This window comes from Notolepis coatsorum (assembly GCF_963971535.1).
Source record: "Notolepis coatsorum genome assembly, chromosome: 3".
Taxonomy (NCBI): Eukaryota; Metazoa; Chordata; class Actinopteri; order Aulopiformes; family Paralepididae; genus Notolepis; species Notolepis coatsorum.
In genome coordinates, this window is record NC_140167.1 from 94,795,543 (window position 1) to 94,939,721 (window position 144,179).

General features: G+C 46.1%; 2 protein-coding genes across 2 annotated transcripts; both read right to left on the bottom strand.

Annotated features, from left to right (window-relative positions):
• Nucleotides 1-913: 913 nt before the first annotated feature.
• On the bottom strand, nucleotides 914-45,393 carry zfyve9b (zinc finger, FYVE domain containing 9b; the record flags this gene model as incomplete). Its single annotated transcript, XM_084311306.1, is given in 15 exon segments — nucleotides 914-1,075; nucleotides 2,140-2,316; nucleotides 3,867-3,972; nucleotides 6,460-6,622; nucleotides 7,121-7,201; nucleotides 7,467-7,617; nucleotides 8,189-8,293; nucleotides 8,404-8,486; nucleotides 9,981-9,998; nucleotides 10,001-10,204; nucleotides 14,121-14,276; nucleotides 16,549-16,671; nucleotides 18,976-19,099; nucleotides 36,530-37,446; nucleotides 45,330-45,393. Coding segments are annotated over 15 exon segments (2,634 nt in total).
• Nucleotides 45,394-46,147: 754 nt separating this feature from the next.
• btf3l4 (basic transcription factor 3-like 4) lies at nucleotides 46,148-61,660 on the bottom strand. The gene is made up of 6 exons (XM_084310049.1): nucleotides 61,605-61,660; nucleotides 60,823-60,884; nucleotides 56,364-56,477; nucleotides 49,503-49,704; nucleotides 47,263-47,322; nucleotides 46,148-46,539 (listed from the first exon to the last, which is right to left on the bottom strand). Exons 2-6 carry the CDS (start codon nucleotides 60,874-60,876, stop codon nucleotides 46,493-46,495), a joined length of 477 nt encoding a protein of 158 aa, XP_084166175.1. The 5' UTR covers nucleotides 60,877-60,884; nucleotides 61,605-61,660; the 3' UTR covers nucleotides 46,148-46,492.
• Between the last annotated feature and the right edge of the window lie 82,519 nt (nucleotides 61,661-144,179).

Consider the following 144,179-nt stretch of genomic DNA (forward strand, 5'->3'; position numbering starts at 1 on the left):
CGTCTTCCAGCAACTAGACGCTGCAAAGCTTCCGTTTTAGTGCGTCATCCCTCCACACAGAAGCGATCACACTAAATGATCCATCTGTCAAAGCATTACTGAGGGACACTCGATACTCCAGGGCAGGAAATTAAAGGCTCTTTTCGATGTGAAATGACTGTTATTGCTTTTTAAGAGTGCTCCCAACACGACCACTTACACAAATCAATACCTTATACTGTAAATAAATTAAGCAAGCGCTGCAATAATATCAAAACGACTGACTCGGTTATGTTCATACTGTATACTGTTTAATTCAAGGTTGACAATAATACATTTCATGAGCAATCAATAATCAATAATTAAAATACATCCAATGTGAAAACATTCTTAGGCATTCATCCAGTGTGCATCAAATAGCTCTACGGATCTACAGATTTTTACTTTTTCAAGTCATTCTCTTTTCTCATTGCTTTAAGGTTGCAGGGCTGAATCCAGCTTCCATTTTAAAGGCATTCTCAAAATATGGGTTATTTTGTATTGAAAAAATACTGGGCTATGAATGAGATCAAGCTTATGAAATGAGATCTAGCTATGAAATGCCACTATAGTGCAATAACACAGCGCCCTGATCTGATGAGCCCAACATGGGTTTTGATAAGTGCACAGATTGTCTACTGCCGATTAGGGGTCTAGAGCGCGGCGACATGATGGGCACGTCTCGATGAGTCAGACCACCGCTTCCGTCTCCGAGAGGAGGAACAAGATGGATACAGGCCCAGTAGAGATGTAGAGACGGCCTTTGGCAGAGCTGCTTGGTCGACAGCAGCACTGGTGGTCAGTGCTGGAGAAGGAATGATCGGGGGGGGGGGGGGGGGGGGGGGGGGCGTTGAGAAGATGAAGGAATGGAGAAGATGAGTGAGTGTCTGTTCTTCTAAGTGATGTTCTCCAGGATGTGGAAGATCAGCTCCATCACTATGGGTTCCTCGTTCCTCTTGCGCCCCCTGCTGTGGATGACGGGGATCAGCACGCTGTCCAGGGCATTGAGGTACTGGGCTGGGAGAGGCTGGCCGTTGCTGCCGGCAATGAATCCCACCTGGGATGAGAAACACACCGATAGTTTGAAGGTTATCATACCCACTTGGGCTCGCAATGGAATCTGTATAACTGTGCAGTATAACAGTTCAATGTCATTGATAGGTTGCACATTTTAACATATCGTTAGCCTCATAGCATAATTGCCTAAGTCATATTTTAAGGTTTTCAGAAAAACTAAAAAATATTTTTCAGCAAACATTTAATACCTTTTTATTTATACTGTAATAGCACGTTCGACTAGATGTGTGAATGCGTTTGCAAGAAAAGAAGACGCAGCAACACAAGGATTGCATAACAAGTCGTGGTAGACACTGACCTTCTTGAGAGTAACTGGTTACTGGGCAGCAACGAGTGGTGGGACCGGGTGGAGTCAGGTCCTCCCAGTCAGACTCAAACTCTAACTTATATACCCAACAATTCTACCATCTGCCAAGTAAGGCTGTCCCCAAAGCCTGTTTTTGGGATTCAAACTTCGTCAGGGTTTTTCGAACGGACGTTCGAACCTTCGTTTTTAATAAAACGAATTATTAATTTTTTTTTTATTTCTTCAAACTAAATCCTCAATTTGAATAAAGTGATTAATCTGATTAAATTCGTTTTTTTTTTTTTTTTTTTATTAAATCAACTTTCCAGACCCAGCCCAGGGAGAAGCCCCAGCCCAACTAAATCAATTAAATAACTCATCAGTTTCTTTTAATACTATAATATTAGTGTAGCCTAATCTCAACTGCAACTGTGAAGAAAACCCCCAGCATTGGTTTAAACAGAATGAATAGGAAAAAAATAAAATGTTGATTTAGAATTCGAATGCCAACGTAACGAATGAAGGTTCGAACGTTCGAACGTGTGGGCTCAGCCCTGCTGCCAAGTGATGACTTTTAGGCAGACAGTGATTTTGGAACGTAAACAAATGCTCTAATTAGATCGGCCGAGGGCAATAATGCACGACGCAGCAGCGGCAGTGTTAGGAGAGTACAGTTAGGTGATCTCAATTTTATGCCAAAATATGACTTAGGCAATTATGCTAAGACATTTAGAAGACGTTGCTTCCCCCCCCCCGACCTCTTGAGAGTCGAAGGTGACGCGCAGACCCAGCTTGGCCATGCCGTCCTCCTTCAGCAGCTTCAGGTGCGGACACAGCGCCACGCAGAACGCCCGGGCGATCCGCTCCGTCAGCCGACTGTGTTCAGCGGAGTCCATCAGGCCCCTGGGAGGGTCTCCGCTCTGCAGGTAGAACACCTGGACCACACGGGGGCAACGGGGCATTTATATATAATAGTTCTGTTTGTCCAAAGCGTTTAAAAGAAATGTTTGTGTTGTTCCTCACATTCACCCGTTCACTCGCACACCGACGGTGGAGGCGGCCAAGGACACTTAACCCTTTCACTGCCACACGACAGAAGGTTAACCCTTTACTATCACACAACCGACGGCGATTCTCCATCATTAGCATCATTAGCTCCACGGATGCGGAGCTAATGATGCTAATGATGGAGCATCGCCGTCGGTTGTGTGATAGTAAAGGGCTAACCTTCTGTATTGTCACAGTGAAATGGTTAACCGGCTGTCGTGTGGCAGTGAAAGTGTTAAGACTGGATGAATGAATGAATGAAAATGAATGAATGAAAATGAATGAATGAATGAATGAATGAATGAATGAATGAATGAATGAATGAAAACTTTATTTAACAGATTGCAGAATGGGTACAATACAGTACGGCTCAATACATACAATTGTTAAGGGGATGCAGACCTGAGAAAGACTTTTGTCTTGTTTACATCAGGGTCCCCCATTTTCAATTCATAGTGACATTTATGACATACACGACATACATGACATCATGACATTTATGGCATAGGGACATACATGACATACAGGTATATAGTACTGTTACATTTGTGACATATATGATATGCAAATATACAGTACTGTTACCCATAGATCCTGACAGAGAGTATATACATATGATGGGGAGGAGACTGTACATTAGGAGGGGGTGGGTGGGTGGGAGAGAAATATACAAACGGTGGGGAGAGAATATATACATACGGTGGGGAGGAGACTGTACATTTGGAGGGGGTGGGTGGGTGGGAGAGAAATATACATACGGTGGGAGAGAATATACGGTGGGGAGGAGACTGTCTATTAGGTGGGGGTGGGTGGGTTTGGACATTTACGGTGGCCAGTTTCGAATTGCAGCCTCCCGTAGGTGCTCTTTTAGAGCGGTTTTGAAAGTGGGTAGTGATTCACATTCCTTTACAGCATTGGGTAGGGCGTTCCACATTGATGTGGCATAATTGCGAAACGTGTTTAGTCCCTTGTTTGAGCCGAATCTGGGTTTAACATGATTTGTGGAGCTCCCTCTGGTGTTGTGGTCGTGGTATTCACTGACCTTTGGGAAGTATTTTTAACATGTACATGGGTACCTTAGTCATATTGTGTATCTTGTAGACCAGGCCCATTGCAAGTTGCTGTACTCTGTCGTCTACTCTAAGCCATCCTAGGTAGTCAAAGTGGGCAGGGGTGAGGTGGGTTCTAGGGGTAAGGTCAAGCAGTAGTCTGACCAGTTTGTTTTGTGATGTTTGTAATCTTGTTTTTAGCGCCTTTGAGGTTCAGACACGCTGCCCGGGAGGAGCGGGAATCAAACCGGGAACCTTCCGATTACCAGACGACCGCTCTACCTCCTGTCCGCCACTGTCGCCCCCACAACACACACAGAGAGTACACTATAGACACCGACTCAGATGCACCTCCAGTGTCCAGATGTTCGAGGGATCTTCAGGCCTACCTCTGTCCAGCGGACGATCTTCCCGTTCTCCTTATACTCCGACTTCTGGAACATCTTGGTGCTGCTGATGGACTCCATGGATTTCCCGTCGATAGGGCTGATAACTCTGTGAGACACGACAGATAGGGTTGATAACTCTGTGAGACACGACAGATAGGGCTGATAACTCTGTGAGACACGACAGATAGGGCTGATAACTCTGTGAGACACGACAGATAGGGCTGATAACTCTGTGAGACACGACAGATAGGGCTGATAACTCTGTGACACACGACAGATAGGGCTGATAACTCTGTGAGACACGACAGATAGGGCTGATAACTCTGTGACACACGACAGATAGGGCTGATAACTCTGTGAGACACGACAGATAGGGCTGATAACTGTGAGACACGACAGATAGGGCTGATAACTCTGTGAGACACGACAGATAGGGCTGATAACTCTGTGAGACACGACAGATAGGGCTGATAACTCTGTGACACACGACAGATAGGGCTGATAACTCTGTGAGACACGACAGATAGGGCTGATAACTCTGTGAGACACGACAGATAGGGCTGATAACTCTGTGAGACACGACAGATAGGGCTGATAACTGTGAGACACGACAGATAGGGCTGATAACTCTGTGAGACACGACAGATAGGGCTGATAACTCTGTGAGACACGACAGATAGGGCTGATAACTCTGTGACACACGACAGATAGGGCGGCGACCATCGGTTGTGTGATAGCAAAGGGTTAACCTTCTGTCGTGTGGCAGTGAAAGGGTTAAGCGCAAGTGCAGCTACAGTGTCGAGGACAGCAATAGCCTAAAGGTTTAGAGAGGTGGGCTTGTGACCAGAAGGCCACTAGTTCAAATTCCCAAACCCGCACATGGTAATCCAAGAGGGGGGAAGACGATGACTTAACACTCTATTCCCTCAACAACTGATCACCGAAGTGCCCTTGAGCAAGGCGCTTAACCTCCAACCCCTCCGGTGGAGCTGCTCAGTGGCTAACAATAGTAGGCTACAGGTGTGTTTGCTGATGTTTGCCTTGAATAGAAGATGGTGACTCCACTAGACAGCCCCCTGTATGGTTGTGTGTAGCAGGGTGTCGCTGAACGAGCATGAAACTGTCCTGACCCACGGTGCGTCTACATGTCAGGGCCGGACCTAGCACATTTGGTGCCCTATGCAAACTTCACCCCCCCCCCCCCCCAAATAGATGTCATGTAATTATTATTATTATTATTATTATATTTGTTTTGCCTTTCTATCTTTTTCTCCCATCCAAATTTAGTTGTTATGCCAATTCCCTTCCTGGTCATTGCACGCATTGCCCTACTGTCGGTCTGGGGAGGGTGTAGAACTATCACATGCCTCCTCCGATACACGTGGAGTCACCAGCCGCTTCTTTTCACCCGACAGCGAGGAGTTTCACTGGGTTTCACAAAGTAATGCGTGTGGAGGTCCATGCTATTTCCCCCAGATCCCCTCCCTGCTGAACAGACCGGCCAGTAGGAGTCACTGTTTGCAACGACCAGGACTCACACCCCGCCGGCTTCCCACCCGCGAACACTGACCAGGCGGGAGGCACCGCTGACAGCTGGGTTCGAGGCGAGTGCTTAGACCTCTGCGCTACCCAGCCACCCCAGATTACTTTTATGTCAACATATTGGTTGCTGATATAGAAGGGGGTGCAAACATTTATTTATTTATTTAATTTATATGAATAATATATACATTTTTATATATTTAATATATCTGGGTGGCGCTCTAGGCTAACCGCCTATGTCGCCTATAGGAAGCTCCGCCCCTGTGTACAGTAGGCTTATGTGTTGCGCCGACATGACCTGCGCATGCATCCTACAAAACACTCATGTATGAGTGAAGTGACCACAAGTTGCCACATATAGGCCAGAGAGCGGGCAGACTCTGTGACATCACGTACAGGCCAGAGCGGGCAGACTCTGTGACATCACGTACAGGCCAGAGCGGGCAGACTCTGTGACATCACGTACAGGCCAGAGCGGGCAGACTCTGTGACATCACGTACAGGCCAGAGCGGCCAGACTCTGTGACGTCACGTACAGGCCAGAGCGGCCAGACTCTGTGACGTCACGTACAGGCCAGAGCGGCCAGACTCTGTGACATCACGTACAGGCCAGAGCGGCCAGACTCTGTGACATCACGTACAGGCCAGACTCTGTGACGTCACGTACAGGCCAGACTCTGTGACGTCACGTACAGGCCAGACTCTGTGACGTCACGTACAGGCCAGACTCTGTGACGTCACGTACAGGCCAGACTCTGTGACATCACGTACAGGCCAGACTCTGTGACATCACGTACAGGCCAGACTCTGTGACATCACGTACAGGCCAGACTCTGTGACATCACGTACAGGCCAGACTCTGTGACGTCACGTACAGGCCAGACTCTGTGACGTCACGTACAGGCCAGACTCTGTGACATCACGTACAGGCCAGACTCTGTGACATCACGTACAGGCCAGACTCTGTGACATCACGTACAGGCCAGACTCTGTGAGATCCTCCCCAGAGGGTGAACGAAGGTGAAACGACAGACGACGAGGTTCTTCTCACCCCTTGTTCACGGTGCACTTCTCCTCCAGCCACTGCACCTGGACCTGCTCCTGGCTGTCCGATTGGTCGAGGCGTCCACATGTGACGGTGTAGTCTTTCATCTCCCGCAGCGAGCGGCGGAGTTCTGCCATGGTTTCCACGGTGATCTGCACCATCAGCCCATCTGAGGAGAGGGACAGCGATACAGGAGAAACACACCCACACACACACACACACACACACACACACACACCAACAAGGACACACACACACACACCAACAAGGACACACACACACACACACACACACACACACACACACACACACACACACCAACAAGGACACACACACACACACACACACACACACACACACACCAACAAGGACACACACACACACACACACACACACACACACACACACACACACACACACACACACACACACACACACACACACACACTCTCACCTGCATAAACACATAACACACACCTACACCAACAAGTGCACTTTTTAAGTGTACACAGACACACACACATACAAAGATTGACACACATTCTGAATAAAGCAGTCTTAGCGATTGTTACTTGCTCTATGTAAAAGTAATCGTGTAAATAACTTAATTCCTGCGTGTGAGCAGGTAACATGTCAAGGTCACGCTCTCCGGGGTTGGATGTTCTACCTTCCACAATGCTGGACTTGGCCAGGCATCCTGCAGACGCCTTCAGGGCACTACTGAACACAAAGAAGCAGGAGCCAGTGACTGAAACAAAGAGCAAAGCATCGCCAGAGATTAATAATAACACCTCGAAAAGAACATAATATCAATGACTGTCCATGATGAGGACACAAAGTGCCATCTAGTGGTAGAAAAGAGACAGTGCTACACTTCAGTCTACTATCAGAATGTTGTGCTTTTCAACTCAATTGGTTGATTGTATTCAAAGATACAGACGACAAGTGACAAATTAGACAACTAGCATAACTACTAACTAACTATATACAGACTCTAGCCAGCGCCTGCCTACCTTTGCGCGGCTGATTGTGGATGCTGATGGCCTGGGTCTGGTACTGGCCGTCCTCCCCCTGGACACAGATGAGATGGGAGTCTGCAGCCTCGTTGAAACACGCGCCCATGGCCAGGACGTGTTCATTGGACTTATTTAAAGCCTTCATCAGCTAAAGAGAGAGAGAGAGAGAGACAGAGAGAGAGAGACAGCGGGTGATGATTGATGAAAATAACAGTTGTCAGCTACAGATGACGGAGTTACAGTACAGCAGCAGTTGTTAGGAGGTACTTTAAGATGAGATAAGATATTCCTTTATTGATCCCCTTGGGGAAATTCAGGCATCATATCAGAATGGGGGAGGGGAGGCACAGGTAGTAAAAAAGCAGTGTAAACAAATATAACAAATCAATATAATTAACTCTGGACATGTGCATATTATGGGCAACAAGGTGCGAGATGAGGGTATGCATGCCCTCTCAGTTATATTTGCCCTACAATCAATTGTTACAATATATAATCTAATAATCCAATAATCTAAATCTAATATAATATATAATCTAAAAAAAAATAACGAAATGCTAAAATGCTACATATATGCAATATATAATCTAATAATCCAATAATCTAAATCTAATATATAATCTAAAAATGCTAAATGCTAAAATGCTAAATGCTAAATATATGATCTGATGAAGTATACAGTATTCACAGGTAGTATATTGTCCTTTTGGGTTCCTGACCTCCTTGTAGCCGCTCGTGGGGACCCTGATGCAGGTCCTCTGGGCCTCTAGGTCCACGGTGAGCCCCGGCACCACCGGCAGACTGTAACGGTAGTTCCTAAAGTCCTGGAGGTCAAGATGGAGGAATATTATACGTTGTCGTTAAGAGAAAAACAGAAGCTCGGCGAGTGGATTGGAACACAATGATGGCGTGAATAGAAGCACCCAACACTCACCACCAGCAGTCTCATGATGGTGTGACCGGTCTCCCCGAACAGGGCCTTCCTGAAGCGCACGCTGTACAGCGGACACGGGTAAACTGGGCACAGAAGGGAGTATAGGATAACTGGAGGATGATATGTTTGACTTTTCTTTTTTTGTAACAATGGCTAGTCTATGTGTGCACATGTTAACAAACACACACACACACACACACTCTAACACGTGTCGCGGGAAACAGGGAGGTTGAGCGGTCGTCTGGTAATCAGAAGGTTTCGATTCCCGCTCCTCCCGGGCAGTGTGTGACGAAGTGTCCTTGAGCAAGACACTTAACCCTTTAACTGCTCCCTATGAGCAGGTTGCCACCTTGCGTGGTTGCCTTCGCCGTCGGTGTGTGAATGTGTGAGTGAACGAGTGAATGTGAGGCATAAGTTGTAAAGCGCTTTGGATAAAAAAAAGCTGCTATATATATATCAAATATATACATCAAAGTGGGTATAAAACAGGAGGGAAGACTGTCAAGTTTTAAACTGTGGATACCAAACAGAGAAGGTAAAGACGACTTTGAACTGTTGAACAGTAATCCAGAACTGTTTTATTGCACTGTAAAATATATATATATATTTTTTTTTATCTATTCTATTCTACAATTGTATTGCACTGCACCATTGCACTATTTTACTCTGTCTATTTTATCTTACTCTTTTTATTGTTGTCTATTTAAAACTGAATCAAACCATAAACAAGGTGGCCTGTTGGGATGTTAGATCCTAATGTGAAAAACTGTGATTTTTATACGTCTGCACTTTATGTGCTCATTTTATGCCTTTCTTTTTTCTGTTGTGAAGCACTTTGAGCTGCAGTCTCTGTATGAAAGGTGCTATACAAATAAAGTTTATTATTATTATTATTATTATTATTATTATTATTATTAGGGATGTCCGATATTATCGGCCTACCGATATTATCGGCCGATATCGGCATTAAAATGTGATATCAGAAAATATCGGTATCGGTTTTCAAAATAAAAAAAAATTTAAAAAATATATATATATTTTTTTACATTTCTATAACCTTTATTTACCCAGGCAAGCAAGTAAGAACAAATTCAGATTTTATTTATTGTCAAAAGTATGCATAATGTTGTGTTAATTCCACAACAAGAGATATGTAATGTTAATTACCTGAAATTATTCCGTTTTTTTTGGGGGGGGGGGGGGGGATGAATGAATGAATGAAATGAATGAATGAATGAATGAATGAATGAAAACTTTATTTAACAGATTGCAGAATGGGTACAATACAGTACGGCTCAATACATACAATTGTTAAGGGGATGCAGACCTGAGAAAGACGTTTGTCTTGTTTCCATCAGGGTCCCCCATTTTCAATTCATAAGGGGGGGGGGAACCTTGCATATATAGGTATCGGTTGATATCGGTTGATATCGGTATCGGAAATTAAGAGTTGGACAATATCGGTATATCGGTATCGGTAAAAAAGCCAATATCGAGCATCCCTAATTATTATTATATACAGTAAATGCACCATTTACCATTGTACACATACACACACCCACACAGGCCTGACTCACATCGGAACTCCGCCCCAGTCGGAGCATGAGGCGGAGGGGGAAGGCTTTGGCCCAGGCCACCTCTGCTCTGTGCACCAGCAGGCTGAAGAGGTAGGGCTGGCTGGGCAGAGGCAGACCCTGCAGGGACTGGAGGGTGGAGCGCACGTAGAGGAAGCCGGCATGGTCCTCGCTGCCCAGGAAGCTGCCACTGAAGAGGGAGAGCGACAGGTGGCTCACCACCTTCCCTGGAGAGGGGAGACGGGGAGAGGGGAGACGGGGAGAGGGGAGAGGGGGAGAGGGGAGAGGGGAGAGGGGAGACGGGGAGAGGAGAGAGGGGAGACGGGAGAGGGGAGAGGGGGAGAGGGGAGAGGGGAGAGGGGAGAGGGGAGACAGGGAGAGGGGGAGACGGGGAGAGGGGAGAGGGGAGACGGGGAGAGGGGAGAGGGGAGACGGGGAGAGGGGGAGACGGGGAGAGGGGAGACGGGGAGAGGGGAGAGGGGAGAGGGGAGAGGGGGAGAGGGGAGACGGGGAGAGGGGAGAGGGGAGAGGGGAGACGGGGAGAGGGGAGAGGGGAGAGGGGAGAGGGGAGAGGGGAGAGGGGGAGAGGGGAGAGGGGGAGACGGGGAGAGGGGAGAGGGGGAGAGGGGAAGACGGGGAGAGGGGAGACGGGAGACGGGGAGAGGAGAGAGGGGGAGAGGGGAGAGGGGGAGAGGGGAGAGGGGGAGAGGGGGAGAGGGGAGGAGGGGAGACGGGAGAGGGGAGAGGGGAGAGGGGGAGAGGGGAGAGGGGGAGACGGGGAGAGGGGGAGAGGGGAGAGGGGGAGAGGGGGAGAGGGGGAGACGGGGAGAGGAGAGACAGAGAGAGGAGAGAGGGGAGAGGGGAGAGGGGAGAGGAGAGACAGAGAGAGGGGGAGAGGGGAGACGGGGAGAGGGGAGAGGGGAGACGGGGAGAGGGGAGACGGGGAGAGGGGAGAGGGGAGAGGGGGAGAGGGGAAGACGGGGAGAGGGGAGAGGGGGAGAGGGGAGACGGGAGACGGGGAGAGGAGAGAGGGGGAGAGGGGAGAGGAGAGAGGGGGAGAGGGGAGACGGGGAGAGGGGAGAGGGGAGACGGGGAGAGGGGAGACGGGGAGAGGGGGAGAGGGGAGAGGGGAGACGGGAGAGGGGAGAGGGGAGAGGGGGAGACGGGGAGAGGGGGAGAGGGGAGAGGGGAGAGGGGAGACGGGGAGAGGAGAGACAGAGAGAGGAGAGAGGGGGAGAGGGGAGAGGGGAGAGGAGAGACAGAGAGAGGGGGAGAGGGGAGACGGGGAGAGGGGAGAGGAGAGAGGGGAGAGGGGGAGAGGGGAGAGGAGAGAGGGGGAGAGGGGAGAGGGGAGACGGGGAGAGGAGAGAGGGGGAGAGGGGAGAGGGGAGAGGAGAGAGGGGGAGAGGGGAGAGGGGGAGAGGGGAGACGGGGAGAGGAGAGAGGGGGAGAGGGGAGAGGGGAGACAGGGAGAGGGGGAGGGGAGAGGAGAGAGGGGGAGAGGGGAGAGGGGAGACAGGGAGAGGGGGAGGGGAGAGGGGAGACAGGGAGAGGAGAGAAGGGGAGACGGGGAGAGGGGAGAGGGGAGAGGGGGAGACGGGGAGAGGGGAGAGGGGAGAGGAGAGACAGGGAGACGGGGAGACAGGGAGAGGGGAGAGGGGAGAGGGGAGAGGGGAGAGGAGAGAGGGGAGAGGGGAGAGGGGGAGAGGAGAGAGGGGAGACGGGAGGGAGAGGGGAGAGGGAGAGGGGAGACAGGGAGACGGGGAGACAGGGAGAGGGGAGAGGGGAGAGGGGAGAGGAGAGAGGGGAGAGGGGAGAGGGGGAGAGGAGAGAGGGGAGAGGGGAGAGGGGGAGAGGGGAGAGGGGAGAGGGGGAGACGGGAGAGGGGGAGAGGGGAGAGGGGAGAGGGGAGACGGGGAGAGGGGAGAGGGGGAGAGGGGAGAGGGGAGAGGGGGAGACGGGGAGACAGAGAGAGGAGAGAGGGGGAGAGGGGAGAGGGGAGAGGGGGAGACGGGGAGAGGGGGAGAGGGGAGAGGGGGAGAGGGGAGACGGGGAGAGGGGAGAGGGGGAGAGGGGAGAGGGGGAGACGGGGAGACAGAGAGAGGAGAGAGGGGGAGAGGGGAGAGGGGGAGACGGGGAGACGGGGAGAGGGGGAGAGGGGGAGAGGAGAGAGGGGGAGAGGGGAGAGGGGGAGAGGGGAGAGGGGAGACGGGGAGAGGGGAGACGGGGAGAGGGGAGGGGAGAGGGGGAGAGGGGAGAGGGGAGAGGGGAGAGGGGGAGAGGGGAGACGGGGAGAGGGGAGAGGGGGAGACGGGGAGAGGAGAGAGGGGAGAGGGGGGACGGGGAGAGGGGAGAGGAGAGACAGAGAGAGGAGAGAGGGGGAGAGGGGAGACGGGAGAGGGGAGAGGAGAGAGGGGAGAGGGGGAGAGGGGAGAGGGAGAGGGAGAGGAGAGAGGGGGAGAGGGGGAGAGGGGAGAGGGGGAGAGGGGGAGAGGGGAGACGGGGAGAGGGGGAGAGGAGAGAGGGGAGAGGGGAGACAGGGAGACGGGGAGACAGGGAGAGGGGAGAGGGGAGAGGAGAGAGGGGAGAGGGGAGAGGGGAGAGGAGAGAGGGGAGAGGGGAGACAGGGAGAGGGGAGAGGGGAGAGGGGAGACGGGGAGAGGGGAGAGGGGAGAGGAGAGAGGGGAGAGGGGAGAGGGGAGAGGGGGAGAGGGGAGAGGGGGAGAGGGGAGAGGGGAGAGGGGAGAGGGGGAGACAGGGAGACGGGGAGACAGAGAGAGGAGAGAGGGGGAGAGGGGAGACAGGGAGAGGGGAGACAGGGAGAGGGGAGAGGGGGAGAGGGGAGACAGGAGAGGGGGAGAGGGGAGAGGGGAGAGGGGAGACAGGGAGAGGGGGAGGGGAGAGGGGAGACAGGGAGAGGGGGAGGGGAGACAGGGAGAGGAGAGACAGGGAGAGGGGAGACGGGGAGAGGGGGAGGGGAGAGGGGGAGAGGGGAGACGGGGAGAGGGGGAGACGGGGAGAGGGGAGAGGGGGAGAGGGGAGACAGGGAGAGGGGAGAGGGGAGAGGGGAGACAGGGAGACGGGAGACGGGGAGACAGGGAGACGGGGAGACAGGGAGAGGGGAGAGGGGAGACACATTGGGGAGACAAAAGAGGGGAGGTCCGCGATTAGACAAAGGGAACGACGTCGAAAGAGATGGGAGGAAGAGAGAGAGAGAGAGAAATAGAGGGAGAGAGATATAGAGGGAGAGAGAGAGGGAGGGGGAGAGAGAGAGGGAGAGAGAGATAGAGAGAGATATAGAGGGAGAGAGATAGATATAGAGGGAGAGAGATATAGAGGGAGGGATATAGAGGCAGAGAGAGATAGATATAGAGGGAGAGAGATATAGAGGGAGAGAGAGAGGGAGGGAGAGAGATATATAGAGGGAGAGAGATATATATAGAGGGAGAGAGAGATATATAGAGGGAGAGAGATATAGAGGGAGGGATATAGAGGCAGAGAGATAGATATAGAGGGAGAGAGATATAGAGGGAGAGAGAGGGGGAGGGAGAGAGATATATAGAGGGAGAGAGAGATATATAGAGGGAGAGAGAGATATATAGAGGGAGAGAGAGAGATATATAGAGGGAGAGAGAGAGATATAGAGGGAGAGATATAGAGAGAGAGATATAGAGGGAGAGAGAGAGAGAGAGAGAGAGAGAGAGAGAGAGAGAGGGAGAGAGATAGATATAGAGGGAGAGAGATATAGAGAGAGGGATATAGAGGGAGAGAGAGATAGATATAGAGGGAGAGAGATAGAGATATATAGAGGGAGAGAGAGGGAGGGAGAGATATATAGAGGGAGAGAGAGATATATAGAGGGAGAGAGAGAGATATATAGAGAGGGGGAGAGATATAGAGGGAGAGAGAGATATAGAGGGAGAGAGATAGAGAGAGAGAGATATAGAGGGAGAGATATAGAGGGAGAGAGAGAGAGAGAGATATAGAGGGAGAGAGAGATATATAGAGGGAGAGAGAGAGATATATATATATATATAGAGAGAGAGAGAGAGAGAGAGAGAGAGAGAGAGAGAGAGAGAGAGAGACAGAGAGAGAGAGAGAGAGAGAGAGAGAGAGAGAGAGAGAGAGAGAGGGGGGGTTTACCTGTGAGGGCCTCCCTGTACAGCTGGATGAAGTGGCTGAATATGTCTTTGGGGAAACTCTTCTCCTCTGGGAGACACTGCAGCAGCACCACCACCTCCACCTGGCCCACCGCGTGCATGCCCTTCGAGGTCACGCACCAGCACTTCCTGTTTACATCTGCACGGGCACAGTACTGTTACAGTCAATGTATATAATAATAATAATAATCATATGAATGAATGAATGATGAATGAATGAATGATCTTTATTGTCATTGTACGGGTACAGATACGGATAGAAAGAAATTATGCAAACCCTAGGTGCTAATAAGACACAATAATAAAAGATCATGTAAAAACAAGCAATGAGACATAAATATAAAATATATACATAAAACATAGATAGAGGAGTAAACTAAGCATATGCCCATACAGTATGTAAACCTATACACTAGGGATGGAAACATGTTGCACGATTATTGATTTATTGCACAATTCCACTCATATTGTACAGTAGCTTCTCATATTGTACAGTAGCTTCTCATATTGTACAGTAGCTTCTCATATTGTACAGTAGCTTCTCATATTGTACGGTAGCTAGCTTCTCATATTGTACAGTAGCTAGCTTCTCATATTGTACGGTAGCTAGCTTCTCATATTGTACAGTAGCTTCTCATATTGTACAGTAGCTTCTCATATTGTACAGTAGCTTCTCATATTGTACAGTAGCTTCTCATATTGTACGGTAGCTAGCTTCTCATATTGTACAGTAGCTTCTCATATTGTACAGTAGCTTCTCATATTGTACGGTAGCTAGCTTCTCATATTGTACAGTAGCTAGCTTCTCATATTGTACGGTAGCTAGCTTCTCATATTGTACAGTAGCTTCTCATATTGTACAGTAGCTTCTCATATTGTACAGTAGCTTCTCATATTGTACAGTAGCTTCTCATATTGTACGGTAGCTAGCTTCTCATATTGTACAGTAGCTAGCTTCTCATATTGTACGGTAGCTAGCTTCTCATATTGTACAGTAGCTTCTCATATTGTACAGTAGCTTCTCATATTGTACAGTAGCTAGCTTCTCATATTGTACAGTAGCTTCTCATATTGTACAGTAGCTTCTCATATTGTACAGTAGCTTCTCATATTGTACGGTAGCTTCTCATATTGTACAGTAGCTTCTCATATTGTACGGTAGCTAGCTTCTCATATTGTACAGTAGCTTCTCATATTGTACAGTAGCTTCTCATATTGTACAGTAGCTTCTCATATTGTACAGTAGCTTCTCATATTGTACAGTAGCTAGCTTCTCATATTGTACAGTAGCTTCTCATATTGTACAGTAGCTTCTCATATTGTACAGTAGCTTCTTATATTGTACAGTAGCTTCTCATATTGTACAGTAGCTTCTCATATTGTACAGTAGCTTCTCATATTGTACAGTAGCTAGCTTCTCATATTGTACAGTAGCTTCTCATATTGTACAGTAGCTTCTCATATTGTACAGTAGCTTCTCATATTGTACAGTAGCTTCTCATATTGTACAGTAGCTAGCTTCTCATATTTTTTGTTTTTTTTTATTATTATTTTTTAAACAAACACATAAACAAACATGACAACACACGATAAGATATACAAGCATTAGTTGACAGTGCACATCCAATGAAATCACATTTTAGTTAATTGTCATATATAGGATATACCCTTAATACCTGTTATCTAAAAACCTACACACAGCTCGTACCCCCCCCTCCCGGACCCCCCATTGGATAATCCATCCATTTTCCCTCGCTCCTAACCATAGCTTCTCATATTGTACAGTAGCTAGCTTCTCATATTGTACAGTAGCTAGCTTAGCTTCTCATATTGTACAGTAGCTAGCTTCTCATATTGTACGGTAGCTAGCTTCTCATATTGTACAGTAGCTTCTCATATTGTACAGTAGCTTCTCATATTGTACAGTAGCTAGCTTCTCATATTGTACAGTAGCTAGCTTCTCATATTGTACAGTAGCTAGCTTCTCATATTGTACAGTAGCTAGCTTCTCATATTGTACAATAGCTAGCTTAGCTTCTCATATTGTACAGTAGCTAGCTTCTCATATTGTACGGTAGCTAGCTTCTCATATTGTACGGTAGCTAGCTTCTCATATTGTACGGTAGCTTCTCATATTGTACGGTAGCTTAGCTTCTCATATTGCACGGTAGCTTCTCATATTAAATACAGAGGTATTTAAATCTTGGGGTACTAAGCTGCGTTTAGTTCACTTATAATAACAACAACAATAATAATAAACGTTCTTCACATAGCACTTTTAAAAACAGCTGTCACGTTGCACACAACATTTAGCACGGTGTCCAACAGGCTATGTAATGACCCCTCAGAGTGTTTTATTTGTCTTCTCCACAATGAACAGCTGCTGAGTGCAGAAAGATGAATGAACGTACAGTTGACCAGCTTGACCATGGCCAGCAGGTTGGCATTGAGGACGAACACCAGTGGCCTGGGCCGTCCGCCCTCCAGCTCCTGGATGAGCAGCGTCTCAGAGGGTCTCTCCTCCACGGTGTAGTCTGGGGAGAGCAAACCGGTGTACAGCTATTAGACTGGAGGGTCCTCTTTAACCCTCTGTATTGTCGCAGTGAAAGGGTTAGTTTGTTTGTTTGTTTGTTTGTTTGTTTGTTTATTTACACATATAAAAACATATATATAATACAATACAATCCACAAAGGGATGTGTAGGAGAGTTGCCTAAAAACCCTCTAGGGGCTTGCATGTGGCATTCACCAGGAAGCTAAATTACACTGATATTATATCAACATAAACTATAACCCCCCCCCCCAAACAAACACACACAAGGAACATTCATTCACAACACACACAAGCAGGTCTACATATAGACATGTCGGGGGTAGAGAAAACAACTAATGACAGGAAGAATATATAATAAAATGAAAATACAATAACAAAATACAACAAGCCATCAGACCACAGTTTGTAAAGGGAGCCCATATGGTAAATACTGGTGATCTAGGAGATGAGACTTCAGTGCTCTTTTGAACTTCAGAAAAGAAAATTCCCGGGTGGCCGGGTAGCGCAGCGGACTAAGCGGCTGTCTACCACCGCAGAGACACTGGTATCGAATCCGGCTGTCAGCGGTGCCTCCGGCTTGGGCCGGTCGTCATACTGACACAATTGGCAGTGTCAGCGGGTGGGAAGCCGGTGGGTGGTATCCTGGTCGTTGTAAACAGCGACTCCTACAGGTCGGTCAGGGCGCCTGCAGTTCCAGGGAAGGAACTGGTGAAGGTAGTGTGACCCTCCCACGCGTTACACTTCACCAATGAGAGTCTGCGCTGTCAGGTGAAAATAGGCTGCTGGCTGTCTCCTATGTATCGGAGGAAGCATCTGATAGACTTCAGGGCTCCCTAGACCGACCAGTGGGGGGGGGGGGCACATGCGCGCAACGACCAGGAAGGGGAGGGAGGAATTGGCATAACGACAAAAAATTGGGATGGGAGAAAAATACAGAAAAATAGGAGGAGAAAAAGTGGATAAAAAAAAGAAAAGAAAATTCCAAAATATGTGGAGGCAAAGAGTTCCACAACTTTGACCCTCGGTAGAGCAAACAAAACTGAGATTGGGAAGTGCGGGAAAGGGGTGGTCTAAGCAAACAGGAACTACGTGTGGGGTAATTATGACTTTGGTGATTGTGGGCAAACATGTCATGAAAAAAGGGGGGAAGGGCTCTGTTTAAAGAACTATACACAAATAAACCAGTCTGAAGATGATTCACTTGATAAACACTGAGGATACCTAACTTATGCAAATGAAAGGATGCTCGATATTGGCTTTTTTACCGATACCGATATTCCGATATTGTCCAACTCTTAATTTCCGATACCGATATCAACCGATACCGATATATGCAGGGTTTCCCCGTCCAAAAAACTGAATAATTTCAGGTAACTAATAATTTCACTGGATATATATATAACAAATATTGTTATTGTTTTTTTTTGTTTTTAAACCGATACCGATATTTTCCAATATCACATTTTACTGCCGATATCGGCCGATAATATCGGTCGGCCGATAATATCGGACATCCCTACTGAGAAGAATGACTTCGTTGTACACAGCTGATTATCTTTAGAGCTCGTTTCTGCAGACGGTATATGGGCTCTTGCACTGTCTGCCTCTTTGCACAGTATGTGAGTGAGGTCCTCTTGTCTTTGTACCCATGTGTGTCAGTATGTTGCCCAAATGTACTGCATCTGCACCAATATCACCACACCAATAATTCCTGTACATTATCAATTGTATTTGGTCAATACAATTATTGTGATTTTAATTAATTACGCATTCACTACAGGTTATCCTCTCCAGCTGAAAACTGAAAGCTTGAAGTTCATGAAGGATTCATGCAAGACGGTTGACTCAAAGTTGTGTACGAATAAAATAAAGTGTGGCCAAGGTGAGCTAGTGTTGGTTGTGTCCAGATATTATGGTCTGGATGGAGTCGGCTGTACCAAGGTGAGCTAGTGTTGGTTGTGTCCAGATATTATGGTCTGGATGGAGTCGGCTGTACCAAGGTGAGCTAGTGTTGGTTGTGTCCAGATATTATGGTCTGGATGGAGTCGGCTGTACCAAGGTGAGCTAGTGTTGGTTGTGTCCAGATATTATGGTCTGGATGGAGTCGGCTGTACCAAGGTGAGCTAGTGTTGGTTGTGTCCAGATGTGGTCTGGATGGAGTCGGCTGTACCAAGGTGAGCTAGTGTTGGTTGTGTCCAGATGTGGTCTGGATGGAGTGGGCTGTACCAAGGTGAGCTAGTGTTGGTTATGTCCAGATATTATGGTCTGGATGGAGTGGGCTGTACCTCCTTTGACCCCGGTGGACGTGAGGATGGGCGGCAGGCCCTCCGTGGGGATGAGGTTGGCAGAGCTGCTGAGGTGGCTGCTCACTGGAACTGAGGTGCCCCAGCCGTAGGGACCACAGGCCTCCTGTAGGAGGGGGCAGGCAGGGGGCAGGTGGGGGCAGGGGTCAGGCGGGGAGCAGGGGTCAGGCAGGGGTCAGGGGTCAGGCAGGGGGCAGGGGTCAGGCGGGGAGCAGGGGTCAGGCAGGGGTCAGACAGGGAGCAAGGGTCAGACAGGGAGCAGGGGTCAGACAGGGAGCAGGGGTCAGACAGGGAGCAGGGGTCAGACAGGGTAGAGAGTTGGCACAGACTCAGATGAGCATGGTAGTCTGCATGGTCAGGAATATCACAACAACAAATCTGAAGACAAAACTAATCTTCTGGGGTAATTTCCTCTGAAATGATATAATCATTAACGCATTCAGTGCCAACCACGAGATTAGTCGGGTTAACTCGCCATGCGTTGAGTGCCAAGACCCGAGAAAACCCGAGAAAACTCGGGTTTTAATCGTTATTTCTTTTATTAGCAATAAACAATGGACCATGGATAGCCATGAACAATGAACATTGAGTGCTCAGAACATTGAACTGTCCACACACAAGCACACATGAACACACACACGACACGCACACTGTGCACGCTCACACACGAGCAGCCACTTAACACTTTAACATGAGCGGGCACACACTCATGTCGCACACACGCACACTTATGGCCAAAGGAAAGGACACTTTAAATTAGAATAACAGGAACAGTGTATTGCACTACCAAAGCTAACTAGCATGTCCCACATGCTCTGTAAATAACTATGTACAGATACCGAGATGTCACTCCATGTTACCTGCTACCTGTTACTGCACAATGTTGTTTTCTTCTTTTGATTCTATTATATGTACCACTGTATTGCACATCGTTGCGGGCAAGACCACCCGCATTTCATTGTATACCTGTATGCCGTGACAATTAAAACTCTTGACTTGACTTGATCCATTAATTTTTCATCCATCCAGCCTGACGTTATCATTGGGAATGGGTCTGAGCTCGAAAAGGGCAAATACCGCCGCCTATCGTCTCCCGGATGGTATTGCACATCATTGGATTGGATTGGGTGGGACTGTGCATCAGAAGAAAATTCCGGTCCCGGGGTTTTCCCTTCTCTGGCAAGCAGTATCGTGTTATCACATTCACTGGCGAGGCTCGGAGCAGCGTCGATTATGTGTTTTGGTGCTATAACGTTGGATCAATAAACGTGATCAATATTTGGAAAGGTGATCAGGAATTGGATTAATCTTTTTGCAGAACATCTGATGTGAGGTAAGGACTCTATTTTACCAGTCTTGGGTTAATCAGATGTTTTTTTCTCCGCCATCGCAGCGTGTGTGTGTGTGTGTGTCAAGTCAAGTCAAGTCAAGTCAGTTTTATTTGTATAGCACATTTCCAAGCAGCGGCAGCTGACACCAAAGTGCTTCACAAGCAAGTTGATAAAAACAAAATAGTGTGAGGCAAGGTATAAGATTAAAAGAAAGAAAAAAAAACATAGCAAAGCAACAAACAAAACAATATGGTGCAAGATATAGGATTAAAAACATAATAAAGCAATGAAAGTAATAAAAACTGGTAGGACACAGTAAAACAAAGAGGATAGAAGGGCCAGGGGTCTAGTGGTGGTTAAGTAGGGGGGAAGGCCAAGGAGAACAGGTAGGTTTTCAAGAGTGATTTAAAAGCCTGTACGGTCTGGGCGGCCCGTACGCTGAGGGGGAGGCTGTTCCACAGTCTAGGCGCTGCGGTGGAAAAAGCTCTGTCTCCCCTAGTCTTGAGTCTGGTTCTGGGTACCATCAATAGCATCTGGTCAGCTGATCTGAGGGATCGGTGGGGGGTGTGGCGGTGCAGGAGCTCGGACAGATAGGAGGGAGCCGTGCCATTTAATGATTTAAAAACATTTCGTTAGATCCTGAAGCTAACAGGCAGCCAGTGGAGCGAGGCCAAAACTGGGCTGATGTGTTCGTGTTTTCTTGTTTTGGTGAGGAGGCGTGCGGCTGCGTTCTGCACCAGTTGTAGGCGGAGGAGGAGGGACTTGTCGATGCCCGTGTACAGAGCACTGCAGTAGTCGAGGCGGGTGGTGACAAAGGCATGTATCACCGTCTCTAGGTTACTTTGGGAGAGGTATGCCTTTGTCTTCGCCAGGAGTCTAAGGTGGTAAAAGCTGTTTTTAACTACGGCGCTGACCTGTCTATCGAATTTAAAATTGCTGTCGAAGATGACCCCGAGGTTCCTGACAGAGGTGGAGAGGTTTGGGCCCAGGGGACCAAGTGCGTCAATGAGGGGGGGCGGGGGGGCACTATTAAAAACAATGACCTCGGTTTTCCCTTCGTTCAATGTCAGGGAGTTTTCGGACATCCAGCACTTGATTTCTGCCAGGCAGTCAAGCAGTGGTTCTATTGACGTCTTCCCTTGGGTGGGCTTTAAGGGGAGGTAAACCTGCACGTCATCGGCGAAGCAGTGGAATGAGATATTGTGTTTTGCCAAGATCTGGCCTAGGGGGAGTATGTATAGGAGGAAGAGAGTGGGACCCAATATCGAGCCTTGGGGCACCCCGCAGGTGAGGGGGGCCACAGAGGAAGTGAGATCACTGAGTTGGACAGAGAAGGTCCTATTACTCAGGTAGGACCTGAACCAGTCTAAGACGGGCCCCTAAGGCCTACGTAATGCTCGAGGCGAGCTATAAGGATGTGGTGGTCTACCGTGTCAAAGGCGGCTGAGAGGTCAAGGAGTAATAGTAGGGATGAGTTTCCTGCATCAGCAGCTGTAATCAGGTCATTTAAGACACGGAGGAGAGCCGTTTCAGTGCTGTGTCGTGGTTTAAAGCCAGATTGGAATTTGTCATGGATGTTGTTGTGTTCAAGGAATGATTGTAGCTGTATGTAGACTATGCGCTCCAGGATTTTTGATAAAAATGGTAGTTGTGAGATGGGTCTAAAATTGGCGAAGACAGAGGGATCGAGGTTGGGCTTCTTTATCCGGGGCTGGACCACAGCGTGCTTGAAGGCAGCCGGGACGCATCCAGTGCTGAGGCAAGCGTTTAGTTGGTAATAATGTGAGGAGGACAGGGTCAGGTACTTCCTTTAGAATGCGTGAGGGGAGTGCGTCTGAGGGGCAATTTGTTGGTCGCAGGTGTTTAATGGCATCGGAAAGGGAGGAGAGGGAGACCGGGGCAAACTGGTCAAAAACAGCAGGCAGTGGGTGGGGGGGAGGAGGGGGGGTAGGGGGGACAAGGGGGGCAAGGGGGAGAGAGATCTAAGGGCAGAGACTTTGCTGATGAAGAAGTGTTGGAAGCCTTCGCATAGAGCTAATGAAGGTACGACAGAGGGAGTGGCACAGGGGTTGGTGAGGGAGTTTAGGACTTTGAACAGGGCCTGGGGTTTGTTTGAATTTGCTATGACTAAGTTGGAAATGTAAGCTGTTTTTGCAGTTTTGACAGCCGTTTGGTAGATGGACAGAGCGCTGTGTAGGATTTGGAGGGATACATGCAACCTGTCCTTCCTCCACTTCCTCTCGGCACGTCTACATGCACATCTGAGAGTACGCGTGGATTCATTTAGCCAGGGTGTGGGGAGGGGTTTTATGCGTTTAGTTTTAAAAGGTGCTACAGTATTTAAAATATCGGTGCATGACTCATTGAACATGGAGAGATAGTCATCGATATTTGGGACACTGTTTGCATTTAGGACACAAATTGGGGAGCTGGAGAAGGCTTCAGAAAAGTGGGCAGCAGTGTCAGAGGTAAACGTGCGGGATTGTTTTGTAGGTACATGAGGGGAAATAGCAGAGCAGGGGATTTTAATGGAGAAAACAATAGGTGAGTGGTCAGAAAAAGCAGCAGCACATATGTCAATTATATTGTGTGTGTGTGTGTGTGTGTGTGTGTGTGTGTGTGTGTGTGTGTGTGTGTGTGTGTGTGTGTGTGTGTGTGTGTGTGTGTGTGTGTGTGTGTGTGTGTGCGTGCGTAACGTTAATGTTTTTTTTCTCTGAAATGTAATTGAGTAAAAGTACAAGTATTCTCGAGCCGTAACGGCACATGGGGCAGGAGCCTATCTCCTGTTTCCGTAGCGTGAGGCAGCAATGTAAATGTATAGTGATTGCTACCTTGTAAATTAATTGAGCTGTAATTAACACACGGATTCAGATGACATCACCGGTGGCCATATTCAAACTAATTTACTTTCAATAGCTGTCAAACGAACTGAATGTGTGAATTATTATTATTATTATTATTATTATTATTATTATTATTATTATTATTATTATTATTATTATTATTATTATTATTATTATTATTATTATTATTATTATTATTATTATTATTATTATTATTATTATTTATTTTATTTTATTTTATTTTAATAAAAAAAATGGGGATGTATGTGAGATTATATGCTAAATGAATCAGCATTGTGTTTTGTGGGGTGAAGTGCCTCTTTAACAACAATGTTCTCTGTAATCTAATGTATTTGCCATGTTAGCACAATCCCACATTGGCTGCCGTGTCCTGTGGTCGCGAAGCCCTCCGGAGCTGCGGTGAGCCGAGTGGGCTTCTGATTGGCCCTCCCAGGGCTCTCCTCATCAGCGGTGAGAAACTGGGCCCTCTGACTGGTGTAGTCGGGGCAGACTCTGACTGCTTATTGGACAGGATCTCATCGGCAAACCACACCCTCCTCTTTCCTCTAGGAGGTGTCCCTAAGTGTTGGGGGGGGGGGGGGGTCAGAATCAGTAACGCAGCATCATGATGTCACAGGAGAAGTTTTCTGTGAAATGTAGGAAACGACTCAGAATACTCACAATACTCACTTTTCGCGAGGGCCGAGTGACAGGAGACACAGACCCGCCCCTCCTTGCCGTCCAGATGGGTAAGTCTCAACTTCAGATTAGAGCAAACTGCACAGAAAACCTGTTCAGAACACACACACACACACACACACACAGACACACACACAGACACACACACACAACAGTTTTACACATTCATTCACTATTTTCCAATATAACAGTTTAAGTTTAGTTTTTAACCCTTTCGCTACCACACTACAAAGGGTTAACAACACTTTCACACTACAGACAGTTAACCGTTTGTAGTGTGGTAGTGAAAGGGTTAACCGGCTGTAGTGTGGTAGTGAAAGGTTACACTTCTGTAGTGTGGTAGTGAAAGGGTTAACCGTCTGTAGTGTGGTATTGAAAGGGTTAACCGCATGTAGTGTGGTAGTGAAAGGGTTAACCGTATGTAGTGTGGTAGTGAAAGGGTTAACCTTCTGTAGTGTGGTAGCGTCCCCCAGGGCTCGGTCCTAGGACCCCTTCTCTTCTCCCTCTACACTAAATCACTGGGTAACATTATCACGTCTCATGCCTTCTCGTATCATTGTTATGCCGATGATACTCAACTCTTCCTCTCCTTCCCTCCCTCCCTCAGATATCCACGTCTCTGAGCGGATCTCGGCCTGTCTGTCCGACATCTCCGCCTGGATGATGACCAACCACCTCAAACTGAACCTAAGCAAAAAAGAATTGCTCCACCTACCGGCCAAATCCTCCCCCTTGACCGACCTTTCCATCACAGTCGAGAATGCAGCTGTGACCGCGTCCCCGACCGCCAAGAACCTTGGTGTTGTCCTCGACGACCAGTTGAACTTCTCTGCTCACATCGCAGCGACAACCAGAACCTGCAGATTCCTCCTGAGCAACGTCAGAAGGATCTGCCCCTTCCTGACAAAAGAAGCCACCCAACTCCTCGTCCAATCAACAGTCATCTCCCGCCTCGACTACTGCAACGCACTGCTTGCTGGCCTCACGGCCACTGCCACCAAGCCTCTTCAACTCATTCAGAAGGCAGCGGCCCGCCTGATCTCAAACCTACCGAAGTCGGCCCATGTCACCCCACTTCTTAGGGACCTGCACTGGCTCCCCATTGCTGCACGAATCCGCTTCAAGGCCCTCGACCTGGCATACCGTGCGGTAGGGCTGACCCCTATTAGTCGATTAGTCGACTAATCGGTCGAAAGGAGCCGTAGTCGACTGCCAACCTCTTAGTCGAATACAAAAGAATATATATATATATATTTTTATAAAAGAAATTATATATTTTTTTATCATTATTTCCAAAAGAAAAGAGGCCTAGAAGCGTGGCTAACGCTAATGGCACGCATACCAGAGGCTAACTGCCTACGAAAACAGGCACAGAGGCACTGAAAGAGGATTTCACCCATCTAATGAACACACAGACTAGACAAATATCAAGATGTATCCATCAGTGGACCAATTGCATGCTTTTGCATAGGACAAGAAGCCTTCAGTCGACTCCTTCAGACATTAAGCACCCCCACAGCCCAAATGGAATGAAAAAAATATATATATAATTTTTTTTTTAAATATATTATACTTTTTATTTAAACATTTTATTTTATTAGTAGTCGACCAATAGTCGACTAACGGCAAATTTTGGCCTATCATAGTCGACCATCCAAATCCTTAGTCGGGGACAGCCCTACCGTGCGGCAAAGGGAACCGCTCCCGCCTACCTCTGGTCAATGGTCTCTAACTACACACCCTCAAGACCCCTACGCTCTGCATCTTCTGGCCTCAGACCTACTCCTATCCAAGCTCCCGGAGGGTCATCAAAGAGAAGCCGCCTATTCTCAGTCCTTGCCCCACACTGGTGGAATGAACCACCCACCCCAGTTAGGACAGCCGAAACCCGTCCAATCTTTCGCCGTTGACTAAAGATGCACTTATTCAACCATTATCTGAAATTTAAAATAAAAATATTTTTTTTTAATAAGAAATCTAACCCTAACTAACCTTACTGTCATGCACTTGTCATAATAAACTAACCTACACTGTAGCACTCAACACCTTGATGAACATTGTTACTCAGCTGATAGAGTTGTGCCCTTCCTGATGACTTGTCGTACAGAACTTGTAAGTCGCTTTGGATAAAAGCGTCAGCTAAATGACTAAATGTAAATGTAATGTAAATGTAGTGAAAGGTTAACCTTCTGTAGTAGTGAAAGGTTAACGTTAGGTTATGACTATAACCAAGTTCTGTTAGTTAGGGGCGATGCTTGGCATCGCCTTCTGCACTATCTCGCGTACGTGCACGCGTACTGAATAAACCACAAATGTACCTCTAATACCAGTATTAGTCTGACCACACCCCTCATCAGCTTACCTTCATAAGCAGGTGTGTGGTCACCTGCTCTCCTCCTTCCCAAGCTTTCACCACAAGGTGAGGACAAGGGCTGCAGCGGCGTCCGATGCCAAGCATCGCCCCTAACTAACAGAACTTGGTTATAGTCATAACCTAACGTTCTGTATCGTTAGTGGCTTAGCTTGGCATCGCCTTCTGCACAAGGGAGGCCAAGCGGAGCCACTTGGCTGACAAATACACCCCGCTGACAGCCCCCCAAAACCATCAGAACAGGGAGGGCCGAGCCCCCCCGACCCCCCCTAATGGAGGGTAGCCCCCCTATTAGGGACGTCACGGGAGGGCGACGGACCCGACCGTGCGAAGAGGCACTCAAGCAACTCAACGCACAGGGTGAGCAGACCGTGGCTTGACCCACGACTACACACACGCACAACCCGCATGCCACCCGGGAACGAACGGAGGAACAACCTCGTTACTGCCCCCAGAATCACGGGGTCAAGGGCAAACCCAACCCCGTGGCAAGGCCGTAGCAGCGGAGCACGAAGGAAGACCCAGACCCACCAAAAGGACTGGACTCCCTGGAATGGGGGCCCGGAGAAGTCCATGATGCCAGCATCAAGACCCCACCAGGTGGGCACGTAGTGCCCCGCCCCCCACATCGCCAGCGTATTCGGACAAAGGCCCCTCAGTTACTGCACCTGGTATTCCCAGGCGGAACCAACCAGGCCAGTAAGCCGAGCGGGCCCCGTCCCCCCAATAGTACACCGCCTGGCACACTGACCCTGCAGAATAGGCAGTCAGCATGGCCGTAAGCACACAAAAAAGGTTAACCAACGGAAGCAGGCAGCGCACCGGGGAAAAACCAGGCAACAGGCTGTTAACCCTAGCCTGGAGACTGCGGACGAGACAGGCGCCAGAGGGGACAGCTGAACACAGCCGCCCCGGCGGAAGGAGCGTAAGCTGGCGGTGTTGCATGACCAAGCCTCCATTTAACAACCCCCACCCAGAGGGGTCGAGGCAGAGAAGGCTGACACGATTGGCAGACGTCATGAACGTGCAGGGGCACCCTCAACCGGTGAACCCGGGAGTTGACACTGCTCCAACACACCAGGGAATCAACCACCTCGGTGTTACCCAATGCGGTGGTTGTTCCTATAACCCCTCAAGAAAAAACTCCAAAACACACCTGCGGGTATACACCGGCTATACCGCAGTACAAGTGTTTCAGTTTCCAAAAAGGGTTAACCCAGGCCTACGGGTCGCAAACATCACTTCGGACCGGGCCTGGCGGTACGGGAAGCACAGGGTCACCAGAGGAGGTCAAAAAACCACCCCCACAGGCCCCTCTTCGCCATGCGTGAGAGAGGAGCGAAAAACAATGGAGAACCAGCCCCTAAGCACACCGCACCTGGTATTCCCCGGCGGTCTCCCAACCAAGTACTAACCAGGACCAACCTGTGTAGCGGCCGAGATCCGACGAGATCGAGCGCGTACAGAATGGCATGGCTGTAAGCCATGACGACAGTGCTGAGTAAAAACATACCCAACCAGGGTCTCCATAGCGCTTAACCCTGTGACACCCAGACCGACCTGGCATTTTTCCCCCTGAAAAAAGCCCAAGTCCCTCAGGGTACCAGAACAGCAGATCTGCATCCCCGGCGGACAACGGGTTCAACTGATCTGGACCAGCGTGACCAGAACCAGTCCCGTGCCCTAACCACGCCGACATGCCTACTCCAGGAGAAGGGCAGATATGCGTGTTGATCTTAACATGAAAAGAAGGCGCCACCCAGACGTCGGGACGAACCGCGCCTGGTGGCCCACCCCAAGGGCGTGAGACCCCACTACATATGTTCAGATCCATCCCGTCATCATCCCCCAGACATGAACGAGGATCCGTCGACAACCCACCCAGGTCATGGGATGTGGTCGCCGGAAGAGGAAAAACCCCCATCTCAGTTGCTTTATAAAAACGCTGTTTCAACCACAAGCAACTAAGGCGTGCCAGTCAATCGCCTGTTTACAGCGAGCTAGCACTATACGTGCGTCGGGACACACCCCCATCAATGAACAGGCTATTTAGACCTGTCATTGAATCCCCAAGGCGCCCAGGGGAACGACAAGAGGGGTGTGACACTCCCTAACTCCAACACTTCTGGAATAGAAAGAAGGAAGCATCAACAGTATGTATCCCAGTCTACACAGCCGGGGTAAAAAATGTTCACATTTTTACATCCCACCACCCTCCCATAGGAAAGAGACGGGGATCCCCAGAGAGACTTCCCACGCGAGCTGTACAGATTGAAAAGAATATATTGCACCTTGAGCCATGTAAAAAACTGGTTTTAGGGCCTCCGGGGAAGAGGCACCGAACCCATACACACTCAATAAACGAATTGAATCGAATATACATACAATAGAAAAGGACCCTTCTAGAGGGTCCACTCACTTTGACAATCTGAGGAGGAAGGCTCTGTACTCTGATGGAGGCTTCCTCACATGGATCACATGGAAGAAGGAGTCCGAACTCACAGAAGGCCTGAGTAGGCGCTTGGTGAGGAGGAGCCCTGACCACCCCCCCTGAAAACAGATCCATCACATGGACCTGAACAGCACACGGAAGTCCTACCAACAGAGACGCGCACGGTGACGTACTCTATGGCGGGGGAATTCCTGCGGTGCACACGCCCAATATACCAGGCCGTGGGACCAGGAACTCCCCCCCCCCCCCCCCCCCCCCCCCCGTAACGTGCCGAACCGCCACGTGACGGGAACCTTGAAGGACAGGGGGTGTACCCCTGACCGACAGAACAATGGGGAGAGGAAAGGTTACCAGTTCACCCCTTTACGACCCCACACCCATGATACGACGTAACGACAAAAAGAGAATATGACACAGTCATAGTCAGCTCTATGAAGCGTTTCACAGCTCCACACAGCGCACGAGCTAACCTGCTATCTGATTTTTACTAAGGAAAAACACAGAATAGAGAGGGCTCTAAGAACCCCGGTCCAACATACACATGTGCTTCTGTGGCCAGTACAACCCAGTTGTAGGTCACATGACACACACAACCCATCATCATCACAATGAGAGAATACATCATTCTTGATTAGTATCGACCACAGGCCTTGCTAAGCACACATGACAGCAACCAAACCAATTTCCCTTTAGGAAATAAGTTCCTCCAGCAGATTTAGCACAACCTCAGCAATCAAGCTGAGAGTTACATCGTATCCCTACCACACAAAAGACACAATTAATGCACAACATGTCTGATAGGAGGTGATAAAGTCCCCAGGGAACCGGGGGGGGAAAAACACAATCCTCCTATTTTACCCTCAATACGGCCAGTTAAAACAGGAAAACCTGTTAATGTGTGAACTCACTGTCCATTGTCATTACAGTCTGAGAAAGAACATTCTTTTACTCACTCGTCACCAAGCATAGCTTCATAGGTTAGTTGCCTTAGTAGTGAGTACACGGTACACATAAACACCATGATGTTTCTCACACAACAACCAGATCAATACATCACGACCTGCACGGAGAAGCTACTGCCAGTGACAAAAACAGCTCACACACAACCCGCAACGTATCTCAAATGCATTGCAACAACACACGTTTTGGGAAAAAACACCGTCATTCACAATACATTTAGCAAGGTAAAACCAGAAGACGTGTTATGAGGGTCTGGCCAACCCCGTACCTGCCCGGAACGCAGATCAGCGAAGTGCAGTCACAAGCCATCGTAGAACACAGCCCTCTTTGTTGACGCAATCCCCGTCTAGGCTCAGGCAGGGTTGACGAACATCCCCTGTCAAGGATGACGTCGTGGTCAAGAGTGTAAAACATGTTAAAAATCAAAGCACGTTCAACAGAATAGCATCAAGCTAACGGCTGCTCCAACCGTTCGGGTGCTATCGCTTCCGCTCGCGAGACGCCGATCTACGACGCACGCGATCAGGAGCGAGCTCCCGGCGGCGCGCGAGAAGCCAAGCTACCCCGCGCCAGGCCACCGACCGGCTAACCGTAAGCTATGAACATGTAAACAATGACATAACACTCACCCAGACAGGCCGCCGTTCTGAACCCTCCTCACTTTTTAAGAGAAAAGAGAAAACAAGACGTCAACACCGCTTCACAACGGTGACATTAACACGTCCGGCGGAATCAGCACAGTACCAACTGGCCTGTATAGCTGACTTTGAACATGAATCTGCCGCTATCGCACATTACATGCACATATCCCCTCGTGAAGGAATACTCTCATTTGGATATGAAAGATGGGGTCTTAACACAGTGACAGAGAGAATCCACTCGTCCAGAACACACAGGGATCACCAGTGTCAATGGTCGCGGCCCACTAGTTAAAACTATAATGGTCGCCAGACCAAGGCCTTCTGTCGCCTAGACGGCTAAACAAAGGACCCTAGCCTGGGGCCGGTTTCCATAAACTTTGTCTAGTAGCCCCCATAGCACTAACAGACAAGTGGAGCCCGCCAGCAAACACTACTCACCCAACCTGGAACGCACCGCTCCTCACAACAGCGGCATGTCCGACAGTTCAGCTGTGGCCTGACAGGTTTCACCCCAACAAACACAGCAAGGAACTGCAGTTGAGAAGCATGCAGCGGCGTGCTCCCAATACGAAAACCGGTGGAGGGTTTGTAGAATGATCATCATCTTCTAGACACTCCAGTACGAAGACAATATCGCCGTATTTTCTCGAAAATAGTGAGAGAGAAAATAAAGATATGATGTCAACGTATCCTTGTTTCCCAAGCTGTTCCTAATCCAATTTCTTCCATCATGGTGTCAAGTGTGGGGATCTACCGAGGCACCTCTTCCTTGTGGTGAAAGCGAGAAGGAGGAGAGCAGGTGACCACACACCTGCTTATGAAGGTAAGCTGATGAGGGGTGTGGTCAGACTAATACTGGTATTAGAGGTACATTTGTGGTTTATTCAGTACGCGTGCACGTACGCGAGATAGTGCAGAAGGCGATGCCAAGCTAAGCCACTAACGATACAGAACCGTATGTAGTGTGGTAGTGAAAGTGTTAACCGTATGTAGTGTGGTAGTGAAAGTGTTAACCTTCTGTAGTGTGGTAATGAAAGTGTTAAACTTCTGTAGTGTGGTAGTGAAAGGTTAAACTTCTGTAGTGTGGTAGTGAAAGGGTTAACATTCTGTAGTGTGGTAGTGAAAGGTTAACCTTCTGTAGTGTGGTAGTGAAAGGTTAACCTTCTGTAGTGTGGTAATGAAAGTGTTAACCTTCTGTAGTATGGTAGTGAAAGGGTTAACCTTCTGTAGTGTGGTAGTGAAAGTGTTAACCCTTTGTAGTGTGGTAGTGAAAGGTTAACCTTCTGTAGTGTGGTAGTGAAAGTGTTAACCCTTTGTAGTGTGGTAGTGACAAGTGTTAACCTTCGGTAGTGTGGTAGTGAAAGTGTTAACCTTCGGTAGTGTGGTAGTGAAAGTGTTAACCTTCTGTAGTGTGGTAGTGAAAGTGTTAACCTTCTGTAGTGTGGTAGTGAAAGTGTTAACCTTCTGTAGTGTGGTAGTGAAAGTGTTAACCTTCTGTAGTGTGGTAGTGAAAGTGTTAACCTTCTGTAGTGTGGTAGTGAAAGTGTTAACCTTCTGTAGTGTGGTAGTGAAAGTGTTAACCTTCTGTAGTGTGGTAGTGAAAGTGTTAACCTTCTGTAGTGTGGTAGTGAAAGGTTAACCTTCTGTAGTGTGGTAGTGAAAGGTTAACCTTCTGTAGTGTGGTAGTGAAAGTGTTAAAGTGGAAATGAAGCAGTGCGATAAATACATATTCATAGCATCACATTAGTATTTAGATAAGCCACAGAAGAAATCACGTTATAAAAATAAGCAGTTTCTAAGAAAAAACGATTTGTTGTGTGCATTTCTGAAGTATTTAGCATTATGGGCGCGGCCATTTTGTTGCTGACGTCATGCCACTGGTTGGGTGTATACACTGCTGGTACACTGCCTATAGTGAATGGGTCAGTCAGTAAATAAAATGTTGCCTACAAAACAACGGGACCGCGGTGGTTCTGTTTGTATTGCTCCTGGCTGTTCAAACTAATTTTACCATGTGAGAGAGAGGAAAGTTGGTTAATTTCCACAAACTACCAGTGAAAAAAACAGTGTTGTTGGCATGTTGGCTCGGGCTGGCTGCACTCAGGCGGCGCGACCAGCCTGTTGGACAGGGAAGGAGGATCTGCAGAGAACACTTCATTGCCTCGGATTATGTTGTTGGGGTGGGATGTTTGTCCAGAAGACCACTAATCAGCTGAAGCCTGATGCGGTTCCCTCGGTCTTCGACAGACAGACCGGCGTTAGCTCTCGGGAGCGATCGCTAGCTAGTTGGCACCAGCCGGCGACCGGCGTTAGCAACCGGAGCGTCGCGGAGCATTCAGCCTGCTGGCTACCTAGACCCACTTCAACCAGCGTCGCGGAGCATTCAGCCTGCTGGCTACACAGCTTGTCGGTGTGCTAATAGCCTCTGCAAGCTAACGGTAGCTGGCTAAACAGCTTGTCGGTGTGCTGGAGCCTCTGCAAGCTAACGGTAGCTGGCTACACAGCTTGTCGGTGTGCTGGAGCCTCTGCAAGCTAACGGTAGCTGGCTACACAGCTTGTCGGTGTGCTGGAGCCTCTGCAAGCTAACGGTAGCTGGCTCCAGGCTCCAGCACACCGACAAGCTGTTTAGCCAGCTACCGTTAGCTTGCAGAGGCTATTAGCACACCGACAAGCTGTGTAGCCAGCAGGCTGAATGCTCCGCGACGCTGGTTGAAGTGGGTCTAGGTAGCCAGCAGGCTGAATGCTCCGCGACGCTCCGGTTGCTAACGCCGGTCGCCGGCTGGTGCCAACTAGCTAGCGATCGCTCCCGAGAGCTAACGCCGGTCTGTCTGTCGAAGACCGAGGGAACCGCATCAGGCTTCAGCTGATTAGTGGTCTTCTGGACAAACATCCCACCCCAACAACATAATCCGAGGCAATGAAGTGTTCTCTGCAGTTCCTCCTTCCCTGTCCAACAGGCTGGTCGTGCCGCCTGAGTGCAGCCAGCCCGAGCCAACATGCCAACAACACTGTTTTTTTCACTGGTAGTTTGTGGAAATTAACCAACTTTCCTCTCTCTCACATGGTAAAATTAGTTTGAACAGCCAGGAGCAATACAAACAGAACCACCGCGGTCCCGTTGTTTTGTAGGCAACATTTTATTTACTGACTGACCCATTCACTATAGGCAGTGTACCAGCAGTGTATACACTAGGGCTGCAACGATTAGTCGACATAATCGACGACGTCGATTATAAAAAATCGTCGACGAGAAATTGTTGCGTCGATTAGTCATAAAAAAAAAAAAAAAAAAAAAACGTTATTAAATTTTTTTTTCTTTCTTTTGTGCACTACCTATCTTTGTGAGAGTGGCTTCTCAGGGTTCCAGACAACATCATAACATGATGATCCCATAGCAAATTTTGGACATTGAAAACATTGTTCCCCTGCAGGAGATGATGATCAGACTAGACACACAATACATTACACACGCACTCCTCTCACTCACACACAGCGATCAGAGTAAGACACACACATACACACTCCTCTCACTCACACACAGCGATCAGAGTAAGACACACACACATACACACTCCTCTCACTCACACACAGCGATCAGAGTAAGACACACACATTCACACTCCTCTCTCTCACACACAGCGATCAGAGTAAGACACACACACATTCACACTCCTCTCACTCACACACAGCGATCAGAGTAAGACACACACACATACACAAATTACACAGTACACACCTCTCACTCACACAGCGATCAGAGTAAGACACACACACAAATTACACAGTACACACACTCCTCTCACTCACACAGCGATCAGAGTAAGACACACACACATACACACACACACGGACTCCTCTCACACACAGCAAACAAAAGTTATTTAAAGTACACTTCCACTTTAATTTGTATTATTTAATTTATTTATCTTGTTATGAGTGATTGCTGTATTGTTCTTCAAATACATTTTCATTTAAAGTGGCTTAAAGATCCAAATTCAAATGTTTCATGAGTCATTATTTTAATTTGCTATGGGATCATCATGTTATGATGTTGTTGTTTGGTCCTGACAAGAGTCTCAAAGTCTGGGGTGATGGTAGACAAGCAACTCTGAGGTCACGCTCAATGTCCAATCTGTTCCTCTGCTCTGTCTTCAGCTGGACCAGAGCTGAGAAGCCACTTTCACAAAGATAGGTCATTTAAAAAAAAAGAAAAAAAAGATTTTTTTTTGTTGTTTACATTGGTTTTCGATTAGTCGACTAATCGAAAAAATAATCGGCAGATTAGTCGACTACCAAATTAGTCATTAGTTGCAGCCCTAGTATACACCCAACCAGTGGCATGACGTCAGCCATGACGTCAGCAACAAAATGGCGGCGCCCATGTTGAAAACAGGGATATTATATTTGATTTTTCAGACAAATAAGATAGATTTCACATTTGATTATAGAACCCTGTCTTACACAAGGTACACAACAAACAAACTAGGATCACATTGCTCACTGCTTCATTTCCACTTTAACCTTCTGTAGTGTGGTAGTGAAAGTGTTAACCCTTTGTAGTGTGGTAGTGAAAGGTTAACCTTCTGTAGTGTGGTAGTGAAAGTGTTAACCTTCTGTAGTGTGGTAGTGAAAGTGTTAACCTTCTGTAGTGTGGTAGTGAAAGGTTAACCTTCTGTAGTGTGGTAGTGAAAGGTTAACCTTCTGTAGTGTGGTAGTGAAAGTGTTAACCTTCTGTAGTGTGGTAGTGAAAGTGTTAACCCTTTGTAGTGTGGTAGTGAAAGGTTAACCTTCTGTAGTGTGGTAGTGAAAGTGTTAACCCTTTGTAGTGTGGTAGTGAAAGGTTAACCTTCTGTAGTGTGGTAGTGAAAGTGTTAACCCTTTGTAGTGTGGTAGTGAAAGTGTTAACCTTCTGTAGTGTGGTAGTGAAAGTGTTAACCTTCTGTAGTGTGGTAGTGAAAGTGTTAACCTTCTGTAGTGTGGTAGTGAAAATGACCTTTTCCTGTGTTTTGCATGATTTTTACAGGGGTTTTCTCAACACTGAGAGAATGTAAAATATGTGCATTGTGCCTTTTCTGCAGTTCAGCTATGTGACAAGAACCCTCCCTCTTGAAACCAGCTATTCAGAATTGCAGCCACAATCTAAGTAGTTAGACGACTGATATGCTGTTGCTGGATCTTGAGTCATATTTAATCTGCAACATCTAGTCTGAAAGTTTGATCCAAATTTCATTTCGATGGTACAGGCTTTGTGCGGATGGTGCATGAGTGGCTGAAACAGAGGGGTACAGAGGCTGCTAGAACAGGACTGAAACAGAGGGGTACAGAGGCTGCTAGAACAGGACTGAAACAGAGGGGTACAGAGGCTGCTAGAACAGGACTGAAACAGAGGGGTACAGAGGCTGCTAGAATGAGAACAGGACTGAAACAGAGGTATAGAGGCTGCTAGAATGAGAACAGGACTGAAACAGAGGTATAGAGGCTGCTAGAATGAGAACAGGACTGAAACAGAGAGGTATAGAGGCTGATAGAATGAGAACAGGACTGAAACAGAGAGGTATAGAGGCTGCTAGAATGAGAACAGGACTGAAACAGAGAGGTATAGAGGCTGATAGAATGAGAACAGGACTGAAACAGAGAGGTATAGAGGCTGCTAGAATGAGAACAGGACTGAAACAGAGGTATAGACGCTGCTAGAATGAGAACAGGACTGAAACAGAGGTATAGAGGCTGCTAGAATGAGAACAGGACTGAAACAGAGAGGTATAGAGGCTGCTAGAATGAGAACAGGACTGAAACAGAGAGGTATAGAGGCTGCTAGCATGAGAACAGGGCTGAAACAAAGAGGAATAGAGGCTGATATAATGAGAACAGGGCTGAAACAGAGAGGTATAGAGGCTGCTAGAATGAGAACAGGACTGAAACAGAGAGGTATAGAGGCTGATATAATGAGAACAGGACTGAAACAGAGAGGTATAGAGGCTGCTAGAATGAGAACAGGACTGAAACAGAGAGGTATAGAGGCTGCTAGAATGAGAACAGGACTGAAACAGAGGGGTATAGAGGCTGCTAGAATGCATAATCTGACGTTTTAGGGGACCTCAAAGACCTTAATTTAACTTAAATTAACTTGTTGAAAAGGACTAAAATACAGTATGTCTTAATCCCATTACATTTGACTTCAAATCGAACGGACACCACAAGAACTGATGATTACAGTGAGAAGGCATGGGTTCCCTCACCTTCCCACAGGCGCGGCAGTGGTGCCTCCTCTTGGTGAAGGTGAACCGGACCTCACACTTCATACAGAACAGAGCCTGGGCGTCAGGGACCCACACCGGGGCCACCTCCCCGAGGACGGCACCGCGCTCTCTGGACAGTATGCCGACCGGGCCTGGCAGACGGTCGTTGTCAGGAGGATGATCCACTGAAGCCGGGGAGAGAGTAGTCGAGTCCCCCGTCGCTCCCTCTCCACCAGTCGCCACGTGGCCAGTGGTCACGGCCGTCTCGTCGTGACCGTTAGGGGGGCCGGGGGTCTGGTGGTGGGCTCTGGCCTGGCCCCGGTGGGGCTCGTCGCACCCCGCGCCGCCGTAGGGCTCCTCCTCCTCCTCCTCCGGTGGAGGAGAAGACGGTACCGTGGAGGAGGCCTCAGAACCACAGGGCTGATGATCCTGTTGCTCCAGACCGCTCTCCTCCAGCTCCTTCTCCTCGACCACAGAGTCCTCCTTGGACAGGAAGGGCCGAGGCCTCCGCTCGTCCGCTGCCTCCTCGGCGTCCTCCGGCCAGGCGGCCTCCGCGGGGCTCAGCACCAGGGGGCTGGAGGCCTCCCCGAAGCACCTCTCCCCCCACGTGGAGATGGTGGTCACGGTGCAGTTCCCTTCCTCCAGCTGCCTCAGGAGCTTCCGCGACTGGCTCTCCAGGTGGGAGGCGGAGCTCTTCTTCACGGCCTGCCAGGGTTGAACGTGGTGGTGATCGGGCGGCTTCCGGTGTGGCGCAGGGGGCCCCCCGGGGCCCGGGACGCCGGTGTCTCCTGAGGGGGCTTTGGACGGGGACTCCCGCAGCGCCGGCTTGGTGACGTCCCCGTCTTTCAGCACCAGGAGACAGGGTCTGCTCAGCCAGTGGTGCTTGGTGTCCATGAGAGCGGGGGCTTCTCCTTCATCTATTCACATGGGAGCATGGAGTGATCATAAACAATAGAGTGATCATAGACAATAGAGTGATCATAAACAATAGAGTGATCATAAACAATAGAGTGATCATAGACAATAGAGCTGACAAATGAATGTATTCCATCTCATCTCACACACACACCCCATCTCTTTCTTTCTCTCTCTCTCCCTCTCTCTCTCAAACACATAAAAACCCCATCTCTTTCTTTCTCTCTCTCTTTATCTATCACACACACACAACCCATCTTTCTTTCTTTCTTTCTTTCTTTCTCAAACAAACACACACACACACACACACACACAAACCCCACAATACTGTCACAAGGAAAGATGAAATTACATACCTGGGTTCCATCCTAGAGGCAAATCTTTCCTGTGACAAAATGGCATCCAATGTAATAAAAAAAAAGTCAACCAACGAACTCGATTCTTGTACCGGATCTCCTCACTGGTAAACAAGAATACCCTGAAGACTCTGGCAGGAGCACTCATTCAAGGGTACTATGACTATGCTTGCACCTCATGGTACCAAAGTACCTCAAAGTCACTAAAAACAAGATTACAAACATCACAAAACAAACTGGTCAGACTACTGCTTGACCTTACTCCTAGAACCCACCTCACCCCTGCCCACTTTACCTAGGATGGCTTAAAGACAGAGTACAGCAACTTGCAATGGGCCTGGTCTACAAGATACACTACACGACTAAGGTACCCATGTACATGTCAAAATACTTCCCAAAGGTCAGTGAATACCACGACCACAACACCAGAGGGAGCTCCACAAATCATGTTAAACCCAGATTCGGCTCAAACAAGGGACTAAACACGTTTAGCAATTATGCCACATCAATGTGGAATGCCCTACCCAAAGCTGTAAAGAAATGTGAATCACTACCCACTTTCAAAACCACTCTCAAAGAGCACCTACGGGAGACTGCAATTCAAAACTGGCCCCTGTGTAAATGTCCTAACCCAACCCCCTCCAATGTACAGTAAATTACCTAACCCAAGAATACACAAGACCCTCCTCTTGGAACCAAGTATGGTTTCGTCGATATTCCAATGTACAGTTTTGCTTGTACAGTTGTACAGTTTCCCCCACCCCGCCTACACTTGCTCTAAGTCTAAGAGGACACTACAGACCGGTGGCACTCACCTCTGTGGCCATGAAATGTTTCGAGAGGCTGGTCAAGGATCACATTTGTGCCTCCCTCCCAAGTGATATGGACCCTATGCAATTTGCATACAGGCCAAACAGGTCCACTGACGATGCGGTCTCCCAAGTACTGCACAGCACCCTCTCTCACCTGGACCGTCAGAAGAGGGGCTATGTGAGACTGTTCATTGACTACAGCTCAGCGTTCAACACCATAGTCCCCACCAGACTGGTGGACAAGCTGATCGAGCTGGGTCTGAGCTCCGCTCTGAGCGCCTGGGTACAGGACTTTCTGAGTGAAAGACCCCAGTCGGTCAGGGTGGGGGGTCAGACCTCCAACACCATCACCCTGAGCATCGGGTCCCCCCAGGGCTGTGTTCTGAGTCCCCTGCTGTACTCACTCTACACACACGACTGTGTGGCCAAGTTCAGCTCCGACTCCATAGTGAAGTTTGCAGACGACACGTGGTGGTGGGGCTGATCTCGGACAACAACGAGAAGGCCTACCGGGAGGAGGTTGAGGTACTGGAACGCTGGTGCCAGGACAACAGCCTGCTCCTGAACATTGGTAAAACCAAGGAGCTGATCGTGGATTATAGGAGAGGACAGCAGGAGACACACACACCACTGAGGATAAACGGGGCCACCGTGGACAGGGTGAGCAGCTTTAAGTACCTGGGGGTCCACATCTCAGAGGATCTGACATGGTCAACACACATAGACACAGTCGTAAAAAAGGCGAAGCAGCGCCTCTACCACCTGAGACAGTTAAGGAAGTTCAGAGTATCGGGGAAGATACTCCAGTCCTTCTACTCCGGAGCTGTAGAGAGCATCTTGACTGGAAACATCACTGCCTGGTATGGAAACAGCACGGCACAGGACAAGAAGGCCCTACAGAGAGTGGTGCGCTCTGCCGAGCGTACTACGGGTATTGCACTACCTCCCCTGCACGTTCTATACAACAAGAGGTGCAAATCCAGAGCCTGCAGAATAATGAAAGACCCTCACCACCCCAATAACAGCCTGTTCCAGCTGCTGAGGTCAGGCAGACGCCTGCGAACGAACACCAGCTACTAGGACAGAGAGGCTTCGGCTCAGCTTCTTCCCCCAGGCCATCAGAGCCTTGAACAATGAACACTGAGTGTCACAGAACACTGAACTCTACACACACAAGCACACATTAGCACACACACGACACGCACGCTGTGCACGCTCGCACACTAGCAGCCACTTTAACATGAGAAAGCACTCACTCATGCTGCACAAGCCCACACTTATGGCCACAAAGGAAAGGTCACTTTAAAAATAGTATAGTAACAGTGTATTGCACTACCAAGGACCTAGCATGTCCTTCATGCTCTGTAAATAACTATGTACAAATACCGTGATGTCCCACTATGTTACCGGTTTATTGCACAATGTTGTTTATTGGATTCTATTATATGTTGTACTACTGTATTGCACATCGTTGCGGGCAAGACCACCCGCATTTCATTGTATACTTGTATGCCGTGACAAATAAAACTCTTGACTTGACTTGACTTGACATGATGAGAGTCAGAGTTCATCAAATTTTGCTGCATTAAGGTAAGACAATGGTTAATTATTGGATGCCTTCATTTGAACACTAAATTTGCACTATATATTAAATGAGTGGGGCTCGCCTCGCATAGCCTACTGGGTGTGTGTATTGACAAAAAAGGAAACATTTTGCGCACTTCGAGCGATATTGCCTACCCAAATATTAATCTCACCCGCCGCCTATGACCCTGATGTTAACAAGACGAAAGTCTTTCTCTGGTCTGCAATTATGTGTATTGTACCCATTCTGCAATCTGTTAATAAAGTTTTCAATCAAACTCTCTCACCCTCACGCAATGACATTAACATTAACTACAACCACACATTAATTTGAAAGTCTATTCCTGTGTGTAACGGGCCATTCAATTAATAAGGGCCTCATCTCCTCTCCCCAAACTCACCCAGTCACTTAAATCATACGTGTGCTTTGGCCACAGCATTAACAAACTGTCACCCCTTCAGAGACACACGGTAGTAAAATACTGTTATAGGTCAATCATATCTATAGGATGGTGTGTGGTTGTTCTTGTTCATGTAGCTCGAGGGCAAGTTGCAATTTTCAGAGAACCATTGGTTATTTAGAACAGGTTGAAGCACCATTAGTGTCACAGAACCAATTGGGTTGTTGTCACTGTTTCACAATAACCACAAGAGGCACATGTCCTATGTACCAGGATGAGGGTTGGTTCTTCATGAACCCTCTTGCACCAAAAGGGTCTCCTCTCCTCTATAATGAACCAAAGAACTGCTGGCTGGGCCGCACTGTTATGTAGCCAAGTCTTGATTGATTGATTGATTGAAAACTTTATTAACAGATTGCAGAATGGGTACAATACAGTACAGCTCAATACACACAATTGTTAAGGGGATGCAGACCAGAGAAAGACTTTCGTCTTGTTTACATCAGGGTCCCCCATTTTCAATTCATCAGGACATATATGACATACATGACATACAGATAGTCAGTACTGCTACATCTATACATTTATGACATACCAGATTTGCAAATACAGTACTGTTTGTGATACAGAAGGAGTCAGGAAAAGGGAGTATATACATTTGACGTAGAAACTGTACATTGGAGGAGGTTGGGTGGGGGGGGTTGGGTACACTGGGATATTGACAACCATACTGGGTAATCTACATTGGAGGTGGTTGGGGGGGGGGGGGGCACACTGTATATACAAGCAAAACTGTACATTGAGGGGGGGGGGGGGGGGGGACACTGTACAAACAAACAAAATTGTACATTGGACTATTGACAAAACCATACTAGGTAAATGACTGTACATTGGAGGGGGTTGGGTTAGGATATTTACAGGGGCCAGTGTTGAATTGCAGTCTCCCGTAGGTGTCCCTTGAGAGAGGTTTTGAAAGTGGGTAGTGATCCACATTCCTTTACAGCTTTGGGTAGGGCGTTCCACATTGATGTGGCATAATTGCGAAACGTGTTTAGTCCCTTATTTGAGCCGAATCTGGGTTTAACATGATTTGTGGAGCTCCCTCTGGTGTTGTGATCGTGGTATTCACTGACCTTTGGGAAGTATTTTGACATGTACATGGGTACCTTGGTCGTGTAGTGTATCTTGTAGACCAGGCCCATTGCAAGTTGCTGTACTCTGTCGTCTACTCTAAGCCATCCTAGGTTGTCAAAGTGGGCAGGGGTGAGGTGGGTTCTAGGAGTAAGGTCAAGCAGTAGTCTGACCAGTTTGTTTTGAGATGTTTGTAATTTTGTTTTTAGCGCCTTTGAGGTGCTTTGGTACCATGAGGTGCAAGCATAGTCGTAGTACCCCTGAATGAGTGCTCCTGCCAGAGTCTTCAGGGTATTCTTGTTTACCAGAGAGGAGATCCGGTACAAGAATCGAGTTCGTTGGTTGACTTTTTTTATTACATTGGATGCCATTTTGTCACAGGAGAGATTAGCCTCTAGGATGGAACCCAGGTAGGTAATTTCATCTTTCCTTGTGACAATATTGTCACCCACTGTAACTGAGAAGCCGTCGGTCTTGCTGAGTTTGTTATTTGAACCGAAGAGAATGGACTTTGTTTTGCCCATGTGTAATGATAGTTTGTTATCAGCGAGCCATATGCAGATTCTGCCTAGTTCCGAGCTGAGGGTTTTTTCAACCTGTAACTGTTCTTGTCAGAGACCAGCAGGGCTGAGTCGTCCGCAAACAGGAACAAGTTGCAGTCACAAGCTGACGACATGTCATTTGCATAAATTAGGAACAGTAGCGGTCCTAGTATGCTTCCTTGTGGAACACCACAGCTCACTGTGAGGGGGGGGGATAGGGTACCGTTTACCTCCACCATCTGTTCCCTCCCCTCAAGGTAGGATTGCATCCAGCTCACTGATAGACTATCAAAACCAATTGCTTTTAGCTTGTCAATCAGAATAGAGTGATTGACCGTGTCAAAGGCCTTTTGTAGGTCCAGCATGACCATGCCGCAGTATTTGCCTGCGTCCACCTCTTGTTTGATGTGGTCATTCAAATAGAGAAGGCATGTGTCAGTGGAGTGGGATGTTCTGAAGCCAGATTGGAATTCGTAGATTCGATTTTTTTCCGCTAGGTACTTTTCAACCTGTTCGTAGACTATTTTTTCCATGACTTTCGAGATGGAGGTGAGAATAGAAACAGGGCGGTAGTTGCCTGGGTCTAATTTGCTGCCCTTTTTGTGCAGAGGGGTCACCCTCGCAATTTTGAAGTCCTTGGGGACGTGTCCCTGTTTTATGGAGAGGTTTATTATGTGTGTGATGATTGGGGTGATGGCGGCTGCTGAGTCTCTGAGGAATTTGGAAGGGATGTTGTCGTGGCCAGTGGCCTTGTTAGGTTGGAGGGCGCTCAGTTTATTGAGTACCTCATCTGTTGTTACCATTTCCAGCTTGAAGTCGTCCTTGCGGACCCCTAGGTTTTTGTAGTAAGCTACTATGTGTTCTACCCCATAAAGCCCTGAGTGGGAGGGTAGTTTGTTTACCAGTGTTGTGGCTATGTTTGTGAAGAAAATGTTTAAGTAATTGGCTACATCCAGCTTGTCTGTGATGAGCGTGTTGTCCGTTTTTATGTTTATGTTTGAGAATCTGGTTTTAAGTTTTTTACTGCATCCTAGTTGATTATTGAGTAATTTCCAAAGTTCACGTGGTTTGTTTTTGTTTTCCTCAGTTTTGTCATTGATGAAATTCTTTTTTGCAGTTTTGATCATGGAGTTTACGTCGTTTCTTAGTCTGTTTCTTTCTAGTTTGAGTTCAGTCACGTGGGCTTGGAGTTCACTGCTCATGCTTTTAGTAAGCTTTGACTGACTTTTACGAAACTCAGAGCATTTTTTGTCTCTGGTGGTTCTTAGGGGGGCCATGTCGTTTAGTATTGTTGAGAATTTGGTTTTGAAACCAAGCCATGTTTCTTCAACCAGTGTACCATTGAGTTCATCTGACCAGTCCAGACTCTCCAGTTCAAGGTTGAAGGCCTCGCTAGAGTAGGTTTTTAGGTCTCTAGATGTGACTGTTTTGTGGCAGCCAGCCTTTTGTTTTAGTTTTTTGCGGGTACAGAATATCATATAATGATCACTTAACCCGCATGCTATAACCCCTTTATTGGAGATCTTGGACTTGTCGGAGGTCAGAATGAGGTCAATGGTAGTCTGAGTTGATTCACATACACGTGTGGGTTGGGTGATTAGCTGGCTGAGGCCGTGCAGATCACAAAACCTACTGAATGACTTGAAGACGGGTGCATCTTTTCGTTGCATATCCGTGTTCCAGTCTCCAATAAGAATTTTGTCTACATCCTCAACTCCAGCTAAACACCCATCCAGTGTATCATAAAAGCCACTATGATCTGGCGGCCTGTAGACTGTGCCAACCAGTAGGGATTTCAGGTATGTGTTGACCCAACCCAGATGTTCCAAGTAATGCCAATTACTGTAAACGAGCAACGAAGCATGTGGTAGGCTATACTTAGTTGGGCATCTGTGTATCTTGTGTTCCATTCCCATTTACGCCCGCAACAGTTATTTATGTCTACCCCACCCCTTCTGTTACACTCTCTCTTTGGGTACATTCAGTTTTTCAACATCTGTGAATGTATGTTTCTGGTGCTGATATATCGGTCGATCCCTACTATTCATTGCTTTTACTCCACCCTTCACTCTCCCTCCCTGTACGTCCTGTGTTTCAGCGTCTTAGTGAATGTATGTTGCTGGTACTGTAATGAAGGAGAGCGTCTTGTCTGGTGGCTGAGGCTCAGCTGCCGTGTTAAAGCTCACTAATTCTTGGTCTTTCTCTCTTCCTGTTTTTGTGACCTGCTCACCTTCTTGCTTAGCAAATGGAGAATCTAGCAGTAAGTGGTTCTCGTATTCTAGACTCTTAATAATAATCACAACATCCGGAAAAACCCCACTGACCATTTCACCATTAATGAAGGCCAGCAGGGGAAATACATGCGGTGCATGCATCTCTCTCACATGTTTATTTATATAGAAACATATTCATTTAGCTGCATATATGTTCAATACGTAATGGGTGTATCATGATGGACCAAATTGATTCAAATAAAAACAGTGCATATATCCATAAAGTCAAGATGAATTTAAGTATTTTATTGTCGGGATGAAAGTTGAAACTGCATAGAGTTGCCAACCGCGCCGCGGGCTGTGTGGTGGGTCGGGAGCGCGGCGGCGCGGCAACGGGGCTCGAACCGGCGACAACAACCGTCCAGCTGACTGCGCGCTTGTTGGTCCGCGGCGGGACAGTGACGTCAGCATGCAGCAGCAGCAGCAGACCACACGTGCTAATGTGTTTCATCCGCTCGATCGCGACGCGACCACCGAACACGGCAATGCGACATTTGCGCTCCCCATTCCGTGACACGAATTAATCGATAGAATCTCAATACCAGACCATATGGCGAGGGGGTTCTTCTCGCGTTCACACAAGAGGATATTATCGGCATTAAAAAACACACACACGCACGCATGTTTCAGATGATGCGGGCTCTCCTCACTGCGCGGCGGCGCGACCAAAAAATGCCGGATCAGCTGTTTTCGGACATCAACACACAGACGCGCAGCATCATCATCATCATCATCCTGCAACACAACGCATGAGCCACAACAATGATGATGCGATCAATCCCTTACCCTCGGTTATTCCGCCCAAAAGGCTCTCGTTCTCGTCATCCCGGGCGGTGAAGAACTTCAGCATGTTTATTACTAGTCGAGTCACATTTGTAGTCTTCTCTTCCCGAGGAGAACGGCTGTAAGCAGCAGCAGGAGTGTCTACCCCCCTCTCTCTCTCTCTCTCTCTCCCAGTGACCCCCCTCCTCTCCTCCCCTCTCTCTCTGTCTCACTGCAGTTCTTTGAGGAAACTCAAGAGGTGCATAGATACACGACCCTCCCCAGTGAGCAATCTGAGTCTCAGAGAGAGAGAGCTCATCGAGTGTTCCTCCTCAAACAGTCAATATGCCACGAGGAGTGAATGTCCACAATATAGCCTCTACACATTCAGATGGGTTACCTATAGAAAATACATGGATAATGTTTAGCCCTTTCACTGCCACTACACGACAGAAGGGTTAACCCTTCTTTAATACTATCACACAACAACCGACGGTTGAAAAAGGGTTAACCGGCTGTCGTGTGGCAGTGAAAGGGTTAACCTTCTGTGTATTGCCGCAGTGAACGGGTTAACTGTTTGGTAGTGCGGCAGTGAAAGGGTTAAATGAAAGAAGAAAAAGCAGCTGTACACAACATCACTTGGGAATAGGGATGTAATTGTGAGTGTTTACTATTGCATTCTGCATCGACACCTTCCATGTAGCACAATATAAAACACACATACAGTATAGTATTTCTAGCTCAGTGTGTCATACACAACGGCAGAACAGAGTAACGGGTATCAAGGCTGTACCGTATCGTATGCTATACCGTTTTCACACTCCTGACCAATGACCCACAGCAACATCTAGAAATTTTTTTTATCAGCTTTTATTTATTTTTTTGTTTCATAAACAAAAAATAAAAACCTTAAGACTAGCTTTAATGACCACTGCAATCCTGACTAAAGACCAACCATGTGGTGAATGGTACTTAAACCGTTGACCAAAAAGATGGGGGGGGGGGGGTATTTTAAGTGCACAAGCCAGTCTCACAAGGACATCCTTGGGCCATCAGAAAATATAAAAGTCTCTGGTTCTGATATGATATGTCTTCGTAGCTAGAGTTAAAACACGGGGACACGTCTGTCCAGTCCTTAATACATCTGAGGAGCGGTTTGGGGGGGGGGGGGGGGGGGGGGGCGGACATCAGTTCGCCTCGTTCTTTGACGCTTCGTCGAAATTCTCCACCAGATCTGCAGAAAGACAAAAAGATACAAAAACATTACAGCCTGAAATGGTCCAAACCCTTTGATACAATTCGAATAGCTTTTGCACAAAGTATTAAATATATTGTGTACGTGTGTGTATGAGCGCTCTTTACAGCCTCAGTCTACTAGATGCATTGGTTTTTATCTCAATATTGCCAACATATGGGAAACCGGATTGCAAATATTTGACATAAAATGATCAATTATTATTTGACAACTTATGTCATCTAGGGCCTCGTCGACTAATCGATCGAAAGGAGCCGTAGTCGACTGCCAACATCTTAGTTGAATGCAAAAAAAAAGAAAAAAAAAAAAAGATTATAATTTCTTTTTTATCATTCTTTCCAAAAGCAAAGAGGCCTAGAAGCGTGGCTAACACTAATGGCACGCATACCAGAGGCTAACTGCCTACGAAAACAGGCACAGAGGCACTGGAAGAGGATTTCACCCGTCTAATGAACACACTAGTCTACTAGACATATCAAGATGTATCCGTCAGTGGACCAATTGCATGCTTTTGCAGAGGACAAGAAGCCTTCAGTCGACTCCTTCAGACATTAAGCACCCCCCACAGCCCAAATGGAATGATAAATTCTCTCTTTTCTTTTTTATTCGGGGGGGGGGGGTCGACTATCTGCAAATTTCGGCCAATCAAAGTCGACTATACAAATCCTTAGTCGGGGACAGGCCTAATGTCATCATACATACCTGGAACATCATCGTCCTCTTCCTCAATATCTTCTGCCTTTGGAGCTTTGTGATCAAGAGCTGCAAGACAACATACAGGATGTTTACATGTCACCATCTAAACACTAGAAACAAACGATGCCTTTCCTAGAAATGCAGTGATGGGGGATGACAGGGTTGAAGATGTGGTTAAGCAACATACTGTGGATCTGAAAGGGACCCCTCCATGAACACGTAGCTCTGTAATGTGGTCAATACTATGAGGCACAGTAGAGTCTCAGTCCTAAACTGTTTGTTTTGTTTTGTTAAATAAGGTTCATCCCAAAAAAATATTGAAATACATTTGAATATCATTATTTCTTAATGTTTCCTTAATTTCTTTGTTTCCATACAATAGATGTATCCACTTCAGAGCAGTAGGGCTGGGCGATAAAACGATAACGATAATTATTGCGATAAATTATTCCCTCGAAAGAAACATGAAACTTGGTCACAAAGCTTCGATATATCGATTTTCCAAGCTTGGATATCAGCACACGCACTAACAACCAATCAGGAATAGAGCTACGTTACGTGATGACGCGCTTACGCACCACAGCTCCAGATGTGCTACTGTTTTGGTTTCGATTTCCGAGGAGATTAGTTTAGCAACTTTAGTTAGGAAAATGCATGAAAATTCCAGTGAAGGAGATGGCGACCGCGAAGGAGATGACAACCCTACGCCTACGGCCACCGCAAGCCTTAGCGCCTCAAATGTAGAGGAAATTGTTAATAAGAAAGGTGTTTCGACGTCGGTATGGACACATTTTGGCTTTTTAGAGTCGGACAAAAATCAGAGCAGCGTTCGCTGCAAACTGTGTCGACGACCGGTGCTAACAAAAACAGGGAACACAACAAACATGTTCTATCACCTAAAAGTTTATCACTCATTAGAGTAATTTTTCAAGTTGCCGTCGCTCCTGTTTTTTCCCCCTCACTTATTTTCCAGACACAGAGGTAGTTGCTTCCTCATCATAGTTATATTGCGCCCTCTATCTGTTCATTGAAACATGCTTTGAAAATACACCATTCTACTGACAGCTACAATGTAATAAGAGACAGACAACATTGTAACATATCATTGTTTGATAGTAGATAGAGTAAATGTCAGGTGTTAGAGTAAACCCTTAACGATCAATCAATATTTTGTATCATGTGTATCGAATTGTTAACATCCCTAGTTTGGATAGTTTTTAAGAACAGGTCCAAAATGTATACATTTTATAAAAATCTGGTCTTGCGGCCGGGTGGCACAGTGGGCAAGGCGCTCGCCACCAACACAGGAGATACTGGTATCTAGCCCAGCTCTCTGCGTTGCTTCCGGCTTGGCCGGCCGTCGTACTAACACAATTGGCAGTGTTAGAGGGTGGGAAAGCCGGTGGGTGGGTCCTGGTCGTTGTAAAACAGCGACTCCTACAGTTCGGTCGGGGGGCCTGCTCAGCGAGGAAAGGATCTAAGGGGGGTAGTGTGATCCTTTCACACGTTACACCCTCTCAGTGAGAGTCCGCGCTGCCAGGTGAAAAGAAGCGGTTGATTGGCTACACATGTGTCGGAGGAAGCATGCGATAGTCTCCACTCTCCCAGACCGACTGTAGGGGGTAAGTGCGCAGCGACCAGGAAGGGGATTGGCATAACGACTAACATTGGGATGGGAGAAAAACGGAGGAAAAAGGAGGGTGAAAAAGATTTAAAAAAATAAAAAATAAATAAAAATCCGGTCTTTGAGAGATCCGGGTAAACCGTGCAACAAAAAAGAATTAAAACTCCAAAATCCATCTCCTCATCCACGGCCGTTCATTCTGAAGTGTGATTCCTTCTCGTTTTCGCTCGTCAACTTTCACCTACTTCCTGTATTTGCACCCCCCCACGTGGGGTATCGTTGGAAAGGTACACTCATTGGCTACAACGTTGACCAATAATTTTCGCCATCAGCGGATGATTGGCAGTTCTGGAGCGTCGGGAGTCCGGGGTGGTCATCTGACAAAGTGCTGTGACTTTTGTGCCAGTGCATGATAAGAGGTTAAACACCTTTTGGAATACAAGGTGCAGTACTTTAAAGCATGATAACATTAACCTGGGCCTGCAGAAAGCAGTTGGCTAAATGGCCAGTAGTTTTAACTCTACCCCAATTTACTCCATTAGAGTTCAGATGTTTTAACGTTTCACCAGGTTAGTTCACCCTCCGGGCGGGAAGTGATGGCCCTAAGCAGGCCACAACCCACCTTGCCGGGGGAACTGCTCCGCCAGTTTGCGCAGACTGGTGAGGCTGTCGGCACCCAGCTGGCTGAGGATGCCGGGAAGCATCTCTGTCAGCTGTTTGGTCTCAGCGTGGCCAGTGATGGCGAAGGTGTTGGCAGACAGGGACGCCTGCACTTTAGGGTTGTTGAAGTGGATCACAGTCCCATCATCCTTGATCATGTTTACCTGAGAAGGGAGAGACAGGGTTGAAGCTGGAGGGCAGAGCTACACACTTGAGTTTCAAAACGATTCAAATGGTTTCTAAGCTGAGGTATTGCATGTAATGTCAAAGTTTCAACATGTATCAAGAAACACAAATCACGTGATTCAAAGAAAATGTCCAAATGATCCAATATAAGTTTCAACTCATGCCAGAATACAGTTCATACAAATACCGTATTGTCCAGAATATAAGACTCACTCAATAAGAGTTTATTTTTAATTTTTTTATTCCTTGCAATCTCAAGATTAATAATGATATCACTGGCTTCAAGATTAATATGATATCACTGGCTTCAAGATTAATATGATATTACTGGCTTCAAGATTAATATGATATCACTGGCTTCAAGATTAATATGATATCACTGGCTTCAAGATTAATATGATATCACTGGCTTCAAGATTAATATGATATGGCGGCAGGGTGGCGCAGCGGACATTGCACTCGTCACCAACGCAAGAGACACCGGGTTCGACTCCGGCTGTCGGTGTTGCCTCCGGCTTGGGCTAGCCGTCATACTAATTCAATTGGCAGAATTAGCGGGTGGAAGTCGATGGGTGGTAATCTGGACGTTGTGGACAGCGACTCCTACAGGTCGGTTGGGGACGACTGCACAACAGAGACAGGAAATGGCGGGGGTAGTGGGAGCCTCCCACACGTTACACCTCGCCAATGAGAGTCCACGCTGGCAGGTGGAAAGATGTGACAGGCTGCCTCCTCATGTACCGGATGCGGAGGGGACACGTGATGCAAGGCTTCTATCCTCCCTACAACCGGCCAGTGGGGGGCATATGCGAGCAACGTTCAAGACAGGGGAAGGATTGGGAATAATTGGCACAATGGAATTGGGATGGGAGAAAAATAGAAAAAGAAGGGGGGGGGGGGGGGGGGAAGTAGATAAAAAAAAATAAAAATTAATATGATATCACTGGCTTCAAGATTAATATATCACAGATTAATATGATATCACAGATTATGATATCACTGGCTTCTGTCATGTGGCAGTGAAAGGGTTAACATGATATCACTGTCTTCTGTTGTGTGGCAGTGAAAGGGTTAATATATCACTGGCTTTGCGCCAACTAAAAACTGAGCCCGCCGTTGCCTTCGAAAGACAGTGATGTTAACCCATTTCACTGCCACACGACAGAAGGTTAACCCTTTACTATCACACAACCGACAGTCGCCGGGTTAACCGGCTGTTGTGTGGCAGTGAAAGGGTTAACATTCTGCGTATTGTCGCAGTGAAAGGGTTAACCGTTTGGTAGCGCGGCAGTGAAAGGGTTCATCTTGGTTGAGCCACTGGCTAATCATTAGGTTTTAGTGGGTTGAGAGTAAGGCCAAGTTAACTAAGGTCAGGACTGAGGAGGAGTTATAATTCACATTTCTAAGATTATGGTGATCAATGAGGCATTCTAAATAGAAATATAACCTACAGTATGACAATATATTTTTTCACTATGATGAGATATACATTTTAGAAATAGGCCTACCATTAGGCTACAGTTTAATTAAATGTTTATTTTATTAAAAGCTGCAATAATTATTTTCTGAAAATATTTGTCAGTTTCAAAACTTACCACTTTATGACCTGATTGATTGAAAACTTTATTAACAGATTGCAGAATGGGTACAATACAGTACAGCTCAATACACACAATTGTTAAGGGGATGCAGACCAGAGAAAGACTTTCGTCTTGTTTACATCAGGGTCCCCCATTTTCAATGATTCAATTTGATTTGATTTGCTACATCTATACATTTATGACATACCAGATTTACAAATACAGTACTGTTTGCGATACAAAAAGTATCTACATTTGACGTATAAACTGTACATTGGAGGAGGTTGGGTAGGTGGGGGGGTTGGGTAGGGACTGTACAACTGTACAAGCAAAACTGTACATTGGAATATCGACAACCTTACTTGGTCCCAAGAAGAGGGTCTTGTGTATTATTGGGTTAGGACATTTACAGGGGCCAGTTTCGAATTGCAGTCTCCCGTAGGTGCTCTTTGAGAGTGGTTTTGAAAGTGGGTAGTGATTCACATTCCTTTACAGCTTTGGGTAGGGCGTTCCACATTGATGTGGCATAATTGCGAAATGTGTTTAGTCCCTTGTTTGAGCCGAATCTGGGTTTAACATGATTTGTTGAGCTCCTTCTGGTGTTGTGGTCGTGGTATTCACGGACCTTTGGGAAGTATTTTGACATGTACATGGGTACCTTAGTCGTATAGTGTATCTTGTAGACCAGGCCCATTGCAAGTTGCTGTACTCCCGTCTACTCTAAGCCAGGGGTTCCCAAACTTTTCAGGCCGCGACCCCCAAATAACGGTGTCAGAGAGCCGCGACCCCCACTATTATAAGAGGTTAATATTTTTTTTTATAAATAAAAGATATATATATAAATGGAAATGTATGGTTGAACCATGCAAACGTTCAAACGCACACACACTAATAAGCATTGGAGGCTTTTAACCAGGGCCGGACTGGGGAAATCATTCAGGCCAGGAAATATAGTGCAGAATATAGCCCCAGTCAGGCCACTTTTAAGCGGGTCTGGGGGTCCCCCACCAGGATTTTTTTTGTTACAAAGACTTAATTTCCCTGCATTCTGGTGCAGGCATTTTTTTATTTTTACCCTTTAAATGCCAGTGTTTGTGATGGCATCACAAATTATTCTTAAAAAAACAGGCTAGTATATGTATGATTAGCAACAACACTGATTTTGATGGATTTTCAGTTTTTTTGTAATGTCAGATTGAAAAGAAATACAATCTTTTATTCAACTTCAGCCCTGATCATAACACCACATATTCATTTTATAATTCTAACCCTTTAAATGCCAGTGTGTGTGATGGCATATATTTGCAATATATCAAATGCAAAGTAGATTTTTCTGGGGGGGATTATTACAGGCTGGCATGTGTCAATGATTAGCAACAGTTTTTTGTAAGGGTCCCGCTTCCACCAATCACACGCAGCTCCCTTGTGTGTGTGTGTGTGTGTGTGTGTGTGTGTGTGTGTGTGTGTGTGTGTGTGTGTGTGTGTGTGTGTGAGAGCAAGAGAGAGAGAGAGAGAGATAGTTCTCCAACTTGTGTGAGTTGCAGTTATCTCCTGGTTGTGCCCCACCTAGGTTATCTAACTATTGCGCTGCTGCAACTAGAAACACTGGCCTGGCCTGCTTCTAAGTTCAGTGGCCTGACTGCATTAAAAAAAATTATGTTTTTTGGATTATTATTATTATTTTTTTTTTAAATCATCTGGCGAGCCCCCCCGCCCCCCCCCCCCCCCCCCCCCCGCGCAGTGGCTCGCGAGACCCCCACTTTGGGAACCCCTGCTCTAAGCCATCCTAGGTAGTCAAAGTGGGCAGGGGTGAGGTGGGTTCTAGGAGTAAGGTCAAGTAGTAGTCTGACCAGTTTGTTTTGTAATGTTTGTAATCTTGTTTTTAGCGCCTTTGAGGTACTTTGGTACCATGAGGTGCAAGCAGTCGTAGTACCCTTGAATGAGTGCTCCTGCCAGAGTCTTCAGGGTATTCTTGTTTACCAGAGGAGATCTGGTACAAGAATCTAGTTCGTTGGTTGACTTTTTTGATTACATTGGATGCCATTTTGTCACAGGAAAGATTTGCCTCTAGGATGGAACCTAGGTATGTAATTTCATCTTTCCTTGTGACAATATTGTCACCCACTGTAACTGAGAAGCCGTCGGTCTTGCTGAGTTTATTATTTGATACGAAGAGAATGGACTCCGTTTTACCCAGGTGTAATGATAGTTTGTTATCAGCGAGCCAGGTGCAGATTCTGCAGAGTTCTGAGCTGAGGGTTTTTTCAACCTGTAACTTGTTCTTGTCAGAGACCAGTAGGGCTGAGTCGTCCGCGAACAAGAACAAGTTGTAGTCACAAGCTGACGACATGTCATTTGCATAAATTAGGAGCAGTAGTGGTCCTAGTATGCTTCCTTGTGGAACACCACAGCTCACTGTGAGGGGGGGGGGGGGGGATAGAGTACAGTTTACCTCCACCATCTGTTCTCTCCCCTCAAGGTAGGATTGCATCCAGCTCACTAATAAACTATCAAAACCAATTGCTTTTAGCTTGTCAATCAGAATGGAGTGATTGACAGTGTCGAAGGCCTTTTTGTAGGTCCAGCATGACCATGCTGCAGTATTTGCCCGTGTCCACCTCTTGTTTGATGTGGTCGTTCAAATAGAGAAGGCATGTGTCAGTGGAGTGGGATGTTCTGAAGCCAGATTGGAATTCGTAGATTAGATTTTTTTCCCGCTAGCTACTTTTCGACCTGTTCGTAGACTATTTTTTCCATGACTTTCGAGATGGAGGTAAGAATAGAAACAGGGCGGTAGTTGCCTGGGTCTAATTTGCTGCCCTTTTTGTGCAGGGGGGGGTCACTCTCGCAATTTTGAAGTCCTTGGGGACGTGTCCGTTTTATGGAGAGGTTTATTATGTGTGTGATGACTGGGGTGATGGCGGCTGCTGAGTCTCTGAGGAATTTGGAGGGGATGTTGTCATGGCCAGTGGCCTTGTTAGGTTGGAGGGCGCTCAGTTTTTTGAGTACCTCATCTGTTGTTACCATTTCCAGTTTGAAGTCGTCTTTGCGGACCCCTAGGTTTTTGTAGTATGCTACTATGTGTTCTACCCCATAATGCCCTGAGTGGGAGGGTAGTTTATTGACCAGTGTTGTGGCTATGTTTGTAAAGAATATGTTTGGGTATTTGGCCACATCCAGTTTGTCTGTGATGAGCATGTTTTCTGTCTTTATGTTTATGTTTGTAAATCTGGTTTCGTTTTTTGCTGCAGCCTAGTTGGTTGTTGAGTAATTTCCAAAGTTCGCAGGGTTTGTTTTTGTTTTCCTCAGTTTTGTCATTGATGAATTTCTTTGTTGCGGTTTTGATCATGGTGTTTACGTTCTTAGTCTGTTTCTTTGAATTTTTTGTTCAACCACATGGGCTTGGAGTTCACTGTTTGAGCTTTTGGCAAGCTTTGTCTGACTTTTATGAAGTTCAGAGCATTTTTTGTCTCTGGTTTTCACAGCGGTCAGTATTTCAGTGTGCATCCATGCACGATTTTTAACCCTGGTGGTTCTTAGGGGGGCCATGTTGTTAAGTATTGTTGTGAATTTAGTTTTGAATCCAATCCATGTTTCTTCAACCTGTGTACCACTGAGCTCATCTGACCAGTCCATGCTCTCCAGTTCTTGGTTAAAGGCCTCTCTAGAGTAGGTTGAGGTCCCTAGATGTGACTGTTTTGTGACAGCCGGCCTTTTGTTTTAGCTTTTTGCGGGTACAGAAAATCATATAATGATTACTTAACCCGCATGCTATCACACCTTTGTTGGAGATCATGGACTTGTCAGAGGTCAGAATGAGGTCAATGGTGGTTTGTGTTGAATCACATACTCTTGTGGGTTGGGTGATTAGCTGGCTGAAACCGTGCAGATCACAAAACATACTGAAGGCCTTGAAGACAGGTGCTGCTTTACGTAGCATATACGTGTTCCAGTCCCCAATAACAATCTTTTCTACACCCTCCACCCCAGCTAAACACCCATCAAGTGTGTCATAGAAGCCACTCTGTTCTGGCGGTCTATAGATTGTGCCTACTAGTACTGATTTCGCCCTTTCGAATAAGATTTCAATCCAAACAGTTTCAATTTCATCATGGTTAAGGTCAGTACGGTTGATGAATTTGGTATCTTTGTGAATATACACACAGACACCACCTCCATACTGATTCCTATCCCTCCTGACTATTGAATAGTTTTCAGAAGGTCTCATTGAGTCAGTCATGGTGTCCTACTCTATCAGCGGCCAGACTGTTGTTATTCCATCATTCATTTTCTTTGTTGACAACCCTGCCCGTGCTTTAGCTCCACCCATTTCTGTGCATTTAAAGTATCTCTCAGCAAATCTCTTAATTACATCAATATTGTCCTGTCAGAACAATATTGTGTTTGTAGGTGAAGTATTTACATGCCTTGTTTAACAACCATGAAATGTTCAAGAGTGGATGTGCATGGTCTACTTTTCCAATCTAGTAGTAACCTACATTCTGGTCAGATTTTTCTTTATAAAATCAAGATTTTTATGAATCTTTTTCCAAAGATTTGTGTTGAAAGGGGGGGTGGGTCATCTCATATTCAGATCAATATGGTACTTTATACAATGTAGCCCTTACAGAGCCATGTTTATGCTGAATGTCAACTGAATTCAAGGTTACACATAATAGCAGAATATTGGACATTGTAGTGTTGCATTATAGTAGGATATTGGACATTGTAGCATTGCATTATAGTAGGATATTGGACATTGTAGTGTTGCATATAGCAGGATATTGGACATTGTAGTGTTGCATATAGCAGGATATTGGACATTGTAGTGTTGCATTATAGCAGGATATTGGACATTGTAGTGTTGCATTATAGTAGGATATTGGACATTGTAGCGTTGCATTATAGCAGGATATTGGACATTGTAGCGTTGCATATAGCAGGATATTGGACATTGTAGTGTTGCATTATAGCAGGATATTGGACATTGTAGCGTTGCATTATAGTAGGATATTGGACATTGTAGCATTGCATTGAAGTCTGTATAGATTTCTCACCTCCTCAATTCCAGCAATATTGTTAACAGCCAGTTTCTTTAGTGAACTCTGAAGTTTTTTGTCATCAGCTGTTGCTGTTCTGTGTACAACCTTCTTCTTCCTACGTGCCGAGCCCTGCAACAAGAGCAGACATAGGAATCCAAAACCTTAGTAGAGTCACATTACATTGATTGATTGATTGATTGATTGATTGATTGATTGAAAAGTTTATTAACAGATTGCAGAATGGGTACAGTACAGTACAGCTCAATACATACAATTGTTAAGGGGATGCAGACCAGAGAAAGACTTTCGACTTGTTTACATCAGGGTCCCCCATTTTCAATTCATCATAACATATATGACATACATGACATACAGATAGACAGTACTGCTACATCGATACATTTATGACATATCAGATTTGCAAATACAGTACTGTTTGTGATACAAAAGTGTCCAGAAAAGGAGTGTATATACATTTGGCATAGAAACTGTACATTGGAGGAGGTTGGTTGGGTGGGGTGGGGTTGGGTGGGTTGGGTGAGGGCTGTACATTGGAGGTGGGGGGGGGTTGGGAAGGGGACACACACATTTTACACTGTACATTTGAATATTGACAAAGCCTTACTTGGTCATTTACTGTACAACTAGGTTAGGACATTTGTAGGGGCCAGTTTCGAATTGCAGTCTCACGTAGGTGTTTTTTGAGAGTGTTTTTGAAGGTGGGTAGTGATTCACATTCCTTTACAGCTTTAGGCAGGGCGTTCCACATTGATGTGGCATAATTGCGAAACGTGTTTAGTCCCTTGTTTGATCCGAATCTGGGTTTTACATGATTTGTGGAGCTCCCTCTGGTGTTGTGATCGTGGTATTCACTGACCTTTGGGAAGTATTTTGACATGTACATGGGTACCTTGGTCGCGTAGTGTATCTTGTAGACCAGGCCCATTGCAAGTTGCTGTACTCTGTCGTCTACTCTAAGCCATCCTAGGTTGTCAAAGTGGGCAGGGGTGAGGTGGGTTCTAGGAGTCAGGTCAAGTAGTAGTCTGACTAGCTTGTTTTGAGATGTTTGTAATTTGTTTTTTAGTGCCTTTGAGGTGCTTTGGTACCATGAGGTGCAAGCATAGTCGTAGTACCCTTGAATGAGTGCTCCTGCTAGAGTCTTCAGGGTATTCTTGTTTACCAGAGAGGAGATCCGGTACAAGAATCGCGTTCGTTGGTTGACATTTTTTATTACATTGGATGCCATTTTGTCACAGGAAAGATTAGCCTCTAGGATGGAACCCAGGTAGGTAATTTCATCTTTCCTTGTGATAATATTGTCACCCACTGTAACCGAGAAGCCGTCGGTCTTGCTGAGTTTGTTATTTGAACCGAAGAGAATGGACTCTGTTTTGCCCATGTGTAATGATAGTTTGTTGTCGGCGAGCCATATGCAGATTTTGCCTAGTTCCGAGCTGAGGGCTTTTTCAACCTGTAACTTGTTCTTGTCAGAGACCAGCAGGGCTGAGTCGTCCGCAAACAGGAACAAGTTGCAGTCACAAGCTGACGACATGTCATTTGCATAAATTAGGAATAGTAGCGGTCCTAGTATGCTTCCTTGTGGAACACCACAGCTCACTGTGAGGGGGGGGGATAGTGTACCGTTTACTTCCACCATCTGTTCCCTCCCCTCCAGGTAGGATTGTATCCAGCTCACTGATAAACTATCAAAACCAATTGCTTTTAGCTTGTCAATCAGAATGGTGTGATTGACAGTGTCGAAGGCCTTTTGTAGGTCCAGCATGACCATGCCGCAGTATTTGCCCGCGTCCACCTCTTGTTTGATGTGGTCGTTCAAGTAGAGAAGGCATGTGTCAGTGGAGTGGGATGTTCTGAAGCCAGATTGGAATTCGTAGATTAGATTTTTTTCCGCGAGGTACTTTTCGATCTGTTCGTATACTATTTTTTCCATGACTTTCGAGATGGATGTAAGGATAGAAACAGGGCGGTAGTTACCCGGGTCTAATTTGCTGCCCTTTTTGTGCAGGGGTGTTACTCTCGCAATTTTGAAGTCCTTGGGGACGTGTCCCTGTTTTATGGAGAGGTTTATTATGTGTGTGATGACTGGGGTGATGGCTGCTGCTGAGTCTCTGAGGAATTTGGAGGGGATGTTGTCATGGCCAGTGGCCTTGTTTGGTTGGAGGGCGCTCAGTTTTTTGAGTACCTCATCTGTAGTTACTATTTCCAGTTTGAAGTCGTCTTTGTGGACGCCTAGGTTCTTGTAGTATGCTACTATGTGTTCTACCCCATACTGCCCTGAGTGGGAGGGTAGTTTGTTTACCAGTGTTGTGGCTATGTTTGTGAAGAAAGTGTTTAAGTAATTGGCTACATCCAGCTTGTCTGTGATGAGCGTGTTGTCCGTCTTTATGTTTATGTTTGAGAACCTGGTTGAGTTTTTTACTGCAGCCTAGTTGATTGTTGAGTAATTTCCAAAGTTCACGTGGTTTATTTTTGTTTTCCTCGGTTTTGTCATTGATGACATTTTTTTTAGCAGTTTTGATCATGGAGTTTACGTCATTTCTTAGTCTGTTTCTTTCTAGTTTGAGTTCAGTCACGTGGTCCTGGAGTTCACTGCTCGTGCTTTTGGTAAGCTTTGACTGACTTTTACGAAACTCAGAGCATTTTTTGTCTCTGGCTTTCATAGCGGTCAGTATTTCAGTGTGCATCCATGGCTCAGCGCGATTTTTTACCCTGGTGGTTCTTAGGGGGGCCATGTTGTTTAGTATTGATGAAAATTTGGTTTTGAAGCCAAGCCAAGTTTCTTCAACCAGTGTACCATTGAGTTCATCTGACCAGTCCAGACTCTCCAGTTCAAGGTTAAAGGCCTCGCTAGAGTAGGTTTTGAGGTCTCTAGATGTGACTGTTTTGTGACAGCCAGCCTTTAGTTTTAGCTTTTTGCGGGTACAGAATATCATATAATGATCACTTAACCCGCATGCTATAACCCCTTTATTGGATATCTTGGACTTGTCAGAGGTCAGTATGAGGTCAATGGTAGTCTGAGTTGATTCACATATCCTTGTGGGTTGGGTGATTAGTTGGCTGAGGCCGTGCAGATCACAAAACCTATTGAAGGATTTGAAGACGGGTGCATCTTTTTGTTGCATATCCGTGTTCCAATCCCCAATAAGAATTTTTTCCGCATCCTCAGCTCCAGCTAAGCACACATCCATAGTATCATAAAAGCCAGTTTGATCTGGCGGTCTGTATATTGTGCCGACTAGAACATCACATTACATATGTTCTGTATACACCATTATGTACTATATACTGCAGGTATACTATACTGTAATGTGTACTGTAATGTGTACTATATGTGTTTACTGTAATGTGTACTATATGTATGTACTATGTATGTATGAAGAAAAAACCGAAACGTAAGACTTCAGGGGTAGGGCCCGACAAGCCTAGTGCTTCTCCCTCTAGCCCTTTTCGGACAATGCTGCAATAGCAGCTGGTAAAACGTTGGTGATTTATGGAATGACCGTTGTTATGTGTCCAAAGCCCGAAAATAAAAAATAACTGAACTGAGAGTCCCCAAGCAATCTGTAATTCACAAGAATGACATGATAAGCAGCATCCAGTAGGAGCTAATTGGGAAAAAGCTATATAAAGTCATGTCAATAACGCAAAATCAAATTTGGTTTCACGCAGGCTTCTGTGAAGGGCTCAATGATTCAATAGCAGTCACCGGTTCAGTTATCTGGGGTCAGGTGAGGGCTGGGCGATTAACCCTTTCACTGCCACACGACCCGCCGGTTAACCCTTTCACTGTGACAATACAGAAGGTTAGCCCTTTACTGCGTGATATTAAAGGGTTAACCTTCTGACGTGTGTGGCAGTGAAAGGGTTAATCAAGTTTCAATTACGATTTTGGCTTCAACGAACATGAAAACAAAATAGAGATAAAAACGAATGACGCGTTGCTCTCATTTTGTCTTGTGTTGTAAACGCAGTGCACCCTTCCCCCCCCCCCCCCCCCCCCCCCAGTTTGTGTCGAGGGAGGAGGGAGCCACGAAGCAATTCTCCTTCCTTCTTATTTTGAAACGTCTTTGGTAAGTTGAAGATGACAAGAAAGGCAGCCTTTGGTCGAGAAGAAAGGTCAAACAAATTCTGTTGTCATATCAATGATTAATCGTGTTTAACAATCGTGGATTTCAACATCAATCAAAATGTGATCAGGATTGTTGGCCATAGTCGAGCACCCCTAGGTCAGAGTGACAGCACTAATACTTCATCTCGTTTGAAAGCTATAGTTACTATAGTATGATTGGTCCTTGCAATCTCTTAGCCAGTGAATGACAATGTGCAATTTCCTGGATCATTGATTGATTGATTGAAAACTTTATTAACAGATTGCAGAATGGGTACAGTACAGTACAATACATACAATTGTTAAGGGGATAGACAGTACTGCTACATCATGCCAACATACCTTCCCTCCTATCCGGACCTGGGCTTGAAGTTTTGCCAATTTTTCTTGATTCATGTTCTCGCCTAAATCAGGAGAAGATAATGGGTGAGGGGAAGACAAGAGGTCAAATAGCTCAAATCAGTTGGTGATATATAGGAGGTGGTTGGTTGATTGATTGAAAACTTTATTAACAGATTGCAGAATGGGCACAAATACAGTACGGCTCAATACACACAATTGTTAAGGGGATGCAGACCAGAGAAAGACTTTGGTCTTGTTTACATCAGGGTCCCCCATTTTCAATTCATCATAATGGTGGTGGTGAGGCTGTGGTCACCTAGCATGGTTACTACTGGCTTCACTGTTGGCCTAAAATCATTAGCCAGAGTAGCTACCTAGCTAGCAATGACAACCCCCCAATCAAGTCTATTTAAATAAACAATAACAAAGATCTTAGGCCAGCGGGGAAAGCGAATAAAGAGCAGGCGGATCTCGTGAACAACTGGATTCGACAAATTATGTTACAAAACCCCCACAGGAGACTTGCTATCGCGCTGCTGATGCAATAGCTAGCTAGTTGTGCTGCTGCCCCTCCAGGCAGCCTGTGTCTGTGTTCACCCGGCTCTGAGGCGATGCTGCCCGGCCGGCTGGAGGAACACAAACACAGGGCCCGCTGACTCCCATATAGAACGTGTTTACAACCCCACACCTCGCCGCCTCGTCTACGTCAAAGGGATACCAAGAACTGCAGACCCGACGGTCCTTATAAATGTCATAGAAATGCCTAAAATATCATTTCAAACCTGATCAAATATGCAGAGAAGCATGCGGTAACGAAAGATGGAGGATATGAGGAAGAAAATACGTCACGTACCATACGGGTGGCGTCTATGCTTTAGGCAAGTGGCTTGTCCTTCCGCGTTCCCGTTTTGCGCTCTGATTGGCCACGCACGTTTCTGGTCATGTGACATGTGCGCCCAATAGCTTGACGAGCTGTGTCTTTGCCCATTTCCGCGTCGAACATTGATTGATTGATTGATTGAAAAGTTTATTAACAGATTGCAGAATGGGTACAGTACAGTACAGCTCAATACATACAATTGTTAAGGGGATGCAGACCAGAGAAAGACTTTCGTCTTGTTTACATCAGGGTCCCCCATTTTCAATTCATCATAACATATATGACATACATGACATACAGATAGACAGTACTGCTACATCTATACATTTATGACATATCAGATTTGCAAATACAGTACTGTTTGTGATACAAAAGTGTCCAGCAAAGGAGTGTATATACATTTGGCATAGAAACTGTACATTGGAGGAGGTTGGTTGGGTGGGGTTGGGTGGGTTGGGTGAGGGCTGTACATTGGAGGTGGGGGGGGGGGGGGTTGGGAAGGGGACACACACATTTTACACTGTACATTGGAATATTGACAAAACCTTACTTGGTCATTTACTGTACAACTAGGTTAGGACATTTGTAGGGGCCAGTTTCGAATTGCAGTCTCACGTAGGTGTTTTTTGAGAGTGTTTTTGAAGGTGGGTAGTGATTCACATTCCTTTACAGCTTTAGGCAGGGCGTTCCACAGCCCGCAAACCATAGATATATAATAGAACACAACACATTATGCTGCAAACGACCTGGCGGCGTCTATGCCTTCTACAACGCTGTTTAGTTTCCGGGTTCCTCTGATTGGCCACTAAGCCCACGTGACCCTACGCTAGCACGCCCCCCTTGCGCCTGAGAGTCACACACAGCTAGTGATTGATTGATTGATTGAAAAGTTTATTAACAGATTGCAGAATGGGTACAGTACAGTACAGCTCAATACATACAATTGTTAAGGGGATGCAGACCAGAGAAAGACTTTCGTCTTGTTTACATCAGGGTCCCCCATTTTCAATTCATCATAACATATGACATACATGACATACAGATTGTAGGTGCCTAAATGCCTAGTCTGGTAATTAAGAGTAATTTCAGTTAATAGCAGTTAATAGAAAAGCATTTTGGCCCTGTATTTCATAGGATAAATAGATGGATTGATTGATTGATTGATTGATTGAAAAGTTTATTAACAGATTGCAGAATGGGTACAGTACAGTACAGCTCAATACATACAATTGTTAAGGGGATGCAGACCAGAGAAAGACTTTCGTCTTGTTTACATCAGGGTCCCCCATTTTCAATTCATCATAACATATATGACATACATGACATACAGATAGACAGTACTGCTACATCTATACATTTATGACATATCAGATTTGCAAATACAGTACTGTTTGTGATACAAAAGTGTCCAGAAAAGGAGTGTATATACATTTGGCATAGAAACTGTACATTGGAGGAGGTTGGTTGGGTGGGGTGGGGTTGGGTGGGTTGGGTGAGGGCTGTACATTGGAGGTGGGGGGGGGGGGGGGTTGGGAAGGGGACACACACACATTTTACACTGTACATTGGAATATTGACAAAGCCTTACTTGGTCATTTACTGTACAACTAGGTTAGGACATTTGTAGGGGCCAGTTTCGAATTGCAGTCTCACGTAGGTGTTTTTTGAGAGTGTTTTTGAAGGTGGGTAGTGATTCACATTCCTTTACAGCTTTAGGCAGGGCGTTCCACATTGATGTGGCATAATTGCGAAACGTGTTTAGTCCCTTGTTTGATCCGAATCTGGGTTTTACATGATTTGTGGAGCTCCCTCTGGTGTTGTGATCGTGGTATTCACTGACCTTTGGGAAGTATTTTGACATGTACATGGGTACCTTGGTCGCGTAGTGTATCTTGTAGACCAGGCCCATTGCAAGTTGCTGTACTCTGTCGTCTACTCTAAGCCATCCTAGGTTGTCAAAGTGGGCAGGGGTGAGGTGGGTTCTAGGAGTCAGGTCAAGTAGTAGTCTGACTAGCTTGTTTTGAGATGTTTGTAATTTGTTTTTTAGTGCCTTTGAGGTGCTTTGGTACCATGAGGTGCAAGCATAGTCGTAGTACCCTTGAATGAGTGCTCCTGCTAGAGTCTTCAGGGTATTCTTGTTTACCAGAGAGGAGATCCGGTACAAGAATCGCGTTCGTTGGTTGACTTTTTTTATTACATTGGATGCCATTTTGTCACAGGAAAGATTAGCCTCTAGGATGGAACCCAGGTAGGTAATTTCATCTTTCCTTGTGATAATATTGTCACCCACTGTAACCGAGAAGCCGTCGGTCTTGCTGAGTTTGTTATTTGAACCGAAGAGAATGGACTCTGTTTTGCCCATGTGTAATGATAGTTTGTTGTCGGCGAGCCATATGCAGATTTTGCCTAGTTCCGAGCTGAGGGCTTTTTCAACCTGTAACTTGTTCTTGTCAGAGACCAGCAGGGCTGAGTCGTCCGCAAACAGGAACAAGTTGCAGTCACAAGCTGACGACATGTCATTTGCATAAATTAGGAATAGTAGCGGTCCTAGTATGCTTCCTTGTGGAACACCACAGCTCACTGTGAGGGGGGGGGATAGTGTACCGTTTACTTCCACCATCTGTTCCCTCCCCTCCAGGTAGGATTGTATCCAGCTCACTGATAAACTATCAAAACCAATTGCTTTTAGCTTGTCAATCAGAATGGTGTGATTGACAGTGTCGAAGGCCTTTTGTAGGTCCAGCATGACCATGCCGCAGTATTTGCCCGCGTCCACCTCTTGTTTGATGTGGTCGTTCAAGTAGAGAAGGCATGTGTCAGTGGAGTGGGATGTTCTGAAGCCAGATTGGAATTCGTAGATTAGATTTTTTTCCGCGAGGTACTTTTCGATCTGTTCGTATACTATTTTTTCCATGACTTTCGAGATGGATGTAAGGATAGAAACAGGGCGGTAGTTACCCGGGTCTAATTTGCTGCCCTTTTTGTGCAGGGGTGTTACTCTCGCAATTTTGAAGTCCTTGGGGACGTGTCCCTGTTTTATGGAGAGGTTTATTATGTGTGTGATGACTGGGGTGATGGCTGCTGCTGAGTCTCTGAGGAATTTGGAGGGGATGTTGTCATGGCCAGTGGCCTTGTTTGGTTGGAGGGCGCTCAGTTTTTTGAGTACCTCATCTGTAGTTACTATTTCCAGTTTGAAGTCGTCTTTGTGGACGCCTAGGTTCTTGTAGTATGCTACTATGTGTTCTACCCCATACTGCCCTGAGTGGGAGGGTAGTTTGTTTACCAGTGTTGTGGCTATGTTTGTGAAGAAAGTGTTTAAGTAATTGGCTACATCCAGCTTGTCTGTGATGAGCGTGTTGTCCGTCTTTATGTTTATGTTTGAGAACCTGGTTTTGAGTTTTTTACTGCAGCCTAGTTGATTGTTGAGTAATTTCCAAAGTTCACGTGGTTTATTTTTGTTTTCCTCGGTTTTGTCATTGATGAAATTTTTTTTAGCAGTTTTGATCATGGAGTTTACGTCATTTCTTAGTCTGTTTCTTTCTAGTTTGAGTTCAGTCACGTGGTCTTGGAGTTCACTGCTCGTGCTTTTGGTAAGCTTTGACTGACTTTTACGAAACTCAGAGCATTTTTTGTCTCTGGCTTTCATAGCGGTCAGTATTTCAGTGTGCATCCATGGCTCAGCGCGATTTTTTACCCTGGTGGTTCTTAGGGGGGCCATGTTGTTTAGTATTGATGAAAATTTGGTTTTGAAGCCAAGCCAAGTTTCTTCAACCAGTGTACCATTGAGTTCATCTGACCAGTCCAGACTCTCCAGTTCAAGGTTAAAGGCCTCGCTAGAGTAGGTTTTGAGGTCTCTAGATGTGACTGTTTTGTGACAGCCAGCCTTTAGTTTTAGCTTTTTGCGGGTACAGAATATCATATAATGATCACTTAACCCGCATGCTATAACCCCTTTATTGGATATCTTGGACTTGTCAGAGGTCAGTATGAGGTCAATGGTAGTCTGAGTTGATTCACATATCCTTGTGGGTTGGGTGATTAGTTGGCTGAGGCCGTGCAGATCACAAAACCTATTGAAGGATTTGAAGACGGGTGCATCTTTTTGTTGCATATCCGTGTTCCAATCCCCAATAAGAATGTTTTCCGCATCCTCAGCTCCAGCTAAGCACACATCCAGAGTATCATAAAAGCCAGTTTGATCTGGCGGTCTGTATATTGTGCCGACTAGAACAGATTTTGCCCTTTCAAATAAAATTTCCACCCATACGGTTTCAATTGTCTCATGATGAAGGTCAGTACGGGTAATGAATTTGGTGTCCTTATGTATGTACATACAAACACCACCTCCATACTGGTTTCTGTCATTACGGACTATAGTATAGTTCTCTATTTCTATTTCAGGGTCTGTTACAGATGGATCAAGTTTAGTTTCAGTAAAGCATATTAAGTCTACCTTACCGCTCATAAACAGGTTTCTTATTTCGTCCAGCTTATGCTTAATGCTGTTCACATTAAGGTGAAAGATGTGTAGTCCGTTTTTATTAGCTGTGTTATTGATGTCTTCAAGTTCCAGGTAATGGTTTTCTGGTGCTGCTGTGGGGGAGGGAGGGGGGGGCTTTGTTGTTGTCTCCGTGAGGTCTGTGTGCTGGTGTGTGGGGAGGGGGGATCCTTTGTCCTGTCTTTTCTGGCGGCAACCCTTTGTTCTCCTGGGCTGGTAAACATAGCCAGCCTGGCTAGGTTGGCTAATTTATCAGGCGATTTGTCCGTGGGGTTGCCGGTTGGATTTCTTGTTGGATATTATTATTACAGAAGTTAAAATGTTAAAGACAATCCATGTCTATCGGTAAGAATTATTTCTTTGTTGTTAGTTTGTTTCTTATGTGATATTTGGCTGATAGGCCGAGGGACTTTTAGTTTGACAGGATAACAGTGATGTCATTGATTACTGTCAGCTGCGGCAAGGTGACAGCTTTGGTTTAGAAAGAAAACAATGCAGATTGTACCGGTGGTCAGGCCAAGTGATGAGAGAGTGGAGCCAGACAGTTTTTAGACCTCTCTCTATTTCCCTGGATACACTTTGTTAATCTCGCTGCTCTATATATAATTAGGAAACAAGAAAGTGTAACCCGAGTTGGACATTAAATAGTTGATACTACGTCGTGGTCAGTGCTTTCTTGTGCGTGGATATGGAACGGGAGGATTCAAAGTTTGAGAGCGTCTGAAGCTTATGGCATCAACGAGTTTTGGATACTACACAGATAGACAGTACTGCTACATCAATACATTTATGACATATCAGATTTGCAAATACAGTACTGTTTGTGATACAAAAAGTGTCCAAAAAAAGAGTGTATATACATTTGACGTAGAAACTGTACATTGGAGGAGGTTGGGTGGCTGGGGTGGGGTTGGGTGGGTGGGTGGGGGCTGTAATTGGAGGTGTGTGTGTGTGTGTGGGGGGGGGTTGGGTAGGGGGGGACACACTGTACACTGTACATTGGAATACTGACAAAGCCATACTTGGTCATTTACTGTACAACTGGGTTAGGACATTTGTAAGGGCCAGTTTCGAATTGCAGTCTCCCGTAGGTGTTCTTTGAGAGTGTTTTTGAAAGTGGGTAGTGATTCACATTCCTTTACAGCTTTGGGTAGGGCGTTCCACATTGATGTGGCATAATTGCAAAACGTGTTTAGTCCCTTGTTTGAGCCGAATCTGGGTTTAACATGATTTGTGGAGCTCCCTCTGGTGTTGTGATCGTGGTATTCACTAACCTTTGGGAAGTATTTTGACATGTACATGGGTACCTACCTTGGTCGCGTAGTGTATCTTGTAGACCAGGCCCATTGCAAGTTGCTGTACTCTGTCGTCTACTCTAAGCCATCCTAGGTTGTTAAAGTGGGCAGGGGTGAGGTGGGTTCTAGGAGTCAGGTCAAGCAGTAGTCTGACTAGCTTGTTTTGAGATGTTTGTAATTTGTTTTGTAGTGCCTTTGAGGTGCTTTGGTACCATGAGGTGCAAGCATAGTCGTAGTACCCTTGAATGAGTGCTCCTGCCAGAGTCTTCAGGGTATTCTTGTTTACCAGAGAGGAGATCCGGTACAAGAATCGAGTTCGTTGGTTGACTTTTTTTTATTACATTGGAGATTTTGCCTAGTTCCGAGCTGAGGGCTTTTTCAACCTGTAACTTGTTCTTGTCAAAGACCAGCAGGGCTGAGTCGTCCGCAAACAGGAACAGGTTGCAGTCACAAGCTGACGACATGTCATTTGCATAAATTAGGAATAATAGCGGTCCTAGTATGCTTCCTTGTGGAACACCACAGCTCACTGTGAGGGGCAGGCAGAGAGCCTGCTTGGTAGCTATTGTTGGGCTAACAACATCCCGAGGGAACATGTCTATGTTCCCCGGGTTCTATGTTCCCCGGGTTCTATGTTCCCCGCTTTTTCTTTTTTTTTTCGAACAAGGGTTCTATGTTCCCCCATCCGCAAAAGGGTTCTATGTTCCCCGGGTCCTATGTTCCCCCTATGTTTCCCATGTTCCAAAAGGGTTCTATGTTCCCCGGGTCCTATGTTCCCCCTATGTTCCCCCTATGTTTCCCCGGTAGCGATAAAGGCTCGCCCCAGGCTCGACACAGCAGTGGATTTCAAAGATTTTATAGATAATTCATTTGTATCGCAACGGAGTCACGGATCTATTCGGGCCACGTAGCATTATGTCGACAAAAATCAAATAGAATAAACAAGTGTAAAATAAAGAATTTTAAACGAAGTTTAGCCTATTAAATCATTTTATAAGCATCTGCAGAACAACAGCCCAGCTCTCTCTGTCCCCACGCTGTCAGGCCGTCACAGGCCCGCTCAGCAAACAGATTGCAGAATGGGTACAGTACAGTTTTGTCTTGTTTACATCAGGGTCCCCCATTTTCAATTCATAATGACATTTATGACATACTCAATGCAGTACTGTTACATTTGTGACATACAGTAAATATATACAAGGGGGAGGGAACTACATTTATGATGAATTGAAAATGGGGGACCCTGATGTAAACAAGACGGAAGTCTTTCTCTGGTCTGCATACCCTTAACAATTGTGTGTATTGAGCTGTACTGTACTGTACCCATTCTTCAATCTGTTAAATAAAGTTTAAATAAACGCATCGTGGATCTGCCTGCAGGAACGCCCTACCCAAAGCTGTAAAGGAATGTGAATCACTACCCACTTTCAAAAACACTCAAAGAACACCTACGGGAGACTGCAATTCGAAACTGGCCCCCACAAATGTCCTAACCCAGTTGTACAGTAAATGACCAAGTATGGCTTTGTCAGTATTCCACTGTACAGTGTACAGTGTCCCCCACCCACCCCCTACTCAACCCCCCCCCACCCCCACCCACCTCCAAATGTACAGCCCCCCCCCCCCCCCCCCCCCCCCCAACCCCACCCCACCTACCCAACCTCCTCCAATGTACAGTTTCTACGTCAAATGTATATACACTCTTTTCTGGACACTTTTTGTATCACAAACAGTACTGTATTTGCAAATTTGGTATGTCATAAATGTATAGATGTAGCAGTACTGTCTATCTGTATGTCATATGATTAATTGAAAATGGGGGACCCTGATGTAAACAAGACGAAAGTCTTTCTCTGGTCTGCATCCCCTTAACAATTGTATGTATTGAGCTGTACTGTACTGTACCCATTCTGCAATCTGTTAATAAAGTTTTCAATCAATCAATCAATCAATCAATCAATCCCGCACAGTGCAATACTCCAATTCAGCCATTGGCAATTCAGCCATTGGGTGGGTGGCGCTGCTGAGCGGACGTCGGGACAGAGAGAGCTGGGCTGTTGCTGAGCGGACGTGGGGACAGAGAGAGCTGGGCTGTTGTTCTGCAGATGGATGCTTCTCTCACAGGCCGCAAATAAACTAACGCTTATAAAATGATTTAATAGGCTAAACTTCGTTTAAAATTCTTTATTCTACACTTGTTTATTCTATTTGATTTTTGTCGACATAATGCTACGTGGCCCGACTAGATCCGTGACTCCGTTGCGATACAAATGAATTATCTATAAAAGTGGCTATCTTTGAAATCCACTGCTGTGGCAGCCTGGGGCGAGCCTTTATCGCTACCGGGGAAACATAGGGGGAACATAGGACCCGGGGAACATAGAACCCTTTTGGAACATGGGAAACATAGGGGGAACATAGGACCCGGGGAACATAGAACCCTTTTGCGGATGGGGAAACATAGAACCCTTAAAAAAAAAAAAAGAGCGGGGAACATATAACCCGGGGAACATAGGGATGACCCCCATCCCGACACCCAGCTTGTTAGCCAGCATAAATACCAGATTTAAAATGGTTCTTTCCTCCTTGTATACCCTTGTCCTCACAAGTATTCTGCCAGGGAACTTATGGACATGACAATAGTATTTATAAGGTGTTTGATCATTGTGTCGTTGTACATATTGTGTATACACCGTTAGAAGCTAACGATAGCTATGAGCTAACTAACGCTACAAGCTCAAACACCCTACAACCACCACTATTGTCGTGTCCACAAGCTCCCCCGGCAGAACACCCGCAAGGACAAAGGCACACAAAGAGGAGAGAACCACCCCAAATCGGGCACTCATGCCGGCCAACAAGCGACCTGCGTCTATGCCTTCTACATCGGGCATTCATGCTGGCTAACAAGCTGGGTGTCGGGATGTTGTTAGCACAACAATAGCTACCAAGCTAAGCTGTAATTGGTTTGTCATGACAAACCAATAAAAAATCGCAAATTAACCGGTGGCTACAACAACACACAGTATATAAAGTACTTCTATATTCTATTCTACTGAGTCAGGTGTTTGGGTGCACAATTAATATTACGTAGATAAGGTAAGAAGTAAGAACAACAACAATGCACAATGGTATCGATGGCCCCACCGTTCATTGTAAACAATGATGTATGTAGTTGGTTTGTCATGACAAACCAATTACATAATCCAACATATGTGTAAAGAAACAACATATTCCAGTTAACGGTATATTTTTTTAATGATTTGTTACGCCGTAATCAATACTTCCATTTGTATAAATTGCATTCGGGACCTCCATGTTTTGGGGGTATTCATCAGAAAAATCTGATCCGGGATTCGGCTCCCATCAGTCGGGCAAGAACTACGGGTTTTCAGCCTCTCTCCTCTCTCCTGGAGCTTAAGCGGAGTTTAGTATTCCTGCCTGGCTGAGGAGCCCGTCACGGCGCATGCGCACGCTCGGCCAATCAGAGCAATGCGGAAGGACAAGTGGGCTGCCGAAAGTATTCACGCTCCCGGGTAAACCAGACATGCTGAACGGAGGAGGTCAGGGAAGTTACTTATAACAAAGTAGGTTTCGTGGACTGAAATAGTTGTTTAGTTGAGTTGAAGCACAACAAGATCGTTGCTATTGCTCAGACTCTGCTCCTGACAAACGCTATAAGCAACCGCCAAGAGCAGCAGGTGAGGAAATGTGAATGTGAAGTGCTACATTTGCTGTTTTCAAGATAGTCTAGTACAGTGGTTCTCAACTGGTCTAGCCTCGGGACACAACATTTTCCTTAGTCATTAAGTCGCGACCCACATTTTTGAACGACTATGATTTATTAAATTTTTTATTTTTTTTTGCAGTAATACACAATCTTTCATGCACTGTTAAAAACATGAAATAAACACAAACGTGCAACTAGGGCTAAAAACCCAATGAAATTAAATAATAAATAATATATGCTTCTTAGCAGACTTCTTAGCTTAACAACAGATCTAAGTTTGGGGGAACTAATGGGATAACTGGGGTTGCAACAAAAGTGCAACTAAGGCTAAAAACCCAATGAAATAAAATAGTAATAAATAATTATGCTTCTTAGCAGACTTCTTAGCTTAACATCCCAGGGAACTAATGGGATAACTGGGGATGTTGTTTGCTCCTGACAAGAGTCTCAAAGTCTGGGGTGATGTAGACAAAGCAACTCTGAGGTCATGCTCAATGTCCAATCTGTTCCTCTGATTTGTCGTCAGCTGGACCAGAGCTGAGAAGCCACTTTCACAAAGATAGCTAGGGCAAAAAAGAAAAAGAAAAATATTTTTACTGTTTTTTTTTTTTTTTTTTTTTTTTTCACACACCGACCCACTCAAAATGGCCCCACAACAAACTTTTGGGTCGCGACCCACCAGTTGAGAAACACTGGTCTAGTAGATAGAGGGGGGTATCATGCACCTCCCGAAAATATACTTCTAACCAGACTTTCTAGATTGGAAAAAAGGTGAAAAAAATGATAGGCTATGTTAACAAGTTGTCAGTGTCCCATGTATCATTTATATGCAAATTAAGGACGCAATTATCAAAAAATCGCAAGAAAATCTGTGTAATATATCTCAGCCAATATTGCAGATAACTGAACAAATGAGGTGTCTAGAGACCCATGTTTCGAGGGTCAAAGATCACAATAACACTATCCCTAGAGTGATCACATGTTTCTATGTAAGTAGCCTATGCAAATCTGTGTCGTCAATACAAAATAATCACATTTTTACCAATTAGTTGAGTAGGAAAGCGGATACTATCATGCACCCCCTGGAAATATATTGTTAACCAGTGTTTCTAGATTGGAGAAAATGTGTAGCAGTATTGAAAGCAGTATCTAATGTTCGAGTGTTTGGCATTTCAGATATAATATCCTTTTTTTAATGCAAATCTTGGGAGAATTCTTCCCAGAATCAGTTTTACATTCTCGTTGCATCTACAAGCACTTGGTCCAGCCCCCATGGGACTTATGGTGTTACATGAACCTTGTCACAGAACCTTGTGTGTAGGCTACTGACTTGTTTGTCATAGTATGTGGTTTTCAGAGACTCGTTTGTTTTAGACTGCTGAGCTTGAATTATAAAAAGTTAATGAAATGTTATATGCTGCATCTCTAAGGTAGGTCTTTATGACTTTGGTATATTGTCATTCTGTTTAAAGGTTGGACTCTGTAATGCTGTCAAATGGCGCCCTCTAGGGCAAAAGAGCCCTGCTTTTCTTATTGCTACTTTGTTTACATTTGATGTGTGGGTTGGATGACATTACAGATTTTACCTTTTTGTTGTTAGTTGTGTACAGGGGCGTCGTTCTGGTTCTTTTTATTACAATTTTTTATGTTGATTTAGAATTCTAATGTCAACATTATGAACGAAGCTTCGAACTATTCGGTACAGCCCGAGCATGTTTTGATATTGTCAATTATCTCACTTTTACTAGGTGACTTTTACTGTGACTAACTGAAATATGCCAAAAAAAAAGGAAAATGGACATAGGGACGTTTTTAATCAAAGGGCAGCAGAGACAAGTGATACAGGGACACAGGTAAGGTCTGGCTTAGTGATTATAATAGTGCAGTTCAGCATTCAGTAACCCATACTTTTTGTGAATGTGTTTTTGATACTACATTCTGTTGAACACACACCTCAAAACAGAACAGAACAGAACTTGTAAGTCGCTTTGGATAAAAGCGTCAGCTAAATGACTAAATGTAAATGTAAATGTAAAACCGTACCTAAGGAAAGTTGGCTCAATTGCAAGAAAAGTAATAGACAGTTATGATATTACATTCTGCATAATTCGTATGCAAAATATTGTGGTTCCCTGCTTTAGTCTGTTGACACATTTCTATACAAAAAATGCTTGTGTAGTCCTGTGTCATACCTAAATGTCATATAACTGAATTGTATAGAAACAACTCACCAAAAGTGACTATTGCACAACTGATTTGACAAAAAAAAATCCACCAAGGGGGGTTTCTTCACCCCCCCCCCTCCCTCCTCGCCATACCTTGCCTTTTACTGAAACGACGCCACAGGTTGAGTAAGGAGATGAAAGGATGTAGCTTACTGCATGGTGAGGTCAAGCATGATATCAAACCAAAACACAAATCACAGCCACTGTTCCATCTGATGAGGCAGCAAGGTGCCAACAAGTGGACTCAACTTATACCTACTGCTTTCACTGTCTACAACTGCCCTACACTGTCATCATAGTCATCATAATAGTCTTAACTATACCCACCTCATACTGTAGTCTACCCATTATACTCTGTATCATAGCATGTACAACAGTACTGTATATACAGCATATGTATATTTACATTTATATTATATTTGCAGCATATTATATATATACATATATTTCAATATTTGTCAGAATGTGCCTGCATATAACCCCTCTATATACTTACTTATACACCTGTATAACCCATAGCTCTGTATGATAGCATGTACAAATGCTGTATATACCATATGTATTTATTCTCGCCGCATATATATCTATCCACACCTTTCTCTATTTACCTGCACATAGACCTTTTACATATCTGTACTATATCTATATCTACATAATACTCTTACTAGTTACACTGCTGGCCAGTATGATTACTACCATACTGTCTTTACACCTGTATCACTGTATTATACTACAACTCTGCACATACATCTGATTAGCACTACACTCAATAGTACTCATTTGTATATTTTGTACCCGGTTGAATCACCTGTACATTGTATATTGCTGTTGCACTTTACTGCCCCTCATCCTCCATCCTCGGGGGTGAATCCTACTGCCTTGTCAGACAAAGAAGCAGCCTCTGTTCTCACAGATGAGATTCAGTCTCTACTGTCCAGACAAGACCTGTCCAGGGTCCCATCGATGGCCAATCCTAGTCGACCATCCAAATCCTTAGTCGGGGACAGCCCTACAAATTTGCAATGCATGAGGGGCATCCTTTTGTGTTAAATGGCTGCATAAAGCAAGCATTTGTTGACTCATGTTGATAAGAGTATTAAAACTTGGAACTTGAAAAAGATCTGTTTAAGGTAGATAACATTTTTTATAATTTTTTTTATGTGATTAATTTGCGATTAACACATTCAGCGCCAGAGGTCGCTGTGTGCCGGTGTTTGCAGGGCTAAAACTCTATTAAATATCATAGCTATGGATATAAAACTATTGCCCATTTGACATAGAGTATCTATCGTTCAATTTGTGAAAAAGAAAATATTTTTTCATCCATACATTCCCGTTTTATACTGTGGTGAATATGAGTACAGTTTTAGAGTAATTCTGTGTAATCCCAGGAAACGCCGCTAAGCAGCGTTTAGTGCAGGGGTAGGCAACCCTAGGCACGCGGGGGCATTTTCATAGGCACAGGGGGGCAGCATTAATAAAAAAAGAATAAAAAAAAATATATATTATAATTTTTTTATTTTTGCTTTGAAATATTATAGTGAAATATTTTGCACTGTTGTCGCATTTATCTTGTTGAAATCCTCCCACAGGTTCTTTTTACTACCACATATTTAATTGAGACCCTTTATTTGTTTATTATTTCAATTTAGCTGGAAATACATTGCTTCATTCAGTAACATTTGCAGAGCCTTATAACAAAAACATTATTACGGTCACCATTGTGACCAGTGGGATTAATCAACAAATTTTATTATTTATTTTTCTATTTCATTGAACATTGCACATGTTAAAAGCCATTTTTTTACTCAAAATGTGAGTATTACCAAGTCAACTTGTGTTCTTAAAACAATGACAATAGTTTTATTAGGTTGAAATAATGTGGTTGTGTACTTATTTTTCTGTTAACTTATTATGGATTGAAAACTGAAAACCTTAATGCACAGTAACTGAACTCAATATTTTTAAGTTCTGGTAACTTATTATTAATTTTTTTACAGTGTAGTCTTGCGATCAATCAAAACTTATTTACACGATATACCTCACATTCACCCTCCATTCACATCTTGGTGTTCTCCATTAGGCCTGTAGGTGGAGCTATGACAGCACACGTACAGTACACACACCGATGGTGTGTGATGTGTCCAAAAATTATTGGGCAAATGTGAGTGAAATGGTCGCACTGTATGCAGCTGTTTGTCTGCATTGCATCCCCCCCCCCCAACTCAGATTTAGGGTTGATACAACCATCATAATAATATTGTTAATAATAACAATAACAATAATGATGTAATAATGTAAAAATTATCATTAAAAATACCTGATTATTAAGGGGAGCTCCAGTAGCTCACCACGTACCGCAAGTGCTATTTCAGCGCCGTGGACAACCGTGCTCGTCACGGATCTGGGGCTGAGCGAGTTCGAATCCCGGACTGCAGTCGTGCCTTTCCCAGAGTGTCTTCCCCCCCATCTGAACCCTTTCAGCCTGCTTCTGTCGGTCGAACTTGACCAAGTATAAATGCGATAAACGTATAAAAGAGCCAGGGAAATGGCCAAAGTTAAAAAAAAAAAAATAAAAAATACCTGATTATGAGAGAAAAGAATTACGATGCATGGAATATTGTTGAGGCACACTAGTTACAACTATATTTCAAACAGGCACTCCATGTCAAAAAGGTTGCTGACCCCTGGTTTAGTGCATGCACTAGAAACCGTGCGATTCCTCGCCTGGATCAACAATCAATCTGAAATAAACGCTGTATTATGTTTCATCATGCATTAGGGCTGGGCGATATGGCCAAAAATGATATTGTGATAACGATATGGATAACAATATCATATCACGCGCAGTGTTGGGCAAGTTACTTTTAAAAAGTAACTAGTTACAGTTACTAGTTACTTCTTCCAAAAAGTAACTAAATTACTTACTCAGTTACAAATTATAAAAGTAACTAGTTACTTCAGAAAGTAACTATTGCGTTACTTTCAAGTAATTTTTTTTACATAAACAACATACACAAATCTAAACTATTTTAATGTTGCTGTGGGACAAAGTGAGACTAGCCTCCAATCAAATGCCATGTAGATATTATTATAATTACTATGTTTATATAGTGGATCATACAAATACAATAGATGTTTTGGAACTTTTGATATCATGTATTGCCCCTCAACAGGCCACAACTGGGCAACATTAAATGATGCTTGTTAAGCACTATACCAAAAATAAATAACAAATATATACTGATTGATTGAACATTTTAATTAACAGATTGCAGAATGGGTACAGTACAGTACAGCTCAATACACACAATTGTTAAAGGAAAACTCCAACATTTTGGGAAATTAGCTTATTTAACATCTTCCCTGGAGTTAGACAAGAAGATACATTCCTTTTTTGTCTCTGTGCGTGCATTTAGCTTTGGGAACAGTCGCTCCGTTAGCGTAGCTTAGCTTCATCACTGGAAGTGGGGGAGATCCGGAGCTTCATCACTGGAAGTGGGGGAGATCCGGAGCCTGACGTTCCCTTACACTGTATACAGTCACGAAATATACTCCAAATACAACTGTAAACATGTTGTGACCTGTGTATTCACCACATGGAGAAATAAAAAATAATTGAATTAGACAATTACGTTTTATAAGCAAATATACTCAGAACTATTTTTTGCCTAACCACTCCTCTCTGAGCGCAGTCAGTGATTTCAACGTGTCGTCGTGATTGTTGACATTCTCATTCATTCAAAGGATCCGAACCGATTGAAGTTTATGGATACCATGACTTAAAATCCTCTTACCTTGACGATTAAAAGCCTCCCCAATTTAGAAAACAGTAATCCAATGGCTGGTATTGATAATATACTACTAACTACTGGACGCGCTGAGCTAACCGGAGCTAACACAGAACAGGATGGTAAAGCATATATAATGACTTCCTTTCTGGGGTTTTCAAAATAAAAGTGCGGCGTTTATAGCAGCGGAAAACGTTTATTTTGTACATTATCGAACGCTGCTATAAACGTTGCACTTTTATTTTGAAAACCCCAGATCTTTATGCAAGTGGGGTCTTGTTGAAACGACACAGCAGTATAATGTGCACACAGACGGTTGGAAGTCGTGTAGATCTGTAATAACTAATAAGCATATACATTCTAAAATGTACAGGAAGATATACAAGGATCTATACAGTCCGGTGCAAAAAGAAATATCTAATTGATGAATATATTTCAAACCTTCTAAATGACATTTTGTGGCTCTGCAGGCAGATGCAAGCATAATGTATCCACGTTTCAAGTTTCTTTATTAGTTGTCATACAGAAGTACAGAATACTTTTATACAAAATGCTTCTTTCTGTTTCGCTCCAGAGACTGTGCTAGGCAAAAATAGATAATAAAATAAGTATAGCAAGTATAAAATAGAAGTCAAGTACGTAGACAAAAATTTTCAGTATATACATATATACAATGCTCTATGTAGAGTAGAAGTAACTGAGTTACCATACAATATACTATACAGTGCAAAGCAGAAGTGGGATGAGGTACAATTTAGGTACAATATAATTTACAGTAAGGTGTAATGAGGTATGGGTTGTAGTGCAAATTCTTTACCGATAAATATAAAGTGTGCTTAGGTGTACTAAAGTGGTTAAAGTGGGTGCTGCAGTGAGTTGTATGTTTAAAGTGAGTGTGTGGATGTGTGTGCTGTGAGTGCATTTGATGGTTGTTACATAGTGTTATTGTTCATTTTGTGGCTCTGCAGGCAGATGCAAGCATAATGTATCCACGTTTCAAGTTTCTTTATTAGTTGTCATACAGAAGTACAGAATACTTTTATACAAAATGCTTCTTTCTGTTTCGCTCCAGAGACTGTGCTAGGCAAAAATAGATAATAAAATAAGTATAGCAAGTATAAAATAGAAGTCAAGTACGTAGACAAAAATTTTCAGTATATACATATATACAATGCTCTATGTAGAGTAGAAGTAACTGAGTTACCATACAATATACTATACAGTGCAAAGCAGAAGTGGGATGAGGTACAATTTAGGTACAATATAATTTACAGTAAGGTGTAATGAGGTATGGGTTGTAGTGCAAATTCTTTACCGATAAATATAAAGTGTGCTTAGGTGTACTAAAGTGGTTAAAGTGGGTGCTGCAGTGAGTTGTATGTTTAAAGTGAGTGTGTGGATGTGTGTGCTGTGAGTGCATTTGATGGTTGTTACATAGTGTTATTGTTCGTTGAGCATCCTGATGGCCTGGGGATAGAAGCTTCTTCTGAGTCGTTATGGTTTGAAACCGACCCCAATAGCACAACACAAGACAGGTATGAGAGTAAGCCAAAACAGGGCAATATTTATTATATAACAAAAAGCGGCACAGTCCCTTTAAGGGAGAACACAAAAAACACTAGAGTCCATGAAATATGAAAACTGCGGCACTCTGCCTTTAACAGGCGAACAGGCTAAGGGACCAGGGGCACTGGAGAGGGGGACAGGGACAGAGGCCCGGAGAGGCGGGCTAAAGACTGGGACAGAGGCCCGGAGAGAGGGGCTGGGGACGGGGACAGGAATCCAACGGCGGAGGCCTGGCACGGGGACCGGGGGCCCGACGGCGGAGGCCGGGCACGGGGACAGGGGCCCGACGGCGGAGGCCGGGCACGGGGACGGGGGCCCGACAGCGGAGGCCGGGCACGGGGACAGGGGCCCGACGGCGGAGGCCGGGCACGGGGATCCTCTTTGTCCCTACACCGAGTAGGGCTCTGCTGCTCTGAAAGGAATCCTCCTCCTCCTCCTCGGATGCTGCAGACGGGCAGCGCAGAACGCAGGGGGTCCCAGGGGACCAGGGCGAGAACACGCCATCCCCCCGTGGAATAGGGAGCGATGGCGAGCCGGGGTCCGAGGGAAAACACGCCATCCCCCCGTGGAATAGGGAGCGATGGCGAGCCGGGGTCCGAGGGAGAACACGCCATCCCCCCGTGGAATAGGGAGCGATGGCGAGCCGGGGTCCGAGGGAGAACACGCCATCCCCCCGTGGAATAGGGAGCGATGGCGAGCCGGGTTGACATCTGGAGTGGGAACACTGGAGTCCTCCCGTAGAGAATTAGAGAGCGAAGGCGGTGTCCCACTCCAGGCACACGGCGACAGGTGGTGATGGCTGGCACGTCGTCTCACGCCGGAGACGCGGCAGGTGATGGTAGCAACAAGATGGCACGACGTCTGGAGTGAGAACAAAGGGATCCTCCCGTGGAAGTATAGAGAGCGAAGACGATGTCCCACTCCAGGAAACGGCAGTAGATGGTAACGTACAGAACCAGCGTACAGAACACAGAACGACCCGACAAGGACTGGAGGGGAGTCTGCAACCTAAGTACTCTCCCGAGCTGATCGCAAACTCCCAACAGGTGCGTGAAGGTAGGGGAACAAGAATGTCCAAAGGTGGGGGCTGGTGAAGAGTAGGAGACAGGGAAAAGTCCTCGCAAGGGTGGGGGCTGGTGAAGAGTAGGAGACAGGGAAAAGTCCTCGCAAGGGTGGGGGCTGGTTGAGGAGAGTAGACAGGGAAAAAGGTCCAGGGACAGGCGAATCCTCACACTGTGCTTGCCATGAGACTCCGGTATCGCTTGCCTGACCGCAGTAGTTAAAAGAGGCAGTTGTTTGGGTGGCTCGATAATTCTCTTAGCCTTGCCCATGCACCGCTTGTTGTAAATGCCCTGGAGGGTGGGAAGCCCCCCTCCAATTGTGCGTTCGGCTGAGCGGGCCACTCTCTGTAGTCTGCTACGGTCTTGTGCGGTGCTATTCCCAAACCAGGAGGTGATATTGCCAGTCAGGATGCTCTCTATTGTGCATGAGTAGAAGTTCTTAAGGATCTTCTGACTGACTTGAAACTTCCTTAGGCGTCTGAGGAAGTAGAGGCGTTGCCGTGCCTTCTTCACAACACTGTCAATGTGTGAGGTCCATGTCAAGTCCTCGGATATGTGGACTCCGAGGTACTTAAAACTGTTCACTCTCTCAACCGGTGCCCCGTCGATGCTGAGGGGGCTGTAGTCCCTGACCCACGACCTCCTAACGTCCACAATCATCTCCTTTGTTTTGCTGATGTTCAGGGAGAGGCTGTTCTCTTGACACCATTCCCTTGACCTCTTCCAGGTAGGCCCTCTCGTCGTTTGCAGAGATCTTGCATATGGCTCGCATATGGCTCGCTGATAACAAACTATCATTACACATGGGCAAAACAGAGTCCATTCTCTTCGGTTCAAATAACAAACTCAGCAAGACCGACGGCTTCTATAGCTCGTGTTGTGAAGGGCCAGATTAAACCGAATATATATATTTATTTATATATATATATTTAATTGTATTTGTATATTCTCTAATATTCCCTGATATCCCTTGTATATTCCTTGTACAATATGCATTGAATATCCATTCTAGCCTACTGAACATCCCATAATAGTCTCCATTCTACTATTGGTCGAGACCTTGGTGCCAGGCTGCCATACCCCTCAGACCCAGTTCAAACGTACCGCTCGACATGTACGAACAAGTCCTAGTTCCGCGTAGGAATTTGGCTACCGCACCACTAATGGGACTATTTGTTCATAGTGCGTATATATACTGCGCTACTAAAGTAGGACTTTCTTTTCAGTCCAGTTTCTTACCCTCCAATAGAGTCACAGACGTAAAGCCTCCCCGCGATGCCACGTGTGGGAGTAAGGCCAAGTTCGGCCTACCATCGGTATTGAGACATCGTGTATATTAATATTTGAATAGTCATATTTGGCACTATATCGTCGAGTTGGACGTAGTCTATTAAGCTAATAATAGTCTGTTAATATATAGTGCTTCGTGCGGTGAGAATACTACCGTAGTCAGTACCCCATCGTTTCGGGCAGAGAACTGGCTGCTTACCCAGGGTGGTTGACCCTATGTGAAGCTGCACCCGAGGAGCCCCAGAGCCGACGAGCGAGTGGACCTGTATACCGGATTATTCTACCGACGACAGCCCGCCTTCCCAGGCACGGATTATGCTTTGGATACTTTGATTATTCTATGGATAAAGACCCCCGACACTACCGTGTGTTGGAACCCCCCCCCCTGGAGAGGACGCAAGGTGAGGAGACGCTCTGCAAGACGAGGTCTCTCCACATCTCTCCCCCGTGGACCGGAGAGAGCCGGCCCACAAAGAGTCCACCTGCTTTCATCTGTGGTCCAAGGATCGCCGGCGCATTGAACGGCACTACAGTGGGTTCACCTGGGATACCCTTGGCCGGACGAGGCAGCCGGATTCTACCCCCCCCCCTCCTACTCCTGTCGGCTTACAAGCGACCGGATTAACCCCCTCTAGTGTATCCAGCCTATAATCATTAAAGTATCATTGCTGTTATTCCTTAACTATTCCAGGTCGTATATTTACCACCTGCGCCTTCAGAGATTGGACATTATCTATTGATATACCGACGAATACTCCTTGCCATAAAAGTGCATACTATTTCAATTCATAAATGTAATTAAGTGATTAAGTGCTTATTCTACACACCATCGCTGTGTAGGAAATAAAGACCTGTTTCTAATTCGTACATTTGTGTTGGATCCGTTTCATCTACGTGAGAGTGTTCATGATAATATATTTATGCCGTGTACTGGGTGGCCGAATATTAAGTACAAAGGTAGTGGTAGTAAGTATCATATCTAGTAATACAGTCAGGGAATTGTACCCCTCAGTTACAGCTCGCATATGGCTCGCTGATAACAAACTATCATTACACATGGGCAAAACAGAGTCCATTCTCTTCGGTTCAAATAACAAACTCAGCAAGACCGACGGCTTCTATAGCTCGTGTTGTGAAGGGCCAGATTAAACCGAATATATATATTTATTTATATATATATATTTAATTGTATTTGTATATTCTCTAATATTCCCTGATATCCCTTGTATATTCCTTGTACAATATGCATTGAATATCCATTCTAGCCTACTGAACATCCCATAATAGTCTCCATTCTACTATTGGTCGAGACCTTGGTGCCAGGCTGCCATACCCCTCAGACCCAGTTCAAACGTACCGCTCGACATGTACGAACAAGTCCTAGTTCCGCGTAGGAATTTGGCTACCGCACCACTAATGGGACTATTTGTTCATAGTGCGTATATATACTGCGCTACTAAAGTAGGACTTTCTTTTCAGTCCAGTTTCTTACCCTCCAATAGAGTCACAGACGTAAAGCCTCCCCGCGATGCCACGTGTGGGAGTAAGGCCAAGTTCGGCCTACCATCGGTATTGAGACATCGTGTATATTAATATTTGAATAGTCATATTTGGCACTATATCGTCGAGTTGGACGTAGTCTATTAAGCTAATAATAGTCTGTTAATATATAGTGCTTCGTGCGGTGAGAATACTACCGTAGTCAGTACCCCATCGTTTCGGGCAGAGAACTGGCTGCTTACCCAGGGTGGTTGACCCTATGTGAAGCTGCACCCGAGGAGCCCCAGAGCCGACGAGCGAGTGGACCTGTATACCGGATTATTCTACCGACGACAGCCCGCCTTCCCAGGCACGGATTATGCTTTGGATACTTTGATTATTCTATGGATAAAGACCCCCGACACTACCGTGTGTTGGAACCCCCCCCCCTGGAGAGGACGCAAGGTGAGGAGACGCTCTGCAAGACGAGGTCTCTCCACATCTCTCCCCCGTGGACCGGAGAGAGCCGGCCCACAAAGAGTCCACCTGCTTTCATCTGTGGTCCAAGGATCGCCGGCGCATTGAACGGCACTACAGTGGGTTCACCTGGGATACCCTTGGCCGGACGAGGCAGCCGGATTCTACCCCCCCCCCTCCTACTCCTGTCGGCTTACAAGCGACCGGATTAACCCCCTCTAGTGTATCCAGCCTATAATCATTAAAGTATCATTGCTGTTATTCCTTAACTATTCCAGGTCGTATATTTACCACCTGCGCCTTCAGAGATTGGACATTATCTATTGATATACCGACGAATACTCCTTGCCATAAAAGTGCATACTATTTCAATTCATAAATGTAATTAAGTGATTAAGTGCTTATTCTACACACCATCGCTGTGTAGGAAATAAAGACCTGTTTCTAATTCGTACATTTGTGTTGGATCCGTTTCATCTACGTGAGAGTGTTCATGATAATATATTTATGCCGTGTACTGGGTGGCCGAATATTAAGTACAAAGGTAGTGGTAGTAAGTATCATATCTAGTAATACAGTCAGGGAATTGTACCCCTCAGTTACAGCTCGCATATGGCTCGCTGATAACAAACTATCATTACACATGGGCAAAACAGAGTCCATTCTCTTCGGTTCAAATAACAAACTCAGCAAGACCGACGGCTTCTCAGTTACAGTGGGTGACAATATTGTCACAAGGAAAGAAGAAATGACCTACCTGGGTTCCATCCTAGAGGCTAATCTTTCCTGTGACAAAATGGCATCCAATGTAATAAAAAAAGTCAACCAACGAACTCGATTCTTGTACCGGATCTCCTCACTGGTAAACAAGAATACCCTGAAGACTCTGGCAGGAGCACTCATTCAAGGGTACTATGACTATGCTTGGACCTCATGGTACCAAAGCACCTCAAAGGCGCTAAAAACAAAATTACAAACATCTCAAAACAAACTGGTCAGACTACTGCTTGACCTTACTCCTAGAACCCACCTCACCCCTGCCCACTTTGACAACCTAGGATGGCTTAGAGTAGACGACAGAGTACAGCAACTTGCAATGGGCCTGGTCTACAAGATACACTACACGACCAAGGTACCCATGTACATGTCAAAATACTTCCCAAAGGTCAGTGAATACCACGATCACAACACCAGAGGGAGCTCCACAAATCATGTTAAACCCAGATTCGGCTCAAACAAGGGACTAAACATGTTTCGCAATTATGCCACATCAATGTGGAACGCCCTACCCACAGCTGTAAAGGAATGTGAATCACTACCCACTTTCAAAAACACTCTCAAAAAACACCTACGGGAGACTGCAATTCGAAACTGGCCCCTGTAAATGTCCTAACACAACCCCCTCCAATGTACAGTAAATTACCAAGTATGGTCTTGTCAATATTCCAATGTACAGTTTTGCTTGTACAGTTGTACAGTGTCCCCCGCCCACCACTACTGTGTCGTCACCAAATTTGATGATTGTGTTGTTCCGCTGTGCCCAGTGGTGCAGTCGTAATATGGGAACTGGTAACACGCCACGCACGCACGCGCGCCGGACCGCCGGTACGTGCATGCTTTTTTTTTTGAAATAGCGAAGCTGAAAAAGGTAGCAGGAACATTAGAACAGAGAACATTAGAACATATACAATTAGTCAACTGAATGCTTTGTATCTTGTTTGCTAATTCAGGTTAAAGACAGCCGATTTAACCAGCATATTAAGAGAGCAAGACTGTCTATCTGGTGTATGTTATGATGAATTGAAAATGGGGGACCCTGATGTAAACAAGACGAAAGTCTTGGTCTGCATCCCCTTAACAATTGTATGCATGTATTGAGCTGTACTGTACTGTACCCGGGTGTTGGAGGTCGTGCAGGTATAGCGAAACTAAGTTTGCTTTGGATAAGCTGATTCTGAAGCTGCAACTTTCTTCTCTTGGGGAGCGGCGGTGGCATCGTTGGTTCAGGTTGCGTTGCAGGTAGGAACATGATACTGTTGTCAAATGATCTGTTTATATCGGTTTGTATTTGCGGGCGGGGGCGTGGTTGAAGACACGCTTTTGTTATGGGTGGCCGGGTGTACTCAAATGATCTGTTTATATCTGTTTGTATTTGCGGGCGGGGGCGTGGTTGAAGACGCGCTTTTGTTATGGGTGGCCACTGGCCGGGTACTTAGCGCACAACGAATGGATAGAGCGCATCTTTGTGCGCGCGTACTTCTGCCTCAGTGATCATCTAGTAACACGCCGTGTAACCGCGTGTGACCACGACTGCACCACTGGCTGTGCCACACAGTCATGATGTGTGTACAGGGAGTAGAGGAGGGGACTCAGAACACATGCCCTGGGGGGCCTCTTTGTCTGCATCCCCTTATCAATTGTGTGTATTGAGCTGTACTGTATTGTACCCATTCTGCAATCTGTTAATAAAATGTTCAATCAATCAATCAATGCCTCTAAAAAAAAAAAAAATTACCATGAGCAATGACCGGAGTGTTGAATGTCCCGTGACTAAGACGGGGAGGACGTGACCCTCTTTGCGCCGCCCCTGTGCCTCAAATAGATCCGCTATCAGCTCTATCTTTAATCTTTCAAAATGTTCAGTTGCTATCGCTATTAGCTCTATCTTTAATCTTTCAAAATGTTCAGTTGCTATTGCATGCACTCATCTGTGTTTCACTACACACATGAGTGCATGCTTACCAACTGTCCGTCTGCAACACTACTATCACCAACATCTAAGAAGGGAGATCCCCCCTTGAATGGCCCTTCTAAGGTTTCTCTCCTCCACACTGCCTGTGGAGCTTTTTTCCCTATTGTTAGGTTTTAGTGAGTTTTTCCTTACCTTCGCGTGGGGTATGTCTGGGAGTGCTTGCATTCTTTCATTTATTTGCATTCATCAAAAACATTTTGGACCTTATGGTGTTCTTGTTCTGTTCTTGACTTATTGTTATGTTTTCTTCTTGACTTGTTTAAAGAAGACCTGTACGGCCCATGGGGACATTAACGTGTGTTGTCGGGCCCTATAAATAAATTTGATTTGATTTTGATTTGATTAGAGGAAAAAACGTCCCTAGTTGTTTATTTCTTGTCATTGACTCCCACGTTAAACGCTGTTTTTTAATCTGCAATGATTAATATAATTTTCGATAAAATGTTACAAATCCAATTCATGGAGAAAGAGGGAGCAGTCACCGGGTCTTTACACACGGTGGCGCCATTGTCCTATGTATGTTGCCCATGTGGCAGTAGGAGCCGGTCAGTCTGGCAGAGGCGGAGACGTTTTGGGGGGGGGGGGGGGGGGGCGCGCTGTTGACTCAGCTGCTGTGTCTCGCGGCACTCTTCGTGTTGCAGCTGAATGAAATTGGATTACAAACTCGCTTTCGGATTAAATTAAACTCCTAGCATCTGCTATGTTTCAATATAATAAGAATTATTATGATTATAATAATAAAGTATGTGTAGTGTATAGCACATCAGTGGTTCTGAGACCATTCTTTAGTCGCGATACTCTAATTCAGCCACTGGGTGGCTGGTGCGGTCCTCGTGGTCAGACCACTTCCGAGTGTATCCGGTACGGTCTGAATGAATTGAAGTGGACGGCCATCTTGTGGTGGCGGTACGCATTACAAAACAAACAAAACGGTGCAATAGCCTCCACTCAAACGGTGCAGGGTAAGTTATATTCGTTATTGTTTGTGAAAATGATAGAATCTGCACACGTCATCGTGACGCGACTTTTACCCAGCATGCAACTTTCAGCTGCTGGTTCTGTACATTCCGCATTCCTAGCGACTAGTGTACACTCCAGCACTATATATATATATATTATTGTGTTGATAATGTTCTCCCCATCATTTATCTCACTGGAAACGTCTTTCTGGGATTAAAAATAAATAAAAAATTGGGGCAAACCATGACTGAACACGCAAAGCGGCAGCCGTGGTATAAATATACGGCATGTCATTTTCATCTCATTAGGAGCGAGTGGTTTGCCAGCTTATCTCTAGGAGTTGGGATATCAAGGCATTCCATTCAACACTAGCGTTGTAGTAGTGTGGCTCCCTAAATTTTACAATTAATTTATTTATATATGTTGACCACAATTATTTTAAATACAATATCATTGTTTATTTAGGGCTTTGCACCAGCCACAAATAGGATATTTGCACATGTTTTGACATAGTGCTGACATGACTCCCTCTAGCCCTTTTCTCCTACGGGACCACCAGTGGTTAGACTCGGAGACAATTTTTTTTCACGCAGTTTCAAACCAGTACATTGTCTACGTAATTGTTGGTAAATTTGTATGACAGTCTATAGTGCTTCCGTGATGTTTTTGCAACGTTTTTGGTCATGTTGCAACATGTTTTCACTTCTGAAAAGCCCGTTTGTAAATCACCCAGACGCTGGATTGTTTCCCCAGAGCGCGGGCTGTCTGACTGGGCACCAACACGAGGTCCCCTCCCCCAGCCACGTTCATGTTGGCTATGGCTGGCTAACTAAAGCTAGCGCAAGAAACGACGACCAAAGTATGGTTTATAGTGTATTTTTAGCCACCTTATAGCATTTGTATGATAGACTGTAATGCTCCTGTGAGGTTTGTCTGGACGTTTTAGTAATGCTTTTCACTATATAATCTAAAAGTCCGGAAATGGCCGGTATTAGCTGTGCGCTAACGATTGATTGATTGATTGATTGAAATGTTATTAACAGATTGCAGAATGGGTACAATACAGTACAGCTCAATGCAATATCATAATGTATATATTCTCTGTTAGGATCTATGGGTAACTACTGTATATTATTTGCATATCGTATATGTCACAAATGTAACAGTACTATATACCTCCTGTATGGTCATGTATGTCCCTATGCCATAAATGGCATGTATGTTGTGTATGTCATAAATGTCACTATGAAAATGGGGGACCCTGATGTAAACAAGACAAACGTCTTTCTCTGGTCTGCATCCCCTTAACAATTGTGTGTATTGAGCCCAGTGGCGGCTGGTACTATCTTCCATTGGTGGGTCGCAACTGACGTTAGGTCGAGTTGAAAATGTAATGTTAATAAATGCTCTGGAGCAATCTCTCTCTCTGTCTCTCGGATCAATCCAATAAATAATTAACACATGTATATGTTGTCATTTTAAACAACTCACCATTCATTCATTCATACATTATGCATCAGCAGCAGCGAAATTAATGTTATATAGTTCACAACACAGCAGCGCGTTTTGAAGTGCTATTATCATCTCAGCATTTCATAGCCGCATTTCTCGGAGACACAGGATTGTGAGAGAGAGAGAGAGAGCGAGAGAGAGGGAGAGAGAGGGAGCGAGAGAGAGAGAGAGAGCGAGAGAGAGAGAGCGAGCGAGCGATATCGCAAATCTACCTTGTTGTTAAGTTGACAGCAGAGCAGGCAGAAGGGCTTGATAAAGTATATCCACTCCATTGTCCATTGTGCATGTCCCTCCACACTGCATCCATATAGCTTATAGCCAACAAGTACTGTGTGAGCTAACAACAAATAGCTGCATCACAACACAACAGCATAAACTCACTTTGTTTAATTGAAACGTGGTGGGCTTGATAAAGTGTATAATCCGCTGTTGATGATGTATATCCAGACCACTGTCCAGACTGCATCCGCCATATAGCTTGTTAGCTGTTAGCACAACAAGACAGTACTTGATTTCTTTGTCCATTTCCGCGTCGAACAGACTGCAAACTACCTGGCGTTCTATCGCCATGCTCTAAGACAAACTCTAACCTTAACCAACTTTGAAAGAGTGCCTAAGCTTAACCGTCGAAAGAACTTGCAGTCACGCTCTAAGACAAATAGCTGCATCTCACAACAACACAACTATCTCTACCACCCAACCTAGAATAAGCTAGAATTGGAACATAGAAAGTGGATTCGGCCAATCAGAGAGCGTCTCCGCGAAATGCTGCTACGGAAAAAAAACTGACGTCGGCCAATCGGAGAGCGTCTCAGCGAAATGCGGCTACGGAAATTCTTGACGCTGCTAGGCTAGACCGCTTCAAATCGCGCCCGGTTTCCAACATAATACATCATATTTCAACGCACAGCGCGTTACGCACTGATTGGCTGCGACGGATACAGCGATCAAACAGTGACGCGCACTCAGAGCGCTATTGCGTCTAGCCCGGGCCGAGAAATACGGCTAGGAGAAATGCGGCAGGAGAAATGCGGCAGGAGTGAGTCACTTCCTGTTCAGGAAAACGAGTATTTTTTATTTTATATATTAACGTTATATTGTGCATTGGAAACACAAACATACTTAAAATTAGTAAATATTATTCATTTTAAACATGTTTATATTATTTATAGGGCTATAAAACAAAAAACAAAAACTTTTTTTTCTTCTTCTCTCATTTAACAGGTGGGTCGGCGCCCTAGCGCCCCCGGTGGCCAGCCGCCACTGATTGAGCCGTACTGTATTGTACCCATTCTGCAATCTAAATAAAGTATTCATTCACACACAATTGTTAAGGGGATGCAGACCAGAGAAAGACTTTCGTCTTGTTTACATCAGGGTCCCCCATTTTCAATTCATCATATATGACAATGACATAGTATTTATTTACATGTATGATACAGATAGACAGTACTGCTACATCTATACATTTATGACATACCAGATTTACAAATACAGTACTGTTTGATACAAAAAGTGTTTGAAAAAGAGTATACATACATTTGACGTAGAAACTGTACATTGGAGGTGGTTGGGTGGGGGCGGGATGGGTAGGCGGGTGGGGGTAACTGTACATTGGATTATCGACTAAACCTTACTTGGTTCCAAGAAGAGTGTCTCGTGTATTATTGGGTTAGGACATTTACTGTACATTGGAGGGGGTTCGGGTTAGGACATTTACAGGGGCCAGTTTCGAATTGCAGTCTCCCGTAAGGTGCTCCTTGAGAGTGGTTTTAAAAGTGGGTAGTGATTCACATTCCTTTACAGCTGTGGGTAGGGCGTTCCACATTGATGTGGCATAATTGCAAAACGTGTTTAGTCCCTTGTTTGAGCCGAATCTGGGTTTAACTAGCCCCTTTCGTGACTGCGATGCAAGCCAGGGGCTTTAATACGCAGTAGTGTTCAGTCAATATATATACAATACAAAAAAAAAAGTAACAGTGTGGTTACAATGCAGAAATGGGATGAGGTACAAACTTAGGGTAAGGTGCAATGAGGTATGAATTGTAGTGCAAATCTCTTTACTAATAAATATAAAGTGAGTTAAGGTGAGTGTGTACTGTGTACGTGTGTTACATACAAAAAAAAGTGTTTTACAACAGTGCAAAATGCTGCTTAAAGCAAAACGTTTTTGTTCACTGAACCCAAAGATGCCATTACAGTCCTGGAGAAGACTAAGGAAAAAGTAAGCCGTCTTGTCTGTATATGACAATTTACAAACTCGATTCATTATGAAGTCTTCTAACATCTATACCAGCAGCGTAATTAGTAAGTGTAGGATATGTAGATACTATATCTATTAGGGGCTGGGCGATATAACGATAACGATAAATATTGCGATATATTTTAATAATCGATATCGGGGAAAAAAATATTGAAAAAAAAATATATATATATATTTTTTTTGTGACCTGCAACAGGGCAGTTTTAAAACCAGAGACACTGTGGACAGACTTGTCTTTCTTTCCTGCAACTTAAAGTAATGGCTTTGCTTGTCCAAATGACAATACTGACCAAATTGAGATTTATTTTTCTCTTGTCCATTTATTTTGTTTGCTTTCTAATTTAAAATACAGTTTGAAACCGTCTGTACATAGTAGGCTATGTGTGCTAGCAGAGCTAGACTCCAGTCACGAGTCACGGTGCACGCAGTGGTTTGTCCACCAAAAAAGCGCCAAAAGATAGAAAAGAAACTAGCAGAGCCAGAACTGTTCAACTCCCCTGGAGCCACAGCCAGCAGAGAAGCCGGTTTACTTTCGCTTTTAAACCAGCTGCAGCCTGAGAACTGGAGTGTGAGGGGATGTAACACTAAAGATGGCGGCAACGACAAAGAATTGCTGCAAAATAAACATACATCTGTTGTTTAAAAAAAAAAAAAAACTGGTTTACTATAACAATTTCGATAATTATCGATATCGAGTTATATGATAACATTATCATATCGTTATCGCGATATGGTTTTTTGCCATATGGCCCAGCCCTAGGTGTAACGGTACACAGAAGCCACGGTTCGGTACGTACCCATTTTAATCACCTGTACATTGTATATTACTATTGTACTTTACTGTTACATTTGCACTCTGGTTGGATGCCAAACTATTGTACTTGTTACTTGCTGTATAATGACAATAACTCTGAATCTATTTAAACATTTTAATCTAATTACCAGGTGAAAAGTAGTGAAGAGGCAGTCATTCTCTGCAAGACATCTATCGGCAGTCTTAAATTGGACATCAACGACCTACCGGCGACAAAGGTATTCCTTTTCTCTCAATTCTTTACACTCTCCTTAGAAGTCAGTGTTGCATTGTATGTTTTGTATATTGTATATTTTCTATACTGTTTGGTCTTTTTTTTAATAGATTTATTTTTTTTATATATGTTCATTGAATTTTAAGTGCAATCAACATTTACAAATGATGTGGCAGGTGCATCAAGGGAGAAGGTTTAAAGGGGAGGAAGGGGTGAAGAATGTACCAGGGATATTAAGTGGGTAAATATCAGTCTGGGACTACGGGCAGGTGGATCCTCTCAATGTAGGAAAAGAAGGGAGCCCACATAGAGAGAAACCTGTCTTTAGACCCTCGGAGTGTGTGTCTGATTTTTTCTAGTTTAATACAATTAAGAATAGATTTAATCCAAAGGGCATGATAAAGGGGTATGGAGGATTTCCAATGAAGTAAGATTAACCGTCTTGCTAACAAAGTAACAAAAGCCAAAACTGTTTGGTCTTTAAACTTATTATCTCAGGGGGCTCATACAGAACCAAGCATGTACCTTATATGTGACAAATAAAACAAAACTTGAAAACTTGGGGGTAGGAGGGGAGTACACGCCAAGCAAACACCAAGCCGATTACCAGCCGTCTGGAATGTCGGTTAGGGTCAGGAGTATCGTCGGTCCGATGCGGTGTGGTGTTTCCCGAACGTCGGCTAACGTCAGAGGATTTGTCGACACATTTTGGCGTTGAATCGGCGTGGAGTGATGAGCGGGCATCAGCGAGAAAAGAGAGATCACTCTGATTGGCTGAAGTCACAACACAAATAGCCAGGGCTTTGCAACAACCGCTGCAAACGCAATGTGCTACTGTAGGCATTCTCAGAGAGGCTACCGTCTGCTGAGCGAGAGTGGTCTTCCGTTTTCCCCTTGATGATACAGACCGCCACCACCTGCTAGTGTGGAGTTATTTAATCTCACGCAGGCTCAGAAACATATGTGCTCGTCGTTGTTGGAGGTAGTCAGAGCAGTGTGAAATTTGTCGTACAGACTACAGGCGATAGGAGTCGCCTTTTGTCTGGTAGTTCTTTGATGTCGGATTGGTGTGTTCTGACCTCTGACAGCTCCCGTCTACCTCCGGTTAATGGTCTCTTAACAACAACACCCACTCAAGACCCCTCCGCTCTACATCCTCTGGCCGCCTCAGACCCACTCCTATCTGAGCTCCAGGAGGGTCATCAAAGAGAAGCCGGTCCTTGCCCCACAATGGTGGAACGAACTTGAAGTTCCCACCACAGTCCCCATCGCCGCTGGGCGATGGGAATGGCTCCCGCCTACCTCCGGTCAATGGTCTCTAACTACACACCCTCAAGACCCCACTCGCTCTACATCCTCTGGCTGCCTCAGATCCACTCCTATCCGAGCTCTGGGAGGGTCATCAAAGAAAAGCCGCCTATTCTCGGTCCTTGCCCCACAATGGTGGAACAAACTTCCCACCACAATTACGACAGTCGAAACCCGACCAATCTTTCGCCCTTGACTCGAGACAAACTTCTTCAATCAATATCTAAAAAAAATAAAAAAAAATAAAAAAAATAAACAAACCTTCTTACTGTCATGCACTCTTCCTAAATACTAACATACACTCAACACTATAGCACTCAAGTCTTAACACTTTGATGAACATTGTTACTCAGCTGATAGAGTTGTACCCTTCCTACTGACATGTTGTACAAAACTTGAAAGTCGCGTTGGAAAAAAACCGTCAGCTAAATGACAATGTAAATGTAAGACAGCCGAAACCAGACCAATATTTCGCCGTCGACTAAAGACACACTTCTTCAATCAATATCTGAAATGAAAAAGAAAAGAAAATCACTAACCTTCTTACTGTCCTCTACTATCATGCACTCTTCCTACTATACTAATATGTCTATTACTATGCACTCAAGTTTCAACACTGTTTGACGAACATTGTTACTCAGCTGAAAGAGTTCTACCCTTCCTGCTGACTTGTGGTACAGAACTAGTAAGTCGCTTTGGATAAAAAAGCTTCCAGCTAAATGACAAAATGTAAATGATCTTTTTTCTTTGTCCCCCTCGCAGAAACTTATCGAAGAGGTGGAAGAGATGTTGAATAACCTGCCCGGCGTGACGTCGGTTCACCGGCGCTTTTATGACCTCTCTAGTAAATACTACCGTATCATCGGGAACCACGCGTCTTACGACAAGGACGCCCTGCGCTACCTGGGCTGCGTGGACATCAAAGACCTACCAGGTAACATGCCTTGTGATGATCGCTGGCTGGAAGTCTTATTGATGAGATTTACCTACCAACCCAGTTGGAGTATCTGTGCTGAATAGAATAGAAATCTTTTAATAATCCAGAGGGAAATTCGTCACTACAGATTGCTCACATTGAACGACAATAAACATTTAGGTAGTCAATAGGACTAAAATAAGAATAAGAATATAATAATATAAAAAATAAGAATAGAATAAAGAATAAAATACGGTCCGGGATAAACATTCTGGTATGTATATACATTCTAAAATCTTAAATATACAACTATCCAGCCAAAAATATCCAGTAAAATGTACAGTAAGTGTAAACATGTAAAGTGTCCAGGAAGATTGTGAGAAGTGTAAAAACCTATTTCCATATTGAAGACTTCTGACTTTTTTAAAGAGACTAACTTTAGGCTATTGTGCTTACTTCCTCTGGCTCTCTGGCAGATGGAGATTGTTCATTCAGAATGGCCACAGAATAGTTGACTGTGAAAAACGGAGCAAATCCACATCTTTAGTTGCATGTTTGACATTAAAGGATATTCTGGTGTAATAAATGTGTTGTCAAACGTAGCCTATGAAAAGGCCAAAACCAATGCATTTCTTCTACTTGCAGGTATAGTCTATCCAGCCAACACCAAATTATAGCTCATATTCAGAACTCCATTGTTGTTGTCAGTATAATTTATTGTTGCGATGAACACGTTCAGAGTATTTGCTTTTAACACTATGATCGCCGTGGACGAGTTTACACGTCATTCCTAGCCATGCTCATTCTGCCGAAGACGCCGTAACATGTCTTTGATGTCAATATTTCAAAAATCTGTCATCAAAATCATATTTCCTTTCCGGAGCCCTGAGACACACTGCAAAGCTCCACTCAACTCTCTAGCGGTTCAAGAGCGCCATCTGGTGGCCGATCGGCAGATCGCCAACCGGAAATTAACCTTTGAACCGGTAGTGCTCATCCATATGTGGTCCGGGCACTCGCTATCGTTAGAGAGACTCCGTATTGACACAGTGAACATCGATCGGTGCAAATAACTCGAAAAAACAACATGATTTGGACGTATATACTATTATACAACCTGGAAATGGATCGGGCATTTCTCCATCCCATAATAGAAAAAATTCTGTTCCACGCTCATCTGCCAGCGGCGCGAGGAAGCCACGGTAAGATTCAGCGTTATATTCGAACGTATTCCATATAAACTGCTATGATGAACATATGACCCACTCTGGATGAATCATCTAACGCTGCCCACGGAATTATAAACGATCCCCCGCCCATCCTGTCATCATCAGATGATGCGTAGAAACTTCTAGAACCACGTCCAGTTGAAATTTTTTATCTCGCACAGATTCCTACCAAACTGTATTTGATCATCAATGCATTTAGGGCTATAAATCACGTTCTGAAGAAAGCTGCAGAAAACGATAAAAACATACTTATACTTTAGACCATATTTTAGTATGAATATGTGAATGAAAAAGTTTAACGTTGCTACACCCTGAACAATACATATAGGACATTGAATGGGCCATAATAATGGCAATTTAGCAATAGAATTTAAAAAGTTATAGCCCTGCAAAGAAGGGGAACTTCTCCATAGACAAATAGAGCTGGCGAGGGATGGTAAATTATGAATTTAACCCATGGCTATTAAAGTGTTAAGTGACAGCGAAGTAGTTCCGGTCCAGGCAGACTCGAGGCAATCGGTGTCACTTAATGATCGAGATGAGGTCGCACACACTGATGTAGCGGGGGAGGGGTGTGAGAGTGATGAGTTGCACTCTGTCGGGGCGCTGGTTGCAGTGTCACAGGCGCCCCGTCCCGACTCATCTGGGGACACGCCCATGTGCACAGGGGCCATCTGACTCCGCCCCAATCCTCCCTACCCACCAGCACCAGGAATGTGAATCCCTGCCCACATTCAAAACCGCTCTTAAAGAGCACCTACGGGAGGCTGCAATTCGAAACTGGCCACCATAAATGCCCAAAGCCCCCACCACCTCCTAATAGACAGTCTCCTCACCACCGCATGTATATATTCCCTCCCCGCCGTATGTATATTTCCCTCCCACCCACCCACCCCCTCCTAATGTACAGTCCCCTCCCCATCATATGTATATACTCTGTCAGGATCTAGGGGTAACAGTACTGTATATTTGAATACCGTTATGTCACAAATGTATCGGTACTAAATACCTATATGTCCCTATGCCATAAATGTCATGTATGTTGTGTATGTCATAAATGTCTATATGAATTGAAAATGGGGGACCCTGATGGAAACAAGACAAACGTCTTTCTCAGGTCTGCATCCCCTTAACAATTGTATGTATTGAGCCGTACTGTATTGTACCCATTCTGCAATCTGTTAAATAAAGTTTTCATTCATTCATTCATTCATTCACAACATGTCACAATATGCTCCTCTAAAATCGACCAACACCAGATTATAGCTCATATTCAGAAGTCATAGAACTCCCAACAACTCAGTCATACTTTTTTTCTCAGTAGTTCAAGTTCAAGTTCAAGTTCTTTAATAGTTGTCATACAGAAGTACAGAATACTTTCATACAAAATGCTTCTTACTGTTACGCTCCAGAGACTGTGCTAGACAAGATAGTATCAAATAACATAATAACATAATATAGCATGAATTTAGAAGAAGAAAATGAGGTCACAGTGTTCGGTATAGACATATGTACAATGTTCTGAGTTACCATATAATATACAATACACAATACTATGCAGTGTACTGATGTACAGTACTATCTAGTGCAAAGCAGAAATGGGATGAGGTACAATTTTAGGTACAATTTACAGTAAGGTGTACGAGTTGTAGTGCAATCCTTCATCCATAAATATAAAGTGTGGGGAGTGGGTGCTACAGTGTGTTTGTTTAAAGTGGGTGTGTGCTATAAGTGTGTGGAGTGGGTGCTACAGTGTGTTTGTTTAAAGTGAGTGTGTGCGTGTGGATGTGTGTGCTATGTGCGTTTGGTGGTTGTTGTTGTGTAGTGTTCATTCATTGTTCGTTTAGCAGCCTGATGGCCTGGGGATAGAAGCTTCTTCTGAGTCTTTCTGTGCTCGCCTTGAGACTCCTGTATTGCTTGCCTGACCGCAGCAGTTCAAAGAGGCAGTTGTTCGGGTGACTGGAGTCTTTAATGATTCTCTTAGCCTTGCCCTTGCAACGCTTGTAGTAAATGTTCTGGAGGGTGGGGAGCCCCCCTCCAATTGTGCGTTCGGCTGAACGTGTCACTCTTTGTAGTCTGCTTTGGTCTTGTGCAGTGCTATTCCCAAACCAGGAGGTGATGTTGCCGGTCAAGATGCTCTCTATTGTACATGAGTAGAAGTTCTTAAGGATCTTCTGGCTGACTTGGAACTTCCTTAGGCGCCTGAGGAAGTAGAGGCGTTGTCGTGCCTTCTTCACAACACTGTTAATGTGTGTGGTCCATGTCAAGTCCTCGGATATGTAGGCTCCGAGGTACTTAAAGCTGTTGACTCTCTCAACCGGTGCCCCGTCGATGCTGAGGGGGCTGTAGTCCTTGACCCCCGACCTCCTGAAGTCCACAATCATCTCCTTTGTTTTGCTGACGTTCAGGGAGAGGCTGTTAATTCATTGTTGCGATGAACGGGCAGTCGGGTACCATTTAATTTTTTTATTAACGGCGATTGCCTCAGAAGTAGTTCCGGTTCAGGCAGACTCTAGGCAATTGCAATAATGAATTATACTGACCAAAGCAAACGGCACGGCTCTGACTTGTTACAACAGTGGAGTTCTGACTACTGGGTATGGGCTACAATTTAGTGTTGGCTCGATGGCTGGACTAGAGCTCTTAACTTTGATCTTTAACATTGAAGATATATTTAAGCATTACATCACGCGCAGGAGTGGGTTGTGATAATTAGACCATGCCTAGGGGTGGTCATTAGACCCCCCTAGGCATGGTCTAATTCTCACAACCCACGACTAGGGATGGGTATCGTTAGGATTTTATCGATACTACTACTCTTATTGATACTGCTTAACGGTTCGGTACTTTATCGATACTCTTATCGGTTCTTTTAGATTATTATTATTTAACGGCTTAAGGCTATATCTGTACTTGATGTTTGTTTGTTGCATATTTGAAATAAACTTCAATCAAATCAAACCCCCCTCTTAAAAACAAAAACCTGTGTTTAACCTAGCCATCTATAAAACATCATGCTAAAACTGTGAAACAAATGTCCTACTCCCCTAAAGAAAAAAATACATAGCAAACATGACTCAGTTATCCAATAGTGCTGCTGCTTTTTATTTAGTTAAAATCTTTTAGTTAATAAGACTAAAAGACTACATTATGACTACAACGATTTCATGACGGCTTCCTGTCCTTGCGTTTCCATTTCCGGTTTAACGTAAAATTTTCAACAACAGATTGCTGCTAATTACACTTCATGTAAACGGAGTAACGCTAACGTTATGTCGAGTTCATACGTGTAGTGTAGTATGAACTCGACATACCGTTAACGTTACTCCGTTTCAAGTGTTGCTGCCACCGTTGCATCGCAGATGGATGGTACACTGTTAGCTCCGTAGCTAATCCGCTCCGTTGCGTCGCAGATGGATGGTGAATGAATGAATTAATGAGAACTTTATTAACAGATTGCAGAATGGGTACAATACAGTACGGCTCAATGTACACAATTGTTAAGGGGATGCAGACCAGAGAAAGACGTTTGTCTTGTTTACATCAGGGTCTCCCATTTTCAATTCATAGTGGTACATTCTGTTAGCTCCGTAGCTAATCCGCTCCTACACTACCGATAGCAGTACCGATAACGTCGGAGCTTATCAATACTCAGTTTTTTTCTAATTTAGTACCGGTTTCCGTTTAGAACCGGGTTTCGGGGGGCATCCCTACCCACGACTGCACGTGGTGTAATGGCTTTTATACAACGGCATGCAAATTTCTCGATTCTGATTGGCTGAAACAGTCAACTTACACGTGGGTATTTGTAACAACCCCACGCTCTTGGTCCCAGGACCCGCCCACAACCGCATTACTATCACTCCGCCATGCGAGTTTTTAGATGTGAAAGCAAGATGGCGGACAAGCCGGACAGTAAACATTACGAAAGGATATGGATCAATAGGGTCATAAAGACTAAATGAAAAACTATTCTGTCACGGCGAATGTGTTAGTTGCTTAAACAATGTTGTATGATGTAATTGATGGGTCATGAGTCATTGTGGAACAAAATAAAAATCACGCAAATTGATTGATTGATTGATTAATTGCACATTTGATTACTGTCCGCCTTGTTTCCAACTGGTTAAGTTTAGGCACTCTTTCGAAGTCGCCCTCTTTCGAAGTTGGTTAAGGTTAGAGTTTGTCTTTAGAGCAGGGCGATAGACCACCAGCCCTGATTCCAAACTCTAAACTTAACCAACTTAACGTTAACACGAACCTAAACTAACGTTACAACTAACCTAAAGTTAGTTTAGGTTCGTGTTAACGTTAGATAATGTACAAAATAAACATTTTCCGCTGCTATAAACATCGCACTTTTATTTTGAAAACCCCAGAAAGGAAGTCATTATATTTGCTTTACCATCCTGTTCTGTGTTAGCTCCGGTTAGCTCCGAGCGTCCAGTAGTTAGTAGTATATTATCAATACCAGCCATTGGATTACTGTTTTCTAAATTGGGGAGGCTTTTAATCGTCAAGGTAAGAGGATTTTAAGTCATGGTATCCATAAACTTCAATCGGTTCGGATCCTTTGAAGGAATGAGAATATCAACAAACCTGTAGGGAACTTCAGGCTACTGTCCTCCCTCACTTCCAGTGATGAAGCTAAGCTATGCTAACGGAGCGACTGTTCCCAAAGCTAAATGCATGCACAGAGACAAAAAAGGTATGTATCTTCTTGTCTAACTCCAGGGAAGATGTTAAATAAGCTAATTTCCCAAAATGTTGGAGTTTTCCTTTAAGGTTAGAGTTTGGAATCAGGGCTGGTGGTCTATCGCCCTTCTCTAAAGACAAACTCTAACCTTAACCAACTTCGAAAGAGAGCGACTTTGAAAGAGTGCCTAAACTTAACCAGTTGGAAACAAGGCGGACAGTAATAAAATTTGCTGTTTCCAACTGGTACACATCTGCCAAATGTGGTGCTTTTATCACAAAATTAACAATTGTTTTGATATGTTGAGCTATGCCGCACCACTATGTCTGTCTAGTGTCTACATCTGATTTTAATTGATTTTCAATGGGGAGTATCCATTTGTTGGACAGACAGACTTGATGTTAGGTTTTAATTAGTGCTGGCAATAGATTAAAAAAAATTAACTCATTAATCTCACAATTTTCTGTAATTAATCTAGATAAAAAAATGGCATTTTTCGACTTAAGACCAAAGCTTGTAACAGATATTTACTTGAGAAAAATCATGGAATTAATGTAAAATCAACACAAAGAAAGTATATTTAGATTCAAATACTATTTTAATAGTATCTTAATAGTAATATAAATCATATTAACACTTTCTTTGCCAGGCTTATGTACATCATTATACCGTCCTCTGCCAGCTCTATTTGTCTATGGAGAAGTTACCCTTCTTTGCAGGGCTATAACTTTTTAAATTGTATTGCTAAATTGACATTACTATGGCCCATTCAACGTCAATTATCTATCGTTCAGGATGTGGGAACATTATACTTTTTCATTCACATATTCATACTAAAATACAGTCTAAAGTATAAATATGTTTTTATCGTTTTCTGCAGCATTCTGCAGAACGTGATTTATAGCCCTAAATGCATTATATTGATGATCAAATACAGTTTGATAGCGATCGGCGCGAGATAAAAAATTTCAAATGGACGTGCTTCTAGAAGTTACTACTTATCATCTGATGTTGACCGGATGGGGGGAGGGTCGTTTATAATTCCGTGGCCAACGTTAGATGATTCATCTAGTGTGGGTGATATGATCATTAGAGCAGTTTGTATCGAACCCGGTAAAAAAAAACGCTGAAACTCACCCCAGTCTCCTCGGGCCGTTGGGCGATGAGCGTGGAGCAAAAATATTCCTATTATGGGATGTTGAAATATGCGATCCATCTCCAGGTTGTATAATAGTATATACATCCAAATCATGCTGTTTATCGAGTTATTGGTAACGGATCGCTATCAGTGTTGTGCTAGTTACTGAAAAATAGTAACTCAGTTACTTTACTAGTTACTTCATTTCAAAGTAACTTCGTTACTGTACTAGTTACTTACACCCAAAAGTAATGAGTTACTGTGAAAAGTAACTATTTAGTTATTTAAAAAAAAATATTAAAAAAAAAGATTGCTCCCGAGTCCCATGCCCCAGTTAGTACTCAAAATCGGTTGATCAACTTGACAGTTTCCATTCACATCACCGAACTCTACTAAGCAATGTGGTCTAGATACAAACACAAATCTGACACAAACAAATGTTGTCCCGAGTCGATATAATAAGAAGTGCGCCGGTTGAAGGAACAGCCTTGATGTCGCCGGAGCGTTTCATTATAACCATTATAATTCAAGGGTACTACGACTATGCGTGCACCTCATGGTACCAAAGCACCTCAAAGGCGCTTAAAACAAAATTACAAACATCTCAAAACAAACTGGTCAGACTACTGCTTGACCTTACTCCTAGAACCCACCTCACCCCTGCCCACTTTGACAACCTAGGATGGCTTAGAGTAGACGACAGAGTACAGCAACTTGCAATGGGCCTGGTCTACAAGATACACTATACGACCGGGGTACCCATGTACATGTCAAAATACTTCCCAAAGGTCAGTGAATACCACAACCACTACACCAGAGGAAGCTCAACAAATCATGTAAAACCCAGATTCGGCTCAAACAAGGGACTAAACACGTTTCGCAATTATGCCACAACAATGTGGAACGCCCTACCCAAAGCTAGGGGTAACAGTACTGTATATTTGAATACCGTTTATGTCACAAATGTATCAGTACTAAATACCTATATGTCCCTATGCCATAAATGTCATGTATGTTGTGTATGTCATAAATGTCTATATGAATTGAAAATGGGGGACCCTGATGGAAACAAGACAAACGTCTTTCTCAGGTCTGCATCCCCTTAACAATTGTATGTATTGAGCCGTACTGTATTGTACCCATTCTGCAATCTGTTAAATAAAGTTTTCATTCATTCACCATCTTGCAAGTTGCAACGTTGTTTAAGATATCAATCAAAGCATTGCAACGTTAGAATAGTTAGGATATCAATTGTGCATGAAAGGACTATATTTATATTGTTTGATTAGTATTATGAGATTCCCTGGCAGATTTCGTACAGTCAAAATCCGTTGATCAACTTGAGTTTCAGTGAACACATTGCACTCACCAGTCTGCGGTGGTCGAGATGTAGTAACGTTACGTTAGTCCAGTTGACTCCAGCAGCGCCTCAAACATGTTCTTTATCTCGTTTCCATGTTGTATATTAATTATCTCTCCAAGTAGTTGCTAAATGGTTTGTTAGTTTGTTACTGCGTTCTTTTTATGTAGATTCATAGCGAGCGTTTGTTTTGTTTACAATAGAGAGGGTCTATTTCTTTCCGTAGCCGCATTTCTAGTTTCCGCATTTCTGATTGGCCAGTGGCCAGACTCGCCTCGTATCATTCTACGCGGGTGGGGATGAGGATAATAATAATAATAATAATAATAATAATAATAATAATAATAATAATAATAATCACTACCGCTCGCTATCAATCTACGCCGTATATAACGCAAATAACGCAGTGACGAACCATTCAGTAACGTAAGTAGCGTTACTGAATTTCAAAAGTAATGCGTTAGAGTACTAGTTGCGGCAAAAAGTAACTTCGTTTCTGTAACGCGTTACTTTGTAACGCGTTAGTCCCAACACTGATCGCTATCCATTGTGTCGCGCTCGAGTCCCAGGACCTATAGCGAGTGATCGGACCGAATTTGGATGAGCACCAGTTTTCGTTTCCGGTTTCCGGTTTGGGCGATCCGCCGATCGGCCACCAGATGGCGCTCTTGAACCGTTGGAGAGTTGAGAGGGGATCAACAGTAGATCTCAAGTCTCCGGGGGAGAAATATGATTGCGATCACAGATTTTTGAAATATTGATCTCAATGACGTGTTATCATGTCAGATGATTTTCAAAAATGTGCATGAGTCAATGGAAAAAAAGAACAAGAAAATATACTGCTGAAAGTTCAGAACGTTGAAGATGTTTCACTCCATAGATTAATCTAGATTAATTTATTTTAACCCTTTAAATAATTTTAATTAATCTCAAATTAAAGCATTAATTTTGACATCCCTGGTTTAAAAAAAAGAAAATAACCAACAGACCGTAATACCTTCTGTAAATTTTCTATCTGTTCATTGACGGATTCATGTAGATGCAGCCTTATTTAGTGCATTAAGATTGCATTATATTCTATAACCAACACGTTAACGTTAGGTTATAACTATAACCAAGTTCTGTTAATTAGGGGTGACGCTTGGCATCACACTGCACTCCCTCGCGTACGTGCACGCGCACTGAATAAATTCCACAAATGTACCTTTAATACCAGTATTAGTCTGACCACACCCCTCATCAGCTTACCTTCATAAGCAGGTGTGTGGTCACCTGCTCTCCTCCTTCCCAAGCTTTCACCACAAGGTGAGGTCAAGGGCTGCAGCGGCCATCTGATGCCAAGCGTCACCCCTAATTAACAGAACTTGGTTATAGTTATAACCTAACGTTCTGTTCCATTAGGGGCTCTGCTTGGCATCACACTGCACAAAGGGAGGCCAAGCGGAGCCGCTGGCTGACAAATACACCCCGCTGAAGGCCCCCCACAACCAACAGAACAGGGAGGGCCGAGCCCCCCCGACCCCCCCTAATGGAGGGCACCCTCCCTATTAGAGGTCTACCGAGAGGGCGACGGACCCGACCGCGCGAAGAGGCACTCAAGCAACTCAACGCACAGGGTGAGCAGACCGTGGCTTGACCCCACGACTACACCCACGCACAACCCGCATGCCACCCGGGAACGAACGTAGGAAACAACCTCGTTACTGCCCCCAGAATCACGGGATCAAGGGCAAACCCAACCCCGTGGCAAGGCCGTAGCAGCGGAGCGCGAAGGAAGACCCAGACCCATCAAAAGGACTGGACTCCCTGGAATGGGGGCCCGGAGAAGTCCATGATGCCAGCATCAAGACCCCACCAGGTGGGCACCTAGTGACCCCGCCCCCCACATCGCCAGCGTATTCGGACAAAGGCCCCTCAGCCGAGCGGGCCCTGTCCTCCCCAACAGTACACCGCCTGGAACACAGGCCCTGCAACAGGCAGACAGCATGGTCGTAACACACAAGAGTTAACCAACGGAAGCAGGCAGTGCACCGGGAAAAAAGACCAGGCAACAGGCTGTCAACCCAAGCCTGGAGACTGCGGACGAGGCAGGCGCCAGAAGGACAGCTGAACACAGCCGCCCCGGCGGAAGGGGCGTATGCTGGCGTTGTCGCATAACCAAGCCTCCACAGAGAAGGCCGATACGATCGGCAGACGTCATGAACGTGCAGGGGCACCCTCAACCGGAGAACCGGGAGTTGACACTGCAGCAACACACCAGAGAACCAACCACCTAGGCATCACCCCATGCAATGGTTGGTCCCATAACCCCTCAGGAAAGAAACCCCCAAAACACACCTGCGGCACCGCCGCAGCCCGCGTTCTGGTTTCCAACAGGGCTATCCCGGGCCTACGGGTCAACGAAACATTACCCCGGACCGGGCCCGGTGATACGGGGAGCACAGGGTCCCCCGAGGAGGTTAAAACCACCCCAACAGGCCCCTCTGCGCCAAGCGCAAGAGAAGAGCGTAAAAAATGGAAGACCAGCCCCAGCACCCCGCACTCGGTATTCCCAGGAGGTCACCCAACCAAGTACCAACCAAGACCAACCTGCACAGCGGCCGAGATCCGACGAGATCGGGCGCGTACAGGTTGGCACGGCCGTAAGCCATTACGACAGTGCAGAATACAAACGCACCCAACAAGGGTTCCATAACGCTCAACCCTGTGACACCCGGACCGACCTAGCATTTTTTCCCCCTGAAAAAAACCCAAGTCCCTCAGGGTACCAGAACAGCAGATCTGCATCCCCAGCGGACAACGGGTGCAACTGATCTGGACCAGCGCGACCAGAACCAGTCCCGTGCCCTAATCACGCCGACCTGCCAACCCCAGGAGAAGGGGCAGATATGCGTGTTGATCCCAACATAAAAAGAAGGCGCCACCCAGACGTGTCGGTACGAACCGCGCCCGGTGGCCCACCCCTAGGGCGTGAGACCCTTCCCCATATGTCCAGACCCATTCCGTCATCATCCCCTGACATGAACGGGAACCCATCGACAACCACACAGGGTGTCGGAAGAGGAAAAAACCCCCATCCCAATTACTTCATAAAAACGCTGTTTCAACCCCAAGCAATCAAGGCGCGCCAGTCAGCCAATGCCCCAAAAACACATCCTGAGCTAGCACTATGTGTGCGTTTTGACATACCCACATCAACAATAGGCCGTTTAGACCACCATATTGAATCCCCAAGACGCACAGGGGAACGACAAGAGGGGCGAGATGCAATCAACTCCATGAATGAATGAATGAAAAAGTTTACCCAACAGACTGCAGAAAGGGTACAACCCAGTACGGCAATACACACAATTGGTTAAGGGGAGGCAGACCTGAGAAAAGACGTTAGTCTTGTTTCCATCATGGACCCTCATTTCCAATCCATATAGACACATTCAACTCTTTATAAAAATAAAGAAAAAGCATCACCCGTATGACCCAACTGCACAGCTGGGAGTAAAAAACCTGTTTTCACATGATTTTAATCCAGTCACTCTTTTTAATCAGAGTGTAAGACCAGACCCTCCCAGAAACACCTTCCCACATGAGACCATAGTCATGAAAAAGATATGTCAACTGTGAGTCACGTGACCAATCGACTCAAGTTGACACATAAATCGGGCGCAGCAGAACTGTGAGCCCTACGCCCTAACCTCGACATCTTTAAGACACCAGCTCATGGAAGGCGTCGCCATAGCAACACTGCTACAATGGGCGGGGAAACCTGCCGGCTCCTGTCATGTAATAGGAGTCGGTAGAATACCCCCCCCCCCCCCCCCTGCCAAGCACTGGCTCGGCCCTGACTGGCTCAGCAGAAGAGATCAAAAATCCCCTAAACCAATCAAGTGGGAAAGGAGGGGTTTATTTGACACTGTCATGGGGCTACCCCATGCCCTATGCTGGTTGCCTCACAGTTTAGCCCTGGTCCCCACATGTGGTCATGCGGCCAAACATTTAGTTTAGGCTTTCGGCCTAGTTTGTTTTGTTATGTTGTTTTGTAATACAGACACATTGGTTTAAAGCATAACATGTGATGTAGAATTAAAGTACATGCATTTGTTGATAAATACCATTTGTCTGTGCTCCCACTTGGTTCCTTGTAGGATCTCTGGCTGCCCAACCAGAACTGGGAGAGGCCAGGGCCTTTTCTGGAGGGGAGATTTGGAAGGAACCAAGTGTGGTAGAGTACAGGGGGGGGGGATTTTAATAACGAGAGGGGAATAGGTTTATGAAGCGCCCTAAACACTGTTTAGTGTTTGGTTATGATAGATCATGATGGAGTAATGTATCCATGTTGTCCAGAGTTATTGGATGTGTAAATTGATGTCTGTATTGATTAATTGATTGTTTTTGGTTTGTCCCTGTAGGAGGAGCTTCCAGCATAAAGCCAGGGATGGAGGCTCCTCTCAGGGAGAAGTAGTGACAGGCTTGGAAGCGAGACACAGCCGTACTAAGACCTAGGTCCCTTAGCCAAGGGCCTAGTTGTTTATATTTGTTAAAAGAAAGTTTAATCATTTTGTATTATTTTTGTATTTATGTTAAAATATGTTTTTTCCCGTTTTTTCCCACTGGGGAGCAAAAGAACAAATAGAATAAAAAACCAACCACTGGGTGATGGCAACCTGACTCGGACTGCATTTTTCCTTCGCATGGCCGCCTCCTCACAGACACCCCCTCCCGAAAAAACACCCTTTATCCCTACACACAGAAAAACAACCGTAGCCATCTTGAAAAACCTCCGGTAGAAAGCAATGCATAGCGAAGCTAATACAATGTCCGCTACCCACAAAATGTGTAAAGGTTTTACAACAAAACACAAGTCGCCTGTGCGTGAATCCTATACCCGTTGACTATGTCGTACATAGGAAAAACGCTGATCGAGAGTAAACGGCTAGGCCGTGAAATGTGTGTGTACGAGTATTACTGCAACTAAACAACACAGCATTGTGAAACACATATACTTAGTTCAAGCAATGGAATAACACCAGTTTCTACCTGCTTAACCTCGTAACACAACACGACTCATCCCACAACGTAAAAGGGCAGATTCATATATACACAACCCCACCATATGAATTGTTTGAAGAAACACACAGTTTGTTCGGCCAAAACACAGTCCCCCTCCATCTGGGAACTTTTTTATTAACTAATAAAGCGTGTCAAGGCACAAAATCATAGAGGGGCCGGGGAGGGTGTAGAGGAGAGGGGACACAGAGGGGAAAAAGTCACTTTTAACAGTGTCTGCCACCTCGCGCCGCTCGAGTCTTGCCACCCCGAGGAGCCCCGGAGGGACGGTAGGTTACAGTCTGCTGGACACGACGTTCCCTACCGTCTCCTCCGGTCGTGGATGGGCCGGCGGTGGCAGAAGCGCTGTGTCGTCCCCTGGCCCTCTTGGCAGGGCCAGCAGCGGCGGCGGAGGCAGTGGTAGCGGCGACGGAGACAGCTCGACGTCGCGGAAGCCTTCTGACTCCACCGGCAAGGACGGGAGGCGGAAAATGGGGTTGGAGAATGGACCTCTCCTCTGCCATCTCTCTGCATGTTGAGGACATCAACCGCAGGGCCTTCCCGAATAGGCCAGCGTCGGAGAGGGCGGCCGTCAGAAGAGGAGCTCTCTTCTTCTCTGGCACACAGGCCTGCTCCAGCCAAAGGTGACGCTGGCCCAGGGTGGCCAGGGCGCGCACTTTCCCCATGGCTATGGCCAGCACCTGGGAAAGGTGCAGGACAGCTCCCGCAGCCTGGGTGATCTGATCGCATTTCACCTCGTTCAGATCCGTGCCGCCCGTCATTATCCCCGATACAAATCTAGCCAGGTGGGCGATGTTAGACGCCGCAGCTAGCGATTGTGTACCAGCGATGAATGACTGGTCACCCCAATAAGCCAATCGCCTAGCCGATTTCCCCTGGAGGACCGGCTTGCATAGTGGTTCCCACACCATATCCGGACAGAGGAGCGCGGCCATCGGACTGTCAAGCCGAGGCACGCCCTCCCCCATACCTTTGACCAACCCCGACACCCGCGTAACTGGTACGTAGGCAGGAGTTAGTCCCATGATGTTGGACACCGCCTGACCCCGACGAACATAGGCCCCCATCGATGGAAAAAATGGGTAGACAACGTCCACCCCTCTCACTGGGGGACGCTGCCAGGGACGGCCTATGAGGTCATCAGGGACAGGTGCAGGCAATGGCAGCGGTAGCGGCACGCCGTTTGCGGCGGCGGCTACCGCCATGAGCTCGGGAAACAAGGCCCGCAGTTCCCCCTGCGAACCTTCCTCCACCGACCCCGCATCCCTCACATACAGCAGGCTGCGACTGGTCAAGGAGCCACAGTCTGATGTGGCCGACAGTAGGGCATCCTGCTGATGAGGCCAAGGTGGTTCCTCGACATCCTCGAACAGGGCGCCCCATGGAGCCATTTCCCCCCCCTCCGGGGTCTCCTGAGGAGGGATACTCTCCTCCACGGGGCCCTCATACAAAAACCCGTCCGCCTCGTCCATGAAGTCCTCAGTCTCCATTGGAAATCCAGAGCCGGACGCATCTTCGCTGGTCTCCAGCAGTTCCCCAAACCCAGGCCGTTCGCGCCTGCACGCCACCATCTTGCGACGTGCGCGGGCAGACGCGAAAAGTTTGCGTCGCAAATCCTCTGGCTCTAAGACAACCCCCCGTTCACCAACGGGCGATTCCCCAGAACCAGAGGAACCAGAGTCGAGATCAGGCCATCGCCGGAGCGACGGCACAGAACCCTCGGCTCTTCGGTGAGGCAAACTATCCACCGGCAGTCTCCCGGGCTGGGTCGGCAACCACGAGAGTGGCAACAGCCCAGCACCGAAGCGCACGACGGAGGCGGGAATGGAGAACCGCCGGTGAAGAGTAGGTCTAGCGGGTCTACTCCCCGCGGAATACATTATGACCCAACTCTTTCTTGTACAACAGATGTGAGAGAAGAAAAAATTAAGCACAATGTAAACCCGTCACAACTCTTTTCAACTAACAACACGTCAAGTGGGGTACTACCGAGGCACTTCCTTGTGGTGAAAGCGAGAAGGAGGAGAGCAGGTGACCACACACCTGCTTATGAAGGTAAGCTGATGAGGGGTGTGGTCAGACTAATACTGGTATTAAAGGTACATTTGTGGAATTTATTCAGTGCGCGTGCACGTACGCGAGGGAGTGCAGTGTGATGCCAAGCAGAGCCCCTAATGGAACAGAACTTTAATTAATGCTCTATTCTATACAAATTTAGTCTATGAATGTGATTTGTTAATTTATTTAGGACACATGACACCATCATATTGTCATTGGCCTACTGTGTGTGTGTGTGTGTGTGTGTGTGTGTGTGTGTGTGTGTGTGTGTGTGTGTGTGTGTGTGTGTGTGTGTGTAGTGAGTGTATTTAGGGTTACAAGCTAAAACAAGTCTTCACCAGTAGTTTGCAAATACTTAGTTTATAACAGATTTATGCTCCCAGGTCTTTGGTAGTCCATGGAGCTGCAGCAAAGCCTCAGACATAAACATCATGCAAACGTAATTTATGCCTAAAACACTGGTAAACACCAGTAGTAAATACATTTTATATAATGCATGAAAAACATTAACTCTGGGCTCGTTTCACGTGGCGACAGGTCAGAGTTGACATGCTATGCTGTACCTTTATATAAACTTCAACTCAATAAAGCTACTTTGTGTCGTGCTCACACTGTGTTGATTTGTGGACAGATATTTTACCTCGCATTCCTTCAACCATTACAGCACGTGTTGCATTATAAACACTGACCTTTAATAAACTATTATAGAACACAACTCTGTAATGTTATGTGTTCATATATATATATTTTTTTTTTATTTATTTTTTTCAAATCAGAATGGAACTTGTAGGGTGTTGCAGTTCACTACAAGTTGGAGATATAAATCATATCTCAATTATACTCCATTCATCATGTTCTGATACTTCATTGCTGAAGTAACAGGTAAGGATGTACCTCACTGACGATTATGTGTTCATATATAGTCTATAAATCTGAAGTCCTGATTTGTAATAACTTGGATCGGATCAGACGGTAAGTATATATCTTCTAAACGCACATCTCTGATTGGAGGCTTGAACGATAATTAGCTTTTTATAAGTTGTGTTCCCGCCCCCTTATCGTGCAGTAGATGCAGGCTGTTGGAGAAGCATCCAGCTGCAGACTCGGAGAGGACCACACTGGAGGACCGTGCTGTGAGGACCGCGCTGTGAGGACCGCTCTGTGAGGACCGTGCTGTGAGGACCGTACTGTGAGGGCCGTGCTGTGAGGACCGTGCTGTGAGGACCGCTCTGTGAGGACCGTGCTGTGAGGACCGCGCTGTGAGGACCGCTCTGTGAGGACCGTGCTGTGAGGACCGTGCTGTGAGGACCGTACTGTGAGGACCGTGCTGTGAGGACCGTACTGTGAGGACCGTGCTGTGAGGACCGCTCTGTGAGGACCGTGCTGTGAGGACCGTGCTGTGAGGACCGTGCTGTGAGGACCGTGCTGTGAGGACCGCGCTGTGAGGACCGTGCTGTGAGGACCGCTCTGTGAGGACCGTGCTGTGAGGACCGTGCTGTGAGGACCGTGCTGTGAGGACCGCTCTGTGAGGACCGTGCTGTGAGGTCCGCGCTGTGAGGACCGCGCTGTGAGGACCGTGCTGTGAGGACCGTGCTGTGAGGATGTGCTGTGAGGACCGTGCTGTGAGGACCGTGCTGTGAAGACCGTGCTGTGAGGACCGTGCTGTGAGGACCGTGCTGTGAGGACCGCGCTGTGAGGACCGCGCTGTGAGGACCGTGCTGTGAGGACCGTGCTGTGAGGACCGTGCTGTGAGGACCGTGCTGTGAGGACCGCGCTGTGAGGACCGTGCTGTGAGGACCGTGCTGTGAAGACCGTGCTGTGAGGACCGTGCTGTGAGGACCGCGCTGTGAGGACCGCGCTGTGAGGACCGCGCTGTGAGGACCGTGCTGTGAGGACCGTGCTGTGAGGACCGCTTGGCGCCACCCAAAGGGATTGTGTATATAATAATAATTATGTACTAACGGCACTGACTTGAAACGTAAACTTGTAAACGTAAACTTGAGCTATCACTGTAAGATTTTTCACCGTAAAGTTACAATAAATTACTGGCAATATTTTGCATGACTTTTACAGTAAGATTCACAATAATTTACTGTGAATGGCTTCACAGCAATGTGTTGTAATTTCACAGTAATGGTAGTACAATACATTGTTGTAATTTCACAACATCAAATTGTAAGAAATTACTGTGATATCACATTATTTTGTTGTATATATATTACAACAATGTATTGTGACTTCACAACATCAAATTGTAAGAAATTACTGTGATATCACATTATTTTGTTGTATATATATTACAGCAATGTATTGTGACTTCACAACATCAAATTGTAAGAAATTACTGTGATATCACATTATTTTGTTGTATATATATTACAACAATGTATTGTGTATTTACAATAGCCTACATGTATTTTTGTAGTCCAGCTCCAGTACACTTCCTGAAGGTCACACTTTGGTTTCCTGTCGTGATTAATCACGTCATCCTATTGTATCTTGACATGAAACTATTGTATGAGCTTCCTCCAGAATATACTGGAGCTGGGGACTATAGAGTTATGCATGTCTATCATTGTAAATTGACTGTTATTTTGCCAAATTATATAATATAATAATCATTATTTTTCAATTATTTTGTTGGCAAGTCTTTTGCATTACTTTTCAGACTTGCCAACAAAATAATTGAATAATAATTATTATTATATTATATAATTATAAATAATTGGGCAAAATAACGTTAGGTTATGACTATAACCAAGTTCTGTTAGTTAGGGGCGATGCTTGGCATCACTACTGCACTATCTCGCGTACGTGCACGCGTACTGAATAAACCACAAATGTACCTCTAATACCAGTATTAGTCTGACCACACCCCTCATCAGCTTACCTTCATAAGCAGGTGTGTGGTCACCTGCTCTCCTCCTTCCCAAGCTTTCACCACAAGGTGAGGACAAGGGCTGCAGCGGCCGTCTGATGCCAAGCATCGCCCCTAACTAACAGAACTTGGTTATAGTCATAACCTAACGTTCTGTATCGTTAGTGGCTTAGCTTGGCATCACTACTGCACAAGGGAGGCCAAGCGGAGCCACTTGGCTGACAAATACACCCCGCTGACAGCCCCCCAAAACCATCAGAACAGGGAGGGCCGAGCCCCCCCGACCCCCCCTAATGGAGGGTAGCCCCCCTATTAGGGACGTCACGGGAGGGCGACGGACCCGACCGTGCGAAGAGGCACTCAAGCAACTCAACGCACAGGGTGAGCAGACCGTGGCTTGACCCCACGACTACACACACGCACAACCCGCATGCCACCCGGGAACGAACGGAGGAACAACCTCGTTACTGCCCCCAGAATCACGGGGTCAAGGGCAAACCCAACCCCGTGGCAAGGCCGTAGCAGCGGAGCACGAAGGAAGACCCAGACCCACCAAAAGGACTGGACTCCCTAGAATGGGGGCCCGGAGAAGTCCATGATGCCAGCATCAAGACCCCACCAGGTGGGCACGTAGTGCCCCGCCCCCCACATCGCCAGCGTATTCGGACAAAGGCCCCTCAGTTACTGCACCTGGTATTCCCAGGCGGAACCAACCAGGCCAGAACCTGCCCAGCTTCCGAGATCGGACGAGATCGGGCGTGTTCAGGTCGGTATGGCCGTAAGCTGAGCGGGCCCCGTCCCCCCAATAGTACACCGCCTGGCACACTGACCCTGCAGAACAGGCAGTCAGCATGGCCGTAAGCACACAAAAAAGGTTAACCAACGGAAGCAGGCAGCGCACCGGGGAAAAACCAGGCAACAGGCTGTTAACCCTAGCCTGGAGACTGCGGACGAGACAGGCGCCAGAGGGGACAGCTGAACACAGCCGCCCCGGCGGAAGGAGCGTAAGCTGGCGGTGTTGCATGACCAAGCCTCCATTTAACAACCCCCACCCAGAGGGGTCGAGGCAGAGAAGGCTGACACGATTGGCAGACGTCATGAACGTGCAGGGGCACCCTCAAACGGTGAACCCGGGAGTTGACACTGCTCCAACACACCAGGGAATCAACCACCTCGGTGTTACCCAATGCGGTGGTTGTTCCTATAACCCCTCAAGAAAAAACTCCAAAACACACCTGCGGGTATACACCGGCTATACCGCAGTACAAGTGTTTCAGTTTCCAAAAAGGGTTAACCCAGGCCTACGGGTCGCAAACATCACTTCGGACCGGGCCTGGCGGTACGGGAAGCACAGGGTCACCAGAGGAGGTCAAAAAACCACCCCCACAGGCCCCTCTTCGCCATGCGTGAGAGAGGAGCGAAAAATAATGGAGAACCAGCCCCTAAGCACACCGTACCTGGTATTCCCCGGCGGTCTCCCAACCAAGTACTAACCAGGACCAACCTGTGTAGCGGCCGAGATCCGACGAGATCGAGCGCGTACAGAATGGCATGGCTGTAAGCCATGACGACAGTGCTGAGTAAAAACATACCCAACCAGGGTCTCCATAGCGCTTAACCCTGTGACACCCAGACCGACCTGGCATTTTTCCCCCTGAAAAAAGCCCAAGTCCCTCAGGGTACCAGAACAGCAGATCTGCATCCCCGGCGGACAACGGGTTCAACTGATCTGGACCAGCGTGACCAGAACCAGTCCCGTGCCCTAACCACGCCGACATGCCTACTCCAGGAGAAGGGCAGATATGCGTGTTGATCTTAACATGAAAAGAAGGCGCCACCCAGACGTTCGGACGAACCGCGCCTGGTGGCCCACCCCAAGGGCGTGAGACCCCACTACATATGTTCAGATCCATCCCGTCATCATCCCCCAGACATGAACGAGAATCCGTCGACAACCCACCCAGGTCATGGGATGTGGTCGTCGGAAGAGGAAAAACCCCCATCTCAGTTGCTTTATAAAAACGCTGTTTCAACCACAAGCAACCAAGGCGTGCCAGTCAATCGCCTGTTTACAGCGAGCTAGCACTATACGTGCGTCGGGACACACCCCCATCAATGAACAGGCTATTTAGACCTGTCATTGAATCCCCAAGGCGCCCAGGGGAACGACAAGAGGGGTGTGACACTCCCTAACTCCAACACTTCTGGAATAGAAAGAAGGAAGCATCAACAGTATGTATCCCAGTCTACACAGCCGGGGTAAAAAATGTTCACATTTTTACATCCCACCACCCTCCCATAGGAAAGAGACGGGGATCCCCAGAGAGACTTCCCACGCGAGCTGTACAGATTGAAAAGAATATATTGCACCTTGAGCCATGTAAAAAACTGGTTTTAGGGCCTCCGGGGAAGAGGCACTGAACCCATACACACTCAATAAACGAATTGAATCGAATATACATACAATAGAAAAGGACCCTTCTAGAGGGTCCACTCACTTTGACAATCTGAGGAGGAAGGCTCTGTACTCTGATGGAGGCTTCCTCACATGGAAGAAGGAGTCCGAACTCACAGAAGGCCTGAATAGGCGCTTGGTGAGGAGGAGCCCTGACCACCCCCCCTGAAAACAGATCCATCACATGGACCTGAACAGCACACGGAAGTCCTACCAACAGAGACGCGCACGGTGACGTACTCTATGGCGGGGGAATTCCTGCGGTGCACACGCCCAATATACCAGGCCGTGGGACCAGGAACTCCCTCCCCCCCCCCCCCCCCCCCCCCGTAACGTGCCGAACCGCCACGTGACGGGAACCTTGAAGGACAGGGGGTGTACCCCTGACCGACAGAACAATGGGGAGAGGAAAGGTTACCAGTTCACCCCTTTACGACCCCACACCCATGATACGACGTAACGACAAAAAGAGAATATGACACAGTCATAGTCAGCTCTATGAAGCGTTTCACAGCTCCACACAGCGCATGAGCTAACCTGCTATCTGATTTTTACTAAGGAAAAACACAGAATAGAGAGGGCTCTAAGAACCCCGGTCCAACATACACATGTGCTTCTGTGGCCAGTACAACCCAGTTGTAGGTCACATGACACACACAACCCATCATCACCTACAAAAAATGGCAAAAACACTCAACAGAGGAACGCCGTTTTTATCACAATGAGAGAATACATCATTCTTGATTAGTATCGACCACAGGCCTTGCTAAGCACACATGACAGCAACCAAACCAATTTCCCTTTAGGAAATAAGTTTCTCCAGCAGATTTAGCACAACCTCAGCAATCAAGCTAAGAGTTACATCGTATCCCTACCACACAAAAGACACAATTAATGCACAACATGTCTGATAGGAGGTGATAAAGTCCCCAGGGAACCGGGGGGGAAAACACAATCCTCCTATTTTACCCTCAATACGGCCAGTTAAAACAGGAAAACCTGTTAATGTGTGAACTCACTGTTCATTGTCATTACAGTCTGAGAAAGAACATTCTTTTACTCACTTGTCACCAAGCATAGCTTCATAGGTTAGTTGCCTTAGTAGTGAGTACACGGTACACATAAACACCATGATGTTTCTCACACAACAACCAGATCAATACATCACGATCTGCACGGAGAAGCTAACTGCCAGTGACAAAAACAGCTCACACATAACCCGCAACGTATCCCAAATGCATTGCAACAACACACGTTTTGGGAAAAAACACCGTTATTCACAATACATTTAGCAAAGTAAAACCAGAAGACGTGTTATGAGGTCTGGCCAACCCCGTACCTACCCGGAACGCAGATCAGCGAAGTGCAGTCACAAGACACCGTAGAACACAGCCGTCCTGTGTTGTTCGATCCGGGCAGCGTCGCCGCTCCAACCAGTCGCTACAGTCCTCTTTGTTGACGCAATCCCCGTCCAGGTTCAGGGCAGGGTCGACGAACATCCCCTGTCAAGGATGACGTCGTGGTCAAGAGTGTAAAACATGTTAAAATCAAAGCACGTTCAACAGAATAGCATCAAGCTAACGGCTGCTCCAACCGTTCGGGTGCTATTGCTTCCGCTCGCGAGACGCCGATCTAACAACGCACGCGATCAGAAGCGAGCTCCCGGCGGCGCGCGAGAAGCTAAGCTACCCCGCGCCAGGCCACTGACCGGCTAACCGTAAGCTATGAACATGTAAACAATGACATAACACTCACCCAGACAGGCCGCCGTTCTGAACCTCTCCTCACTTTTTAAGAGAAAAGAGAAAACAAGACGTCAACACCGCTTCACAACGGTGACATTACCACGTCCGGCGGAATCAGCACAGTACCAACTGGCCTGTATAGCTGACTTTGAACATGAATCTGCCGCTATCGCACATTACATGCACATATCCCCTCGTGAAGGAATACTCTCATTTGGATATGAAAGATGGGGTCTTAACACGGTGACAGAGAGAATCCACTCGTCCAGAACACACAGGGATCACCAGTGTTAATGGTCGCGGCCCACTAGTTAAAACTATAATGGTCTTCAGACCAAGGTCTTCTGTCGCCTAGGAGGCTGAACAAAGGACCCTAGCCTGGGGCCGGTTTCCATAAACTTTGTCAAGTAGCCCCCATAGCACTAACAGACAAGTGGAGCCCGCCAGCAAACACTACTCACCCAACCTGGAACGCACCGCTCCTCACAACAGCGGCATGTCCGACAGTTCAGCTGTGGCCTGACAGGTTTCACCCCAACAAACACAGCAAGGAACTGCAGTTGAGAAGCATGCAGCGGCGTGCTCCCAATACGAAAACCGGTGGAGGGTTTTTAGAATGATCATCATCTTCTAGACACTCCAGTACGAAGACAATATCGCCGTATTTTCTCGAAAATAGTGAGAGAGAAAATAAAGATATGATGTCAACGTATCCTTGTTTCCCAAGCTGTTCCTAATCCAATTTCTTCCATCATGGTGTCAAGTGTGGGGATCTACCGAGGCACTTCTTCCTTGTGGTGAAAGCGAGAAGGAGGAGAGCAGGTGACCACACACCTGCTTATGAAGGTAAGCTGATGAGGGGTGTGGTCAGACTAATACTGGTATTAGAGGTACATTTGTGGTTTATTCAGTACGCGTGCACGTACGCGAGATAGTGCAGTAGTGATGCCAAGCTAAGCCACTAACGATACAGAACTGTCAATTTACAATGGTATGCATAACTGTATAGTCCCCAGCTCCAGTATACTTCTGGAGGAAGCTCATACAATAGTTTCCTGTCAAATACTATTGGATGACGTGATTAATCACGACAGGAAACCAAAGTGTGAGCTTCTGCCAGGAAGTATACTGGAGCTGGACTTCAAAAATGCACGTAGGCTATTGTACATTAAAAACAACAGTCCAAACGCACAAATGAGGTATAAGCCGACATTTATTCTCAAAAGGCAGAATTATTACAAAGAATTACAAAGAATTATATTCTTATTCTTGAAATGGTAAATGGCTGTGTTCTTTTTTACAATTTGTGCACATTTTACCCATAGGAAAATCCCGCTCGTTGTACAAGTATCGCAGAGAAAATTCAAAGGTACTCACAGTTGCACGAGAGTTTCTAACAGAGAAACGCAATGGTTTGAAAGCTTGGCGTTGCTAATAAACATTTTAAATATTATTTTATAAACTGCTGGTCAACACTGCTCAAAACGGCTTTAGCTGACTGATGCGCCTTGTACAACGAGCGTTTCGCCAGTTCTTCAGAGTTAATTATGGGATTTTATTGTCAAAAGACAGAATTATATTACAAATAATTATATTCTTATTCTTGAAATGGTAAATGGCTGTTTTCTTTTTTTTTTTTTCTTTTTTTTTTACAATTTGTGCACATTTTACCCATAGGAAAATCCCATATTAACTCTGAAGAACTTGTCCTCTGCGAAACGCTCATTGTACAAGTATCGCAGAGAAAATTCAAAGGTACACAGTTGCACGAGAGTTTTGAACAGAGAAACGCAATGGTTTGAAAGCTTGGCGTTGCTAATAAACATTTTAAATATTATTTTATAAACTTGGTGCAATTGTTGTCCCTTCATAATGCACAGTGTGCATTGCACACAAATGTGAACAGTACCCAACCCCAGGGTTCGCACAAGGTCCTTGAAGTGCTTAAAGTGCTTGATAAAAAATTTAAAATAAAATCAAGGCCTGGAATTCCTTGAAAACAGCCAATTTTTTTACAAGGTGCTTAAAAAGTAATTGAAATTCAAATCAACCATTCACATTGAAAGTCTTGTTCATCCATGACAATTTTTTTATCTAAAGTGTAACTAATTGTCATAAATTGGTTTTAAGCCATAAATATTGGATCAGATTTTTCTATAAAAATCAGCATTTAAAAGTAAATTGTATCCTTTTAAATGCCCTTTTAAAATAAAAAATAGTGCTTGGGAAAGTACTTGAAAGTCCTTGAATTTTACTTTGCAATGTCTGTGGGAACCCTGATTAGAGTTGGAACTCATTTGGAGTGCGGAGTCTAAACTCTAAACTCATATTTCTATTAACAAAAGAAACCATGAGGGCGGTCAGGTGGCGTAACGGAGATTGCGTTCGTCACCAACCCCGGAGACGCTGGATTCGCCTGTTCGAATCCAGCTCACAGCTCCGGGGTTGTCACCAGCTTGGCTGGCCGTTCACACTAATACAATTGGCTGTATTAGAGGGTGGGAGAAGCTGGCGGGGTGGGTCTGGGTTGTTGTAAACAGCGACTCCTACAGTTCGGTCGGGGCGCCTGCTAAGCGCGGATAGGATCTAAGGGCGGTAGTGTGATCCTTCCACACGTTACACGCTCTCAGTGAGAGTCCGCGCTGCCAGGTGAAAAGAAGCGGTTGATTGGCTAGACGTGTGTCGGAGGAAGCACGTGATAGCCTCCACTCTCCCAGACCGACTGTGGCGGGTAAGTGCGCAGCGACCAGGAAGGGGATTGGGAATTGGCATAACGACTAACATTGGGATGGGAGAAAATCGGAGGAAAAAGGAGGGGGGAAAAGATTAAAAAAAAAAAACATGGGTTATTGCTGTATTTTGATGATATTGAAAATTCTCTCTCTCTCTCTCTCTCAGGACCTCCTGACTGTGACCAAGGCTCTGCTTAACTCGAGTGGAGACTTCTTGGTCGCGCTGCGTCTCCTCCAAGCTCCCTGCCGCCTCCTGTTCTGGAGTTGCCATGACGACGGCCTCCTGCTCTCCTCTGACCCTGCAGAGCGCCGGCAGCTCGAGGAGAAACATGGACAGGAGGGCGTGGCCAAGAGACTGGCCTTTCTGGACCTGGTGTGATCAATCACCATCAGTCACTGAGCTCAAACACCGTAATGAGTAATAAGACAGCCAAATTATCATATCTTTGTTTATATATTTCTCATATATCGGCACATAGCAACCATTCTTGTCTCTTCCATTGCCATGTACATAACAATGGTTGCCATTGTTACAACCAGCCATGTTGGAAGAAGAACTACACAACATTCTGTGCAAGGCCTCTATTAGTGACTTCATGGGATCTACTGTATCTGAACACAAGACATTTAATAATTTCCCCTGCTGGATTCATAGATCTGATTTATCATTTAAAATGTATTGAAGGAGGAGGCTACTCTGTATGATTCCATGTTTTTTTTTAATATATTGTATTTTCAGTTTTATATCCAAGACATGAAAACAATATAAGACAAATAGGTGGTGAAATAAATCGTCTTGTCCGCTCCACGGCCCATGTAACCGTGTGATCTGTCTGGGAGTCCTCTTCCACCCCTGCTCTCGCAGACTGGGGGAATTGTTCCTGTATTTGTCGTAGCTCTTTTTGGGTGCAGCCAAAGTGTTTACCGTCTGCACTACCGCTGTAATGAGGCGATAACCCACCACTGTAATGGGGCGCTAACCATGCCATCCCCGATGGGGTCTACTCCCTCCTCTCAGCCGTCTTTCCAAGCAGACATTTGTCCTCTTTGGTTCTACAGGTCATGCCGACACTTACAGAACATTGTATTTGATGTCATGTTCTACACAGAACACTGTATTTGATGTCATGTTCTACACCAGACACAGAACACTGTATTTGATGTCATGTTCTACACCAGACACAGAACACTGTCTTTGATGTCATGTTTTGCACCAGACACAGAACACTGTATTTGATGTCATGTTCTACACCAGACACAGAACACTGTATTTGATGTCATGTTCTACACAGAACACTGTATTTGATGTCATGTTCTACACAGAACACTGTATTTGATGTCATGTTCTACACCAGACACAGAACACTGTATTTGATGTCATGTTCTACACAGAACACTGTATTTGATGTCATGTTCTACACCAGACACAGAACATTGTATTTGATGTAGGGCTGTCCCCGACTAAGGATTTGGATGGTCGACTATGATTGGCCAAAATTTGCCGTTAGTCGACCCAAAAAAAATTTATATATATATATAATTATATATATAATGTTTTTTTTGTTGTTGTTTTTTTAATCATTCCATTTGGGCTGTGGGGGGTGCTTAATGTCTGAAGGAGTCGACTGAAGGCTTCTTGTCCTCTGCAAAAGCATGCAATTGGTCCACTGATGGATACATCTTGATATTTGTCTAGTCTAGTGTGTTCATTACACTGGCTCCCCATTGCTGCACGAATCCGCTTCAAGGCCCTCGACCTGGCATACCGCAAAGGGAACCGCTCCCGCCTACCTCCGGTCAATGGTCTCTAACTACACACCCTCAAGACCCCTACACTCTGCATCTTCTGGCCGCCTCAGACCTACTCCTATCCAAGCTCCGGGAGGGTCATCAAAGAGAAGTCGCCTATTCTCAGTCCTTGCCCCACAATGGTGGAATGAACTACCCACCCCAGTTAGGACAGCCGAATCACGTCCAATCTTTCGCCGTCGACTAAAGACGCACTTCTTCAACCATTATCTGAATTTTTTAAAAAAAATATTAAAAAAAAAAAAAATCTAACCCTAACTAACCGTACTGTCGTGCACTTGTCCTAATAAACTAACCTACACTGTAACACTTTGATGAACATTGTTGCTCAGCTGATAGAGTTGTACCCTTCTTGCTGTCTTGTCGTACAGAACTTGTAAGTCGCTTTGGATAAAAGCGTCAGCTAAATGACTAAATGTAAATGTAGATGGGTGAAATCCGCTTTCAGTGCCTCTGAACGTTCTCTTAGGCAGTTAGCCTCTGGTATGCGTGCCATTAGCGTTAGCCACTTTTCAGGCCTCTTTTCTTTTGGAAAGAATTATTTAAAAAATATATATTATATATATTTTTTTTATTCGACTAAGAGGTTGGCAGTCGACTACGGCTCCTTTCGACCAATCGACTAATAGGGGTCAGCCCTAATTTGTCATGTTCTACGCCAGACACAACATTATAGTAAGGAGCTGCTGGTACATTTTATATATCTCTTCTCCAAAGCGCTTTACAATTTCTGTTCCTCACATTCACCCATTCAATCACACATTTACACACCGACGGCGGAGGCGACCATGCAAGGTGCCAACCTGCTCATCAGGAGCAGTTAGGGGTTAAGTGTCTTGCTCAGGGACACTTCGACATGCTGCCTGGGAGGAGCGGGAATCAAACCGGTAACCCTTCCGACTACCAGACGACTGCTCTATTCCTGAGCCACTGCCGCTACTTGGACTAAAGACCACAAGATCATCTGCTACATTCTATGGTTCACTAGAGGATCACCAGTCATGCACCCAGTATTACAGGCTTTCAAAGAACTGGGGGCAGAAGTCTCCCTCGTCTGACTTCACTGCTGACTGACACTTTTACTTCCCCAGTTTACCTGCATATTCTGATGGACAAATGGAGAAATGCAGGCGTCATAGCAGCATGGGGGAGGGGAGGTACAGGTATGGGCAGGGTAATAAAAGGAATAGAATAGAACTCTATATTTACTATATTATAGATGTTGCATTAAGTTTAAGTAGAATTAACTTAATCCCCCCCAAATTAATCAACATAATTTGTAGGAATCCCGGTAGCCTTCTTTCACAACCAAAACACCTCTGGAAAATCACCAGACTGTATCACTAGCTGTGTGTTGGCTGTGATTAAATGAATATCAAAGGATGAACAAATAGGCTTATTATCCACGCAGCTATTTCTCTCCTCTGGGCCACAGGAACACACCAACATTACGGGAAAGGTGCTGACCGTCTTCTCCAGAGAGAGACACGAAGATAGATACCAATTTATTCTCTGTGCGTTCAGTAAAAAGCTATCCGGCTGCAAGCTAGCCTAGCTTAGCACAAATGAATAGAAGCAGATACTGACCATTAGCCTAGCATAAAACTCAGTAAGAGGTGTTTTGGCCAACAGCTGGGCTAGTTGGTCCGTATCCGCTTCCATTCATTTGTGCTAAGCTAGGCTAGCTTGCAGCCGGATAGCTTTCTACCGAACGCACAGAGAGGAAATGTATATCTATCTTCTTGTCTGACTCTGGAGAAGACGGTAAGCACATTTCCTATGATGTTGGCGTGTTCTTTTAATATGCATGACATGTAGCCTATTAACCATTCAAAGGGCATTTCCTGTTTCATGTCTACTAAAATGGTAAATGGCTGCATTTATATAACAGCTTTTATCCAAAGCGCTTTACGATTTGTTCCTCACATTTTACCCGATCACTCACACATTCACACACCGATGGCGGAGGCGACCATGCAAGGTGCCAACCTGCTCATCAGGAGCCGTTAGGGGTTAAGTGTCTTGCTCAGGGACACTTCGACATGCTGCCTGGGAGGAGCGGGAATCAAACCGGTAACCCTTCCGACTACCAGACGACTGCTCTATTCCTGAGCCACTGCCGCTACTTGGACTAAAGACCACAAGATCATCTGCTACATTCTATGGTTCACTAGAGTATCACCAGTCAATCAGTCATGCACCCAGTATTACAGGCTTTCAGAGAACTGGGGGCAGAAGTCTCCCTCGTCTGACTTCACTGCTGACTGACACTTTTACTTCCCCAGTTTACCTGCATATTCTGATGGACATGCTAAGATATTCCTTTATTGATCCCCTTGGAGAAATGCAGGCGTCATAGCAGCATGGGGGAGGGGAGGTACAGGTATGGGCAGGGTAATAAAAGGAATAGAATAGATATTTACTATATTATAGATGTTGCATTAAGTTTAAGTAGAATTAACTTAATCCCCCCCAAATCTATATTCTTTCTCTAGAGCTATTTAGCTAAATATCTCTCAAGAGGCTCTATTGTTATGCCTTATTGCCCAACATTACAACATTTATTATTCTTATTTATACTAACAATGACTCAATTCACACCATTCAAACGTGTCATTATCGCTGTTTTGTTTAGCTAGCATAATACCTGTACCACAATATAATTGATTAGCCCACTCACCCCCCACAGAGAGGTGTTAAGAGGCATTGAGTTTCAAAAACACAAATTATTCAAGAACATGCTTGTCATATAGGATGTTTGTTAACTGTCTAGTAACTGTCTAGTTAAGGCATTAACTGGGTTAATTAATCAAAATGTTATATTGTTAACGATAGGTTATGACTATAACCAAGTTCTGTTAGTTAGGGGCGATGCTTGGCATCACACTGCACTATCTCGCGTACGTGCACGCGTACTGAATAAACCACAAATGTACCTCTAATACCAGTATTAGTCTGACCACACCCCTCATCAGCTTACCTTCATAAGCAGGTGTGTGGTCACCTGCTCTCCTCCTTCCCAAGCTTTCACCACAAGGTGAGGACAAGGGCTGCAGCGGCCGTCTGATGCCAAGCATCGCCCCTAACTAACAGAACTTGGTTATAGTCATAACCTATCGTTCTGTATCGTTAGTGGCTTAGCTTGGCATCACACTGCACAAGGGAGGCCAAGCGGAGCCACTTGGCTGACAAATACACCCCGCTGACAGCCCCCCAAAACCATCAGAACAGGGAGGGCCGAGCCCCCCCGACCCCCCCTAATGGAGGGTATCCCCCCTATTAGAGGCTTCACGGGAAGGCGACGGACCCGACCGTGCGAAGAGGCACTCAAGCAACTTAACGCACAGGGTGAGCAGACCGTGGCTTGACCCCACGACTACACACACGCACAACCCGCATGCCACCCGGGAACGAACGGAGGAACAACCTCGTCACTGCCCCCAGAATCACGGGGTCAAGGGCAAACCCAACCCCGTGGCAAGGCCGTAGCAGCGGAGCGCGAAGGAAGACCCAGACCCACCAAAAGGACTGGACTCCCTGGAATGGGGGCCCGGAGAAGTCCATGATGCCAGCATCAAGACCCCACCAGGTGGGCACGTAGTGCCCCGCCCCCCACATCGCCAGCGTATTCGGACAAAGGCCCCCCAGTTACTGCACCTGGTAATCCCAGGCGGTATCCCAAGTACTAACCAGGCCAGAACCTGCTTAGCTTCCGAGATCGGACGAGATCGGGCGTGTTCAGGTCGGTATGGCCGTAAACCGAGCGGGCCCCGTCCCCCCAACAGTACACCGCCTGGCACACTAACCCTGCAGAACAGACAGTCAGCATGGCCGTAAGCACACAAAAAAGGTTAACCAACGGAAGCAGGCAGCGCACCGGGGAAAAACCAGGCAACAGGCTGTTAACCCTAGCCTGGAGACTGCGGACGAGACAGGCGCCAGAGGGGACAGCTGAACACAGCCGCCCCGGCGGAAGGAGCGTAAGCTGGCGGTGTTGCATGACCAAGCCTCCATTTAAAAACCCCCACCCAGAGGGGTCGAGGCAGAGAAGGCTGACACGATTGGCAGACGTCATGAACGTGCAGGGGCACCCTCAAACGGTGAACCCGGGAGTTGACACTGCTCCAACACACCAGGGAATCAACCACCTCGGTGTTACCCAATGCGGTGGTTGTTCCTATAACCCCTCAAGAAAAAACTCCAAAACACACCTGCGGGTATACACCGGCTATACCGCAGTACAAGTGTTTCAGTTTCCAAAAAGGGTTAACCCAGGCCTACGGGTCGCAAACATCACTTCGGACCGGGCCTGGCGGTACGGGAAGCACAGGGTCACCAGAGGAGGTCAAAAAACCACCCCCACAGGCCCCTCTTCGCCATGCGTGAGAGAGGAGCGAAAAATAATGGAGAACCAGCCCCTAAGCACACCGTACCTGGTATTCCCCGGCGGTCTCCCAACCAAGTACTAACCAGGACCAACCTGTGTAGCGGCCGAGATCCGACGAGATCGAGCGCGTACAGAATGGCATGGCTGTAAGCCATGACGACAGTGCTGAGTAAAAACATACCCAACCAGGGTCTCCATAGCGCTTAACCCTGTGACACCCAGACCGACCTGGCATTTTTCCCCCTGAAAAAAGCCCAAGTCCCTCAGGGTACCAGAACAGCAGATCTGCATCCCCGGCGGACAACGGGTTCAACTGATCTGGACCAGCGTGACCAGAACCAGTCCCGTGCCCTAACCACGCCGACATGCCTACTCCAGGAGAAGGGCAGATATGCGTGTTGATCTTAACATGAAAAGAAGGCGCCACCCAGACGTTCGGACGAACCGCGCCTGGTGGCCCACCCCAAGGGCGTGAGACCCCACTACATATGTTCAGATCCATCCCGTCATCATCCCCCAGACATGAACGAGAATCCGTCGACAACCCACCCAGGTCATGGGATGTGGTCGTCGGAAGAGGAAAAACCCCCATCTCAGTTGCTTTATAAAAACGCTGTTTCAACCACAAGCAACCAAGGCGTGCCAGTCAATCGCCTGTTTACAGCGAGCTAGCACTATACGTGCGTCGGGACACACCCCCATCAATGAACAGGCTATTTAGACCTGTCATTGAATCCCCAAGGCGCCCAGGGGAACGACAAGAGGGGTGTGACACTCCCTAACTCCAACACTTCTGGAATAGAAAGAAGGAAGCATCAACAGTATGTATCCCAGTCTACACAGCCGGGGTAAAAATTTTTCACATTTTTACATCCCACCACCCTCCCATAGGAAAGAGACGGGGATCCCCAGAGAGACTTCCCACGCGAGCTGTACAGATTGAAAAGAATATATTGCACCTTGAGCCATGTAAAAAACTGGTTTTAGGGCCTCCGGGAAGAGGTACTGAACCCATACACACTCAATAAACGAATTGAATCGAATATACATACAATAGAAAAGGACCCTTCTAGAGGGTCCACTCACTTTGACAATCTGAGGAGGAAGGCTCTGTACTCTGATGGAGGCTTCCTCACATGGAAGAAGGAGTCCGAACTCACAGAAGGCCTGAATAGGCGCTTGGTGAGGAGGAGCCCTGACCACTCCCCCTGAAAACAGATCCATCACATGGACCTGAACAGCACACGGAAGTCCTACCAACAGAGACGCGCACGGTGACGTACTCTATGGCGGGGGAATTCCTGCGGTGCACACGCCCAATATACCAGGCCGTGGGACCAGGAACTCCCTCCCCCCCCCCCCCCCCCCCCCCCCGTAACGTGCCGAACCGCCACTTGACGGGAACCTTGAAGGACAGGGGGTGTACCCCTGACCAACAGAACAATGGGGAGAGGAAAGGTTACCAGTTCACCCCTTTACGACCCCACACCCATGATACGACGTAACGACAAAAAGAGAATATGACACAGTCATAGTCAGCTCTATGAAGCGTTTCACAGCTCCACACAGCGCATGAGCTAACCTGCTATCTGATTTTTACTAAGGAAAAACACAGAATAGAGAGGGCTCTAAGAACCCCGGTCCAACATACACATGTGCTTCTGTGGCCAGTACAACCCAGTTGTAGGTCACATGACACACACAACCCATCATCACCTACAAAAAATGGCAAAAACACTCAACAGAGGAACGCCGTTTTTTTCACAATGAGAGAATACATCATTCTTGATTAGTATCGACCACAGGCCTTGCTAAGCACACATGACAGCAACCAAACCAATTTCCCTTTAGGAAAAAAGTTTCTCCAGCAGATTTAGCACAACCTCAGCAATCAAGCTAAGAGTTACATCGTATCCCTACCACACAAAAGACACAATTAATGCACAACATGTCTGATAGGAGGTGATAAAGTCCCCAGGGAACCGGGGGGGAAAACACAATCCTCCTATTTTACCCTCAATACGGCCAGTTAAAACAGGAAAACCTGTTAATGTGTGAACACACTGTTCATTGTCATTACAGTCTGAGAAAGAACATTCTTTTACTCACTTGTCACCAAGCATAGCTTCATAGGTTAGTTGCCTTAGTAGTGAGTACACGGTACACATAAACACCATGATGTTTCTCACACAACAACCAGATCAATACATCACGATCTGCACGGAGAAGCTAACTGCCAGTGACAAAAAACAGCTCACACATAACCCGCAACGTATCCTAAATGCATTGCAACAACACACGTTTTGGGAAAAAACACCGTTATCCACAATACATTTAGCAAAGTAAAACCAGAAGACGTGTTATGAGGTCTGGTCAACCCCGTTCCTACCCGGAACGCAGATCAGCGAAGTGCAGTCACAAGACACCGTAGAACACAGCCGTCCTGTGTTGTTCGATCCGGGCAGCGTCGCCGCTCCAACCAGTCGCTACAGTCCTCTTTGTTGACGCAATCCCCGTCCAGGCTCAGGGCAGGGTCGACGAAACATCCCCTGTCAAGGATGACGTCGCGGTCAAGAGTGTAAAACATGTTAAAATCAAAGCACGTTCAACAGAATAGCATCAAGCTAACGGCGATCAGAAGCGAGCTCCCGGCGGCGCGCGAGAAGCTAAGCTACCCCGCGCCAGCCATGGCCATAGCAGCAAGCTAACGTTACCTAGCGACCACGACATGCTAGCCTCGCAGCTAACAGCTGACTGGCTAATAGTAGGCCTTAAGCAGGCCATGCAGCGATCCAGCAGGCTAACGCAGCAGTTAACAGCTGACTGGCTAACCGTAAGCTATGAACATGTAAACAATGACATAACACTCACCCAGACAGGCCGCCGTTCTGAACCTCTCCTCACTTTTTAAGAGAAAAGAGAAAACAAGACGTCAACACCGCTTCACAACGGTGACTTTACCACATCCGGCGGAATCAGCACAGTACCAACTGGCCTGTATAGCTGACTTTGAACATGAATCTGCCGCTATCGCACATTACATGCACATATCCCCTCGTGAAGGAATACTCTCATTTGGATATGAAAGATGGGGCCTTAACACGGTGACAGAGAGAATCCACTCGTCCAGAACACACAGGGATCACCAGTGTCAATGGTCGCGGCCCACTAGTTAAAACTATAATGGTCTCCAGACCAAGGCCTTCTGTCGCCTAGGCGGCTAAACAAAGGACCCTAGCCTGGGGCCGGTTTCCATAAACTTTGTCAAGTAGCCCCCATAGCACTAACAGACAAGTGGAGCCCGCCAGCAAACACTACTCACCCAACCTGGAACGCACCGCTTCTCACAACAGCGGCATGTCCGACAGTTCAGCTGTGGCCTGACAGGTTTCACCCCAACAAACACAGCAAGGAACTGCAGTTGAGAAGCATGCAGCGGCGTGCTCCCAATACGAAAACCGGTGGAGGGTTTTTAGAATGATCATCATCTTCTAGACACTCCAGTACGAAGACAATATCGCCGTATTTTCTCGAAAATAGTGAGAGAGAAAATAAAGATATGATGTCAACGTATCCTTGTTTCCCAAGCTGTTCCTAATCCAATTTCTTCCATCATGGTGTCAAGTGTGGGGATCTACCGAGGCACTTCTTCCTTGTGGTGAAAGCGAGAAGGAGGAGAGCAGGTGACCACACACCTGCTTATGAAGGTAAGCTGATGAGGGGTGTGGTCAGACTAATACTGGTATTAGAGGTACATTTGTGGTTTATTCAGTACGCGTGCACGTACGCGAGATAGTGCAGTGTGATGCCAAGCTAAGCCACTAACGATACAGAACTGTCTAGTTAAGGCATTAACTGGGTTAAGTGGGGAGTGCGTCATGGTACAGTTTCAGTAAGTGGGGAGTGTAAACAAGTTGAACGCGTCACGTGAAATAACGTTACGTGAATAAACATATAACGTTACAATGTACAGTTTCTGACAGCTGGCTGTGTTGTGAAATGTGCATAACGTTATGAATAAACCGCGAAGTCACGCGAAATAACGTTATAAACGCGAATCTGGTAGTATATTTATTTGTATCTTCTTGAGATGATAACATTACATCCGCATTTTACGCGTATGACGAGCTAAACCAATCAGAGAGGGGCTTCGCTCAACCAATCAAAGAGGGGGCTGCAGAAATGGAGCCCAACCAATGCGAGAGGCGTCTGCAGAACTAGAGCTACTATTTGTATAGACGCGTCGTGATTGGCTGTTCGGATGCTAATTTAAAATGCTTTACGTAAGGAATGACGTCGCGGATGAGATAAAGCTGTGAACGAGGTTAGGGGGATTTTCTTGAACGCCGTGTCGTGATTGGCTGTTCGGATGCTAATTTAAAATGCTTTACGTAAGGGATGACGTCACGTGATCGAATATGACGGTAATTTAGGGGCGTGGCTTTGCGAAGTGTCTATAAAAGTGTCCACGGTAAGTCATCAGTATTCAGAACCTTCAACGGAACTGAATAACACCAGCTTTTTGCAACAGAACTGAACCAACTGAGTGACAACAGATTGGATTATTTCTCAAGCAAGATGTCGTTTATCTGTGGAAACGTGAGTTACATTTATTTTACATTTGGGAGCTAAATATAATATACGTAGGGCTGTCGCGGTATTTTAAACTATTTTAAACATGTTGGATAATGTTTAATGTTATAGATAGCTAATAACGAGCTAGCCTATGCTAGCTAACGTCACTATGCTAACGGCCGTTAACGTCATCAGTTCAGTTGACATGCTTGTTCAAGATGGGATAGGCGGACGCAGATCTGCGCAGGTTTTACTACGGCCTCGCCAAGCGCGTTGCATGACGGTTAGAATATTGTCCGATTTGCTCTGAAAGTCTGACGAGGCGAGGCGCGGAACTCCCGCGGGAGCGAGCCGCGCGCAGCATTCAGAGCGAGGCTCCACAGTACCTCTCAGCCGGCTGCTCCCGGCTGGGAAGCGACTTGCTACGGTCGCGCAAAGCGCCTATTGGCTCAGAAAAGTTGTCAGTCACCAGCCATGTGACAGCCAGGGAGTTATGAGACGTTTGATTGATTGAAAACTTTATTATGTTATGCGTTATCAACTTATCATCATATCATCATGATAAACTTCAAGCTGTCAGACACACACACACACACACACACATACAGCAGTGTGTTGTGTGTGCGTGCGGCCAGGAGCGCGCAACAAGATGGTATACATTATGGTATATGAATAGTATATTCCACTATAGCAGTATATGGTGTGCTGTACATTTGAATCTGATCTAATTTTGCACACGGCCATCGCATTATAAAATGAGCTGGACAGGTGTGTAATGTGTGTGTGGTGACGTGAAAGCGTATCTGCCGCGCGAGACTAGGCGAGGGGCTCTCGTGAAATCGGCAGTGTCCGCCCTCTTAACTCCTCCCCCGGCTTCACTCGGCTACTCTCGTCTACTAGTCGAGGCAAACCGAAATCCATCTTGAACAGTTGCCTCACTCGGCTGCTCCCGGCTGGGAAGCGACTTGCTATGGTCGGGCAAAGCGCCTATTGGCTCAGAAAAGTTGTCAGTCACCAGCCACGTGACAGCCAGGGAGTTATGAGACGTTTGATTGATTGAAAACTTTATTATGTTATGCGTTATCATCATGATAAACTTCAAGCTGTCAGACACACATACACACATGCGTCGTCTGTTTTGCCTCAATACTGTATATATAATTCTGTTTTGCCTCAATATACACAGTATACATATATATATATTGATGCAAAACAGAATTATTCAGCAGAGTGTTGTGCGTGTGGCCAGGAGGAGCGCGCAACAAGATGGTATACATTATGGTATATATGAATAGTATATTCCACTATAGCAGTATATGGTGTGCTGTACATTTGAATCTGATCTAATTTTGCACACGGCCATCGCATTATAATGAGCTGGACAGGTGTGTAATGTGTGTGTGGTGGTGACGTGAAAGCGATATGACGTCAGCATAAGAGCGTTCAAGAGATGAATCGTTCACGACAGTTTAACACCCCCACTTGATCTTATTCTGACACAACCTTTGACACACATTTACACATTTGTTCCAGACCCCCGTCCGGAGCCAGGACCAGCGGCCCGTCCGGCGGACCGTCCGACGGCGTCTGGAGGGAACGCCCCTCGGGCCGGATGAAGGGGACCAGGCAGAGGAGGTGAGGGAGGTGAGTAGGGAGGGAGTGCTGACCCACAGTGGAGAGAAGCCCCACCAGTGTGAAGAGTGTGGGAGGGGCTTCAGTAAGGTAAGTCACCTGAAGAAACACAGCCGGATCCACACAGGACTGATGCCCCCCCAGTGTAAACAGTGTGGGAGGGTCTTCAGTCAGGTAGGTCACCTGAAGGTCCACATGCTGACACACACAGGAGAGAAGCCCCACCAGTGTGAGCTGTGTGGGAGGAGCTTCAGTAAGTTATCTAACCTGAAGAAACACAGCCGGACCCATTTTCATATTAGGTTCTAAGTATAAGGACCAGAGTATAGTCGGGTTTTCATCGTTGTTTCTTTTATTCGATATTTCCATTCATAAAGACATGCCGGCAGCCTGTGTTATCACTGGGGATGGGTCTGAGAAGAAACCTAGTGCCACCTAGTGCCCTTGAATTGAATTTTTTAACCCTTCTGCCTTGTTAGGTAACTGACAGAGTTGGCACACCTCCGCCCCCCCCCCCCCCTTTTCTGTGATAATTCGTTTTCGACCCTCAAGTTGGCATTTGAGAAGGACTTAACAAAAAAGTTCAGGAATGAGTGGAGGGGCAGTGTTTTAAGAAGATTTCACTCTGTCCCCAAACGCCGCTTGCCTCTCTACTAATGATGGTGAGTAGCCTGTGGAGGAATTTTGTTTGCTTTTTTTATGCACCTTATTTTTGTCAGTTCAGTTCAGTTTGTCAGTGAATTCAGAAGTGTTGAATAAATGGAGACTTTTCAAAGATATAGAATAGAATAGAAATGTATTATCCTGAGGGAAATTTGACACTGCAAATCACTCAACATTAAACATTTAGACAGAACAAGTCACGAATAAGAATAACAAAACAAATAGAGAATAGAATAAAATGAAATAGAATAAAAATAGAATAAAAGATACAGTAAAAATATACTGAAGTCTACAGTAGGTGTAATATTGCACAGTGCTGTTTAAAAAGTAAGAGTCCAGGAAGATGGTAACTGTCACTCTGTGCTCAGTGATGCAGTGAGGCACAGTGATGCATTGTATAGTCTGATGGCTGTCGGAATGAAGGACTTCCTGTGCCGTTCAGTGCTGCATTTAGGTAGTGTGAGCCTATAACATGCTCCTCCTGTCAGCCAAGTCTGTATAGTGGGTGGGAGGGGTTTTCCCTGATGGCCTGGAGCTTAGCAAGGCTCCTCCTCTCCGCCACCCTCGCTAGAGTCCAGCTCCACCCCAACCATGCTACTGGCCTTCCTGACCATCTTATCCAGCCTGTTTGTGTCCCCTGCTCTCAGTCCGCTGCCCCAGCAGGTCTGTTATATATATCTGTTCAGTCTGTTTTTGTATAAGTGAATGTTCTTAAGATAGAGAGAAATTAGATTTTTCAATTGCCCCTAGTCTTCATAACCACACTGTGTGTCTGACTGTGTACTAGTGCTAGTTGTCTTCACTGTAGTGTCTGCTGTCTTCATAACCACACTGTGTGTCTGTCTGTGTACTAGTGCTTGTTGTCTCCACTGTAGTGTCTGCTGTCTTCATAACCACACTGTGTGTCTGACTGTGTACTAGTGCTTGTTGTCTCCACTGTAGTGTCTGCTGTCTTCATAACCACACTGTGTCTGACTGTGTACTAGTGCTTGTTGTCTCCACTGTAGTGTCTGCTGTCTTCATAACCACACTGTGTGTCTGACTGTGTACTAGTGCTTGTTGTCTCCACTGTAGTGTCTGCTGTCTTCATAACCACACTGTGTGTCTGACTGTGTACTAGTGCTTGTTGTCTTCACTGTAGTGTCTGCTGTCTTCATAACCACACTGTGTGTCTGACTGTGTACTAGTGCTTGTTGTCTTCACTGTAGTGTCTGCTGTCTTCATAACCACACTGTGTGTCTGTCTGTGTACTAGTGCTTGTTGTCTTCACTGTAGTGTCTGCTGTCTTCATAACCACACTGTGTGTCTGACTGTGTACTAGTGCTTGTTGTCTTCACTGTAGTGTCTGCTGTCTTCATAACCACACTGTGTGTCTGACTGTGTACTAGTGCTTGTTGTCTTCACTGTAGTGTCTGCTGTCTTCATAACCACACTGTGTGTCTGACTGTGTACTAGTGCTTGTTGTCTTCACTGTAGTGTCTGCTGTCTTCATAACCACACTGTGTGTCTGACTGTGTACTAGTGCTTGTTGTCTCCACTGTAGTGTCTGCTGTCTTCATAACCACACTGTGTGTCTGACTGTGTACTAGTGCTTGTTGTCTTCACTGTAGTGTCTGCTGTCTTCATAACCACACTGTGTGTCTGACTGTGTACTAGTGCTTGTTGTCTCCACTGTAGTGTCTGCTGTCTTCATAACCACACTGTGTGTCTGTCTGTGTACTAGTGCTTGTTGTCTTCACTGTAGTGTCTGCTGTCTTCATAACCACACTGTGTGTCTGACTGTGTACTAGTGCTTGTTGTCTCCACTGTAGTGTCTGCTGTCTTCATAACCACACTGTGTGTCTGACTGTGTACTAGTGCTTGTTGTCTCCACTGTAGTGTCTGCTGTCTTCATAACCACACTGTGTGTCTGACTGTGTACTAGTGCTTGTTGTCTTCACTGTAGTGTCTGCTGTCTTCATAACCACACTGTGTGTCTGACTGTGTACTAGTGCTTGTTGTCTTCACTGTAGTGTCTGCTGTCTTCATAACCACACTGTGTCTGACTGTGTACTAGTGCTTGTTGTCTCCACTGTAGTGTCTGCTGTCTTCATAACCACACTGTGTGTCTGACTGTGTACTAGTGCTTGTTGTCTCCACTGTAGTGTCTGCTGTCTTCATAACCACACTGTGTGTCTGACTGTGTACTAGTGCTAGTTGTCTTCACTGTAGTGTCTGCTGTCTTCATAACCACACTGTGTGTCTGACTGTGTACTAGTGCTTGTTGTCTTCACTGTAGTGTCTGCTGTCTTCATAACCACACTGTGTGTCTGACTGTGTACTAGTGCTAGTTGTCTCCACTGTAGTGTCTGCTGTCTTCATAACCACTTCCCTACTCCCACTGCTTTGCAAGAGCTCATAACCAAATGTCTTTGCATGTTTAGTTTTCATTTCAGGTATTGAAAATAAATCTATAGCCTTTTTCCCCCTTGTATTTAATTTCCCCTTGTAGCCATGGAAGTACAGGCCCACCCCCTGCTCCATCGGCCTCCACCCCCTGCCCCAGTGAGCTGAATAAAAGGACCCTATCACAGTGGTAAGATATATTATTGTATATACAGTATGCTGTGGTGTAACATTTTCACATGGTCAAATGTACATAATGTGATTGTCTGCATTATGAGGAGATGAATGCTAACACATGTTTGTGCTTTGTGTTTGTGTGACAGGTTCTCTGCATGGCAGAAGCAGGGACTGGGGGTCATGCCTGCTCCGAGCGCCTCCGCCCAGCCTCTGCCTCCACCGATGGCACTGTCCCTCCAGCAGCAGGTGGGACAAGGACAGCCCTTCACCTTCTCCGTGCCGGAGGACCAACAGGCAGGCCCCTCCACCACCTCTTCCTCATGTCCCCCAGACCACGGCCTCAGGACCAACAGGCAGGCCCCTCCACCACCTCTTCCTCATGTCCCCCAGACCACGGCCTCAGGACCAACAGGCAGGCCCCTCCACCACCTCTTCCTCATGTCCCCCAGACCACGGCCTCAGGACCAACAGGCAGGCCCCTCCACCACCTCTTCCTCATGTCCCCCAGACCACGGCCTCAGGACCAACAGGCAGGCCCCTCCACCACCTCTTCCTCATGTCCCCCAGACCACGGCCTCAGGACCAACAGGCAGGCCCCTCCACCACCTCTTCCTCATGTCCCCCAGACCACGGCCTCAGAACCAACAGGCAGGCCCCTCCACCACCTCTTCCTCATGTCCCCCAGACCACAGCCTCAGGACCAACAGGCAGGCCCCTCCACCACCTCTTCCTCATGTCCCCCAGACCCCTAGCTGGGTGATGAAGGAGGCTCGGCCTGAGGCTCGCCCCTCCCCCCCCCCTTTTCTGCCCCTCCTTCCCCCCCCCCCGCTCCGCCCCTCCCCGCAGACCCTGATGACGGACGAGGTGGTCTTGATGGAGATCCAGAGGCGGCTGCAGCTGCTGCAGGTGGTGAACGAGGAGCTGCTGATGGTGTACAGCAGCGTCGGAGGCCCCATCCAGGGGCTGCCCTGCCTGGCCGCGCGCCTCAAGAGGATGACCGGCGCACTGCTGGAGGGAATGCACAGCCCGTCAGCTCAAACCCTTTATTTAACCCCTTCACTACCACACTACAGAAGGTTCACGGTGATGGTAAAGGGTTAACCTTTCAAATTTTTTTTTTTTTTTTTTTATAAATATTCATCTCAAGTTTGATTGTTTGCTTACAGTTTCCCGTATTGTTTACATGTGCTGGGTCTACAACTTTAGTTTCTAATACATATATTTACTATACAAAGAGGTATCTTCTAGGCTTACATGTGTAGTTCACACTGTCTCAAAAAGATGTATCTTTTGATTCCCAATGACCTAAGATGATGATTCTAATACTGAGAATGTCCAAATGATTGTTCTATGAATATTCTTTTTTTAATCTTTTAAATTACAGAGGAGCTTTGAGACACACTTAGGCTCATGCATACCCTGTTGTATATGTGCCTGCTTCCTCATACGCTAAATGTACACATTCAACAATCGGAACACACCAACACACACAACCTCGTCTTGAAACCAAGAACTCTCCTCTCAATCTGCAGGGACTTTAACATAGACGAGGCACTAGATGGCGCCAATACCCAGATCTGCTGTGAGCTCAACAAGTCTCTTACTGAGAGGAACTACCCAGCGCTGAGCCCAGCACAGCAGGCCACTCTGAAAGGCCTGGTCTGTGACATCACCAGGAAGGACAACCCCATCCGCACTCTCGTGGGTAAGACACTCGACCTGTCCCTGACACTCACACGCTCGGGCCCAATCCAGTTTGTTTTTGGAATAAGGCTACGGGTATTATGTCTTAACTCATTCTGCGGCAATGATGAAAAAAGTAGGGTTATCTCGCCGGTGGTTGAGCGCCAATCACGAGAAAAGTCGTTAGCAGATAGGGGCCGCACCCCGGGGACCAATCCAAGTGCTCCTGTCCATCTTCGTCGGGGAAGCGATCTGTTGTGCATGTTTTTCCATTGGGTTTATCTTATCGGGAGGGGAAACCCTTGCGAGCACAGAGGGGGAGAACATGCAAACTCCACACAGAAAGGCCTGGGAGATACCCCACCTAGGTACCTGGCAACACAGCAACCTGGTCCCCAAGCGGGAATCGAACCCTGGACCTTCTAGCTGTGAGGCGACAGTGTTAACCACTACGCCACCTGCCATTCAGCCACTACATGTGGCACTAGCATGTCATGTATCTAATCGGGTGTATTCTACATGGGAACTAGGGAGTGGATACATGCACGCAACATGTAAACAACAACATTTATTTTGGACCCATAAACATTTTTTAAATGCTAAATTCATGAATCAATCATTTTTGCGGGGGGGGGGGGGGCAATACTTTTACTTTTACTCCACACCTTTCTAAAATCTCTGTGGATGTGTGTGTATATATATATATATAGCACCTTTAAGCCTATGTCGTAAATTAAATTGATCAAAATGACCCGTATAAGCATTACAGGAGGGATCAAAATCATCTAGCGGTTTCTGGAAAAGGCCACAGGAGAATTCAGTCAAAAGCTAATAGTGCAACCCTTCACCCTTCACCTAGCAGCTATAGGAAAAAGCCCAGAGTGCCATAAAAATAAGAACAGATCAAATGGCAAACAGATGACACATCTTCCTCCACAACGAACAGGGATGGTGCGCCCAATAACTAACTTTTAAGTCAAGAAGTGACGGCCTGAAGGCCAACACCCGAGTTCTGTTTACTTTAGCTAAGCAGACCAAACAGGCCATTCTGTGATACCCACTGTTAGGTTGAGTGGGTACTATATTTCCATCTGTATGAGGGTCGCATTCAGGGACACTTGGGTAAATCATTCTAAAAGGAAACTAGTTCATATCCCCTCTGTAAGGTCACCTTGTAACGCTGTTTCGCAAGACCCAAATCACTGAGAGGGGAGACCTTCTAGCCAATAGGAAAGCAGGCTCTCTGGGGTGACGGCACTGGATGGCGCAAGGGCGGGGGGGGGTTCTCTCTTCTCTATAAAACCTACAGGTTGAATGATGGAGGTGAGACAGAGACACAGAGACACCGAGACGCAGAGAGAACGGAGAAGCAGAGACGGAGAATCCACCCCACCAGTTCGAGAATAAGAGACGCCACTAAGAAGCCCTCCGGGAAAAGCTGATTAGAGATAGAAAATAATTGATGCTGTGAACCAGATAATTTAAGCTGTTGGATATTCCAATAAAACAACGGTCAGAACCGTTTTCACCCGCAGCGCTGTCTCCGCCTCCACGTGATTTCCAGCAGACCATATTTGAATGAACTGTTACTTTAACGGGAAATACAACGAGCAGAGTAAGCTATTCCACTATACATTAGAGAACGAGCATATAGCTATAACATAGAATCATTGAGAAGATACATTAATCTGGCGCCGTGACTGCCGGTCTGTACATCCGAACGGGACCCAGGACAAGGACAACAGAACTTCAAAAACTCTCAGAGCAGAGCAACGACGTCTGACTACACCATCCTCGAGCAACAACAACCAGCAGAGGTCAAACGGTGAGTTGAAGATGTGTCTGTGTTGTCGGGGTTTGTTTGGGCAGATTTCGAACAGGGGTAGGGAATGGTTGCATTGGCGCGATCGAATTAAACGATTGAGCGCACAGCCGTATCGGCAGTAATGAAATAAAGGGGATTGGCGCGATCGGGTTGGACAATAATATAGTTCAGGTCGCGCACTGCTGAGGGGCTAGAGGATTGCGCCAGGTTAGGCGACAGAGACTCTTGTTTAGAATCGTAGGTTCAAATGCAATGACAAAAACTGGAGACGTCTGGTTTGTACGTTGCTAAAGACAAATCGACGTCGTACGAATCCATTTAATTCTTACGGAACAAGAGATCTGGAGCGCGTAAGGTAGTCCTCTTAAACCTCGGAAAAATTAGCACTTGTGCACTGGGGGGTTATAAAGATCTGCGCTTATGTTCGAACTAAAAAACTGCACTTAGAAGCGATGAGGCATTATATAAGGACTTTGGTATGTAACAATGTATATATGTTGTTTAGATGAAATAGGATGACACATGCATGGTATCATGGCTATAATCAAACGTACGTCATCATAACGCTAAACGTCGCGGATTACTATATTACAACCAATACGGAATAAAGCCGTTTTATACCCGGGAAGCTACTGCTATACAAAGCAGGGCTAATACATGCTAAGCTACGTTGCAAGCTAACGGGGAATGCTTGGGGCTAATAATGTTTAGTACGACTGATGTGTTGAGATGACGGAACTTATAGCTTCATCCATGGTGGCTGAAAGGCTACCAAATGATGCTGCATGATGTACAAGGTTAACCAGTGCTAAGAATGATTATGTTGCTGAATGGAAGTATGAGTGTAACTGTGTGGATGAGAGAGGATGTGTGTGAATGAGTCTGCTAGAGGTTATGGAGTGGATGCCGGTATTTTTTGTATCATTATGATAACTCTAGGGACGGGTACGGCCGCGGGGACACCATAGCACTGTCCGCAAGAACGTCGTACATACCGTATGGACGCTGCGTTGCGATATCGAATGAATTGAGTGAATGACGAGTGAGATGGAACCAAGGATGTGTCACGTTATTTGAATTTTTTTTAAATCAGTGGTAATGAGGTCGTGGTTTAATGTGGTAAAGATCAAAGAAAGCAGGGTTCTTCTTCTGCTTCGAGGAATAAATGGCAGATCGCGGCCACCACTGATGACGTCACTAGGAGCATCTGCTTGGTGGGGGCCTAGAGGGGGTGCGTTAGATTTGAAATACGGGGCTGGATCGGGAGCGTTAGATTTAAAATACGGAGCCGGCCGGGGCCGGACGGGCGTGCAAACGAGAAAATGATACTGTAAGGTTTATGAACGAATGCTTAATAAATTTAAAATTATGTTATAAAGTATGACTGGGTTGTGCAAAACGTCGCGATGTGTTGTGCTGCTCAAATCAACAGGATAGTGGGCCGTATAGGAAACGCTATTGTAAGGGGCTAGGCTAAGCTAACTAGCCGTGCTAGGCTGATCGAGCGATAGCAACATTGAGCTAAGCTAAACGGTATTAAGCTAATGGTGTTAGCAGTGGACAGCTAACTATGCTAAAAATGCTAAGCTAACTATGCTAACATGCTAAAGCTACCTGTGCTAACAATGTTGCATGCTGGGAGTCTCGGGGAATATCGCGTGATGCTATTTTGGCTGGCAGCGGGACCTTGTGTGTGTAAACGTGACGTAAGCCTGTGGCGACGTCTCGCAGGAAGCCATCCTTAATGCCGGACTACGATTCGGTACAGGGAATTCTGGGAATTGGGGTTCATGTTGTGTGAGCACGTCGGCTGACGTCATGGGAGGAGTGGCTGCGTGATGACGCACTGTGGGGCAATGGGGTTGATGTGCGAATAGAGACAGCAGGGGGCGGTGTTGTCTTTGAAATGGATACACCTCTGCTGTTGCTTGGCCCCTCTCTCCCTAGGTTGCCCCCCTCCATCCCTCTCTCTCCCTCCCTTGCCCCCCTCCCTTCCTCCATCCCTCCCTCGCCCCCCCTCCCTCCCATACCCCCTCCCTCACCTCCCTCCCTCCCTCCCATACCCCCTCCCTCACCTCACTCCCTCCCTCCCTCCCTCTCTCTCTCTCTCTCTCTCTCCCTCCCTCCCTCCCTCCCTCTCTCTCTCTCTCTCTCTCTCTCCCTCTCTCCCTCTCTCTCCCTCCCTCCCTCCCTCCCCCCTCCCTCCCTACCTCCCTCCCTCCCTCTCCCTCCCTCCCTCCCTCCCTCCCTCCCTCCCTCCCTCCCTCCCTCTCTCTCTCCCTCCCTCCCTCCCTCCCTCCCTCCCTCCCTCCCTCCCTCCCTCCCTCCCTCCCTCTCTCTCTCTCTCTCTCTCTCTCTCTCTCTCTCTCTCCCTCCCTCCCTCCCTCCCTCCCTCCCTCCCTCCCTCCTTCCCTCCCTCTCTCTCTCTCCCTCCCTCCCTCCCTCCCTCCCTCCCTCCCTCTCTCTCTCTCTCCCTCTCTCCCTCCCTCCCTCTCCTCTCCTCTCCTCTCCTCTCTCTCCCTCCCTCACCTCCTTTTCTTCCTCCATCCCTCCCTCCCATTTCCACTCCCTCCCTCCTTTTTTCCCCTTTTATGGCTAAAATGGTACAGTATATGAGAGGATACTAGAAGTTTCATCAGGGCCCCCCCTCTCCACTGTAGTCTTCCCTATAGGGTATGCCCCCTCCTGCGCTATTATAATGGGTGCCATCCTGCATTATCACAGTGTGCCCCCTCCTGCGCTATTAGAATGGGTGCCATCCTGCATTATCATAGTGTGTGCCCCCTCCCCCTCCCCCCTTCCATCCATCCTGCACTATCATAGTGGGTACCATATTCCATTCCATCCTTCCATCTCTAATATGGTGTGAGCTCCCTGTGGTACAGCTCCTTCCTTGGAATACTTCCTTTCTTTCATAGTCTCTCCCTTCATAGCTTCTATGGTGTGTGCCCCCCTCCCCAATGTAGGACTTCTGCTACGGGGTGTGTACATCTCCCTCTGTACCATAGTGTGTGCCCCCCCCGTACCGGTGTAGTACTCATTCCCTCCACATCCCTCTCTATTCACGGTGTATTTTGCCTTTGCTTTCTTTCCAGTTTCTAAAAAAAAAAAAAAAAAAAAGAAAAAAAAAATGATAAGGCATAGAGATAAATTGAACTGTTAAGGTTGACTAATGCATGACTAATCTGACCAGTTAAAGATGGTGAAAGGCCAGACGGTGGAACGGCGGTCTGCACCACAGGGCTGGTTCGCAAGGGCGATCGCAAGATTGAGGGGAACCAATGCGCCGACTGCATCATCACCAGTGTCTCGTGGTGCTCAGGTCCGGTCAAAGAGGCTTATGAGGGAGCTTCAGGAGATCAGACGACTGGGAGGCGGTTTTATTACGGTGGAGTTGGTTGAGGACAATCTCTTTAACTGGGAAGTTCGGTTGTTTCAAGTAGATGTGGACTCTCTGTTGTGGCAGGACATGAAAGAAACGGGGACGGAGTTCATATTACTGAGTGTCTCTTTCCCTGAAAATTTCCCATTCTCTCCGCCTTTCATGCGGGTGCTCGCCCCGAATTTAGAGCAGGGGTACGTGAGTAAGGGTGGGGTCATATGTATGGAGCTGTTGACGCCGCGTGGTTGGTCTAGCGCGTACACCATGGAGGCTGTCGTGAGGCAGTTTGCCACTAGCCTAGTGATGGGACAGAGTCGCATGGTTAGAGGGGAGGAAGAGGCAAATGGGGTATCTTTCAGCCAGAAGGAAGCGGAGGCTGCCTTTGAGACCCTGGTGGAAAACCATGACAGGTTTGGCTGGCGGTCTCCACCAAAATCGGAAGGTTAGGGGACGCCGCCTACCTCCCTTTAGAGATGGACTATGGTTTCGTGTTATTGTGTGTATAGTATTGTTGTTTCGGCCCCCCTCGTCTAAATCTTTTTTCCTCCCTCCCTCCCCTCCTTTCCTAGCTCCTTTCCTAGGTACATCACTCCCTCCCTAGTAGTACACTCCCGCTCTAGACATTCACTCCCTCCCTAGGCTGTTTTTCCTTAAAATTCATCCCTTCCTGTCTAGTCTGACATACTCTAGTCTTCCCTGGACTCCTCTCCCCTAGAGACTCGTATATGCTCCCTCCCTCCCGGGCCCCTCCCAGGTGTTTCCCTCCCTCACTGTCACTCCTTGCGTGTGTGTCCCCCTCCCCGGCCCGGCAACGCCCTCCCACCCCCTCTCTTCCGCTCTCCTGTTAGATAATATTGGAGGGTTGGTTAGGGGTGGGGTGGGACGTGTTTGTGTATTGTATAAATAAGAGTGTTGTTGTAAGGGGTGTTGTTAATTATTGTTTGTGGGGCGTTGCAGGGAGAGTAGGAAATGCGCGGCAGGAGGAGGGAAGCAGGGATAACGCGGAGGAGGGCAGGCCGGTCAAAGGATGGTTGGTTTGTCTAGGCGTGCGGAGTGTGTGTTGGTGATGGGCACTCTGGGAACGGTTTTCATATTAATGATGGCAGGAGTTTTGTTTTATTTTTGGCCCCAGGCACCGGAACTTATAAATATAGACGTGGACAAGCGGGCGTTGCAGGAGCCTCACGCAAATAAATTTATAAAAATAGCAAGGGAGGTGGCGAAAAGTGCGAATAAGACTGATTGTTATATGTGCGGCCTAGCACCGGAGTCTGCTGCAGCCGGTTTACCGCTTATGGCCCACCCAGTCACTGAGTGTCATAACTCTGTGTTGAGGGGATTTAATTTGCCTTTCCTATGTAAGGGAGTAAGTGAGGGGAGGATGGAGGCGTATCATAAGACGGGGCGGTTGCTAGGGGGTGAGACGGGGCAGGCTAGGTTGGATGTTAGGCCTATTCCGGTGGCAGTTAGGCCGGAGGAGTTTACAAGATGTGAGGACGGCGAGAATGGTGTGTATGTGGGCACGCTGGGAAATTGTGTAGGGGGGGTGAGCCTGGGGGCTGCAAAGGTGGCTGCACGGGCTCCCCCAGGTACGTATTGGATTTGTGGTGAGAATGCGTATGCAGCGTTGCCAGTGGGTTGGAAAGGAAGATGTGCGTTGGGGTATCTGGTGCCGGCAATGAGGGTAACGGATGTCTTGCCGACGCACCCTGGGGCGAGGAAGACGCGGGCTGCGACTCATGCGAATCATTTTTTCAGGGTGGCGCTTCCTGCGTATGGGACGTATGCTAATATGAAGGAGATTGATCGTTTGGCTGCATTATTTGAGGACATGGCGGCCACAACAACAAAGGGGTTTAGCCTAGAAAATGAGGAGATGCGGTCGTTGAGATTAATGGAGATGCAGACAAGGGCGGCTATGGATTTTTTGTTGGCAGCTTCGGGGGGTACGTGTGCGTTGATTGGTCAGGAATGCTGCACATATGTGCCCGCAAATGATGAGATAGGGATGCCGGACGTGATAGCACATTTGAGGAACATTACGAGGGATCTCCATGACTCTCGGGTGAGTTCGTGGGAGGATTGGGGTCAGGAGCAGTTGGGGTATATAGGTTGGGTGATAGTTAAATACGTTCTCTATGCAGTGGTGATATTTGTGGTATTGGTTGTGTGTGTGTCGGTGATTAGAGCATGCTTTGGGTGTCTGATTAGGACTCTCTGCGCAGCCGGTCCGGCGGTGGAGAAGTCACTCCGCTCGGCTGCACCTGTTATGACTAAGATAATGGCGGTAGAGGAGGATGACGAAGGGGGCCGAGCGGAGGTGGGCGTTCCGTTGGTGCCGAGGTACCATGAGTACGCCCTGTCTGTCATTTTTTGATCTGGACTGCTGGACAGTCTGGGTCGATGGGTGGGGGATGGGGTGTGCAGGGGGGTATGGTGCTGGGGGGACGTGC

Bases quoted from the DNA above. Each gene is read 5' to 3' on its own strand.
- btf3l4 (XM_084310049.1), bottom strand. From the start codon at position 60,876: ATGAATCAAGAAAAATTGGCAAAACTTCAAGCCCAGGTCCGGATAGGA. The intron at 47,323-49,502 runs GTGGGTTGTGGC...GTTGTCTTGCAG, and splicing joins GGAGCAGTTCCCCCGGCAAG to CTCTTGATCACAAAGCTCCA. The intron at 46,540-47,262 runs GTATGTATGATG...GTCTTTCTGCAG, and splicing joins AGAGGACGATGATGTTCCAG to ATCTGGTGGAGAATTTCGAC.